The 122,438-nt window shown below is 47.1% G+C and overlaps 7 protein-coding genes and 1 long non-coding RNA gene across 12 annotated transcripts; 5 read left to right on the forward strand and 3 right to left on the reverse strand.

Annotated features, from left to right (window-relative positions):
• Nucleotides 1-1,167: 1,167 nt before the first annotated feature.
• On the forward strand, nt 1,168-3,079 carry LOC119816575. The gene is made up of 2 exons (XR_005285789.1): nt 1,168-2,059; nt 2,435-3,079. It is a non-coding gene; the product is annotated as an uncharacterized LOC119816575 (long non-coding RNA).
• A 16,236-nt stretch (nt 3,080-19,315) lies between these two features.
• On the reverse strand, nt 19,316-41,418 carry LOC119817533 (oogenesin-1-like). The gene is given in 5 exon segments (XM_038334843.1): nt 19,316-19,631; nt 19,634-19,714; nt 19,717-19,976; nt 20,787-20,876; nt 41,356-41,418. Coding segments are annotated over 5 exon segments (576 nt in total). The 5' UTR covers nt 41,358-41,418; the 3' UTR covers nt 19,316-19,488.
• An 11,642-nt stretch (nt 41,419-53,060) lies between these two features.
• On the forward strand, nt 53,061-70,060 carry Samd11 (sterile alpha motif domain containing 11). The gene is made up of 14 exons (XM_038335438.1): nt 53,061-53,589; nt 54,604-54,695; nt 57,810-57,991; nt 58,601-58,651; nt 62,069-62,190; nt 65,139-65,228; nt 65,375-65,509; nt 66,742-66,904; nt 67,722-67,837; nt 67,933-68,011; nt 68,089-68,594; nt 68,749-68,867; nt 69,017-69,127; nt 69,237-70,060. Exons 1-14 carry the CDS (start codon nt 53,073-53,075, stop codon nt 69,477-69,479), a joined length of 2,526 nt encoding a protein of 841 aa, XP_038191366.1. The 5' UTR covers nt 53,061-53,072; the 3' UTR covers nt 69,480-70,060.
• Noc2l (NOC2 like nucleolar associated transcriptional repressor) lies at nt 69,582-81,794 on the reverse strand. Its single transcript, XM_038335441.1, has 19 exons — nt 81,271-81,794; nt 81,002-81,160; nt 79,957-80,131; nt 79,749-79,874; nt 77,870-77,990; nt 77,692-77,782; nt 77,411-77,489; nt 77,050-77,160; nt 76,714-76,827; nt 75,847-76,035; nt 75,555-75,694; nt 74,408-74,519; nt 73,331-73,444; nt 72,819-72,920; nt 71,587-71,730; nt 71,365-71,478; nt 71,013-71,148; nt 70,247-70,336; nt 69,582-70,016 (listed from the first exon to the last, which is right to left on the reverse strand). Exons 1-19 carry the CDS (start codon nt 81,294-81,296, stop codon nt 69,916-69,918), a joined length of 2,244 nt encoding a protein of 747 aa, XP_038191369.1. The 5' UTR covers nt 81,297-81,794; the 3' UTR covers nt 69,582-69,915.
• Nucleotides 81,376-88,261, forward strand: Klhl17 (kelch like family member 17). 3 transcript variants are annotated; one of them, XM_042055365.1, is made up of 13 exons: nt 81,376-81,465; nt 83,160-83,690; nt 84,226-84,485; nt 84,574-84,695; nt 84,825-85,046; nt 85,534-85,650; nt 85,874-86,087; nt 86,328-86,472; nt 86,557-86,724; nt 87,115-87,203; nt 87,317-87,390; nt 87,608-87,789; nt 88,031-88,261. In XM_042055365.1, the coding sequence occupies exons 2-13, from the start codon at nt 83,590-83,592 to the stop codon at nt 88,257-88,259; spliced, it is 1,923 nt and encodes a 640-aa protein (XP_041911299.1). In that variant the 5' UTR covers nt 81,376-81,465; nt 83,160-83,589; the 3' UTR covers nt 88,260-88,261. The 3 variants fall into 3 exon arrangements, with proteins under 3 accessions (XP_041911299.1, XP_038191370.1, XP_038191372.1); XM_038335442.1 differs by having other exon boundaries at nt 87,608-88,225; XM_038335444.1 differs by lacking the exons at nt 81,376-81,465; nt 83,160-83,690 and adding an exon at nt 83,709-83,946 and having other exon boundaries at nt 87,608-88,225.
• Nucleotides 88,262-89,735: 1,474 nt separating this feature from the next.
• On the forward strand, nt 89,736-97,283 carry Plekhn1 (pleckstrin homology domain containing N1). 2 transcript variants are annotated; one of them, XM_038335445.1, is made up of 16 exons: nt 89,736-89,863; nt 89,956-90,055; nt 92,914-93,060; nt 93,163-93,243; nt 93,324-93,396; nt 93,518-93,645; nt 93,722-93,835; nt 93,948-94,028; nt 94,685-94,760; nt 94,900-95,048; nt 95,160-95,300; nt 95,487-95,633; nt 95,786-95,926; nt 96,076-96,306; nt 96,536-96,584; nt 96,669-97,283. In XM_038335445.1, exons 1-16 carry the CDS (start codon nt 89,781-89,783, stop codon nt 96,770-96,772), a joined length of 1,845 nt encoding a protein of 614 aa, XP_038191373.1. In that variant the 5' UTR covers nt 89,736-89,780; the 3' UTR covers nt 96,773-97,283. The 2 variants fall into 2 exon arrangements, with proteins under 2 accessions (XP_038191373.1, XP_038191374.1); XM_038335446.1 differs by having other exon boundaries at nt 96,079-96,306.
• A 9-nt stretch (nt 97,284-97,292) lies between these two features.
• On the reverse strand, nt 97,293-116,975 carry Perm1 (PPARGC1 and ESRR induced regulator, muscle 1). 2 transcript variants are annotated; one of them, XM_038335440.1, is made up of 4 exons: nt 116,396-116,975; nt 99,401-101,811; nt 98,738-98,863; nt 97,293-98,497 (listed from the first exon to the last, which is right to left on the reverse strand). In XM_038335440.1, exons 2-4 carry the CDS (start codon nt 101,526-101,528, stop codon nt 98,385-98,387), a joined length of 2,367 nt encoding a protein of 788 aa, XP_038191368.1. In that variant the 5' UTR covers nt 101,529-101,811; nt 116,396-116,975; the 3' UTR covers nt 97,293-98,384. The 2 variants fall into 2 exon arrangements, with proteins under 2 accessions (XP_038191368.1, XP_038191367.1); XM_038335439.1 differs by having other exon boundaries at nt 98,730-98,863.
• Isg15 (ISG15 ubiquitin like modifier) lies at nt 104,879-121,175 on the forward strand. The gene is made up of 3 exons (XM_038335448.1): nt 104,879-104,999; nt 119,916-120,102; nt 120,650-121,175. The coding sequence occupies exons 2-3, from the start codon at nt 120,100-120,102 to the stop codon at nt 121,124-121,126; spliced, it is 480 nt and encodes a 159-aa protein (XP_038191376.1). The 5' UTR covers nt 104,879-104,999; nt 119,916-120,099; the 3' UTR covers nt 121,127-121,175.
• Nucleotides 121,176-122,438: the final 1,263 nt, after the last annotated feature.

Below are 122,438 nucleotides of genomic sequence, written 5' to 3' on the forward strand. Positions count from 1 at the left end.
TTCTGGTCTGAAGGGAGAAACCTTGCTCCAAACACAAATCCTTTTGTTGTTATTGATAATGGATGCCTCACCATATGACTCAAACTGGTTAATTTTAGAACTCTGTGGTGCAAGGGTAATGCTGTGTAGGGCTACAGACAGGATACAAGTCCACCTCAATCAGTATAGGGGACATTGACTGTAAACTGCTTTTCTAAAAGCTAAGAAATGTAGCTGTTCTAGAATTATTATACTTTCATGGCACACAGGTTGTGACCCTATAATGGCCCCTTGAGCAGCATGTTAGAGGCCTTTGATCGGGAAGTGGGTCTTTGGCTGGTTGTGTAAATCATGGTTGTCTCTTTGTTATAGGAATGTACCTTAATAGCTGATTAATCATGGTAAGCAAACATTTGAATCTCATGATACTAATTTCTAACCAGCATGGTTTGCATACTACTTATCTTTGGGGTATCTGGGATGCGGTCCTCCCTTACTTAAATTCTACTTTGTGTGACTTAATGTCTCCTAAGAATTTTTGCTTCATCAGAGAGCTCACTTAGGAAATATTCCTAACATTTGGAGGTTCCCACAGAGCTAGAGAAGGCCCTTTCCACGTGGGAGGCCTCGTGTCGAAAGGCCCCTAGTCTACAATTTGAGCTCTCTATGCCAGGCTTAAAACCAGCTTCTGGGCTACAGTGGCAGCGTCTTGGTGATTCATTTTTCTTATCTATGCTATAGGGTATGGGGGGACCCATTCGTACTTATTTTTGTCATTTTCGGATTCCCAATTAATGAACTTCCCAACCCCTCCTGTGGAGCAACATTCTTTCCCCCCCCCCCCAATTCGGAGGTTCAAGGTCAAATTCCACCTTCCCCCTCCCCTCCTACCTCACTGCTCCACTCCTGGACCCCCTCTGTACACTTGGCTAGTCCCTCCCCTGCTCCCTTTTCTCTTCCAAATCTCTCTCAGGAAAAAAAAAGTGGCTAGCTTCCTTTTCTACTAATCATTCTGCTACCTCATCCAGTACCAGTTTATTAGAAAAGAGTTTAAAAAAAAAAGTTGAAGATGGTCCCCAAACTCCTATACGGGAATTGGTGAAAATGGCCTTTAAAGTTTTTAATGCCTGAAAAAAATCAGCTGAGTCTTCCCGACAGACAAAGCTGCAACAATATACAGGCCCAGGCCTTACCAGCTGCCCTAAGGTCACAGGAAAGTGGACAAGGGAAGTCAACCACAGGACTGTATCAAGTGTGGCCTAAATGGTCACATGGCACGATATCGCACTACACCTGCTCCGAGGTTGTGCCCTATCTGCCAGCAACCTGGACACTGGAAATCACAATGGCCCTGTGCAGGCTTGTCCTCTATGACAAGCCACGGAGGTCCGGCCTCATCACCATCGGCAAGTGAAACTGTGCCAGCCTTAAAAGATCTCAGCCTTGCAGAGGACTGACGCTGCCCATCGCCCTCTCCTAGGCTAGGGTCAGGCTACAGGGGCAGGTGAGTCCTTTACTTTCATTCTCACTCAGGCCTTAAGTTTCCCTCACCAATTTCAGCTATGGGGGTAGAAGGGACCCATTCCTCCCCACTTGAAACTATGCCACTGCCCTACCATCTTGCAGGACATTTTTCTGCCATTCTTTCTTAGTGATACCTGCTTGCCCAACACCCTTACTGGGTGGAGATATCCTTAGCGGGTTCCCCAAAGCTTTGTTCCACTTCTTGGAGCCCCTTTGAACACCACCCATCTCCAAGATTCTATTTTACAGGTTGACTCCTCCTGCCAGACGTGTGCCCAGGCCAAACGACAAGGAGCTCTCCACATACACCAGCTTCATGGACACCAACCGGGCAAAGATTGGAAGGTTAATTTCACCCATATATCTACTCATAAAAAAACTTCATTATCTCTTAACATGTGTGGACGCTTTAACAAGATGGATAGAAGCATTTCCAGTCTCCAGGGAACCAGCAGATGTGGTGGCTCAGGGTCATGGAGCTCGTGTCAGAAGCTCTCAGCATCTCCTGGACAATGGGACTCATCAAACAACTAACCAAGCTCTTCACTGAACTCAGGTTAGCTTGGCCCCCCGTCTCAGGGCCACCCCATGTTCCCCTACGGGCCTGAGACCTTTTGAGTTGCTTTAAGGCGGGCCCTTTCTCTTTAACCATCATCTCCCAGTACAAACTCCTCCACTGGCGGGGTACCTTCCCTACCTCTCCCTCTTAAGGTCCCCTCTCCATTCACACGATGACAATTGTCTCCCTGCCCCCACACCAGTGGACCCTAATGCCCCTAAGCCTACCCCGCTTTCCCCAGGGGACAGAGTACTCCTTAAACAGTTAACTCCTGGGTCTCTAGAGCCTAGAGACAGGACCTCACACGGTAATCCTCACCACCCCCTTGGCTGCCAAGGTCTTGGGACACCCATGCTGGTACCATCTCTCCAGGCTCAAGCAGGCACCTACTCAAGACACTTGGTCTGTCCAGCAGACAGGACCTTCCACCCTCTGGTTTTCCAGGATGCCGCAATGAAGGGCCTACATCCTCCTCATCCTGGCACACTCATCTTTATCGATAACTTTTTTCCCCTGGACACCTGCCTTCTCATCTCCACAAGGAACAGAAGCCTGCATTCTCTGGGATGACAGTTCATTGGATGCCTTTCCAGCCACACCTCTCACTAAACATACACACCTGGCTCTCCCCTTCCCCATGCTGCCCCATGCCCGCAGGAAGTAGCAGGATTTGAGTCTACGCCCTTTGTTCCCAATGAGAGCCTAAGTGTTTGTCATAATTACCATTCCAATTTTCTGTCACCCCTATAGTGAAAGAGTCTGGAATGTTAGGTTGGGAGCATAGGTCACAGTCCCTCGCATCTATCCCAGCCCCCAGGCCTGGTCTGGACTTCAAATCCCAGCAGGCCAGGTCCTGACCCCAGGACCACTCCCCGGGGTATTTAAATGATCCCCCCAAAAGAAAAACGTGTGGTATCTCTTTCTCCCTCCAGGGGGTATCATTTCCACGGCATCCCTGTTTACCCCTCGGGGCCACGCGAGAGCACAGTTCTCCCATTAAACATTGATATTTCTTAATTTGGCTTGTTTTGATTTGGCTTGATTGGGAATTTTTGCATCTCCAGAGAGCTCGCTTAGGAAATATTCCTAACAATTTTACCATTAATTCCATTATCAATTCTACTCTTCTACATCACAGTTTAGCAGCAGAGTGCTACTCTACACAGGAGAAACCTTTTACAAGCCCCACAAAATAAACTACAGACAGATCCTAAACCTAAATGTTAAAAGTGCAGACCTTCTGAAGATACTGTAGAGACCAATAGTCTCCGAGTTTGGAATATTTGGTGATCTCTCTCCACATGCGACAATATAAGCACTACAGGAACCAACATTTGCAGCTCCCAAAGCTTTGCTCTGTGCAGACACAGCCCAGGCCTTGAAGTTATTCAGAGGCTGCCAGCAGGGATCACTTAGAACTAATTAGGATGAGGCAGGAAGGGGCAGGAACACAATAAATTCTGTGTCTGTCCACTGGCTCCCACCCAGGCAGGAGAGGACCCACCACACCAGCCGCGAGCCTCAGCAGGTCAATCCATCTATTTTCGGGACAGGGAACTCTTTCCCGCCAATCCCAGCCACTCCTCTGCACGTGAGGACAGCAACGCCACCCCCACCCCCACCCCCGCATACCAAGGCCGGCCACTAGTCCCCTCCTGGAGATAATGGTCCCTTACTCACCTTGGACCACCATTCCTCCTGTCTGTGGAGAGCAATCCCACACTCACCATGGTGAAGCTGCTGAGCTGATATACTCTCTCCAGACAAGGGGAGACCAAGGCGCAGTGCAGAAGCGAAACTATTATTTCTTCCGGAAGCGCTAAACCGGAAGCATGGCTGCCAGAAAAACCCTCCCATTTGACTGGTGGGTCAGCTGGAGGTTCTGATTGGATAGTGAAGTCTGAATGACAGAACCAGGTGAAAAGAAGGGACATGGCTGCCTGGCCAATCACCGTTTATTTAAAACATGATTGATAGAATACAGACAATTCTCCCACACCACCCCACTATGACTCAAACTGGTAATTTTAGAACTCTGTGGTGCAGTAAAGGTAATGCCCTGTGGGGCTACAGACAGGATACAAGTCCACCTCAATCAGTTTAGGAGACATTGACTCTAAATTGCTTTTCTCAAAGCAGAAAAATGAAGCTGTTCTAGGATTATTATACTTTCATGGCACAGAGATTATGGCCCTGTAATGGCTCCTTGAGCAACATGTTAGAAGTCTTTGATGGAGAAGTGGGTCTTTTGGCTGCTTGTAAATCATGGTTGTCTCTTTGTTAATGGAAGGGGACCTTAATGGCTGCTTAATCCTGGTGAACAAACATTTGAATCTCATGATACAAATCTCTAACCAGCATATAACAGATGGATGGTAAACCTAAATGTTAAAAATGCAGAACTTCTGAAGATACTGGAGAGACCAGTAGTCTCCGAGTTTTGAAAATTTGGTGATATCTCTCCACATACGACAACATAAGCTCTACAGGCACCACCATTTGTGGCTCCCAATGCGCTGCCCTGTGCAGACACAGCACAAGCAGTGAAGTAATTCACAGACTGCCAGTAAGCAGTTCCAAGGATCACATAGGACTACTTAGGACAAGGCAGGAAGACACTAAACTCTGTCCACTGCCTCCCACACAGCCAGGGGAGGACGCACCACACCAGCGGCAAGCCTCAGCAGGACACTCCACTTAGTTTGAGGACAGCTGCCCCTCACTTGCCAAGCGGGCCCTCACTCGCCAAGGCCAGCCACTCCTCCACACGTGGTGACAGCAGCTTCTTACACACCTTGGCCCACCACACCTCCCGTGGAGAGCAACCCCACACTCACCATGCTACAGCTCTGAGCTGACACGCTATCTCCCCACATGGAAGCCAAAGGCGCATGCATGAGAATGCGATTACTTCAGGAAGAGCTAAACCGGAAGCCTGGCTCCCGGGAGAACCCTCCCATTTGACTGGTGGGTCGGCAGGAAGCTCTGATTGGTTAGTGAGGTCTGAGTGATAGGACCAGGGAAGCAGAAGGGACACAGCGCAGCATTCCCAGCACTGGCAACTAACATAAAGAGAGACCTATCCCAGATTGGCTGGAGATTTATGCCCAATTCAACAGCAAGTCTCTTGCTAATGTAAATCAGTGGGTTCGGTTTTCAAAGGAAGTATACAAAACAAAATTCAAAAATAGGGTAATCAGACAACGTCGCCAGAGAAGAATATTGGGTAACTCAAGAACATCATAAACAAAGTCCACAGTGGAGTTGGAACTGATAATCAGTTTCCACCCTTCTGTGAAAAGTCTTGGGTTCTAAGGATCAGAAACAACCCTTTTGCAAAGGCCCTGTCTCCACATCTTTACCAGCTCTCCCAAGCATATGCCCAAGATTAGAGACAGAACTCTGTTGATGCTCTATACATCAGGACCTTAGAGAAACCTCCCAAAGTCAGAGAGGCCTAATTTCAAGTATTTTCTAGAAGTTCTGCACTTCCTCAAAATATTAGAGAATTGGTAAATCCTTGTACCATTAATTCTATTATCAATCATGCTATCCTACATTACAATATAGCACTGGAGTAGTACTCTATACAGGAGAAACCATTTACAAGCTCCACAAAATTAACTACAGACAATCCAAAACCTAAATATTAAAACTGCAGAACTTCTGAAGATACTGGAGAGACCAGTAGTCTCCGAGTTTGGAAAATTGGTGATATCTCTCCAATGCGACAACATAAGCACTACCACCATTTGCAGTTCCCAATGCTCTGCTCTGTGCACTCAGCCCAGGAAGTGAATTTATTCAGAGACTGCCAGCAGGGTGTTGCAAGGATGACTTAGGACTACTTAGGACAGGACAGGAACACACTAAACTCTGTGTTTGTCCACTGGCTCCCACCCAGCCAGGGGAAGATGCACAACACCAGCCACGAGCCTCAGCAGGCCGCGCTCCACCTAGTTTGGGGACAGCGGCACCTCACGCGCCAAGCCCAGTCACTCCACTGCTTGTGGGGGAGAGCAGCCACGTGCACCAAGGCCGGTCACTCCTCCCCACCTAGGGACATTGGCCCCTTACTCACCTTGGCACACCGACCCTCCCATCTGTGGAGAGCAACCACTCAACATGGTGCTGCTGCTGAGCTGACAAACTCTCTCCACACAAGGGAGCCCAAGGCACAGTGCATGCGAGAGAATGTGATTTCTTCAGGCAGCACTAAACCGGAAGCCTGGCTCCCGGAAGAACCCTCCCATTTGACTGGTAGGTCTTCTGGAAGCTCTGATTGGTTAGTGAGGTCTGAGTGACAGAACCAGGTGAGCAGAAGGGACACAGCACAGCATTCCCAGCACTGGCTGCTAATCTACAGAAAGACATGTCCCAGATTGACTGGAGATTTATGTCAAATTCAACAGCAAGTCTCTTGCTAATGTAAATCAATGAGTTTGGTTTTAAAAGAAAGTATACAAATTCAGAAAGAGGCTAATCAGACAATGTTGCACAAGAGGAACATTGGGTAAATCAAGAACATTATAATCATAGTCCACAGTGGTGTTGGAACTGATAACCACAGTTTCTACCCTTCAGGATAGCAAAGCAGGCCTAAGAATTTCAAGCCCTTTGCAGTAAGAAAACTACATTTGAGGTACCATTTTTTGTTCCAACTTTCTTCTCTGTTGCTGTGGTTAAATTCTCTATCAAAAAGCAACTCAGGTAATGAGGTTTATCTGGTTGATATTCCTAGATCACAGTCCATCCTTGTGGGAGCTCAGGATAGAAACTCAAGCTAATAAATGAAGGCAAAACATAGGGAAACGTTGCTTCCTAGCTTTCTCTCTTGTTTTGTCATGGTCTCATGATCTCATCTGCAGGTCCACTCACTTAGAGATATTGTCAACTCAGTGGAAGAGCCTTCCCACATCAATTGAAACCAATACAATCTCTCTCAGATGCAGCAATTAGATGTTCTCATCTAAGCACACCCTCAACTGATGCTCCTTCAGACAACCCTAGGCAATGTCATGTTGACAGCTGAGGCTAATTAGGAAAAAAAGAGACTAATACACAAGAAGGTTTTAAAGATACAAAGTCAAAGTATTAATACATCCAATCACTTAAACAGCAAAAACCAAAACATGAAGATGGCAGCAACTGGAAAACACAGATATGCCAGGGAATGGAAACAGGCAAGCCTCTAAGAACAATAAATAAATAAAAACTAAAACAGACTCTAAACAGAAACTTTTCAAGCAAAAACACAAGGAACTTTAAACAAGAAATTTTCTGGATAGAAACTGTTGAAGGCTGATTATTTTCCAGAGGAACAATATAATCAGATGCTAATAAAACTAACAATATAGATTGCACCACTCAAAAAAATGAGACCTGAAGACATAGCTACCAATATTGATCATAATCTCTTAAACAAAAATGCCAAGATTTTAATCAAAATCAACTACAAGAAATCACTGACCATAACTCATCCAGTACACCCCATTCTTTGGAGAGATTCACTTGAAGCCTTCTGAGGTTTTAACTTAGTAGAAAATATTGTGACTACTAAAAGGATATAATTCTATTATGATAAAGAATAGGATGTCTGTTAGGGTCACTTAGACAACATTTTGCTTACTATTGTTGGGTCCAGGTGTCGGGCACTTATTGAGGAGGGGGCAGACCACTAAAATCTATTAAACCAGAAGCAAACTTTATTCCAGAAAAAGGAAGGAAAAAAATCTCCACGGGGCACACAAAGCTTATCAGTTATATTTGACCACAGCCAGAGATTGGATTTTTCTATCAGTAGCAATGGGAGGTTTCCAAACTACCCTTTTTACAGCAAGAAGCACTATGCATGAACAAAAGAATTTTTATAATCTTGAGGTAAAGCTCAAGTACTAATTGCTTTGTTTCTTGTTACAATTTCCATTAACAGGGTTTTTCAGTTAAACTAGGGTTTGCATTTAGCCTATTGTTTCTCTGCGACTTTCCTATGGTCTTTATTGAAGTTCTGCAATCCCATGATACTGCCAGTTTGACCTATCAGGAAAGGGAATGGGACAATGCACAACAAAAAAGTCACATATATCCCATCATTTAAAAGTTAACTCAGCTCATGACAGTTGTTGGTCATGAGTGGTCAGGGGGGTTATCTAAAAGCTGACCCTCAGTTTGAAAAGGGACCCTCAGTTTGCAGAGGGATGTTTCAGGCTTTCAGGCAGAGCTATCAGTTGCAAAGCAAAATAATCCACTGTTAATAGTTAATGCTTAATGTTGAAGAAGGCCACTTGTTGGTTCCCAACTGCTCAGCACCTGAAATAATCACACAGAAACTATATTATTTAAATCACCACTCGGCCCATTAGCTCTAGCCTATTATTGGCTAACTCTTGCATCTTAATTTAGCCACATTCATTAATCTGTACATTGCCATGAGGTCCTGGACTACCAGCAAAGTTTCAGCATGTCTATCTCCAACAGAGGCTCTATGGCTTTTCATGATTCTGCCTTTCTTTTGCCCAGCATTTAGTTTAATTTTCCATGCCTACTTAAGTTCTGCCCTATCAACAGGTGAAGGCAGTTTCTTTATTCACCAATGTTATTCACAGCATACAGAGGGAAATCCCACATCACTTTAAGCTCCTGAGAAAGCTGCTGACAGTCTGAGCTCATTCTCCTAGGCTTACAACTTTATATTTCGTTATTTCCACATTTCTATTTCTGGAACCTATATTCTTATATTCTTATTCTCGGACTCTTCACTTTGATTTATGATTGTCAAAAAGACTGCCTCAAAGTGAGAAAATTAAAACATAATACAAGGTAACAGAATTGTAAAGAATCGGTATATACCTAAATAAACTGTTTATAATTTTTATAAGTCACAGTACTGTTTTGGGTTTTTTTTTTGAGACAGGGTTTCTCTGTAGCTTTGGAGCCTATCCTGGAACTAGCTCTTGTAGACCAGGCTGGCCTCGAACTCAAAGAGATCTGCCTGCCTCTGCTTCTTGAGTGCTAGGATTAAAGTACTGTTTCACCAACACCTGGCCACAAGCACTTTTGAAATCAAGTTTATTGCTATTTTTTGTAAATGTTTGCACATGAGAATGAATGTTCTATATATGTATGCAGGATCTGGAATAGTACATATTTATGAGTCTCTCAACTTGAGTGTTGGGATCTGAAATTAGAATATATGAGGAACCACCTGCAAAGACATTGTATCCAAAAGTAAACCAAAAGTCTTTCACAGATTAACAGCAACAAGAAAAATAAAACCTAAGTAAATAAAGAAGCAAATAATTCTTGGGAACATGATGCCTCAAAACTACGATGCTGTGTATAGTAAATTTGCAGTATAAAATGAATACAATTCAATGACAATGTCAAACAATTTCTGACACAAAAAGAACTACTCACATCATTTCTCTCAGTGTATACATCTTAAACCTGGAAAATAAATCATGGTAGGCAGGGCCACACCATTTTATTCAGCTCTTCTATTTTACTTGAACTACTGCAACTACAGTATTTGGTTTAATGATAAGTTAAGTTCTTTATATGAATATATATATATATATATTATGTATACAATATTCTATCTGTGTGTATGCCTGCAGGCCAGAAGAAGGAGGGCACTAGATCTCATTACAGATGGTTGTGAGCCACCATGTGGTTGCTGGGAATTGAACTCAGGACCTTTGGAAGAACAATCAGTGCTCTTAACCTCTGAGCCATCTCTCCAGACCCCTTTATATATTATTCTTGTATGCATGGTCTGTGGACCCACAAAATGACCAGTCAGCACATTTATGGAACATCTAAAATTGATTACCTCAATGCTCACTGCTAATGTCAACTACTGTCATAACAGAAAAGCTTTTACCCTCCTTCTTGCCCATTTTTGTCTGTTGTGACTACCCAATTCTTACACAGGTCCCACTTTACTTGAAAAATCACAATAAAATCTAGAGAAGTTGGAGGATACTCATTCACTGATCTATTTCTCCTTCAAACAGTCTAGTAAAGGTCCAGCCTAGTAGGAGTTGCAGGACTGTCTTGGCAGCACTAGGTAGCAGAGGCAGGATTAGGAATTCATAGCAATTCTCAGTTACATAGTATGAGGCAAGTCTGAGCTACAGGAGACATTAACCTAAACCAGTTCTCAATCTTCCTAGTGCTATGACCCTTTAATACAGTTCCTCCTGATGTAGTGATCTCCCCACCGATAATAATATGTTCACTGCTACTTCATAACTATATTTTGTTGGTTATTAATTATAATACAAATATTTGTACTTTCTGATGGTCTTAGGCCAGTCCTGTGATAGGTTCATTTGATCACCAAAAATGAGTCATGACTCACCAGGTTGACCGTCACTGCTTAAACTGATATAAATAAAAAGATGAATAAATAAACAGCACTTAAAATGGAATGAAATTCAAAACCTGGGAAACATTGGAAAATAGAAGCAAAAAGATTATAGCAGTAATGCCTTTGAAGAAAATAAAATCTAAAATATGATAACCAATAATTGACTTCTTAAAATGATAAAAATGATTGAGCCGGGGGTGGTGGTGCACGCCTTTAATCCCAGCACTCTGGAGGCAGATGCAGGCGGATCTCTGAGTTCGAGGCCAGCCTGGTCTACAAGAGCTAGTTCCAGGACAGGCTCTAGAAACTAGGGGGAAACCCTGTCTCGAAAAACCAAAAAAAAAAAAAAAATGATTGAACACTTAGTTATACTGACTTTGAAACAGAATACGCACTTCCCTGGTAGGGAGAATGCCATTAATAAGAGAACATATGACTTTAATCCCATGTAAAAAGTTAGCTGCTGAGTGCTATAAGCTGACACATGGATTTAGAGTCAATGGCCTGTGTAGCAAACATCTGAGGTGACTTAACTGTGTCAACCAGGATTGAACATAACTGCATGGGGGAGTTCACTAATTGTAAACTAAATATGTAGTGGTTCAAGCTCTCCTTCCTAAACTGTACACCCATCAGTGTCTGTCTTCATGCACATGCAAGGAATTAATGCATGATGGGAAATCACACACCAAGTCACACACTGTGCCCCATCAGGTCCTTCTTTGTAATGGATACCTCTGAAGCTCACTCCCTTAAACTTCATTCTGTGATCTAGTTATTGCCCAGTTTTTTCCCCCTTCCGGTGTACACAGTACACGGTTCCTACTCTTCTGGTCTGAAGGGAGAAGCCATGCTCCATGCAAAAATCCTTTTATTGTTATTGCAATGGATGCCCCAAGATATTACCCAAAATGGTAATTTTAGAAATCTCTGGTGCAGCATACTTGTAATTCAAAAATTTATGGCAGTTAGCAAGGTTAGCAAGGGTAGCAAGGGTAATGAAATGTGGGGCTACAGACAGGATTCAAGTCCACCTCATCAGTATAGGGGACATTGACTGTAAACTGTTTTTCTAAAAACTGAAAAATGCAGCTGTTCTAGAATTATTATACTTTCATGGCACACAGGTTGTGACCCTGTAATGGCCCCTTGAGCAGCATGTTAGAGGTCTTTGATCGGGAAATGGGTCTTTTGGCTGGTTGTAAATCATGGTTGTCTCATTTGTTATAGGAATGTACCTTAATGGCTTATTAATCCTGGTGAATAAACATTTCCATCTCATCATACTAATCTTTAACAGGCATGGTTACCATACTACTTATCTTTGGGGAATTTGGGATGCAATCCTCCATTACTTAAATTCTACTTTGTGTGACATAATGTCGCCTAAGAATTGGTAAATTCTTATACCATTAATTCTATCATCAATTACGCTCTCCTACTTCACAGTTTAGCAGTGGAGTGCTACTTTACACAGGAGAAACTGTTTATGAGCTCCCCGAAATTAACTAAAGATGGATCCTAAACCTAAATGCTAAAAGTGCAGAACTTCTGAAGATACTGGAGAGACCAGTAGTTTCCGAGTTTGGAAAATTTGGCGATATCTCTCCACATGCAACAACATAAGCACTAAAGGCACCACCATTTGCGGCTCCCAACTCTGCTCTGTGAAGACACAGCCCAGGCAGTGAAGTTATTCAGAGGCTGCCAGCAGGGTATTGCAAGTACTACTTAGGATACGGCAGGAACAAACTAAACTCTGTGTTTGTCCACTGGCTCCCACCCAGCCAGAGAAGGACGCACCACACCAGATGTGTTCCTCAGCAGGCCGCTCCACCTAGTTTGGTGACAGCGACCCCTCACTCGCGAAGCCCAGCAACTCCTCCTCACCTGGGGAGAGCAGCCCCACGCACCAAGGGCGGCCACTCCTCCCCACCTAGGGACATTGGCCCCTTACTCACCTTGGCACACCGCTCCTCCCATCTGTGAAGAGCAACCACTCAACATGGTGCAGCTGCTGAGCTGACAAATTCTCTCCCAAGAAGGGAGCCCAAGGCGCAGGGCATAAGAGAGAATGTGATTTCTTCAGGCAGCACTAAACCGGAAGCCTGGCTCCCGGAAGAACCCTCCCATTTGACTGGTGGGTGTTCTGGAAGCTCTGATTGGTTAGTGAGGTCTGAGTGACAGAACCAGGTGAGCAGAAGGGACACAGCACAGCATTCCCAGCACTGGCTGCTAATCTAAAGATAGACATATCGCAGATTGGCTGGAGATTTACATTAAATTCAACAGCAAGTGTCTTGCTAATGTAAATCAATGGGTTCTGTTTTAAAAGAAAGTATACAAATTCAGAAAGAGGCTAATCAGACAATGTTGCACAAGAGGAACATTGGGTAAAACAAGAACATTATAAGCAAAGTCCACAGTGGTGTTGGAACTGATAACCAGTTTTCACCCTTCTGTGAAAAGTCTTGGGTTCTGAGGATCTGAAACAACCCTTTTCCAACAGCCCTGGCCCCACATCTTTACCAGCTCTCCCAAGTGTATTCCCAAGATTAGACACAGAGCTCTGTTATTGCTCTATACATCAGAGCCTTAGAGAAACCTCCCAAAGCCTAGGCAGATTAACAAAGTCAGAGAGGCCTAGTTTCAAGTATTTTTTAGAAGTTCTGCACTTAGCATTTGACATTTAAGTGTAAGGTCCATTTGGAGTTAATTTGTGAAAGTTGCAAATGGCATCTCATGTACTGTGCAGTACTCCAGTACTCAGTCACAATGTAGAAGAGTAGATTTGGTGACATAAAGGACTGACCAATGCTTAGGAGATAGTGAGTCACACAGAGTAGAATTGAGCTGAGGGAGGGCTGCCTCTGAAATACCCCAAAGACAAGTAGTATGTTAATCAGGACTATTAGGGATTTGGATGCTAAGATGTAAATTGTATGAATAATTAATTCCTAACTAAAAAAAAAGAAAAATAAGATGAAAAAGCTGGATGCATTGAATCATGTCTCTAATCCTTGCACTCAGAAGGCAGAGGCATGTATATCTATCTGCTTCTGAGTTGAATACCAGCCGAGTCCATGCAATCACTTCTAGGGCAGCAAGAAATACATGTTAAATACCTGTTTCACATGATAAAAATCAATCAAACATAAGAGTTAGAAATAACTCATAGGCTTTTGCTGAAGTTTCTACAAAAAGTTATGCATTCACTTCAACTCTTTATTCATCTACCAGAAACCTAAAGTGCCCAAATTTAAAGTGCAACATAAATAAGATTTTACTAAAAGGCACTGTGTTTAAAAAATTACAAATGGACAAACAAAAACAAGAGCAATTGATATACTAATTATAAATAACCAACACAGAGCAGGAAAGATGGTTCAATAGTAAATAGTCTTCCTAGTCTTGCATAGAGGTGGCCTCAAGGACTTACACGGGGGATCTTAACTATCCATTATTCCAAGTTCAAGGTATACAAGTTCCTAGTACCACCTTTTGATCAATATAAGAACCAGGTACTCACGTGGTAAATATCCATGCATACAGGTATGATACTCTTTTTAAAATAAAAATTCGAGGGCTGGAGAGATGGCTCAGAAGATAAGAGCACTGGCTGCTCTTCCAGAGGTCCTGAGTTCAATTCCCAGCAATCATGGTGGCTCACAACCATCTGTAATGAGACCTGGTGCCTTTTGTGCCAGTAGTACATTGTATGCTTAGTAAATAATGTTTTTTAAAAATTAAAAAAATAAAAATTCAAAACAAAACAGGAAGAAAGAAGGTTATGCACCTGCAATTCAATGGCTCAGAAGACACAGGCAGTATTAACGTCATGAATATATGCCATCCTGGGAAACATAATGATACCCTCTGTCAAATTTTAAAATTCAAGATATGGGTGAAGCTCAGTACAATAGCATATGATTGATAAAAAACAAAATCCTTAATACAGCAATATAAAAATAAAAAAGGCAGGAATGCTGGACACCTTTAATCCCAGCACTTGGGAGTCAGAGTCACAGGTTCTCTGAGTTTGAAGCCAGCCTGGTATATAGAGCTACTTTGAGGATAGCTAGGGCTACACAGACAAACCTTGTCCTCAAAAATAAACAAACAAAAATATAAACAGTAGGCTACCAAACTACCATAGCACCAAATAGCAGTTAATTCTACTGAATCTTATGTGATTTAGTAATAGAGTTTATGATGGTGGGGAAGGTATGACAGCAAAAGAAGAAAGCTGACTGATTAGTTTCAACCACAACACAGTAGGCGGAAAAAACAGGAAATGGGTTAAGGCTATTCTCATATTGTGAGATTCCCTTCTGTATGCTGTGATTATAATTGATTAATAAGGAAACTTCTTTGGACCTATAATAGAGTCATAGGCCAGAACTTAGGTAGGTGGGGAAAACTAAACTGAATGCTGGGAAGAAGGTGGATTCAGAGAAGTTATGTAGTCCTGCTAGAGACAGACACTGAGAACTTTACCTGGTAATACACAGATTTACAACTTTACATGGCAACACACAGATTAATAAAAATTGGTTAAATTAATATGTAAGAGTTAGCCAATAAGAAGCCAAAACTAATGGGCCAAGCAGTGATTAAATGAATACAGTTTTTATGTGATTATTTTGGGGCTGAGCAGTTGGGAACAAACAAGCATCCCTCCTTATTAAATCATATCACATCCCCTATGAGAAATTTCATCCAGAAAGGCTCCTCCCACTAATAGTTCACAAGCAATCAAATGAAAGTTACCAAGAAGAAGCACATGTTAAAATACATCTTCATATCTGGGAGGTTTTTCATTCAATCAATTACATTCTGACCTGGGTCACTACTATAGGCTCATGGTCATCCATGAAGAAAATTAACTTAGTCACTTCAGTGATACTCATAGCTGCCCCTACACTGTTGAAATGTTCAAAGTCTCTTCTGATGCTCAAGACAATCACTTGATAGTGATTTGTTGGCAGAGGTTTCTGTCCCGCCCAGTCCCACAGTCATTCAGTCCTAAAAAAACACACAGAGGTCTACATTATTTATAAACTGGTTGGCCTATTAGCTCAGGCTTCTTATTAACTAATTCTTACATCTTACTTAGTACATAATTCTTGTCTGTGTTAGCCAAATGGCTTGGTAACTTTTATCACTGAGGCACTCTCATCTTTTTTACTCTGGGTCTGGGTGACAACTGCAGACTGAGGCCTTTCTCTTCCCAGAATTAACCTGTTATGGTCACCCCACCTATCCTTCCTGCCTGGTTACTGGTCAATCAGCATTTTATTAAACCAATACAAGTGACAAATCTTTTTTTATATATTTATTTATTACGTATACAATGTTCTGTCTACATGTATGCCTGCAGGCCAGAAGAGGGCACCAGACCTCATTACAGATGGTTGTGAGCCACCATGTGGTTGCTGGGAATTGAACTCAGGACCTTTGGAAGAGCAGGCAATGCTCTTAACCGCTGAGCCATCTCTCCAGCCCCAATGACAAATCTTTACAAAGTACAAGACCATTGTCCCACAGCAAGTAACATCTTGTAAAAAATCAGAAAACGAGTTACATCTTTTCAACATACAATGGTACAGACTACCATTCAAACTCCAAAATAGAGAAATGGAGACATAGTGAGGGAAGACTGAACCAACGCAAGACTGAAGCATAGCAGGACAAACATCAGTTCCTGTAGCTCTGTCTCAGATGCACAGTGCTTCAATTTCAAAGTGCTTAGATGGCCCTATCCCTGCATCTTCTCATACATCTCTTTGGTTACTTCCATTCCCTATATTCAGTTAGTTCTCCATAGAAGATGCCTTATAGTTTAAGGATCTCAATATCTTGTGGTATCAAAATGCAACCTAGGCTGTATCAAAATACAACCCTGGCTGTTGGGGAATATTATTGTAAGATGTGTTATATTTATTTATGTTGTGAAACAACTATTTCAATGATGCAAATCTGAGTTGCATTTGTTTAATCCTGTGAAGCTGTGACACTGGGCTGGTATAAAATACCTGTTTGGCCTAATGAACAGCCAATAGCTTGGTAGGAAAGAATAAGAAGGGCTGGCAGGCAGAGAGAATAAATGGGAAGAGAAATCTCAGAGGGGAAAAAAGGAAAGATGGCCAAGAAAAGGAGAGGAAATCATGGGCAAGCCACTCAGCTACACAGCAAGTCACAGAGTTAGAAGTAAAAAACTGTATACACAATAGAGAAAGATAAAAGGCCATAGGCAAAAGGTAGATGGGACAATTAGTTAAGAAAAACTGGCTAGAAACAAGACAACCTAAGACCAGGAATTTATAAGAAATAATAAGCCTCAGTGTGTGTCATTTTTTTTGAGAGCTGGGTGACAGGCCCCCAAAAGAGTAAAAACAACAACAGCAATAGGTTTCATCCTCAGAGCTTCATGAAATAAACTCTCACAATCTCTTCACTGGGTTTCTGACTCTGACAAACATGGATGTCAGTAACAATGCTGAGTTGTAACCACAAACTAAGAACCCATTAACTTAAATTTTGATTCTTTCTTGAACCCTCCTGGCCATGACTACAGTTGTACAAGGAATGTGGGCAGGTTGGGGGTAGGACATTTCCATTGCCTTCCTTTGTGGGCCTTGAGTGGTGGCTGGGACTTTTCCATGAAAAAGGCAAGCTCAGAACTCAAGTTTCTTGGTATTCCCTTCCTAGAATGGTTCTAAGAAACACTGGCTGGAGCCAGATTGTTGATGAACTTAATGTGGGTATTTCTAGGCATCTTTAACTACCGACTGTCAGAGAATTTGCAGCTGTGTGAAAGGCTGAAATGGTTAAAGTCCAATCCACTGATGGAAGCAGAATTGAAGCATCTTTATGAGTGCCTGACAACCAGTAAACCCAAGCACCTGTTTTACATTCACATCCTCATGGAGGAATTCAGTCCTGAACTTCCCAGACCTCTCCCAGATAATGTGTTGGGCAATCTACAGACCCTGGTCATAGAGTGCTGTAGCATAACTGAGTCGCAGTTCCAAGCCACTCTGCCTGCCCTGGACATCTGCTTCCAGCTTATAGCCCACAGTTATAATGGAAACTAGTTATCTGTATGTTTTATGGAGAAGCTACTGTTCCACACTGCCAGACTGAGAAAGTTCAGATAAGGATGGTACCACATGCCACAGTAGAGCCTTAGTGCTGGCTGCTGCCATTTCCTAGACCATGGGTGACTTCTCCAGGTCTGCCCTAAGTTGAGACAGGTATTGAGGGACCTAAAGCCATGAGGCCTGTTTCTCAAGCAATTTCACTGAGATTATATTCTTGGAATATTTCACTCTGGGACACAGTGGCCACTTGGCATTTGTAAAGGAGCTCTGTAGTTAATGTTGGGTGGGCATTTATATAAACATTTACAGAAATGTTGAGTAAAGAAAATGTTTTGAATTCCTTATCTTAACAAAAGTTTTAAGACATTTGATAGAGGAGTCATTTAATGTGTCTTGCAGAGTGAAAACTGGCCTTTATTATGCTCCCCTGGGCATTACGCCAACAAGATGACTTTGCCAGTAAAGCCACTTACTCTGCAGACATGGAAACCTAGTTCAACTCCCAGGAACCATGTTAAATTACAGGCTGAAAACCAACTCCACAAACTTGTGCACTGCCATGAGTGTTTACCCCCATCGCACACACTAATAAATGAAATTTAAAATAAAGAATTCCCTGAGTCATCCTGGGACTAATTTTCCTAGTCTCATCTGCTGAACAGAGTCAGATGGGACATCCTGATGGAGATGAGTGACCTACCAGATCTGGACTAGATGGAAACCTGCAACCTAGCTTCCATGAAGGACAACATCTAATCTGAGTACAGATGAGAACCGTTGGGAGCCTCTGAACTGGATTTGTAGGGAGCTCTGAGTTCAGACACTAGTCAAACCTGCTTTAAAAATCACATGTACTCAGGCTGTGGTAAATTGTCCAGTATGGTTGAAGTGTACTTTACTTAAGACAATTTTTAACTAATTTTTAGATTAGTAGTAATTTATCAGATACAAAAGAAGTCTGTTAACCTCAGAAAAAGACCAAAGTAATGATTCTTTCATGTATAACTGGTTGAATTACTGTGTATATTAGGCTTCTTTATAGACAAAGCATCATGTAGAATTCCTAATGTGACAAAGATGGTGTCCTCCATAAAGGAAATTTCCATCACCCACATTCTCTAACACTCTAACACTGACTCTCCTCAGTGAGCCAGATGCGATGAAGCTCCGGCCCACTAGAATCTTCCCGGTAAGGCACCACTTCGTGGTGCTACACAGATTATTAAATATGGGTTAGCCAAGATGTGAGTAAGAGGCTGAAACTAATGGGCCAGGCAATGTTTAAATGAATACAGTTTGTGTGTTGTTATTTCGGGGTATAAGCTAGCCATGTGGCCGAGAGCCAGGCGGGATGAAAAGCAGGCCTGCCCGCAACACCCCACTACAGAACAAAAAACAATAGAATGGGATCCCCAAGCTGTGTGATTATCCTGGACTACACTGCTTCTGGAGCTCCAGCCAACCATAGAATGATTCATTCTCCTGCACATCTTTGGTTTGAGAATTAAATACACTAAGGATAATTGAAAAGGGTGTTGGCCTATTTGAAATATAAATAGATAAACAGATTTGGAAAGCTTCCCCATGAGAAGTGGATTTAAAATTATAAGCACACTAAAAGCATGTCCTCAGTGTTGTGAGGAAAAATCACTCAAAGCTTATTTTGATCCCAGCGCTTCTGCCTCCACAGATAGCAAAAAACTCATCACCGGGTCCTAAACAAATGGGTGTTGAAATCCTGGGAACAAGTGGGCTGTGTGCTGATGGAGACACACTAGCAACCCCACAAACTCAGCACATTTATTATATGCAATCAAGGATACACACAGTGCACATACACTCCCTACACTAGGGCTTCCATTCCCAGTACCAGAAGCAACCTTATCCTACTTATGGGCAAAGGCAAAGTCTGGCATCCAGGTCATAGAGGAAGAGGGTTGAAAATAGACCCATCAGGTTCTTGTAGCAAAGGAAACTTTCTTCAGCTGTCTTTTGGCCCTGAGCGCGGGACAAAGTTGCTTGAATCTGTCTCTGAGTATTGTCATGGAGTCATAGCATTCCAGAGAGGCAGGATACATCTCCTGGGTCAGCTGCTCAGTTTGGCTGTGTGATGTAGAAGGTTCTTCGGGATAAGCAGAGAGATATCATTCTGACAGAAATTGACCTTGGTAAGCTGGGACACTGGCTCAGGGCAGGCATGATCACATTGAAATGGAAGTCCCTCATGCCACACTCCTCCAATTCCAGGGTTTGCAGGGTACTTGTGATTCTATCTAAGAGAACCCAAAGGGGCTTAGGGCATAAAGCAGATAGCACTACATTGCTCAGGTTCAGATGTCTGAGCTCACAGATGTTCAGGCTCTGGTTCAGGTAACCCAAGTCTGACTGTGAGAGCCAGCAGCAAGTGATGGACAGGGTCTCCAAGGGGGTATTCAGGTACCTAGGGAGAGATCAAGGGATTAGTTAGGCCAGATGGTATTTGTGAAGTGTGTGAAGATTTCTCATCTGCCCCACATAAGGAAAAATGGGTGACATGTGTTCAAGCCACCACTGATTTAGCTGCAGCTCCAGGATACGGTCTACATCTACAATTTTGAAGGTCTCTATGGCCGTATGGACAGACGAATCCCAAATCTTCAGCTTTTTGCAGCATAAATAAATGAAATCTTTTCACTGCTAGGCCCACTGCAACAAGAATCCGTCACATTCACTGAAAGTGGCCTTCACGATTTCAAGATCAGTTACTATCATTGGCTGCTTTTCACTCATGGGTGGTGAGCAGTCACCTCCATGGTTCCAGCCCTAAAGCTCCAGAAGTCAAAGCGTACATTCATCAAGTCAAGCACTCTGAGTTTTGACATCCTGTTTGTAAAACAGGAAGAAATCCCAGAAGATAAAACAAGATACACTGTACAGTCTACTTCTTATCCACATCTCATATCTGCTTTCCCTTCCAAGTCTTTGCTTTTTCCCTTTGCCTGGTATCAATCCCAAGGTCTCATACTCAGTGAAAATGGGTCGTTGCCATCTCTAGCCCAGTTTCATTTCCCTCCATTCCATTCCCATCAACCCCTGCCTCATTCCACCTGTGTCTGGGAGCCTGACAGGGAGAGGCCTACTCCTCAGTGGCTATGTCTACTCTTGTGTCCTCCACATTTGCCATCGTATGCCCAGAGGGAGTACTCCCTGTCCCCAGTGTTGCTTCTCTGCACGTGCAGAGCCATCCTCATCCTACCTGGGTCATGCTTACCTGGGATGAACCTTCCCTGTAATCAACTCATCTAGTCCATCAAGCAGAGCTTCCAAAGTCTCCAGGTGGGGGGGTCCTTTATCAGGGCTCCTGCAGGAAAGCATGGGAATGGCCAGGCAGGCACCATGGCCCTCAGGAAGTTTGTACGTCTATTAGTGAAGGCACCCTCAAATATTGTTGGGAACAGCGCTACAGGCGGGTCCTTCAGAGTAGAAATGAACAAGGCCTCCTCCCTCAGTGGGCCTCTATCTTGCCAGCTACATGAGTCTGGGTGGGGCCTGGTCACCCAGCCTGACTGGTTTTCAGAAATAATGATCCTGATTATTTCTGGCAGCAAAGATACCATTCACAAAACTTAGGAAGTCTTTCTTCTTCTCATGCAAGGACCTCTCTGGGCAAGATCATGCTGTGGTGATTATTGAAAACCTTCAAGGGCCTGCCTTGAAGACTTTCACTCTGGGTTCAAAAAGAGAAGCCACAATAAGCATAGAAACGAAAGTTTGATAGCTGTAGAAAAAGAATCTTCTCTCACACTGTCTTTCTATTCATGTGCTCTTTATTTTTTCCTTCCTAATAATTTATAATTTATTTGCTCTAATTCTCTGTCTCATTTCTTAGTCCAATTCTCTGTTATAATATGGTTTCAATTTATTCTTGTTCTAATTACTATACATTATTTCTTTTTATTCTTCTTCTCCATCTTATTTCTTCTCAATCTATTTATTCTGCCATTAGAAATTCCCAAGCATCATATATATCATATACTATCATACTATCATTATACACTATCAACTTGTTAGCAATAAAAAAATACTACAAGGAAAATTCTCAGGGACATAGGCATTCTTTTAAGACATGTTGCAAAACTTATCACCTACTTTGTAGCTACCCACAGCTGTAACTGTGAAGATGTCCTGGCTGTCTTTTAAAGGGAGAAAACTAAACTATTGAGAGATCTAAGGAAAAGGCAAAGGTTATGTGCATTATTTTACAATTCTTAAGTGTGAATAATAATATCTGGACATGGTTAGTCAGTTAGATGCTATTGGTCTTTTGAAAGGCTATGATAGAACAAAGACAGACATGCAATACTGCTCTAAGTCATCATAAATCCTCTGAAGGAAGCCAGGTGATGGTGGTGCCCATCTTTAATCCCTGCACTCAAGAGGCAGAGGCAGGCAGATCTCTGTGAGTTTAAGGCCAACCTGGTCTACAAGAGCTAGTTCTAGAACAGGCTCCTAAAGTCACAGAAAAACCCTGCCTTGAAAAACCATAAATAAATAAATAAATAAATAAATAAATAAATAAATAAATAAAAACAAATTCTCTGAAGAGCTTAGATCCTACAAGACACCTGCAATTTCATAAGTAAAATCTCTGAAAGTTTCATTTGTGATCTCCAGAAGATTGTGTCTCCAGAAGGACACTTGTCTGGCCAACTTGCTCTGTTAGTAAGGCTAATGATAGAGAACAGACTTTCAAGTTTTTCACCATAATGTGAAGAATATAGTAGAGAGAGAAGTCATTCTTTCAATCATCCAGAAATATGTGTGCCCATAAGCTTGAGGTATAATCATGAGATTAAATATATATATTACATGAAAATGCATGCTTATAGGGAGATATCATAGCTGTTATTACAAAGCAAATTTACAGATTAAAAACAATTTAGAGTTTTCAGAGTCAGTGGTGCTGCCAGCTTTTCCTCCGTCTGAGAGTAATTTCTCGGGTGAGTTGACATCTGAATCATCAATGGTCATAAGCTGTAACTGGGTCATGGCCACAATAGCTCATGATAAACTCTCCTGACAGGTGTTGGTGAAGGCCTCAGCTTTCACATTTTGATCACTATCTGTTGGTTTTAAAGTCATCCTTCTGTCTGGGGTGTGAAGCCTGTCAAAATCATGTTCTTTCCCAAATACCCTATGCAATTCCAAACACAGAGCAGGTGAATCCATTCCCACTGAGAAGCAGTCAACATGAAATGAAGAATGAGCCCAGGTGTTTGGTTTTCCATGACCTCAAATAAAGTAAAGGAAACTCCCAGTTTCTCAGCTTCTGAGTCTCCATTCACCTAGCTGACCCTTCCTGAAACAATTGAGAGCATCTGAGAAATGGGCATCATTAGTTATTGACTTTGAGTGTCAGTTATCACTGTACTGATGTTTCAGGAAGGAGGCAGAAGGACTGCAAGCTTGTACTCTGTGCTCCAGAGATAGACAGGGTTGGAAAGAAACAATAGAGGCAGTAAAGCTTCAGTATCATTGGTGTGGTCGGCGACTGGAAAGCATTGGGAAAGACAGGACTATGGGCTGGAGATGATAATTTACATGCTACAGTCAGGAAACTCACTACTTCAATGTGATGGTTGGTTACTTCAAGAATTCTAAAACATCCTACCTGCTGTCTCTAGAAATTAATGAAAGGCAGCTGTAGAGAGGAGTTGCGGGCAGGCCTGCTTTTCGTCCCGCCCGGCTCCCTCTTGGTTAGCTTTACCTGAAATAATTACATGGAAACTGTATTCTTTTAAATACTGCCTGGCTCATTAGTTTCAGCCTCTTACTCACATCTTGACTAACCCATATCTAATAATCTGTGTAGCACCACAAAGTGGTGCCTTACCAGGTAGATTCTAGCGTACATCCATCTTGAGCTGGAGCTTCATCGCGTCTGGCTTCTCTCTCAGGAGAGGCACGGCGGTCTGTCTAACTTAGGAGAGGTGTAGCATCTGACTGAGCCATCTACCTCACTTCCTTCTTCCTGTTCTGTCTACTCCACCCACTTAAGGGCTGGCCAAGGCAGTTTCTTTATTAAAACAGAAGACCCTCCCACAGGCAGCAACAACAAAAAGCATGAAATCTCAAATTAAGAGTAAAATGATGGTTCACAGTTTTAATTTGAACACTGAGACAAGAAAAACAGGATGCTTCCTGAAAGATTGAAGACATCCTAGTCTTCATGATGGGAACATGAATCAACCAGCAGAGAAAAAGAACTTCTTGTTATTGTTTGATTACAGGATGTCAGCCCTAATAATCCTGGAACTCACTCTGTAGACCAGACTGGCTATGAATTCAGAGAGATTGCCTCTGCCTCCCAAGTGTTAGGATTAAAGATGTACAGAACCATGTCTGGTTAAATTGACCTTAAGATTAGCACAAGCTGGGTATTGGTGGCACATGCCTGATCTGAACACTGATAACAGATCTCCAATTCCCAGCAGGGTAGACAGTGACTACAAAGAACTCCAGGATCCAAGTCTCAGGGCTTCTCTGACCCTCATACACCTTTCCACAGAACCCTCCCCTTTGTATCCACACCCTCCCAGCCAAAATCTGCAGTATGAACAATTGAGGCTCCGCCCACTTCTTTTCGGATTTAGATCGCTTCTAGGAGTACTGGATGAGATCTCCACCAATGAAAAGAACTAAGACTAGAGCCATATTTACAAGCTCATTCATTCAGTTTGGTTTTCTGTTCGTTTTGAGACAGGGCCTCACTGTGTAGCTCTGGCTGTCCTGGAGCTCACTATGTACCAGGCTGACTTGAACTATTTGAAACCCTCCAGCCTCTGGCTTTGGAGTACTATGATTAAGGGAATTTACCACCATGCCTGGGTAATGTAAGGCTTTAAAAGTATAAAAATAGCTGGACATTGGTGGCTCATGCCTTTAATCCCTGAACTCTGAGTTCAAGCCCAGCCTGGTCAACAGAATGAGTTCCAGAATGATGAGAACACAGAGAAACTGTCTCAAAAAACCAATACCTGTGTGTGTGTGTGTGTGTGTGTGTGTGTGTTGTGTATATGAAAGGGGAATCTTAAACTCATCAAAGGTATTGTGTGCAGGCAAGGAGAGGTTTGTGGTGGATGGGCAGGCAGGGAGGAGGTTGTGGGGGAGGAGCAGGCAGGGAGATGCAGTCTTGACTTCTCCATCAGTGGAAGGTGGTTCAGATGGGATCAGATCAGCACACAGCCTTGAGGATGTAAAATGGATAATGGGGCCTAGCTGTAGTAGCTCACGCCTTTAGTCCCAGTACTCCAGAGGTGAGGCAGGTGGATCTCTGTGAGTTTGAGGCCAGCCTGGTATACAAGAGCTATGGAGCATTTAAAATTGATTACCTAATTCCACATTGCTAATCTCAAATACTGTTGAAGTAGGAAAGTTCTCAACCACTGCCCTGTCTCTCCCTTTCTGCACTGTGAATCTACCAGCTTCAAGCTTGACCTATGTACTCTTGCACAGATCCCTCTTCATCTATCATCATACACTGAAAGTCAGAGAGCCTGAAGGTCACTCATTAGCTGGTTTATTTTTCCTTCTTACTGACCAGTCAAAGCCCAGTCCTGAAGGAGTTCAGGACTATCTACCCAGCACTGGGCAGCTGTGTTCAAAGCAATTCTCAATTACATAGCATGAGGCAACAATATTACAAACTCATAGTCTCACATGCCAGGATGGCAGAGCCTCCCCCTCCCCAAGTAATCTACACTCAACAAAGCTCAGAGGCCAAGGGCCACTACCCAGGTCACCACATGGACTAACAGAACCTGTCTGATTCATGGAAGACACAGCCCCTGTCTTAGGTCGTCTCCCACATGGAGCTCTTACCCATCCCTGAGTACCATGTACCTCATTTATGAAAAATCCATGACCTGCCTTAGGTTGTCCCAGCCTGTCAGAGATCACCCATCACTGGTCAAGTGGAGGGTGGATGAGGGGCATTTTTGTGAGGATTACCAGTCATACAGTCATACGAGGGGTCCAGATTCCTGAGTGGCCAGCATATAATAGTATCCCTTGGCCTGATGAAATTCAACTGCCTCCAATCTTTGGTAGATAAATTGTGTGATTTTATTGAATATACAAAGCCCAACAGCACGGAGGGCAATAAGGAAGAGCAGGGGAAGGATGTAGGCCCATATTTCTACATGGTATAGCAACCAGAATCCCAGGCCATAGTTTGCACCTTCAACACAGGAAGTAGTCAGTCACCTAGCCTGTCACCATCCCTAACAAAGGGTCAGGATGTTGTTCTGCTCCTTCTTTGTAATTTGGAGGATGTCTGAAAAGAGATGTTAATTCGGCCTATGTGACAGAGCTGGCACATAGAGCAGGAAGACATGACAGAGTAGGCATAGGTAGATGTGGATGTGACCACAACCATTCACCTGGTTACCTAGAAAACAGAATGCTAATAAATTTCCCCCTCAGTTTGTGTTTTGGTATATGAGGCTGTTTGGAGAATAAACACAGAGGAATTTTCAGGATGTGAACTCAGGATTTAATGAGGGATCACTGAAAATCTCCCTCCCAATAAAGCCATGTGAGTTGTGTCTTTAATCCCGTGCCTCCCCTCTGGTTCCAGAGAAATTATTTAGGGTCTAGGCTGGCCCTGGACCCAAACAGAAGGAAGCAGGGTAAGAATCCATGAAAGCCCATCCACAGGAGGTTGTCCTGAAGGTCTTGCCATCTCTGCTCTAGGTCTCATTAGATAGCAACAGCATCCATGTCTTCGATTGTTTCTGGGAAAGAAGCAGAAAGGCACTCCTCAGGGGTGGAACGCTCCCTGAAAACATCATTATCATTATCCCCTTGTTGGGGTAAATAGTTAAGATCTCTAGCTGGTACCCAGATGAGCCTCTTTTCATTTTGAGGGAAGACACATGCAAACCCTTTTCCTACAGTGAGGAGTTGGGTCTAGTCCTCTCCAAGACCCAGTCAAGGGGTCCCTCCATTTGACCCAAATAGAACTGTAGGTAACTAATGAAGACCAATGTTTTTGAAAAGGAGACAGATATTTATTTTCTCTAGAGAAATTTAGAATATTTAGGGTCAGTAATGCCTTTCTTATTTGATCATACAGAGGTAGGGGCTGCCCTTTTTGCTTTTGTAGTTGAGACTTAAGTGTTTGGTTGCACCTTACCACGATGGCCTGTTCGCTTGGATTATATGGAATGCCAGTGGAAAGAGAAATTTTCCAGGTTTATAGAAAGTCTCCAAAGGCCTTACCAATAAATCATGGGCCATTATGTGTTTTAATTGGATAGGTAAGTCAAGGATGTATGTATGTATGTAATGTATGGCTAATACCATGTTTGGATTTCTCTCTGCCATGTGCTGAAGCCCAACAGGCTTGGGAGAGGTATCCACTGAAAGAAAAATGTATTTAAGCTTTCCAAATGGAGAATAATGTGTAACATCAATCTGCCAGAGATGGTTGGGGTGAAGCCTTTGAGGATTGATCCCCACATTTTGGAGGAGAGGAATCTGGAGGAAAGGCTAACAGGACTTACAAGTCTGGACAACTTTTTTGAGGTCTTTAACTGGTACCTAGGTCCCCCTTTTAAAGATAATATCATCTGTCTGTATTAAAATTCCTGTAGGAGAAATTCTGGAAGGCAATATGTCTAGAATACAATTAAGATTTGGATTCACCCTATCCACATGTGCCTCCTATAATTTCTTCTCAACAATTGTCAATTCCTTTTCTGCTTCAGCTGTTAATTCTCTGGGACTAGTCTAGTCTTTATCACCATCTAAGGTTTTGTGTAAATGAATTATTAAATCAGGTATTACCCCAACAGCTGGTGGTAGACTGGAAATGTCTCCTAACAATCTTCGAAAATTATTAAGAGTCTGCAACTTGTCTCTCTTAATTTGTGCCTTTTGTGTATTAATTTTCTGTAAACATGTTTTATAACCTAGGTAACTGACAGAATCTCCTCCTCTCTGTATTTTGGGAGCAATTTGTAATCCCCATTTTGGCAAACTTTCTTTACTTCTTCAAACTTTCTTTCTAAAGTATCTATGTTTGAATCAGATAGCAAAATGTCATCCATTTAATGGTAAATTATAGATTTAGGAATTTTTTTATGTATTATTTCCAATGGCTGACTTACAAAGTATTGGCATAGGGTGGGACTATTAACTGAGTCCAGTCTTGTGGCATTGCTTTGTTACTGGAAGCCCATGTTTTGACCATTTCTCTAACAAAGGACGAATGTATTACATAAGATATAATTGCTTTTTTAATATCCTTTAGATCAGTCATACGTATGGACTCCCATGTATATTCTTTGACTACCTTAGGGTATTTGGTGCCAGATGTTCTTTCTGATGATATCACCAGAAAGGCAGGTAGAACTCTGGGTAAGCTATCCTGGAGTTTGGCAGGTACTGATGAGGCAAATTTTGTCTTTGTACATTTTGTCTCTGGTCATCAAATTCGATAAATTCCTCAATTTTTTTCAAATCTATTTACCACTGCCTTTTGTAAAGTCTGGATCTCCAGTCCAGTGTTCTGGTCTAATGCCCTCATTGAGGATTCCAAGGTGTAAAGTCTGTCTAGTAGCGATAATGTCTCATCCTTGGACATAATTTTATAGCATGCACAGTATCTTCCTGGAGAGACATTCTATCAGTCAGTCTATCATAACCCTTCGACAGAGTCCAATTAATACATTCAACAGTACAGATTCTGTCAGACAATGTCTCGGTACCCTCTGTCATTGACTGGGTTTTGTTTGTCAAATAGGCTGTGTACTTCTCCAGAATGTTGAATTTTCCTTTCAGTAGATTACTATCAGTCCATAAAGACTGTACCATTTCCAAAAGTACACCATTTGACTGGGCTTTTTAGTCAAATTGTTCATATCCTTCTCCAGAGTTTCGAATTTTCCTTTTAACTGATCAGTGTCAGTATGTAAAGGCTGTATTATTTCTTGGTCCTATTATCAAACCATGTTTTTAAATATGGAGACCAAAACTAATCCCCAGAATCAAATATAATGATGTAGGAGGGAAATTGTATAAGTCTTGTATGACTTCATACATAGTATAAATAAAACAGCTATTGAAACACTAAATGGTTAAGTTGTCTGTAATCTTGTACTTTTAAATTATAAATTTATGGGCTGGAGAGATGGCTTAGTGGTTAAGGGCATTGCCTGCTCTTCCAAAGGTCCTGAGTTCAATTCCCAGCAACCACATGGTGGCTCACAACCATCTGTTATGAGGTCTTGTCAGAAAGAATATTGTATACATAATAAATAAATAAATATTAAAAAAAATTATAAATTTATAATTCATATTTTAAATTATGAATCTTACTTGTGGTTGATTTTTGAGCTAGAGTAGATGCAATAACCGTTACCTGCCAGTAGATGTCATAGCACACTTGGAGCCACATGGCCAGTCTGAATCTGATTTTAGAGTTAAATGCCAAAAGATATGCTCAGATTAAAAATAGTTATTTAGTGTAAATCACAGACTGTGTGCTCTGCAGATATCCCTGACTGGTCAGCGGCCACACGAGCACTAAAATAGCAAATGCAGACAAATTGTTAGAAGCAGCGGAACAGCTGTCTCAGACCAGAGAAGCCCGCGTGTCGCCTGAACCATGGAAAAACTGGACCCAGAGCAGCTCCAAGTCCTCGGGCACCTTGGCCCTCTGCGACTGTGTGGCTCTGAGGCGTTTAATGAGGAAATATGAAGGACCTCAGCTAGCGGCTACTCAGGGCCTCTGGAGGAGCAGCCAGTACTCTTAACTTCTGAGCTTCTATGCCCAAAATGAATGGCACGGAGTCTGTCCGTGACGGGTCAGAGCTCCTGGAGACTCACGGTCCCGGTTGGGCCCAGCTATAGAGGGCGCATTGCCACTGGCCGTGGACCCAGAAGTGAGACAGTAGCAGCTAATCAGGGCCAGGAATTCTATACCCAAACGATGGGAGCCAACTGTTGAATTTAGCTCAATTCAGGAAATAACCAGGCTAACTAAAGTGTAAAACAATTATATTTTCATTTATTATAAGGGGAAAACTCATGAAACAGAAATGGGAAGTCCAAGTTCTGCTGTGTCCCGTGAGAATCACCCAGAGAGAGACTGCATCTAGTCCATGGATCAGTTTTCTCCCAGGCTCCAGGAAGCCACATCTTAACTAGGTCCACCTCGTAAAGACAATTGGCTAACAAGTCTTTCTCCATCACATAATAATGGCAAATAATTCTTTAAACTGTGCAGATCCCTCCACCTCATGTGAAATTGATTTTTATAGGCATTGGCTCCTCTCCCCATAGGAGAGGTATGAATACAGCAAGGGAGGCCTCCAAGATCCCTCTGTCAGTAAACACTGTAAAAAATGGGGTTAGGTTGAGACAGAGAAAGCTTAAGGGGCCTCCACTCCAGTCGAGAAAAGGAGCTCATCCATTGTGAGGGCCATAATGGCAATCAATTTTTCCTGAGAATCCATCAAGGGCTATGGCAATTCTACTATTATTTCTCTGAAGCAGGTGAAATCAGTGACTTTAAATGAAACAATAAGGGAATGAGGTTCTGTGCCAAATGTCTTGACCAAAATATCCCTGCCTTTAATGATTTGCAATCTGCTATCTGATTGGTCATGGAATAGACCCTGGGAACTCCGCCCATTGAGAGGTAAACCCAATGAATTGGATCCCCCTCCTGTGTTAATAAAATGGGGCACAAGGTTTCCCCAGGAAAGATATATAGGAAGACAGGTGGGTTAGGATCAAAGCTCCTCAGAGCCACCATGTCAATGGGCTGTTGGACCTGATGTAAGATCTGTCGATGGTGAGAGGATAAAGTAACTTGGGATGAGAGGTCAAAGCCCTTTAGGAGCTCAAACAACGGAGCCAACTATTACATGGAAACACATCCACAGCCTCACCCAATTTATCTCTCCTAGTAACTTTTGGAGCTGAGGTAAGGTGTAGAAATCCTGAATGTCTAATTTGGGTTTGGTTGGAGAAACTGAATCAAAGGATAAGATGGAACCTAAAATTTTAAAGGGAGGAATAGACTGAACTTTATCTGGAGCCACCTTGAAGTTTTTACCCTTTAGAATAGTACGGCAATTAGCTGTGAGATCACAAAGGCTTGATGAAGTGGGGCTTCCCGAAATAATATCCATATAAATATAGAATAAAATATTGGGATGTTCCATCAAGGAGGAAAAGACATGTAACATATAATACTGACACACGGGGGTAGGCTGTTAGCCATCCCCTGGGGTAACATACTCCATTTGAACCTCCGATCTGGGCCCTGGAAGTTGAGGGCAGTGAGAATGCAAACTTCTCCATGTCATCTGGATGTAATGTGATGGAGAAGAAGCAATCTTTAATATCAACAATTGTTAGGTAATAAGTATTAGGAATGGCAGGTATCCAGGGGAGTCCCCTCTGAGGGGTCCCAAACAGTATCATCCTCTCATTAATTTTTCTTAGGTCATGTAAAAGTCTCCAGGAGCCATTAGCCTTTCTTTGTGGATTGGATGCTTAAAAGAAATCCCACACTAGCTCAGAATTGAGAAATATATGGTTATTTATTTAGGGGTAAACTCATAAATCAGAATTCTCTGCTTGAACAGAGATCAAATCCAGCAATCCAAAAGAGCAGCCGGGGAAGAAGAAGGGGAACACAGGCTCTGCACCAGCATATATACTCTAAGAGGCCACGCCCCCATAGGAGGGTAACCACAAGCTGTAAGGCTCCTACAGCTTGTGGATGGCTGGACATGCCCCAATAACAGTTGCTGTTTAACCGGGGTATCAGGTTGTTGTAACTTAAAAGAAGGTAGAGGCCACGGCTCAACCCACAAGGGGTCACCAGGTGCCCATTGGATTTCTGGCACTAGGGAGTGAGCAGTGGCCCTTAGTATGGAGGTGAACCTGAGGATTAGGGCGGGCAGCTGGTCCCTGTTTAAATTGTAACTCATATTCTTTAGTGTAAAAGGCCTTATGGTCAGTGGTAATACACGCCTCAGCCTCCCCGAGGATATCTTGCCCAAGGAGGTTGGCAGTTAGGTCAGAGACCACGAGGGGGCGCACCTCTCACAATTACGACTGGAATCATCCAGGGTAGCCAGTTCATCGTCTCACAGATGTAGATTGCCCGCCCACACCAAGTAAAGGTGGCCCCGGGACCAGCTGTCAAGGGGGGGAGGGGTCTCCTCTTTTCTGATGACCGTGTGATCAGCCCCAGTGTCTATAAGAAACCTAAAGGTTCTATCTCCAATTGTTAGGGCCATCTGTGGTCTTAGTCCAAGTATCAAAGGTACTGTCCAGTGTGCTTTGACTGCCCTTTTCCTCTTATTTAACGGGGCTATGCTATGGATGGCCCCCGGGGGAGTTTAAAGGCTTCCCCTGGAGACTGAACTTGGACCTGCAATCCCTGGCCCAATGGAATCCCTTTCTGAACCGGCAGCATGGGGTGTGTGGCACACCAGACTTGGTGGGAGCTGGCAGACTGACTCTAGCCTTATTAGGACATTCTCTTTTGAAATGGCCTCCCCTTCTACATGCAAAACAAGTCTGCTTTTCCCCTATAGTTACTTGCTATATTAATCAAAGTTGCCATCTCTTCCTTATGTATGACCTGCATGGCAGCGGCCATAGTCCTTGTTTGGTTAGATATTAAGCCCAAGTCCCAGGAAGCAATGACCTACTTCCCCAAGCTGTGATCCCTAAGTCCCGCACATGCTAGTTTATGGTCGGCATTCATTCTGTCCCACACCAGCATTTGAACAAACTGGTCCCTAAGTTCCCCAGGGGGATATTTTCTCTGAAGGCTTTTGTTAACCCTTTCTATAAAGGATGTGAGGTCCGTGTCCAGCTTCTGGGCAGTTAGGCTTAGGAAGTTATACTGGACCTCATGCCTGGGCCTCATGAGGCCCAATACTCCCAGAACACTTCCTGTTCCTCTTCCAAGACACAGGGTCCTATGTGTACACATTCTATTGGCCCAGTGTAGCCAACCCTTTACTTCATAGCTAGGAGGTCCTACAATCAAACACAGGTCACATTCAAATAGTAATTGTTGTTAAACAAAAAGAGGCCATGGGCTAGAACACAATGAAGGGTCCATAGGAGGGCTTAGAGGCAGGAAAGAGATAGGGGAAATAATGTAAGCATAGTCCAAAAAATTTTCTGTTAAAAAATTTAAACAGGCTTTATGGCCAGGTGCTCCAGAAACTAGAAATTTGTATTACAGCACACAAATACTACTGACATTTCTCTCGGGATATACATCTTAAAACTGGAAAATACAGTCATGTTAGGCAGGGCCACATGTATCCAGTTCTTCTGTTTTGCTTGAACTAGAGATCAGAGGGCAGAGATATTCACTAGTTAACCATAGAAGCCAGGCAGTGGTGGCACACACCTTCAATCCTAGTACTTGGGAGTTCAAGGCCACCCTGGGATACACAAGATTGAATTAATCTAAAAAGATAAACAGCCAGGTAGTGGTGGCTCAAGCTTTTTAACCCCAGCACTAGGAAGGTGGAGACAGGAATATAAGGCAGGTAGAGACAAAATCTCAGCTGCTCATTCAGTCTCATGATTCAGAAAGACAGGATCTCCCCATTCAGTCTGATGTTTCAGCGAGACAGGGTCTCCTTATTCAGTCTGATGATTTGTAGAGACAGGATCTCCCCATTCAGTCTGATGATTTGTAGAGACGGGATCTCCCCATTCAGTCTGATGATTTGTAGAGACGGGATCTCCCCATTCAGTCTGATGATTTGTAGAGACGGGATCTCCCCATTCAGTCTGATGATTTGTAGAGACGGGATCTCCCCATTCAGTCTGATGATTTGTAGAGATGGGATCTCCCCATTCAGTCTGATGATTTGTAGAGACGGGATCTCCCCATTCAGTCTGAGATTTCACAGAGGTAAGAAGTCTCTGGTAGCTGGCTGCTCTGCTTCTCTGATCTTCCATTTTTCACCCTGGATATATGACTCTAGGTTTCTATTGATTAAAACTAATAAGGATTCATGCTTCATACTCGTGAAGGGAAATCTTCACAGTGGGCAGAAATTTGGACAGTACATATGGTCATACAGTTTGTTTGGAAGGAGAAATGGCCAAATGTGCAATTACCTACTGAATAATGAGCTGTAGCCAATAGTTAGAAACTTGGAAAGGTCATGATTGGAAAATTGGTGAGACAGATATCTGGTAAATAAGTATATGAATAGATCTCTCCAAATGGGCAAAACGTATGAAGATACTTATATCCCGTGTAAATGTACACCAAAACGTTACTTCAGCTGAGGAGCTCAATTATCAAATAGATAGGAGGACTCTGTGACTGCTAGCCTCTTTTCCCAGTCATTCATGTCATTGCCCAGTGGGCCCATCAACAAAGTGGCCGTGGTGGCAGAGATGGTGTCTATGCATAGGCTCAACAACGTGGACTTCTGCTCACCACAGCTGAGCTGGATACTGCTGCTGCTGAGTGCCAAACCGGCCAACAACATGGAGCCAAATACATGGCACCGTTCCCTGGGGTGACCAGACAGCAAACTAGTGGCAGGTTGACTACACTGGACCAGTTCCTCTAAGGAAAGGATATAAAATAGGTCAACCAAAAATTAGACCCCAAAAGGTGCAAATTAGAATAGACTGATTGCTGACTCTTAATGACTTTCAAAGACTTCTAGGAGACATTTCCTATCTAAGGCCCACTATTGAAATTGAAAAAAATGAACGGGATCATTTGGTCAAAACCTTAGATGGTGACAAGGACTTATATAGTCTAAGAGAATTATCAGCTGAAACTGAAAGAGAATAAGCTTTGGTGGAAAAGAAATTAGAGAATTCACATGTGGATTGTGTGAATCTGAAGTTTAACTGCCTTCTAGTAATATTACCCCCTAAGCATTCCCCTACAGGAATTTTAATGCAGAGCGAGGATAGGATCTGAGAATGGATGTTTTTAACACATAAACAGAGCAGAAAATTAAAAATTATGTGGAAATTGTCTCTGAGTTAATTCTAAAAGAAAAATTGAGACTTCATCAATTAGCAGAAATAGACAAAGCAAAAATTATAGTATTTATAATAATAATAAAATTTACAAATTATGGGCAGAAAGTGAACCCTGGAAAAGAGCTTGTAGCAACTTTTTGAGAAAGATTAACAACAAATATCCCAAAAATAAGAGAATTCAACTTACAAAGAGAATTAACTGCATCCTTCCTCACATTGTAAGGGACACACCACCTACAGTCTATACTGATGCAAATAAATCAAGAAAGGCAGGTTACAAATCAGAAAATTTAAGTAGGTGTATCAAAGCCCTTATGATTTTGTCCAAAAGTCAGAATATATGCTATTCCCATGGTATTAATGGAATTTACAGAACTTCTCAACAAAGTAACTAATTTACAGTATGCAGGAGTTGTTTTGCATATTGAAACTGCTGATATGTATACCATATGATTCAGAATTGACTTAATCATTTATTCATTTACAAGAAATAATCAGGAATAGGAATCTTTCCATACACACGGCACACATCTAATCCATCTAATGTCTGTCAGGTGTTCAAGCACAAGGTAATATAGAAATCGACCAATTATTGATTGGAAATGTGTTAATCTGCTGGAAGCCTCAGAATTTTGTAAAAAAAAAAAAACCCATCACATCAATAGCAACAGTTTAAAAAAAAAACTTTTCCATCATGTGGCAATAAGCCAAGGAAATTATAAGGCAATGCCCTACTTGTTCTTTACACAACAAACACCACTACCTGCAGGAAGTAACTCAAAGGATATTCAAAGGAATGAAATCTGGCAGATGGGTGTGTTCCATTCTGCAGCATTTGGAAAACTGAAATATGTACATCATACCACTGATACCTATTCAGGTTTTCAATGGTCAGCTGCTTTGAGTTTGGAAAAGGCTGATTTGGCAATCACACATTTGCTAGAAGTTATGGCCACCGTGGATATACCTATACAAATAAAGGCAGACAATGCTCCAGCATATGTATCTAAGAAAATAAGAGGTTTTTTTGCTTTTTTTATTATATAAAGCATATTACAGGTATACCACACAATTCTAAAGGGCAGGTAGTTATAGAAGGATCAAATTGAACTCTAAAGTTTATGCTAAATAAACAGAAACGGGGGCTGGAGAGATGGCTCAGAGGTTAAGAGCATTGCCTGCTCTTCCAAAGGTCCTGAGTTCAATTCCCGGCAACCACATAGTAGCTCACAACCATCTGTAATGAGGTCTGGTGCCCTCTTCTGACCTGCAGACATACACACAGACAGAATATTATGTACATAATAAATAAATAAATAAATATTTAAAGAATTAAACAGAAAGGGGTAATAAGGACTCCCAGAAATAGATTGCATAGTGCTTTATTAACTTTGAATTTTCTAAGTGCTAATGAGGAAGGGACGACAACCGCAGAGAGACATTGGGTAAAAACTACAGAATTAAGTCAGCCGGAATGCTTTAAAGATGTGTTGAACACAGAATAAAAACCAGGATATGTATTAAGTTGAGGAAGGGCTTTTGCTTTTGTTTCCACAGAAGAAGAAAAACTGTGGCTACCATCAAAGTTGATAAAGATTCGATTTGAACAAGAGACAGCACGTAGGAGGAAGAGGTGATAGTTGATCAAACAGCATGGCCATTCAATGTAAACTGAAAATGCTTTTCATTTGATCAAATAGAAATTGCCCAAATTAGGCCCAAAATTAGGGCTGGGGAAGGGTATTTTGGTTTTTTGTTTTGTTTTGTTTATTGGTTGTATTTTTTTTTGTCTTACCGAAGAATAAGAGCTTAAACATAAAAAAAAAAAACCATAACCTGTAATCTCTACCACATCCCTAAACTTAGCAACTAACTCTAACACCTGAACTTAAAACCCTAACCCTAACACAGCAACAAAACCCCTTTAGCCCTGATCCTCTAAAGCTACCACTAAACCTAACCCTATAACATTAAACCCTCCATCACCGAACCTTCTATTCCTATTCTGGACCCCAAAACCCTAACACTTACCCCTAAACACTAGCCCAAAACTCCTTAATCCAAATGCTATCCCTAGACCATAACCCTAAATCCTAACCTGAGTACCCTAAACATAAGTATCCTAACCCATAACCTGAGAACCCTAATACTAAGCACAAGAACCCTAACCCTAACTCAAACCATGAGTACCCTAACATTAAATGAGATTATGTTGCTCTAACCCTGAGTACTCTACCCTATTACTCTTACCCAGTAACCTTGTAATCTTTATCCTAACTCTCTAACCCTAACCCCAAAACCATAAAACAACAAAACCCACTAATCCTAACCCCTCACACTCTAACTCTCTAATCCTCTAATCCTCTAACAATCTAAACTTCTAACAATCTCACCCTCTAACCCTTATACCTAACCCCTAAACACAAACCTAACCCCCTAAAACTAACTTTAACCATAGCCCTAATGCCAGCATAACCATAACCCTTATTAACCCTAACCCATCTGTTGCCCTGCCTATTTCCCAAAATTTAGTTAAGCTTAGGACAGCAGTATTGAAGAAAGTTGAACATTTGGTATCAGTCACTTCTCTTCCTTGCTTGTTCAAAGTCAAAAAGCATAGACCTGGCCTTTTTAGGCTACTTTGTAACACTCTGTACTGCTTCGGTATCAGTCACTTCTCTTCTTTTGCTGTTCAATGGAACAAACCATAGACCCAGCCTTTCCAGGCTACTTTGTAATACTCAGCACTGGTGGGATGCTTGTTCCAGCCCCATCTCACCAGTAAATAGCACTTTTAGAAGACTACAAATGATGGAGAGAAAGACATAAAAACAGTTCAGGTACTTTAGCACACCAATTAAAATTAAAATCAGTCTTGGGCTAGAGAGATGGCTCAGTGGTTAAGAGCACTGACTGTTCTTCCAGAGGTCCTGAGTTCAAGTCCCACCAACTATAACCACATGGTGACTCACACCCACCTGTAATGAATCTGGTGCCCTCTGCTGGTCTGCAAGGACACATGCAGGTAGAACGCTGTATACTTTAAAATAAATAAATCTTAAAAACCACAGTCTTAGGTCAGAGGCACAATTCCAGAGCTTCTAACAGTTCTTGTCAGAACTAGCCACTCACCAATAAAATAAGAATAATATTGAAAACTTGGGAAAAGATTTTAATCAACATAGCAATGTTGAAAGGTGTCTTAGTGCCGGGCGGTGGTGGCGCACGCCTTTAATCCCAGCACTCGGGAGGCAGAGGCAGGCGGATCTCTGTGAGTTCGAGACCAGCCTGGTCTACAAGAGCTAGTTCCAGGACAGGCTCCAAAGCTACAGAGAAACCCTGTCTCGAAAAAACCAAAAAAAAAAAAAAAAAAAAAAAGGTGTCTTAGTGTTTCTATTGCTGTAAAGAGATGCTATGACCATGGCAACTCTTACAGAATTGGGGTGGCTTACAGTTTCAGAGGATTAGTCAGTTATCATCATGGTGTATCATGGTGGCATGCTGGCAAGCTGGCAAATATGGTGCTGGAGAAGTAGCAGAGTCTTACATCTTGACTTGCAGGAAACAGGATGTACTTTGACTCACTGGGCATGGCTTGAGCATATATGAGACTTCAAAACCCACCTCCACAGTGACACACTTCTTCCAACAAGACCATACCTATTCCAGCTGAAGGTCATTTACTTTCAAATCTCCATAAAAAGATAAACATTTTAGCACATCTTCAAGATAGAAGAAAAATGGGACAGGGGACAAAGGATATGCATAATTAAGCAATCTTTATTCATATATGATCTGGTTGGTCATTATGTCAGTTCTGCTTTTCTGCTTTTGTAGAAGTCTAGAAGTCCTTGTTTCATCGAGTGGTGGTGGCGCACGTCTTTAATCCCAGCACTCGGGAGGCAGAGGCAGGTGGATCTCTGTGAGTTTGAAGCCAGCCTGGTCTACAAGAGTTAGTTCCAGGACAGGCTCCAAACCTACAGAGAAACCCTGTCTTGAAAAACAAAACAAAACAAAACAAACAAACAACAAAAAATGGTCCTTATTTCTTTTACTTTCTTTTTTTTTCTTCTTTTTTGTTTTGCTTTGCTTTTAGGGTGTTGTGTGTGTGTGTGTGGTGTGTGTGTGTGTGGTGTGTGTGTGTGTGTGTGGTGTGTGTGGGTGTGTGTGTGGTGTGTGTGTGTGGTGTGTGTGTGTGTGTGTGTGGTGTGTGTGGTATGTGTGTGTGTGGTGTGTGTGTGGTGTGTGTGTGTGTGTGGTGTGTGTGTGTGTGTGTGTGTGTGTGTGGTGTGTGTGGGTGTGTGTGTGGGTGTGTGTGTGTGTGGCTGATGATGTTTTTGTTTTTTTGTTTTGTTTTGCTTGGCTTGGCTTTGCTTTTTCAGACAGGGTTTCTCTGTGTAGCCTGGGCTTTCCTGGAACTCATTCTGTAGACCATGATAACCTCAACCTCAGAGACCCACCTGCCCCTGCCTCCTGAGTACTGGAACTAAAGGTGTACCCTCACCCAGGTAGAAGTCTTTTGTTTCTTAAAAGAACAATAATGTGAGAGGTGATTGTTCTTGTTGGGTAGTGTTCTTATCATGGGGTGATCTGTGAGGCTATGTTATTTCTGTAAGTGAAGGTGACTCCACATTTGAGACACGATTAAAACACTTTTCAGGTGCCTCTTAGGAGACATTGTAAAGGAGTATATTGTGAAACCTGACAGGAAGATGTCTCAGTCTTATGTCTACAGCCTTGAAAGGGAATGAGATTGATTAGGTTTTTATATAGACACTCCTAGAATGATTAACACGCCTCTGTACAGTTACATGGAAGTGAAACATGAAAGGAGACAGTCGAAGGCAAAGATGTTGGGTTTTTACCTTGTTCCCATTCACCTTATGGCCCCACGAAGGAGTCGTGCTTTTCTGCAAAAGCAATGGCTTTTTTGTAGGTATAGCTAGGGTGATTTAGAATCTCATGTACTACAGACTAGCCTCAAATCAAATCAAAGATGGCCTCAATCTTCTTATCTTCCTACTTCTACCTCTGGACTTCTAGGATTACAAGCAAGCACCATGCCTGATTTTTATGCCATATTGGTGTTCAAACCCAGGACTTAGTTCATGTTAGGCAAACTTTCTACTAATACGAATGGGTATAATTAAAAAGGAAATTTTATTATGTTGATGAGAGTGTGGTGAAGTTGGAGCCTCATACCGGCACAAATGTAAAAATATTAAACACAGAATAATCGCCCAGCCCAAAAATATATACTGCGTCTTTGGTTACTTTGCATCACTATGAACCATTAATAGGAAACCTCAGACAATCCAGTCACTAAGGCTGTTTAGGGGAACCTTTAAGGATCTTCATTCCCTACATCTAAAGCAAACGCTCAGCCCTAGAACCCACTGTTTCTACACGGTGAGGCTAGGGATCAACTTTCCCAAACCCAGACTCTTTCTCTACTTTGGCTCCCTCACTTCTTAGTCAGGCATCCAGGGCAGCAGCTGTTAAGTGTGTGAATCCTATATCTTCTCTAGGAGTATATTCCATGAAACCTTCTGCTTCAGTAGACCCCTCCTGAACAAAACACTCTTACTAGTTCTAGGAACGACCTTCAGCAGTATAGCCTGTCCCCAGTAATCTGACCTTCTTGCATGCTTGATATAAAGGCTGGATAATGACAACAGTTGTTCTGCACAGTCTATCCAGACTGAGTGCCAGTGAAGGTGTCAATCCCAAGGTTCAGAAGTTCTGGCAAAGACTTCAGGTACCGGCCTAGCTGTCCCTATTAATATATCAGAGTATTGAGTTGAGTGCTCACCTTCAGTTCCTGGCCTCAGAGCAAGTGCCTGGCCTTGGCTAAGGGTTTGGCCTGATTTGGATTTAGGGCTATCTGCTCTACTTTTCAGTTTGTGCTGTCTCCTGTGGCAGAAGGTGGTTGTATTCAGCACAAATGTTTACTGCATTCAAAAGCCTATTTATCATCCTGTTCTTTTAGCTAAGAAAAACAGGGGTCTTAGGTAACCAGATTCCTGCCCTTCAACTGAGATGGCCTCTGGATTAGAGACAGTTGGGAACACATTGGAAACATAGCTAGCGCTCTCCTTCATACCCCAACTGTCACCTAACTGCAATGCATGGAAGTGTGGAATGGTGTGAGGTTGTCTTACAGAGAGCAATAGTAAGACCACAAGAATCTCTGCCCCAGTCTGCAGAAAATACCAGTGCCAAAATCTCTCACCAGTGTCAGACTAAAAACCATAGTCTGTCACACATGCTTCAGTCCCTGACACCTCGCCCCAAATCTTGGAGAACCCTCACTGACACATCTTGTTTTCTCTATCCCTGGTGAAATCTACAACTTCAAAACAGTATAATCATTTTGTTTGTTTGTCTGTTTGAGACAAGGTTTCTCCGTGTAGCCCTGGCTGTCGGAATACACTCTGTAAATCAGACTAGCCTCAAACTCAGAAATCTATTTGCCTGTCTCTGCCTCAGGAGTGCTGGGATTAAAGATGCGTGCCACCACTGCCCAATTCATTGTAATTGGTTTTTTTTTTTTTTTTTTGAGCTGTGTTTGGTGGTACATGACTTTAATCCCAGCACTTGAGAAAAAGAGATTAGCAAATCTCTATACATTCAAAGCCGGCCTGGTCCACACAGAAGTTTCAAAACAAGCAAGAAATAATTTTAAGATGCAATTTAGGACTGGAAAGATAGTTCAGTGGGTAGGGGCGCTTGTCACCAAGACTGTATACCTGAGTTTGATCTCTGAGACTCACATGATGGAAGGAGAGATAAGACTCCAAAAATTGTCCTCTGGCTTCTGTACTTATGCACACCCACCACACTCCCCTGAAACACACATAAATAAATAGTATTTAGAATAACTTTTAAAAGTCTATAATTAGAATTCTGGTCCTGTTCTGGTGTGTTGGCACACGCCTTTGATCCCAATACTCAGGAGGCAGAGGCAGGTGTATCTCTGTGTGTTTGAGGCCAGCCTGGTCTGCATAGGGAGTGCCAGGACAGTCAGGACTACATAGGGGGACCCTATCTCAAAAAATATTTAAAAAGTAGGGGTTGCTGGGCCTGTGTAATAGTTGAGTCTGGCTCTGTAGTAGACAAGAGAAGTATAGCTTACTATGAGTCTCTCAAAGGTTAAGGAGAGGTAAGGGCTTTAGGACATTTCTCTGGAGTTTGTGTTTGGACTTGATTCTTCACCCATGGAACCCATCATTACATGCCCTCTTTTAGACCCCGGAAACTCTGAGGCCAAGATCCCCATAGACCGGACATTTGGGGAAGGGGCATCAAACCTGTAGCAGGAGGCAAAATGTAACTAGTCTCTCTGCAAAAGCTATACCCAAGTCATGACCTCTGAAGTCTCAGTATCCTGAGAGGGCAGTGGGCATTGGCTTCAGTATTTATGTGAGGACATCAGTGGAATGTGCAGCTCATTAATAATTCAAGTGGAAACCGGGAGTTACCAGTTAATCATTGAATCCTTCTGTCACAGTAAGAAAGGGGAAGGCCTGGTTATAGGGGAGGAGTAGCAGTGTCCTCAGTAAACCCACAGCTTCTTCAGGGGTCTCTGTCTGCAACTGTACATAGGGTATCTGTCTGATACCCACTCAAACGACCTCCCTGCAACCAGAGGTGAAGGGGTTAATCAGCTGTGGCAATGAGGGAGCCTTGGAGAGTAACCCACTGAGGCAGGCAAAGGGCAGCTGTGGGCAGGCAGTGGCCCAGACTTCCCAGATGCACATGGCACCTCAGCTGAACCAGCAGCAGCCTCAGGGAAAGCTGCCCAGATGCCTAGGAACAGCTCTGCTCCTGCAACAGCATCCCCTACACCACTCCCAGCCTTCTTTCTGAGGGTCATCAGCCAAGATGACAGCACTGTTGGCTATCGGCTCCACCGGGCACTCACCAGACACATAAGACGCAGCAGAACTGCTCTTGCAGGACTGAATCTGTCTGACCCTGTGACTAGCCAAAGGATCAACTTCCCGGCTGCATGGAACTGGCCTTAAGAAGCTTTACTTTGGTAGAAATGGGACTAGGACTGGCGAACCACACCTGAGAAACTTTGCTATGGGTAGACAAGCTCGACTTAATCATCCAGATGCCAGGAAACTCACAGGCCAGAAACAGATTAGAAGATTGCTCCTTTGTTGTTATGTGACCTTGAGCCTGCTGAGTCCCTTGCTGTTCATTGTTGTTTAGGTCTTAGGGGAAGATGGATAAGCTAGCCCCCATGGCCATTGTCCATAGGCTGGTTCCCTAATTGGATAAATGGAAGAGGCTCCAGGAACCACACATATGCACATCCAAAGGTTAAGAATATATGACTTTGGCTAGTATTGGTGAGTTAGTGAAACAGACATTATCACACCAACTTGTGAAGAAGCTAAAGTAAAAGAGACACACGTGAAAACATACTCATGTTTTTTTTCTATCTGAGCATAAAAGACACACCTGTCTGTCCCTCATCTTCTGCTTCTGGACCTTGGCCCTGGGCATATTTTTGAGATAGCCATGTCTGCTACCTAGTCAGAACCCTGACTCATGACATACTCCTCTGGGATCCTATCAGGAAGGCTAGGTCTATGTCTTCTCTCTCCCCCACTTCCAAAGCCTTGCCAACCACCATATTGAAACTCTTTCTCTTCATCCTCCCTCTCTTGTTTCATTGTCTTCCCTCTGTACAAGTCAGGAGGCCCCCTCTGAGCATCCCTCTTAAAGAGAGAGGTAGCCAGGCAATCATCTGCCCTGGCTCCCTCATCTATCACCCTGAAGTGTGTTTCATGATAAAATTACTCATACTCAGTCAGTGATAAATGAAATCAGTCTCAAGGCTACCACACAGAGTGTGAGTGGGAACTCCCCAATCAGGATCTCCAAGATAAGAGAGGGAAATCCAGGTGAATTGTTTTTGTGTTACTGCAGAGTCAGGGTCATATTAACAGATATGTAAATATGTTTCCTTTATGTTCTGCTGGGATGTGTGTATGTTTGTGAGGGCTGGGGGTTCAGCCCTGGAAGAAAATCCATATAAGATACATGGGTATGGGGGCTGGAGATATGGCTCAGCAGTTAAGAGCACTGACTGCTCTTCCAGAGGACACAGGTTCAATTCCCAGCACCCACATGGCAGTTCCAAAGTGTCTACAAATCCAGTTCCTGGGCAACCTGACACCTTCACAACACTGTACATAAAATAAGATTGAATAAGTCATAAATAAGGCTTTTTAAATTTTTTTAAATTAAAAAAAGACATATGGTATGGTAGTCATGGAAGGGCTAGACAGGGTGAAAAATGAAAAGGTTGAATATACAGAGAGGAGGCTGAATCATCCAGAGAAGAGGGTCAAGCCACAAAGCAAGACTAGCCCTCTAAAAGCCCCAGCAGGTATCCAGAGAGAAAAGAAGGCAACTCTCAGGCACCTAGATGGGTAGCAAAGACCCTTGTCTTTGGGTAAACAAGCAGACAGAGGAATCCTTAAAAGTTAACAGGGCCCTTGCGTTCCATTTGGAGCCTGTGGACCTAAGAGTTCTAAGATCAGGAACACTTGGTGCCCAATAGAACTTGTGGGTCACAGATCCCCTACTTCTGCTTTCAGTAAAGGGATCAGACGAAGTCCATTGGAGTGCCAACAAGCCTAGAACAAAACTGAGACTGTATTAGGCTAGTGAGAAACAGCAGGGCCTGAGAAGGGCTGATCAATCACTAAGTAGGGGAGATGGAACAGGAACTTTCTTTGATAAGCAGTGACATCTCAAAGGTGACTTCTGTATGCAGCACACTTCGAAGGCAATGACTGGAAGGCAAGAAACCCAAGGAGCCAACAAGGACTCCTGGTTACATTGGAGGTGGCTAGAGGCAGCATGCCCCACAGAGGCCTTCAACAAGGACTCCTGGTTACATTTAAGGATAGGACCCTGGTCCAGGGCCAACAGGAGTCTGCTGCTTTCATTATGAAGCAGTCTCAACCCCAATCACGGTTAGTATGCTTCAGCAAACATGCTCCTTCTGGTTGGGCAATAAACCCAAACCCTCATCAGGTCAGCCTGAACGTGCCAAGATGAGGCACCACAGGCGCTATCGCTGACAGTGGAGTCCGTCTGACCCACTCCTTGGGTGAGACTTGGGTAAGATTTACCTAACCAGGAGACAACTAGACAGCTGATGAGCCAGCGATCTGCTGCACCACACATTCCAGGAAGCATAGGAACTACCCACGTAGTATAAGCAGGCACATTCAGAAAAGACTTCCGAGAAGCTCCTTTGTGTCGGGTTGTACTCTTGGTGTACAATGGCATTAGAAATACCAGTCAGGAAGAACAAGGAGCCCAAGGAGGAATACAAATGTTAAGCCCTGACTCAAAAGTCTCTGGGTTATAATACCAAAAGAAAGACCCAGAATAGTTTAGAAGGTCTCTCAAGGGGCAAGACACAGAATTGGGAGCCCCACTACCATCAACAAGTCAAGATCAGAGATGGCAACACTAAAAGGCCCAGAGACAATCACACCTAAGGATAAAAAAGAGTCCTGTCAGGAACTACGCAGCTTCCACAGACAAATTGTAGAACTTTATCCCACAAAAAGGACAAAGCAGGCCCTTAACACAGTGATGTGGGAGTATCACTGTGAACTAGAGTTCATTCTAGATGAAATGCCCTTCTGATCTCCCAGCAAGACTTTAAAAGCAAAATACAACAGGATCAAATGGTTTACAAGTAACTTCTTAATCTCCAGAGCAAAGTGAAAATTTATTTTAAAAAAAATAGTACACACTAAACAAAATCCACAGTTCCTATTTCCCAATCAAAACTCAACAGGCAGATGAGGCAACAGGCAAACAAATCAAAAGGAGAAGGAAAATCAGTCAATTGGAGATGAACCAGAAACAATAAAAATGGTAAGATTGTAGACACACAAGTTACAGGAGTCATTGGCACTGTATTCAAACAGCTAGGTTCTTGGTGAGGGTTTGATGGAATGTGACAGGTAGGAACATTCTGAAGCTGAGCTGTGAGAAATGAGTAATCATGTGTGTGCTGAGCTGTCTACACACCCTGGCATATCTGAGACCTGTATACCTCACCAAACACCAGTTTTGCCTCCTTTAATAGTCAGTCCCATTTTACAGATAGAACTCAGGGTTAGGCTTGAATGTCTTTCCAAAGCCACACAACCAGAAAGTGGAAGACAAACAGCCCTGGGCATGTTAACTCCAGGCCTCTGTGCAACACTGGCCGCCAGATATCACCATTCTTACAAATGCAAGGCAGTGCTTGGGTGACTCGCAGCACCGGTAATAAAAGGTTGAGACAGAGAGGGGTTTAGGTCTAACAACATTCCCAGTAGGAAGTTGAGGTTATCACCATCCTTCCTTCCTCCATAGCCACTTCTGGCTTTTCAACCTTGTTTGAGCCCCTCCTTCCATAGTTTGAAGGTGGAAACAAAGATTAACCCCAGGCAAGCTGGGATGCTGCCCTGCCACACTTTTGTCAGGTCCTGAGGCTAGAGCTCTCTGGTCTGTAACATTTGAGTTCAACCTCACCCATCTCAGCCCCTGCAACTCAGAACGCAAACAAAAAGCCTAGGAATAGAACTCTTGAAAGGTACCAGAACCACCTGGGTTTGGGGTTTTACAAATGAAGGTTTGTTTTCACTTAGCAAGGGTTGGAGGCTTAGGGAACAAGCCCCACCCCATAGTAGCCACAGCCTGGGGTGGGGCACAGTCTGGGGCACTAAGGTGTTAGCTGAAAGGACAAAGGACACTGTCCTGAGACTCCAGTACTAGCAGTTGCTCAGAGCAGATTCTGAGTAGGACCTCTCCCAACCCCCATCAGACCATGGCAGCATGAGCTATGGCAGCCCAAGCGATAAGAAACTAATAATTTATGTTTCCAGCTCCCACTGCTGGCGCCAAGGGACGGCTGAGCCACAGCCTCCCCCTCTCTGGAACAGCCTCAATCCTTTATTGCACAAATTATTAACGACCAGAAAATGAATGACTGTAATCAGATCAGGGCTGCCAGCACTCTTTATTTCATTTATTTGTATAAATCCTGCAGTCAGGGTCTGCCAAAAGCTCAAAGCCCCAGCCTCCTAATGGCTAGGCACCCATGACAGGGCCATCTCTCTACAACCCTCACCTAGTGGCAGAGGGCATAAAAAGTCAAGGGAGCTAACCTGAGCCCAGAGCAATCTCATTTGAAAATGAATGCTGAGAATCTGAAGGATATTAAAGCCTGATCTCTAAGCTAGAGCTACCTGTAGGAGGGAGATATGAGCCCGAAAGGATGGGCTTCCCAGCCCAGAGTGACAGACAGACCACCTCAGCCCCATTGTCATCCTCATCTTTAACATGAATGGTTATCATTCTAAACAGGAGCGGTCTAGGTCAGCTCTCTTCCTTTTCAATCTTTTCTGTACATACCTCTCCAACAGAACCTCACCTGTCCTTCCCAGTGTCTTTAGCTGGGCCATCACTCCCTTTGAGCAGGAGTCAGGATCTGAAGATTTCTGTGCAGTATTACAGAGGAAGCCTTCAATGGTCTACTTTCAATCTCATTGACCTCTTGTTATACTATGGTGTGTAAATTTAGATTTGGAGATCTTATGTTCCATCATAAATTGGGCTGGCAGACTTCCGATCGACAAGATAAAGCTGTCTCCTTTGAGGTGAGTGTTTTATTAGTCTTAAACTCAGTGCTGCAGCAGGGGCTTAGGTGGGGAGTGGAATCTCTGCTCTGGAGTTCTCCTGCATTGTTAAGAGGCTAAATGGTGCTCAGAATAAAATGGGCATAGGTTGCTCCAGACTGGGCTACTGTATTCAAGGTTAGGGTTACCCAAAAACATCACCTCAGCATCAGAGAAACTTTACTCCCAAAGAAAGTAGCCATGCCAGGCCTCAGGATGAGAACCCAAGGGAGCCCCATGAGAAATAGTCTTAATTTAAAACCCATGTACATATAGACATCTGAGCATGTGCTATGAACATGTATGCCTTTCAGCCCATAGTAAACTGGTGGAAACCAGACCACAGGCTTCTGTGTACGTTTTGTGCAGGGCATTCACTCACTCATTTCTGGGGCTACTAACGAAAGGTGCGGTGCATGACTCTAGAGTTACGCAGCACAGACTTTCTTTCCATTCTCATCCAACAGTATCAAGGCATTGCCTATTGTGACACCTGGCACAACTCAGGAAAGGAGATGAACCCTAGTGACTTGGTTCTGACACCCACATATCCCTCACAGAACACCAAAACATCAGTGCACTCCAAAAGCACCCACTAGGGATTGGTGCCCATTGTCAGTGGGAGCCCACCAGTATCCCTAGATGCTCCCACCATCATTCCAGGTACTATATGTAAGGTAGTATGTTCTATGTCATGCCATGTCACATGTCCTGACTCCATTACTGTTCTGCAATACGTTTTTTCCACACACTGCTGATCTATATCATATGACTAAATCTTGTCCTATGACATATGTCCTATGACACTGAGGCAAGGGCATGTGACACACAGGGTGAATTTGGTTGTTCTGGAATCTGCCCCTGGGATATTGCACATTGATCATTATATCAGGCTCTCTGAGCTGGTATTGCCTTCCTGCAGGTAGCTATTAGTTTCTTCCTGCTCAGTGGACATTACTCAGCCAGTGTTGTTACCAGGCAACTCTAGCTGGTTTTATGTCTTGAGGTTCTATTGCTTTCCCTTGTACCAAGTTCTGTTTTCTAGAGACCCAGAAAACAAAACTGCCACACAAACTTATGGCACACAGGAAGCCTGAATAGATGAAACTTTGTCAGCATCAAGAGACTTCAGTCAAGCACCTAGAACTTGAGATGCAGAATCTTAGGCCAACCCGATTTGCCCCAGCCACATTCTTGCATGCCTATGTACCACCTTGTCAAGGCCCTCCGATAAGAGTACCACACACCCCCAGACTACCAATCTAGGTAGTCTCTGATAATGGCAATAATGTCAACCCTGACTATGCTAGAATTTTCTCCCAGGTATGTCTTTTTGATGAAAAGGGTACCTATAACCAAACTCCAATAATATTTTGGAGATAAGAAGATACCTAAAATTGCACCAGCACAAGTGGCAGAAGACGGGAACAGGTAAGCAATGGAGCTACCACAACCATGGGAAAGCTGCCAAAAGGCAGGGACCAACCCATCCCTGTTATGGCCAACTATCTCTGTGCTGCTCAAGGGCTGAGCATGAAGGCCAAATGGTAACAGAAAATCCCTGCCAATGATACCAGACCAGAATCTAGAAGTTGTGTTGGGGTCACTGCATGACAGTTTGAGACCTGCTAGAGTGCATCTAGTAAGAAGGCAGTGCAGGCCACACATCATAGGAATGGTACCAGTCTGAACTCAGGCTCATATCCATTTCTTTAGTGAAAAGGGTTAGGGTCAGTAGACAGCCCAGCCTCAGAAATGGCTTCTTTTCTCCTGAGAGACATAACATGGCCTATAGCCAGCTCATAGCAAGCCCCAAGCCAGGCATGTCCCAGCAGGGCAGCTCCTCTGTATCTGACCAGGACCAGAAACAGATACATTTCTGGAGGGTCTGACCCTTTGCAAAACTCTCTAGATAATTTACCACTAACATCTGACCTTGAAAGTTAACTCTACCTAGGAAGTCCAACAACATTACCAACTAGACACTTGGACCAACTATGCCATCCTAGCAGAAGAACATGTGGCACAGAGTCTGTCTGGTACTAGTGACTACAGGTCCAGTATTTTGTGTACAGGTTTTGGTATATCTATGGTTTGTCTGCACTGTTTGTGGTGAAAGTGCCTGCTTTGTGAGGATACTTGAGGGCATGCCTATACATTGTGCACCATCCTGCATATTCAAGTTCAGGAACTTTAGAGTCGGTAATATAGATGCAGATTGCAATCCACCTATGTTTACTTTGTGCTTCGAGCATGCATACATTTGCTGGTGGTAAAGGAGTGTTTCCTCACAGCTTTGTGTCCACTGAGGATTGAGGCTACAACTGTAAACCTATAGCTCTGTACTCTGAGAGGGAAGAGGACTGCATGGCATGCAGCCCATTACCATAAGCAGACAGACAGCCTAAGGGATGGACTAAGACTTTGTTCAAAATACCTCCTTTAATCACATCTGTGGTCTCACACATTTCTCTTCCAAGAGATTCTACCACATCTGGGCTTAGTAAACAGATTATTAATGGAGAAATGAATAAAGGGACTCTAAGAGGAGGCAATCTAAATTGACAGGCAAGCCTTCACGGGACAGAGGGGTCTGCGACCAGACCAAGCCCCTCCTATGTATCTCAGGTCAAAACCACTAGAGTTATTTATGACTCTCCTCCCCCTCCTGCAGTGGCACTCTAGTCTCAGCCTGAAGCAGAGGGCCCCCAAACAGGGGGCCCAGGAGCAGCGACCAGGCCATGCCAAAGCCAGAGGGTGGAGTCTCCTGGGTGGAGGAGGGGCTGAAGTATAGGTGTAGGCAGCCTGGATGATTCTAGTGCAAAAAAGATTTCCCTCTAGCCTCTGCTCCAGTCTAAGAAGTACAGAGAACGGTGTGGCCAAGAAGTTTCAGCTTAGGATATAGGTATAGCAAGTATAATGTCCCCAAAGAGGAAGCCTGGTCTCTGGACAGTGATCTTCATCTCAGGAAAAGGAATAATTGTAATGAGACTTCCTTGCCAAGCCCTGGAATGGCACAATGGACAAAGGGAAGGGTCTTCCAGCCTTGAACCTAAACCAGGGTCTTTTTTTTTCAGGAAGAGATCCTAGTACTTCAGGTGTGACAAAACTGGCATGAAGTTAGGTTGGGTATTTTGAGCATCCCTCTGCTCTTCCTGATCTGAGGCCCTCGACTTCTTCTGAATGGTTTCTATGCATAAGTATGATAAGAGATGGTAAGCAGGGCTAGAAGCGATGCACGGCAAACACACACACACACACACACACACGCACACACACATACAGTAGTGGGCTTCTCAGATACAAGCCCGTGCTTCCCAATTCCACAGAAGGTCTCGAAGCCAAAAGCTCTGCACACAGATGTAGATTAACATAAGAAACCCTAGGTTAAGGGAACATCTTTGGAAGCAAGATTGGGGCTATGCTCAGGCAGTGAACACATGAGGTCCAACCCTTGACCTTAATCAGAAGCCCCAATGTTCTCTCCATGTGTGCCACAACTACTCACCAACATGATGGCCTCTTCAAGGCAAAGAATTACAGGCAGCACCTATATGCATTAGACATGGAGGCATCATACCTTAGACAAGACAGAGGCTATAGAGAGAGAGAAGAAGGACTATTGTCTGTCAGGGACATACTAGTGTCCAGGATCTGGGCAAGGTAATGGAGCCAATGTTGGTGAAAAAAGAAGTGGTCACCCACTTCCATCTATCTCCTTAGGCACAAACAGACCATTGTATGAAGAATAGTATTATTAAAAAGAGTGCAAAGGCTGGGTGGTGGTGATGGTGCACGCCTTTAATCACAGACCTCAGGAGGCAGAGGCAGGCAGATCTCTGTGAGTTTGAGGCCAGCCTTGTCTACAGAGCGAGTTCTAGGACATCCAGTGTTACACACAGAGAAACCCTGTCTTGAAAAAACTAAAGAGTGCAAGGGCTGTCCAGACATGTGCAGAGCTCACTCTCCAAGTCAGCCTGGGAAGCGGGCCCACAGTTGGTGGGGAAAGAAAGAATTCATACCGAGTGCTGGGTCACTAGGGGAGGTGGCAAGAGACAGTTTCCTCACTCCTAGGCCCTACCTTAAAGAAGGAAGGTTATTTGTACAGAAAAACTTGTGACTCAGCTCAGCCCCCCAGGGCAAAGTCAGGTGCATTTCAGAAGACTGGGGGGCCAGGCATGGGCCACTTTCTAGTGTACCCAACACATCACACCAACAGATACGCCCCTCTCACAAGCTAATACCAAAGTCACAAGATATCTCAGTTTCTCTTCACTCTGATCTTGATTCCATATAAACATGAAGGAGGGGGTCGGAAACCAGACACGAAACTAATCTGCTCCCTCCAAGGTGTCAAGGTGAACAGAGATGTGACAGGTCCCTCTCTCCCAGACTTGCAGCTCTTGGGGATAGAAATGTGTTGGTGTGCACATTTGTTAAGCCAACTGTCGGGCTGGAGAGATGGCTCAGTGGTTAAGAGCACTGACTGCTCTTCCCGAGGACCCAGGTTCAATTCCCAGCACCCACATGGCAGCTCACAACTGTCTGAAAATCCAGTTCTAGGGGATCTGACACCTTCACACCAATGCACATAAAATAAAGTTAAATAACCCATAAAAATTAAAAAAAAAAAAAAAGCCAACTGTCACCATCCCCTACTCCCACCCTGATTCTATGAATGCCTCCTTGTTCCATTCTGTGGCTCTGACTCTGCTTTCCCTGGGAGTAGGCATCATAGTAAAAACAGCTGTGTGTCATTCAAAAAATGCTTAACCTGTCTCAGGTTCTCATCTACAAAATGAGAATATGCAATAAGTGATCCAATGTACCAACTCGGTGAGAAATGGGTAGTGAGAGAAAACTGACACCGAACTGCTATTCTTACTTATGAACAGAACTCAAACTCCACAATCCACAACCCAGTCCCTGCAGATACATAGAGGCCATCTGAGGGGAAGGAGCAGGCTCACACTCAAGGGGAAATGAGACCATACCAGCTCCATTTCGGCAGAAACCCACTCACCTGTCCGGCAGATTACCCTACATTCCTTTAGACCACAGTTGGGGTCTTGCACTCAGCACTCACACCCCAGGGTCTCCTTTCATTTTCCCCACTGTGAAGAAGCCAGGGACTGTAGCCCTGTCCCGCGACCTCCGTGTCATCGGAGTCCAGTCGGCCTTCACGCAACCCCCGCCGGAGCCCGCGCCCGCCCGCCGCGCCAGGGCGGTTTAAATGGGCCAAGTTGTGGCGGCGGCTGCGGCGACGGCGGCGGCGGCGGAGGCGGCCGTGGCGGCGGCGGCGGCGGGTCTTCCAAGTCCTCCAGCGAACGCAGTGTGCAGCGGGGCAGCTGGGGGGCGGGGAAAGGCGGGGCTGAGGCTAAGAATCCCAGGCTGGACTGCGAACAGGACAGGCGACTCCGCAACTTCTCACTACCGGGATCAGTCCAGCTCTGATTAGTATTGAGGAAAGGACTGGCCCTGGACGCGAATGCAGTTAGACTTCTGCCGCTCTGCAGAGACCTAGGACCCAGGAGCTGCAGCCCAAGATCTTAGGCAGTTCCAGGAGCACCATGCCTCAGGCGATCGAGGCCCAGCTGACCATCCAGACAACTGTCCAGGGAGGCCCGGCGGTCAGCAAGAGGGCTGCATCAGCTGCGAACACTGAGGCACAGTAGCCCGCCGAGTGAGTGCGTAGTCAGGCTCTATCCAGGACTTCCCGGCCCAAGACCCAACTCCAACCAAAATAAACCGCGCAGGCAACAAAAAGCCTCCATCTGAGTGCCATGCCAGCAGTGAAAAAGGAGCTCCCGGGCCGCGAGGACCTGGCCCTGGCCCTGGCCACCTTCCACCCGACCCTGGCCACACTGCCGCTGCCACCACTGCCCGCCTACTTGGCGCCTCTGCCCGCTGCAGCAGCCCTGCCCCCGGCCGCCTCTCTGCCCGCCTCAGCTTCGGGCTACGAGGCGCTGCTGGCTCCTTCACTCCGCCCCCCGCGCGCTTACCTTAACCTGCACGAGGCCGCGCCTCATCTCTACTTGCCCCGAGACCCGCTGGCCTTCGAGCGCTTCTCAGCTACTGCTGCCGCGGCACCGGATTTCCAGCCGCTGCTAGACAACGGCGAGCCGTGTATCGAGGTGGAGTGCGGCGCCAACCGCGCTCTGCTCTACGTACGCAAACTCTGCCAGGGCAGCAAGGGCCCGTCCATCCGACACCGGGGCGAGTGGCTCACACCCAACGAGTTCCAGTTCGTCAGCGGCCGCGAGACCGCCAAGGACTGGAAGCGCAGCATCCGCCACAAAGGTGCGGTCACGGTGGGGGCTAGAGCCCCCGCTTGTCCCTCCTCTTCTGTGCCCCCAGGTTCCTCATTCTGCCACCTGGGACACCTAGCATTAGCCCAGAGGGGGCGCTGTGTCTCCAGGGCTAGTGCTGGGGATACCCTTCTCTTTCCACCCCCACCCCTCGCCAGCCCCTCCGGTCCACCCGCCCAGGCACGAGCGACTTAGTGGACACAGCCAAGGTTTCTCAGCCTCCTTGATCTCTTCAGCCCAGGTCAAAGGGTTCTGGGTCTGCGAGCCGTGAAGGCAGGGGAAGTTTACGGGAACTCGGGAGAGGCCAGTGGGAGGGGCGCCTCTTCCCCACAGGCGCCCAGCCAGCGGTTCTTGACAGGCGTGGTGGGGTGCACTTGCGGCAAGGGTGGGAGTGCACGCTTAGTGGAGGCTGTGTCAGCAGGTGGGGGCAGCGGAACCTAACAACGTCGACGATACTGCCAGCCAAAGCCTGTTTGGATACGATATGGAGGCTCCTGAGCCGGATTCAATAAGCGTTAGCGCTGCGCTGAGAGTTAAAAAGTTAGAGACGTGAATGTGTTCGGTTTAGGGGGTCACGCCTCCCATTAGGCCTGTCTCTTCCTGCGAGGAAGAGAGTGCAGAAGCAAGCCAGATCCCCTTCTCACCTGTCACCTCATCAGGGTCTCAAGCTACCTAGCCTCTGTCATGAGTTCCCATGGGACCGGTTTGGAGAGGGTGGAGCTCTAGAGAAGGGGGGGGGGGGGAGTAATCCCTTGGTCAGGCGAGGGCACTTGCTCGGAATTGAGTTTTAGAGACCCCGCATTTCCCAACCAGCTGCCACAAAGGTGAGAGAGAATTTCAGATGAGAAGTTGGGCACGGTGGGTTTAAAAGATCATTGTGAATTTCGTGCACAATTTCATGAATTTTTGCGTGGAAGAGGGAAATCTGGCCTTGCAGCTATGCCCCTGAAAAGCATGCTAATGCACCTGGCCTCTCCCTCACGTGTTCTGCTTGGTCTCCTGGCAGGGAAAAGCCTGAAGACGCTTATGTCCAAGGGGATCCTGCAAGTGCACCCCCCGATCTGCGATTGTCCAGGCTGTAGAATATCCTCGCCCGTGGTGAGATATGAGATAAGCTGGAGCTTGTTGGGCAGAAGGGCTGGGTTTCTGCTTCAGAAGTGGTGGCTATGGTGTCTGGGAATGAATATCCTAACCTCAACCCTGTTGATGTGCTAGAGGAACCTGAGAAAAGTAAATATGTCAGTAGGTTTCTTGACACTCTCCCAGACTGTACCTGGGAAAGAGAAGGAATCCCGGGTGCAAATTTCCAGGTTGGATACAGGGTGAGCTGTTGTTTAAGATTATTTTTGTTTTATGTGTGTGTCTGTTTCATGCATGCCTGGTGCCTATGAAGCCAGAGAGGCCCTGGAACTAGAATTGAATATGGTATTAAGCTGCCATGTGAATACTTAGAACAAAACCCAGGTCCTTTGCAAGAGCAGCAAGTGTTGTTGTGGTTGTGGTTGTGGTTTTGGTTCTGGCTTTGGTTTTTTTGAGACAGGCTTTCTCTGTGTAAAACCACCTTGACTGTCCTGGAACTCACTCTGTAGACCAGGCTGACGTCAAACTCACAGCAAGTATTCTTTTTTTTTTTGGGGGGGGGGGGGGGTTTTTTTTTGGTTTTTTGAGACAGAGTTTCTCTGTGGCTTTTTGGAGCTGGTCCTGGAACTAGCTCTTGTAGACCAGGTAGACCAGGCTGGCCTCGAACTCACAGAGATCCGTCTGCCTCTGCCTCCCAAGTGCTGGGATTAAAGGCGTGCGCCACCACCGTCCGGCTACAGCAAGCGTTCTTAAACACTGAGTTACCTCTTTCCACTTCTTCCATCATTGGAACTGTTGCTATTCAAATCATGGAAATGATGCATAGCCTTATTCCTGGATCATGTCATTCTTCTTGGCCTAGATCTGGAGGTCACCAAATCATCTGGCACACCTGGGAGTGATGCTGATTCTGGGGTTGGGCTCATACTGAGGCATGACAGTACTGACTTGCTTTGACTGTGATCTGGGATAGTCCCAGGCTTGAGTGTGAGCAACCTGTGTCTCTGGGGTGCTGAGTTGGAATCCTGCACAGTATATGCCTAAATGTCTGAGTGTCCTGATGGAATAGCCTGGTCAAAGCAGGCTGTATAAGTATCTAGTGAACTAAAGTTGGGAACTGGTTACAGAATCCCACCAAAGGTAGACAATGTATTGAGTACTTGAAGAACAAGAGAGATTAGGGATCAAGCATGCATGCCCTTATGCAAGAATGGTTTGACGGATTCATTTGAAAAAAGAGATTACCTCAGGAGAGGGAATAAGAGCACTTGGGGGAAGTGCAATAAGGGTCTTGATGTTGAACTAGAGCTGTACCTGGCTTCACCCAGCATACTGTCTGCTGGGGCAGAGTGAGGCAAAGAGATGCCACGATAGGACCCAATTGTCCACTTTAAGTTTGTTTCATTTGGGTTAGTGGTGGAGCATCCTTATTGGTTCCTTATGGGCCCTGAAGGGCATGCTGGGAAACCACAAACTCATGCATTTGGGGCAGATGAATGGAACCACATGCATAGCCTGCCAGATCTAATGCAGGCCAACATACTAGGTTCACAAAACATGTAGGTGAATACAGGCATCATTCCACCAACTGCTGGAACCAGAGGTCAAAATCTCTCTACTGTTGCACCCTGCAGGTAGCTAGTCGGGGAGGGGTCCTCATTAGGTTTATAGAGTTCTGTTTTCTGTTTGGATGGGAGGAATCATGCTGCTTACAAACCAATTCACGTTTAGCACCCCACAAGCCTGGGGGACAAGTAGCCCCGTGCCTCCCTCACTTCAAGTGGAAAACCTGCAGCTCAGAAAGGAATGGGCCTGCTGTTTATCTAGGCCTCCCAATCCCTACCATGGGTGGGAGACAACTCAGAGCTGAGGCCAACTTTCCTACTCCTGGTTCCTTCTTAGAAAGACTTCCCCCCTTTCCCACCGTACCCAACAATCAGGACCACAAGTATGTATCAGTATCACAAATATTCCAGTACTTGAATACAGTGTGCACATAAATCAGAAGCCCTGAACGATAGCACCCCTCCCACTGTTTGAGCAGGCTAGCTCTTGGTTAGGTTTTCAGATGTTTTTAAATATGTTAAGCTACAGGGCTGGCTGACATTTTCAGTACACAAAGAAAGCTATATTCTCAGTATTATCGGGACAGCCATCTAGGTTCTTTGTACCATTTCTCATGGGTCATCCCCCAGGTACCACCCAAGACCCAACTCCTGGTACTCTTAGGGTGTGGAAGGTGCAAGTGTCGTGGGGTTGAAGCTGCAATAGCCAACTGGTTCTGGCTCCTTTCCAAGTGACAATCTCATGGCCCTTGTGTCCCATTGTATGTAAGAAAGAAAAAAACTTGTTTCTGTTATCGAGAGACAAGCAAGCACTCATAGAAATGACTCCCCAAGCCTGTGGGATTACAGAGGCCTGGGACACAAGCCCTGTAGGTATAACGTCTGTAGAATAAATCCCAAGTGTAAGAAAGGGCTTTACCCCTGCAGCCTAACCTTCGCTCTCCTGTCCCTAGAACCGCGAAGGACAAAAGTCAAATAGATCTTAAAGGGGGTCATAGAAGTAACCCTCTTGTCCTGGGGCCAGTCCTCAGACTGTAGTGACTCACAACACTGACTTGGTACTACAGAGTCCTTATCACCTACTCTGAAAAGTAACCAAATGCAGGCCCCAAAAGACTCCTGATGGCAAATGCAGCAGAGACTATGGCTCCCAGAGCCCAGAGTGGGACACTGTTCAGACTGCAGAGCACTTGCCTAGCATGCCCAGTATCTCAGAAATCAGGGCTGGGGGTGGAGAGAAAGAAATTGAAAAAAAAAAAAGATTGTTCATTGATGTTTCTGTTTGACAATGGATAGCGAGAATGGGGCTAGAACTCTGCCCCCTTCCAGTCCCATGAAATGAACTGGGGTTGAGAGGCATTCTCTAGGATGTGGAAGGTGGGACTTATCATGTAAGATGAGCCATCCCTGAGGCTGGGCCTACAGAGAAGAACTGGACTGGAGCCTGTGGGTCCCACACTATCATCCTTGTGTGCTGGTCTATAGCAATGAGGCTTCTGCACCTTGGTCCAGACTCTGGAGGCTGAAGGCCTGACCTAACCTAACCCTCCTCTTCCCACCTTCTCAGAACCGGGGACGTTTGGCCGATAAGAGAACAGTCACTTTGCCCCCTACACATGCCCTAAAGAAAGAAAGAACCCCCAGTTTCTCAGCCAGTGACGGTGACAGTGATGGAAGTGGCCCAGCTTGTAGGCAGCAGCCAGGCCTGAAGCAGGAGGATGATCCACATGTCCATATCATGAAGAGAAGGTACTGATTCCACACCAGGCTAGGAGGCTACTGTGGGGTGGGGGTGGGACAGCACAGTCAAGGGTCTACACACACTGTGAGTATCAGGCACAGGCAGGAACCTTTCTTGACAGCTCATCCAGGCACTTTGTTTCTCTGCAGGGGTCACTTTTAGAAAATGGGTTGGTAGCAGTGAGACCCAGAAGCCTGTACCAACCTGGGCTCATGATCCAAGTCTCCTTCAAGTGGCTGCTGTGAGGTTCTTCTTGGTGTGATCTCACACTGGCTGAAACAGCCCTGGCAACTAGAAATTTGATTTTAGTAGAATAAGTACCATGTATAGGAAGCCTCAGGACACGATATTCCCTCACCAACTATGCAGCCATGCTACTTTAGGTGCCCAAAGTGAAGTGAGTCAGGACTGTTGTCCTCATTCATTTCTGGTAAATCCAGAAGCTGACTCTGACCTGGCAAATGGGAACTGAAGCACATTTAACTTGGCATGGGGCATTGCCTCTTAGCCACTGCCCTAACTACTGGTACAACAAGATGCCAGAATCAGATTCATGTATATCCTTCTGCCCAGGTATATTCCGGAGCCACGCTGATTCTCTGTTTTTCCCTTTTCAGAGTCCACACCCACTGGGATGTGAATATCTCCTTCAGAGAAACATCCTGCAGGTAGGAGTCCAAGTTTGTGAGGCTCTACACACACATCACAGGCAGCAGGGAGTTTTATTGCTGTGCTTCCCCTTGGGCCCTGCTTATGCTAGGCTGCCTGCCTCTTCTCCCTCTTCTGCCGATGGACCCGTCTTATTCATTATTTTGACCAATATAAACCAATGTGAGCTGAGTATCCACCAGGTTTTCTATGTCTTTTTGCACAGCCCAGGTTGTGGCAAACTGGGTGGCAGGATCCCACCTTAACCAAGCACATCTCACATGCCAAGTAGCACAGGCAGAGGTTCTTAGAAGAGAGGTTCTAGAGTCTGCGTATATGCTGTCCCTGATGGACTGTCCATTTGTATCCATCTACTCAGAGATGAGGCTGTAATATTCTCTGCTTAACCTCCCAGAAATGGACCAGGAGATGAGAATGGTTATATATGAGTGACGTTTTGAAGGATAGGGGCAAAGGGATTCTGCAAAGTTGTGTTAGAATGAGATACGAGAGGCCAGTTTGGCCAGGTGGAGGCTAAAGATCTGGGCCTTGAATGCTGGACCTATTGGGTTTTATCTTCAAGAAAGAAGGCACAGAAAGCTTTTCAGCAAGTAAGCATGTTTTGAAAGGATGCTTCTGGGAAAACCCTCGCCTATCAGGTCAGGGGTTTTCTTAGGAACACATAGATTCATAATATGGAAGCACGGTGGGGGCTGCAAATACAGGATGTCGCAAGGAGATGAAAATGAAGTCACCATATAAGGAAGCTGGAGTGTTGGGAAGATCCAGTCTCCCAGTTTCTGAGGAGCAGGGAATAGGTCTGTAAGCATGCCCCGCTGTAGCTTCTGGCTAGTGGGCTCCAGTCTTACCCCTGGACCTACAGGGCATACATCAGGAAAAGTCGAACAGTGGAATGTGGCCTTCGGTGGCCAGGCTCCAGGCCAGTCACATTTGAATCTCTGTCCTGGCTTCTTTCAGATGTGTTATTATTTGTGTGATTGGCAAAGCCTGCATCCTGGGGTTGCATTGCAATAAAAAAAAATCTTTAAACTTATTTCTACCTAATTTTGAAGTTTCCAGCTCAACTGATCGTTTGTATGAACCATCATGAACACTGATGACATTTCATGAGCTTTTTACTATACATGCTGCAGGATAGATTTATCAGCAAGACCAGTAGGGAGGCTGGTGCCTATGCCTCTCCTCCAGGAGCAATTCTTACCTCCTGTGACCTCCTCACATTCACAAGGCTTTAGTGAGGATGTGCCCATACAAGTTTGTCACAGTGTCAACAACTGCAGCCTGGTGCCCCTCAAGAAGTCCCTTAGTTCCAATAGTCAGGGGGAAGAAGGCCAGGAGTACTGACAGCCTTCAACTTACCTACTGGTGGATCCAGTGTCTAGAAAGGAAGGGCCACAGGTGGCCAAGACCAGCTGCCTTGTGCTACCCCCACCTGGCCCTTTGTTTTGCCTGGTTGGCTTGCCTACTCGTTCTTCTGTCTCTAGTTTCCGTCTATGAATCCATCTCTGTTGTCAGTCTCCACTTGTCTATTCACTTGTTTGCACTAATCCATCATCCATCTGTCTTTGGTCCTCTGACAAACCATGTAGGGAACCACCTGTCTGCTTGGATCAAGCAAGAATCATAACTCACCCATATGCCTGTGAAGCCTTGAGCAGCATAGCCTCTGGACCCTGAGGGTCCCTACACTGACAGGGAGGGGAACAAGTCTGGATTTCATGATAAGACCAAAGGAACAGGATGGAGACCCCAAGAAGGTGTGCTAGGCCAATCTTTTTGTCTTTCTGGCCTCCTCATGATCCTCCCCCTGCAGCATTCTGGCTCTACCACGACCATACATCTCTTCGTCCATGCCTCAACCTCCTGAGATACTCCAGGGCTTGGTCCATAACATGTAGTAGAATGCAGTGGGAAGCAGAGGTTGAGTTGTGGCTTCAAGAACCCCATACCATGACGCTAAGAGCATAATTAATACGTTTTGGCCATGGATGCATGGAATTTTTTCAGATCTGTATAAAATCAGCATAATTTGTTCAGTGAATGACCAAGCTATAGGAACAGGTTTTCAGAACTGCATCATCTTTGAGAACACAGAACAAACTACCAAGGCAGAATGGGAGGTGGATGCTAAATTCAAGTCCTGTTCTTACCAGCTATCAATCCATAGAATCATGCTATCCAGTACCTAGTGACTCTGATCTTGTCACCAGACTTTTCCAGATACAGGTCCAAGCAGGAGATTTCACTTTCCTTCTGTGGGTCAGGCTGTGTTCACAAACAACAGACTTTCTGCCCACTCCCTGGAGCCCCTAGAAACTGATTTACCTCCTAACTAGAAGGAAATCCCCATGGGGACCAGTCTGTAGCTGTTCCAGCCTGTGACTAGTCAGCCCACAACACCCACCTCATGCTGAGATAGCAATTCTCTCTGACACCCCCACACTGATGAGGATGCAGGGGATGAGCCTCATGCCAATTAATCCTATAACGTACTTACACCCCCACCTGCCCTCTGGGTCTGTAGTGCTGAGATGGGAAGAACACATCTGGGCCTCTAGGCCGGGGGCCCTCTTGGGTGTCTGCTGATGAAACTGATCTGCTTAGGTGCCAGCCCCGGATTAGCCCAGCTACAGTCACCATGGTCAGGGGCTGGGAGCTATTTAATGAGGTTCAGAGTTGATCCCTAGGTCACTTTGTGGAGGCACTGCCAGAATCTGAGGCTGCTCTGTCACAGGTGAGCCATGGAGGGCTGAGCACTAGGTACCACTGCTCCTGCTCTGACTTTGGCTTCCTGTGTCTTCCTTCTCTACTGATGCTTACAGAACTCCAGGGTAAGGAATTCCTACTTATATATCCTCTCCTCTATGGGGCTCTGTGGATGAGGACTCAGATGACTCAGCAGGAAGGACAAACACAGTTAAATGCTGTTATACCGAGTCAAAAGGTCCTGAGTAGACCTGCCCACGCCTGGTGGTGGCACTCTGCTAATGAGCGTGAGTCTTGTCAGCTATAGAGCTCGGGTCAGAACTTCAGTTTCCTTATGTAAAAGAACTAGGAACTAGGGAGTATGTGCCATGTTCTTGCTGCCAGAGCTGGCGGTATATATGGCAGCTTACTCTCTCTTCAGGCTGCCCTCCAGGGCAAATCAGGACACACTTTCTTTTCTCTGCAAGAAGGATAGCTGAAAGGGTTGTCTTGGAACTGCAATTAGGTCTAAGTACCAGGTCCTGACTTCCCTTTGGTCTGCTTAGAGGGCATACACATGTGTGCTGTCAGTGGTCTCACACAGAGGTGTGCAGCTGGCTTTGCATACTTAGTGCATACTGTCCACAAGTCATGTACCCTCATACCGACAATGTGCCAGATTTCCAACTCATGAAGCAGCTCATAGCTTGGTCTGTCTTGCTCTTCTGCAGCCAGGACGATCTCCCCACCCTTATATCCAGCGTACATCAAAGCCACCACCTTGTTATGCCTGAGCATCCAAGCCACTGTGACTTCCAGAGAGGCAACGTGGAGATTGGCCTTGGACCTGCAGGTGAGGAACCCAAGAGATCCCAAAGGTAGAGTGGGGCTCTGAGGCCACAGCTATCCTGACTAGAGACTGTCCTCCCCAAGTCTCTAATCAGCAGCTTTAGGCCATGAGCACTTTGGCTGGCAGCCAGAGGCCAGCAAGGGGGGTGGGTTGTGAGGCTGGCTTTCCCCTGGGGCTACATGTGATGGTAATTGTGTTAATCCCAGACAGCCAGGCAGACATGGCTACAGCAGAGACTGCTCCATTATTGCTTTTGGTGGAGTGGGTTTCGAGTGGCCAAGACCCACCGACCCTTCCTCAAAGGGGCAGATACCATGTAAGCCTCTCCTAAGCTCAGAACTGCTGCTATAGAATGACTCGTGTCAGAAGAATGCTCACTTCTCCTACCCACAGAACATGTACAACCCGAATTCTGCCTTCCAGGGGTGCCGAACCTGAGCAAGGTGAGCAAAGAATGCTAGGGTTCCCAGAACCACCAAGGAATCTGACTACTGGAAGCCACAGGAGTTCAGAGAGGCAACTGGCAAAGATCATGACACTCCTCAGAAAAGCAGGCCATAAGGCTGTAGTGAGGGCACGCCTGAGATTCAGGGGCTTTGAGGGACCTTTCTCTCCTGGGCTCCTAGGAAAGTGTCTGGTGTGGCTGCGGTGCTTGGAAAGACTGGGTGGGTGGGTGTGGTCCACCACAGTGGACATCTTTATCAAAGCCCCATGTGCTTGAATGGCTTTGAGGGCTGGTAGGGGGCTGCTTCTGGAACAGCTGGGGACCTGATGGAGGCCCTGCCTGGTGGAAACAGCTGAGCAAGCGCCTTATAAAATCTAATTGTCCCATTGATTGGGTAAAGTCAAAGAAGTCTATAATGATTGTGATGTTCTGAGCTCACAGGTCCTCCCCTGTTCCTGCACATGGAGAGAGACCTCCTTGGGTATGTGTGTGTGTGTGTGTGTGTGTGTGTGTGTGTGTGTGTGTGCACGCACACACTTCCTCCCAGCCAGGGCCATCATAATACTTGTTGTGGTGTCTGTGTACTACATATATACATCTCTCTGTGATATTTATTCATCTGTCTGGCCACTCTTCCTTTTGCTCTGCATGCAGGGGTTCATAGTGGCACTACTATGTGTGTATTGCTTCACTTAGGTATTCTCTTAGGGTTTTGTCCCTAGTTCCTAGGGGCTTTCTTTCAGTCTATGTAGGGGTTCACTCTTCCACTGCCTCCTGGACAAGAGAGGACTATAGGGCTTGCAGGAAGTTATATGGCTTTGTGCATCTTCCCATAGTTATACTGCCTGTGTTAGCAGCACCCTGGTGTGCTGGGAGTGAATGTGACTTCATTAAGTCTGCCACAGAACTGGGTCTTATTTGAGGTGCCTTTACTCCATGATCATCTCCACCAGGTTATTATCCAAACTTCAGGAATAGAAAGACCACACACACACACACTTCTCTCTCTCTGGGCTTCGCAGGTAACCATTGTTAAAGTAGGGACAGACTGCTGTGAAAAGAGCCCTTGCCTGACCCTTAAGGGGATGTGTGGGTTGGGATAAGAACAACATGTACAGAGTGAGTGAGACTAGGCCACACAGACCTAAGTGACCCTCCTCCCTGCCTAGATCAGCTGCTGCCCCTCCTGCCCACTAGTCTTTGATACACTATTGGTGGTCCCAAGTGCAGCAGATACCCTTCATCTGCCTGCTGGATCCATCTGTCTTGAGAGATTATGGATGGAACTCTTGTCCAAACAATGGGTGCTGTACCTCTCTTTGAGGAAGAGCCTGAGATGGCCAGCTAGACCAGTGGCAGTGAGGTAGCTGAGATCAATAAGTTATTAGCACCATGCTGTCAGCCATAATGTAATGATTGATTGGCATTTTTTGCTGCCACACTTCCCCAGTTTGATAAAAATGGCAGATTTAGGAAATTTTTAAAAGTGGAACTCGGCTCTGGTGCTAATGGTAGAGCTTTGGGGAAGGGTGGGCACATGTGGAAACAGCACTTGCTGGGCATCATGGAGATTTTTGGATCACCCAAGGAATTGTTCCTCCACACTCCTCTAGCTGGTGAGGATAAGGAGGGCAAAGACAGCAACATTTAACCTGGAATCAAGATGGCTTGGGCTGCTCAGCAAATACCCTAGCCTTAGGGCAGGAGCTCAGGAGGAACCTGGGCAGTAGTGTTTAGAATGGTCTGGAATTGGGTCAACTAATGCCTGAGGTTTGGCAAGTTGGGTATGATCTCTGGATCCTACAGGGGATACTGGAAGCAGTATGCAGTATGCAGACATAGCGCATATAGGCTATGCACTATGGGGTGAGTTGTTCAGGAGTCCCCTCAAGAGCCTGGAGCCTGGATGGGTAGATGGGCACATCTGCCAAGGACAGACAATGGCTTCCTCAGGAGTCCCCTCAAGAGCCTGGAGCCTGGATGAGTAGGTGGGCACATACTGCCAAGGAGAGACAATGGCTTCCTTTCTGTGTCATAAGTGTAGCAGAGAGGTTACTAGAGAAAGAAATGGAGTTTCTGGTGGCAGGGCTGGGAAGACCCAGCATAAAGTAGGCTGAGATTTGAAGCATGACTTCTGTACTTGCCTCCCCCACACCTGCACAGTATCCAACCCTATCCAAGGTGGCAAAGGCAAGCCACTCAGTTCCCCCAAGGTGGGGCTGAGAAAGAACATGAACTTACAGGAGACTGCCTGGTGAAATATTGGTGTGAACTTCTCATTACTTCTATCTACATGCCCAGGGCAAGCATCAGGACTGCTTTGTGTCTTTGCTATGCTCCACATCCACCTGTCATGGTGTCCTGTGGTCTGGGATACCAGGTTGGGCAAGGTCTTAACTGCCAGGGAGAATGTGGTAGTGGTTGGGGTTCCAAGCTGAGCTACGGTACAGGTGGCTTTCCCTCCAAGTCATGAGGCACTGGGTGGGGCTCACTCCATCCTCTACAGGTGAACTGTTGGGCAAGAGACTGGGCTGCTCCTCCTACATTACTAGTGACTGTTCTTCAGAGAAGAAGGTGCGGAGCAAGTCCCCACAAGGTGAGAATCTAACTCCGGAAAAGGAGGCAGGTCATAGAAAGGGGAGGGAGCAATGAGTTCCTGCGTCCTGAAGGGTTTGCCAGACCTTGGGTAGAAACCCAGAGAGGAGGCCTTGACTTGCACTCGCCATGTGCTCCTTCCAATAGAGACTCTGCTGCTTCCAGAGCTGGAGTCTACCATGGCCCCTGAGGACCACTATCATCGGCTCATGTCAGCCCTGAGTGAGGCTGGCCCTTTTGAGGAAACTCAACGTCTCTACCACCTGGGTATCCCCAGCCATGGTATGTGACACCACCACCCTCAGCATTCCCATCCCTAAGTGGGAGAGGAAGGCACAGGTGGGGGGGGACATAGGAGAGATATGGGTTCTGTGGCATATGCTAGGTTCTCCTCCACTCCGAGTAGTCAGTGCAATACCATGAATCTGTGGTCAAACTGTCACAAGGTTGTTGTTGTGGGGTAGGCATGGCAGGAAGGAGGGAGGTGTGTCACAGGGGGGATATGGCCACTAGTGCTCATGTTGCTTGAAAGAAGCCAAGCCTGAGGCACTACTCCTGCTGCCTAGGAATAGTAAGACACCCTATTCAGCTGCAACACTGGAGAATCTTTTCTGGCAGAAGTGGCTGGGGGCTCAGGGAAGGGAGCAGAATTTCAGATTCTTACAGAAGGTACTGTCCCCCAGGGCAACTCAGGCACCAAGAACCTGAATAATTCACTAAATGTTAATAATTTAAAAATCCTTCTTTTTAATTGCTTTCCTTGCTCTGCTGCTGGCCTGTGCAGGAGAGGGTGTACAGGCAAGCTGGTTGTCAATCACCACTGTACAGAGGATGGCTGGGGCGTGGATGGGGGGGGGCTTATTGGGCTCTGGAGCTGGCTTCAGGCCCTGGCTAGACGAACCTCCCCTTCTTAGGTAATTTATAAATAGGTAGCAGGGGAGCAGCTGAGAAGAAGAGCTCGAACTAGGTGGACTAAATGGGCTAGGAGTGCCCCCACATTTAATAGTGGTCCACTATCATGGCCATGTGTACTATGTATTGCTTAATGGGAGTGACAAGTTCTTCCTATCTATTCTTGCCTCCTGTCTATAAAGGAGTCACCTAGGCAGCCTTCTGTTTGAGGTCCCCTCCCAACTTTTGCCCCAATGACCTGGAACAGCCTTGTGTCCTTAAACTCTGACCTTTGCACAGCCCATCTTTGTGATAGAGGTTAGAGCAAATACTCAAAACACCAAGCTATCTAGCTTGGAGCTCTTCTCCCCCAGCCTATTTTGATTACTGACCAATCAGACCCCTTTCCAAGTTCACTGCCCAGCTGCACCATATAGGTCCTGGAGCAAACTGTCTCCCTGCTGATCCTCCTCCAGCCCCAGGGACACAAAACAGAGCTCAGGACATGTGGGAGTCTCCTCCTCCCGCTCTGTTCTTGGCTTCACTGGGTCAATGCCCCATAACCAAGGGGAAATCCCAGGGGAGCTTAGCATCTGAGTTACTCCTGTTGCCTCCCTTCCCAGATCTGCTAAGGGTTCGGCAAGAAGTGGCAGCTGCAACTTTGAGGAGTCCTAGCAGCTTGGAAGTACACCTGCCCTCATCTGCAACAGGTCATTGTCGGAAGCAAGGCCTATTTCAGCACCGGGAAGGAACAGTTCCAGCTACTGCCCCATCCTTCTCTGAAAGGTACTAAGGTGGTGTTTCAGCAAGGCCCCATAGTCTCTAGGCTTGTTACTTGAGAAGGCCAAGGCCACATTCTGGACCTTATCACATATGTGTGGGTACCGCAAGCACCGTGCTCAAGGTCCAGTGCAGGAGACTCCTAACACCAGCTGTTGTGAGCAAGAAAATATTTCTGGGAAAGAATATACAGAAAGGACCAATTTCCTTGTTGAGCAATTGGGGACCAGCCTAGTAAAGGTGCCCTAAATACTGGTGGCGTGTTGAGAAAGGCAGAGTAAGCCATTTACTATCTGGAATTTGAAGAGCTGAGTGCAGAGGGGGCTGGGGTTACAACTCTAGAGACATCAGAGCTGTTCAAAGTACATACTGCCTCCACAGCGGACTAGTGGAACCATGGAGAGCTCTGGGAAAGAGCCCCAAGTTTCCTAAACACTCCCCATTCCACCCCACTGGCCACAGACCGCAGCATCTGCAGCTGCCTTCTGTCTCAGGACTGTGGCTAATTACCCCATCGTGTGCCCCTCCCCGCCTGCGCAGGACGGCTCAGGATGAGAGGTGCTCCCCCACCCAGTAATTACCGCTGCAGCCGCCTCCGCCCACAGGGTCAGCGCCTCTGCGCCGCCGGGGAGATTAATTGGCGCCGCCAGCTTGGACGGGGGGCAGAGCACGACCCGAAGCCAAAACCAGGGACTCAACGACCGCCCGTGGGGTCGGCAATTAGAGGCGGCGGCAGGGGGTGCACCCGGAGGCGGTTACAGGAAAGGGGGGGAGGGGTGTACAGTCGGAACTGGGCATGTGTTCACTATTCTGCTGTCCACAGGGAGCTGCCACAGCCACCCCCTTTGCTGTCACCCCAGAATGCCTCCCACATCGCCCTGGGCTCCCATCTCCGACCACCATTTTTTGGGGTGCCCACAGCTCTGTGTCAGACACCAGGTGAGAAACAGGCAGATATTAAGCCCTTTGTGTCATTGTAGGGCCCTCTTTAGGTGCAGAGGGTCGGGCAAGAATGGCCTGTTCTTTTCTCCCAGGTTACAGCTTCCTGCCCTCTGCCCAGACTGAGATTTTAGCTCGGCAGCAGGAGCTTCTACGGAAACAGAGCTTAGCTCGGTAAGAACCTTGAAGACCAGTGAGAGTCATTTTAAGCATGCCCATGCTGACTCCTGCTGTCTGCCCTTTTGGTCCAGGCTGGAGATGTCGGAGTTGCTTAGGCAGAAAGAACTGGGCAGCACTCACCGCCCACAACTGCTGGCGCCAGAGGTGGCCTTGCATATCCCTGAGGGTCCAGATGAGCTTCAGCGACGTGGCTCCATGCTGGTTTTGAAACACAGCTCAGCACCACTACTGGCTCTGCCACCCCAGGGACCCCCGGGCCCAGGCCCCCCTACCCCACCCAAGGACTCTGCCCAAAACCAGCCTCAAAAGGGGAGTGTTGGTGCTGCGGCAGCCCAGCCCAGTGAACCTAAGGAAAGGACAGGGGCTGGCCTCTGGGCTCAAGATGTCTCCGAGGAGCCATCCAATGATTCAGATGGAGAGGACCTTGAGACAGCAGCTGCCAAGGCCTCTACTCCCAGACAAGCCCCAGCAGGAGGGACCAGAGCAGAAGCAAAGAGGCCTCTCTCAGGGTCAACAATGCCCCCTCCACTGCCCCTGGGATTCCCCTGTGGGGCAGTCAGCCCCTTCTTCCACACAGGTGGGCAACCCTAGCCACCCACTAATAGGGGGTGCCATGGGGAGAAAATCCTTTGTCACTGAACCAAGAGCTTTAAAAAATTACGAGAACGGTCAGCCCATGGGGGGATGCAAGGGAAAAGCCCAGGCCCTAGTAACATCCTTTTCCTCTCCAGGCACCATGGGGGGACTCTTCAATGATGAAACCACAGCCCCTGAGGATGTCAACAAATGGACTGTAGACGACGTCTGCAACTTCGTTGGGGGCCTGTCTGGCTGTGGCGAGTATGCCAGGGTGAGGGGAGCAGCAGGTCCCTGGAACCAGGCCAGGAGGCCCTGTCCCGAGCAATGTCCCATAACCAACGTGAAAGAACCAATTCTTTTGCTGAGTCATTTTTCATGCAAGACATATAACTCTATTCTGTGGGCTTATCTTGTCCCCAGGTATTCAGAGAACAAGGAATTGATGGAGAGACTTTGCCTCTACTGACTGAAGAACACCTTCTGAACACTATGGGACTGAAGCTAGGGCCTGCCCTCAAGATCAGAGCACAAGTAAGTGTTCTCATCAATCTAGAGAGGGCGTAAGGGTTCTTTGTGACTGGAGATAGTCTCCCAGACCCCTTTATCTGGCAGGTATTGACCCAGCTTCATCTCTTTGTAGGTAGCCAAGCGCCTGGGCCGTGTCTTCTACATGGCCAGTTTCCCTGTGGCCCTTCCGTTGCAGTCAACAAGCCTGCAAGCCCCTGAGCTCAGCCCAGGACAGCAACTCCTGTCCCCAGCAACCACCACATCTCCATATGAGGGGGCCCACCTGCCCACAGGCCGAGCCTCACCCAAGCAGGAGAACGGGTCAGGGACCATAGCTCTGCTCCCAGGGGCCCCAGATCCTTCTCAGCTTCTCTAATGATCTAGCAGGCAACCATTATACACTCCCTGATACCCATCAAATGGCCCATCCTCCAGGGTACTTTTCCTTTTGGTTTTAGATGCAAAAACACACCAAGAGTATTTTAAAAGGAAAACATGTGGATTAAGAAGAAAGTAATGAATTTACAAAGACCTTCTAGGAGTAACTGTAGAGGTCTGCAGACAAACCAAAGACAGATAAAGTGGAGAGGCCATGGAGCCTCTCCCCTCAACCCCGTCTGAACTGGGACTACTCTGCAGGTCAGGGTCAGCCTCCTGCTGGGACAACAGAAGGTTATGCAGAACCAGTTCCCTTTCAGGGTCTAAATGGCTTTAGTACACTTGTTCTGTTATGCTGTAACAGTAAAGCCCTGTCTACTGCCCTCTTGCTGCACAATTGTTGGCCTCAAGCCTCCAAGACTTGTCGGAGGCCCTCAGTCCTCTTCCGAGAGCTGAAGATCCTCCAGCTCATCCTGTGGTCCCTGAGCCAGCTGCCACAGTTCACTTGGGTCCACCCCTGTGTCCGGGTCTCCATCTACAGAGAAAGAAGAAAGTATGTACATTCTGCTATATCATGAAGAAGCCAGCCTTAGTGATTACTTATTCATTACTAATTAAATTAATTAACTAAATTTATCAGTGTGCTATAGCTTGCTGTCAGAGTCTTTTGAGTATAGAATAATTAGTACCCCAGGGATGGGCACAGACCTGGCTTAGAGTGGTCTTACTTCAAGGCCAGTCTATTTCACAACAGAAACAACTTACCCTCTGAGTTGCTGGCACCCAATTCTTCATCATCTTCCTCCTGGTCTTCCTCTTCCACTCCTTGGTGGGCTCCCAGGAGCCCGGGTATTCCTGTAGATAAAGAACCATGTGCACACACACAACAGACACCCACTAGGGCCACAGGTCTCAGTAGCAGCAAGAGGACCACTAGCCCTTTCTGTCACCCATATGGAGGCCCCAGCATGGTAGCAATTACCAATAATGAATCCCCAGCTCAAACAGAAGGAAGGCACCAAGGAGTGGTATAAGAAACAGGGGCAGATAGGACAGTGGTGGTGCACGCCTTGAATCCCAGCACTTGGGAGGCAGAGACAGGCAGATCTCTGTGAGTTCAATGCCAGTCTGGTCTACAGCGTGAGTTCCAGGATAGCCAAGACTACACAGAGAAACCCTGACTCAAATTATATATAAAGAAGAGAGAGAGAGAAAAAAAAGAAACAGGTATGAAGGCTAGAGAGACAGCTCATTGGTTTAAAGACCTGGGTTTGACTCCCAGCACCCACATGGTGGCTCACAACTGTCTATAACTCCAGTCCCAGAGGATGTAACACTCTCTTCTGACCTCCGTGGGCACCAGGCACACATGTTATATACAGACATACATGTAAGCAAAACACACAGACATAAAAATTTAAAACAAAACAAATAAAAAAACAAAACAAAAAAACCAAAGTGTACCCGCCAGCCAGCCATGAAATACCTCCGCTGACACACAGCTCTTAAGGACTCCCACCTCAGGCCTTACCTCTCTGAGAGAAGTCTGTGCTGTCCTCTCCCTCAGAACTGTCCAAGTCAAACAGGTCTTTTAATTCCTTCCTGTCTTCATCCTTCCTGTCTTCCACTTTCCGCCTCTTGATCTCTGGGAAGTTCAGGTCTTCTAGCTTCAAGGGCCGGAAACAGAAAAACAAATTGTGGTAGGGAGAAGCCCAGAGATTGGAGCAGAGCTTAACTCACATCAGCCCCACTTCGGGTGCCACCCACAGCCAGGCTGCACTCAAACTCCCTGTCCCAAACTTCACTCCTTCAGCCCAGATCCCTTTACAAGTAACCTGCTCGGCCACTTTCTACTAGGCCACCTTCCCAGATCCCAGCCATACCCGTTCTTTGCCACTGATCTCCAACTGGATCTCACGGTCCCTCAGCTTCCTCCAGTGGCTGTAGTACCTGGTGAGAGGGGTCCCCTCTTCACGGGCCTGCTTCTCCCAAGCATCCTAAGGATTGGGTAAATTCAAGGCCATGCTCGTCCTGGAAAATCCTCAAACATCTACCACACTCTAACTGGTGACCTCAGGCAGTCCAGATGCCAAGTCCCAACCCACCACTGCCAGCTGGTCAGAAACACTGAAGGTCACTCTCTGGCGAAGGCTTCGGATATGTTCTGCGTTCTCTTGCACCTTCTCCAGCAGCTGGCGCACCTGCCGGCAGTAGTTAGCTACTTTGCACTCCCGGAGAAAAGATTTCAGCTGCAGAAAGGAAGGGTGAAGTAGAGCTCCAGGGACAGAATACTCCCCACCCCACGGGGGTGCAGATAGTGAAAACCCAGGTGGCAATCACAAGGAGACTTGAGGGCCTGCTATCAATCTTCCAACCAGGTCTCACAGGCATAAGGCCTTGCTCCTTCACTCATGTGCTCTTACAGCAGCCTGAGAGGTTAGCAGCTGAGGAGCTGTGAGAAGACACAAAACCATAAACTGTTTTGCTATTTGGATTTTAACTGAAAAACATCTGCTGAGCCTGACCATATACCTACGACCTTTAGCACAAAAGTAAAGGTATCCTGACTATCTGACATCACCAGCCAAGACGACATGGGGGAGGCCACTGTCACATTATACAACCAACAGTAACCAAGCACATGTATGTAGTTATACATGTAACTTCTGCCTTCACACATATACCCGTGTCTATATGAGCCTGAGCCAGGTATAGCTCAGTATGAGCAGCACACCCACCCCAACAAGCCCATGAGTAATAGAGCTAATCCCCTGCCAGTAACAGCTCCCTCCTATAGAAATGTCTAAGATGGGAAATAGCTGAGCAGAGAGCAAACAAGACTCTCATGAGGGGCACAGAAAGAGCTGAAAAGAGGGAGAACTACATTTTACCTCCAGACTACCTAGGAAAGAGAATGGGCACCAGACCAACCCAGGCTTTAGACTTCCACAGGTAGCCCTGGACCACAACAGGCTCCGGGCAGTCTGGGGGAGGGCCTATAAATTCTTGAGATCCTGGTTAAGTTACCCAGGTCTGGCCCAACTTTGTCAGTGGCTGATAATCCTTTACAAACAAGTTAACTCCACAGTCCCCAGAGAGAACCTCTTCAAACTACCAAGTCAAATGACCATTTTCCCCCTGTAATGACCCCGATGGATCTGACTACCAGGCAGCTGGATAAGCATGATTTTGTTTCTGGTCTTTTGGAACTAGAACAATGAAGCATTCCCTTTGTTCTTCTATACAAGGGAAGATAAAGCTACTAAGAGACTGTCCAATTTAGCCACAAAGAGGATGCCAAGGCCAGGGAAGGGGGAGTCAGGTGTTGAGTACATACCTGTAGGACAGTGGGCAGCACCAACTCTGGGAAGGCAATGCAATGGGCCTGGCTGTGCAGATATTCCAGGATAAGGTCATATAGCTGCTCCAGAAGGCCATCCTGAGGGGGTAGGCCCAATCTCATCAGATGGTGAAACCCAGAAGTTCATGATCTTATATTTCACCCTGCTCAATCTCTAAGATGGGGGCTATAAAACGGTACTCAGAGCCTTCCCAAGACACACTGAGATTCACAGGGCCTAGGATTACAGAACCACTGATCTATGACTACAGAAACCGTTCAATCCCCATTCTTGAGAGGTGGATCTCTCTGAGTCCAAGGATAGCCTAATCTATATAGTAAGTTCCAGGAAGACCAGGAGTACATAATAGAGAGATCCAGTCTCAAAAGAAACCACAAATGCTGCACAATAGTAACCCCTTCCTTGTACTTCAGTAGCTTCTAAGTCCTTGTGAGCCAACTAAAAGAAAGCCTCAGGCCTTTCCCAGAAGTCCTTCAGCCAGCCTCACCCGGTATGCCTTCTCCTGCAGGTTGGTATTGGACAATTTCAAGATCACAGAGAAGTTGATGGGCTTGGAGCTCATGCGGCCTGGACGCCTATTGAAGTCCACCTGCTGGAAAATCTACCCACAGGGTTTCAGTTCAACACAATGAAATCCCTCATTTAGGCTGTATACCTAAAGACATCCTCAAAGCCCACAGATGCCTCCAGACCCTGTCCACTTTCCAGAGCCCTGAGCCTCTTGACAGGCAACCATAGGACTCCTATGTACACTGAACCACCTTTGGAGATAGTGAGTATACAGGCCTGGGCCTGAAATAGCTGCATGCCAGGCACCATGGGCACAACTAGCAACAAAGAGATACAGAGAGAGAGAGACAGGTCTCAGGGGAGGGACGGCGTATCCCATACCTCACTAGTCTTTGTAGGCTACGGACTTTGACCTTCTCAAGAAAAGAGGGTAGTGGGAACCTAGCATGGCCTCTTGAGCCAAAGATACCTCCCCAGTTACTAGGAGAACCTGCACGCAGAGCAGGTAAATGAAGAAGGCACAAGGTACATGAAAAAGCATCCAGAGGGAAAGTTCTAAAGCCCCTGACAAGAGAACTCGTACAGCAGAATGCTGCTGGCAGCTGAATCAGCTACACATAATGACAACTGGGGGTGGGGAATGCTGGTTCTCTAATCTGAGCAAAAGGTGCTGACTAATATATAGGGCTGGTCTTGATACCCCCTTTTATCCTACCCATAAGCTAAAGAATGATACCCTGAGGGCAGAGAGCTTGATTTCAACCTTTGTGGTTCACTTTCTCAGGAAACCTGCATCTAGTGTGAAGAGCCCAAAACCAGGTACAGTGAACCAAAGCAGAAGTCAGAATGAGGGCTATCCAGGAAAACAAGGAAGGCCTCATGTAAGTCTGAGACTCTGATAGACTAAATGCAGGAGATCTGCAATGACTGCCAAGGCAAAGGGGCCACAGGGTTACAGTCAAAATCTGTACTGGCACAACTGGCAGATACAGAGGAGAAATGGTTTCCAAGAAACATTTGTGAATCCAACCCAAGTTGTGCCTAGCACAGTCACCTCGAGAATGAAGGGCAGAACAGGGATAAAGGTGCCGATGGTCTGGGACAGCAGCGTCAGGGCACGCACACAATGCATACGCAATGGATAAAAACGGGCAGTGGGCAACAACCTGAAACAACAAAGAGCAGGATCCTAGTCAGGTAGCCAGCCCCAAACACCAGCATCAGCTGCCCACTGCTTCTGATCGCTCCTATTCACAAGCTCCAAATACAGGAGAGTCAGTCACCCCTCCAGGGTGTACTCAGGGTAGTATCCATGAGGAATAGTAATTTAATAGTCACCAAACACAACAAAATGCTTGGACTTGGGTACTGCCCCACTGCTCAGTTAAGGGACTGAGAGACACCATCCAGCTTTAACTTAGTTTCATTCACTCCTGCCTCCGTTTCTTCTCCACCCTCTGCTTGAGTTTCTTCTCTTGTACCACCTTCCCCTTTTCCTTCCTAGCCTAGTCTCCAGTGTCAGAAGAAAGCTCAAGAGGACAAAGAGGCCCCCTCCTAGCCAGAGTGGTATACAGCATATTCACAGCATACCAAAAGTTCTAAGAAATAGATCTGAATGCACAGGAGCCCAAGCAGGCCTGGGAATACATGGGTGTTGCATTGTGGGCAGCTAACCTACTTACCTAAGTGGAGGCTGATTGCAAAGTCTATCTGCCTAAAATCTACAACCAGTTCATCTTCTCAGACCCTTCCACAGAAATCACCAAAACCCGCCGGTGGTGGTGGCAAACGCCTTTAATCCCAGTACCCGGGAGGCAGAGGCAAGTGGATCTCTGTGAGTTTGTGGCCAGCCTAGTCTACAAGAGCTAGTTCCAGGACAGGCTCCAAAGCTACAGAGAAACCCTGTCTCGAAAAACAAAAAAAAAACAAAAAAAAAAAAAAAAAAAAAAAAAGGAGGAGAAGAAGAAACCACCAAAACCCAGACACAAAGGCTCTAATATTTAAGGTCTGCCCCCCCCCAAAAAAACAAACAAACAACAACAACAAAAAAAAAACAAAAAACAAAACAAAAAACGTGGCCCACTGAAGATTAGAAACCATTAGAAACCTCTACCCTATACCAAGAGCACTGCCAATACCCTCGGGAACTTACTGCCCCCAACCCCCAGGACAATCTAACACAGACCTGCCCTTGAACTCACTTGATGCAGCCAATGATGATCTGTGAGAGAGGGTAGATTAGGGGCTGTAGAACCTCGCTGGAACCAAGGGTACTCAGGACTCGGCACCATAAGTAGAGGCAGTGCACATATTGCCAGTTGTATACAGACTGGTATGTCTCCTGGTGAAAATGGAGTTCAACTTTAACGCCCATTCTTCCCTGCCAGATTCACCCAAAGCATCTCCCCAAATGAGATGTGCTATTTACCCCATAGAAGGTAGCATCCAGCATACCCCAGGGGGCTCCTAGTTTGGAAGGGCCTGACTATGTACCTTCTTGCCTGTGGTCATGGCATTACGCAAGTGGACTGCAAGCTGACGAATGTAAAGAAAGGCGTGTTGATAGGAGACGCTGGGGTCCAAGGCAAGCAGTTCGGTCAGTGTCCGCTGCATGAAGCTTATGAGGGGCAGGGTACTGGGAGAGGTAAACTTGCAGTTTCTCACATACATGATGTACATTTGCTGACAGACAAACCAAAGACAAGACACACCTGAGCAACCAGTGCTCTGCTCCAAGCCACCTGCCAACACCTAGGACTTTCCACCAGAACTGCTATCCCAAACAGCCTGACCACTTAGCTGCAGACTCCTTTCCTGTATGGGTCCCAGCACTCCCAGACTCTGATGTTTCTCAGCCTACACACTTGCACCCACCAGCCTCAGGCATATAAACTAAGATATTCGGAAGAGAGTAAGGTGTGTAAGAGAGAAGCTGAGGAATAAGCAAGGACAGGACTAAAGACCTAGGAAATAGAGGATATGTTCTGCTTCATGCTAAGTCTGTACACTAGGGACTCCAGGGGATCTCCATGTGCAGGAGGACCACCCTGGTCTTTGAGCTGGACAGCAGGGTCTGATTCTGGTCAGATCTAATCCTATTTTCTAGCTACAACTATCTAATCTCTGGGGGGAAAAAAGTCCTCCTGCCTCTCCCAATGCTCCCAGTTAGTGTATCAGAGTCCAGGCGGAACCCGAAAGACCTTCAATTCCTGTTCCCATCACCACTCTATTTTCTTGGTAGGAAAGCTGTGATCTATGGCTTTCAGCGCAACGTTTGGTGTCAGGTTTAAGACTGTCTGCTATGCACTCAGGCTTATTCCCAACACAGACCTTAATGAGCAGACAGAAGACCCACACTACCTTCAGGATGGGACCAAGGAAGGATTCCTTCTTGTGCCGGCAAACTCTAATGAGCACCAGGAAGGCCAGGACCCGCAGAGATTCTTCACCCGTGCTCCACAGAACCACCATCCTCTGAAAAAAAGATGCACCATTGCCTTTCCTGGCCTAGGACCCTCCATGGCTACCTGCCATGCCTCAGTGCAGCCCAGTCTCACATTACTAAGGTATGCTGCCTTGACCCTTGTTGGGGTATAGAGAAAAGAGCAGGAACAAGTATAGGCATAAATGCTATCTCTCCTCTAGCCAAAGTAGAACCCCCTAGCTACAACAACATAGCAGGATGGGCTAACACACCTTGAGTAACATTCGGCACTGCTTAGGGAAAGTCAGGTAGTAAGGAACCAAGCTGCTGACATGCTGCAGGACAGCTGCAGACACCGTGGCTTCAGTCAAACAGGCTACCAGCTGAAAAAGCAGAAGAAAACGGTGAGGCCCAAACTCCTTGGAATTACCAGGCATGACCAAGCCTTGGAGGATTCTGTTCTTTTTCCCCTCGGTTTTTTGAGACAGAGTTTCTCTGTAGCAATGCTCTGTGACCAGGCTGGCCTCAAACTCACAAAGCTCCACCTGTCTCTGCCTCCCAAGTGCTGGGATTAAAAACATGCATCACCACCACCCAGCTCCTCCTAGGATTCTTTACCCACCAAAAAAGTACCTGTACAACTGCACTCAGGTATGTTTTGACATCCACACGGAGCTTCCCCCAGAGTGGGCTACTAGATGGCAGCGGCATCCTGCAGGGACCACACCCACCCCATTCCTGCAATTAGACACAAGTCTGCCCAGGTACAAGGGCATATAACCTGGTCCCATACACAAAAGCTGAGATGCTCCTTAGAGCTGGTAGATGCAGGGGCTTACCAGGACCTTAGACACCTGCAAGCAACACCCGCCCCTTGAAAAGGCCGCCAGCTTGGCCAGAGTTCACCCCCTCACCTGCTGCTATCCTTTGGTGCCTTTCCAAACAGCAGCTTCTGAAGGCAACCAAAGAGGTCTCTAATGCAGAAAGTAACCAGAGCGTTGAACACTGAAAGGAACGAAAATGTCAATTCACCCATCTAACGAACAAAGGTGTCACAATAGAGCCCAAGACAGTGCCCTGGCCCCAGCTCACCAGCACTATCTGTGACCTGGAACCTGCAAATCTCAGTAGCTTCCTGCTCTCCTTGGGTGGTGGCTACAGCTGCTCGGAATGCCTGCACAACTTCATGGAACAGCTTGGGAGTAAGGTGGTGCTGAAGGGGCAAGAGATGGAGATCACTAGGAGAGCAGTACACAGTACCTGGCTCCAGAAACCTGTTCCAAGTTGAAAAGGTGTTTCTAACCGACAATCTCAGGCCAAGGGCAATAGTAGGGCTAAGACCACTGAACCACGAGCCAATGACAAAAAGGAATTAAAATATAACCTCCTTGAATAGGCAGTCTGTTTCCTGTACTACAGATCTGCTCAAGAAAGTATATGGGAATTCTCCGTTTTCACTCCCGTCCCTAGAGAAACCAACGGGAGAGCAAGCATGATAGCCATATATATACCAGCACTGGAAAAGCAAAGGCATGAAGATTACTGCAAGTGTAAGGCCAAACTGCTCTACACAGAGTTCAAAGTCAGCCACCAGGGTTAATAAGAGGTATACCAGGTGGTGGTGGCACAGGCCTTTAATCCCAGCACTAGGGAGGCAAAGGCAGGAGGATCTCTGTGAGTTCAAGGCCAGCCTTGTCTACAAGAGCTAGTTCCAGTCAGGCTCTAGAACTACAGGGAAACCCTGTCTTGGAAAAAAAGAGGGGGGGGGGAGAGAGAGAGAGATCGAGATCTTGTTGAAAAAAAAACCCCAAAAGCTCTAAATTAAATGTGAAATAATTGCAAGAACACTGACTTCATTTTCTATTTCCCAGTGAACGAATAATGCTAGAAGTCCAACCATGTCCCTAAAAGCTCATGTAGTAGAAATTTAATATCCAAATTTATATGGTGGTATTTGGAAGTACAATCTTTGGAAAGCAACCAAGATTACATGAAATGATGAGCTTCAGGACTCTACAATGGCATTAGTAAGCTTTTAAGACAAACATAGGAGACAAGAGTGGTGGTGTACACCTTTAATCCATATACTCAGGAGACAGAGACAGATCCACATAGCTCCAGGTCAGCCAGAACTCCATAATGAGACCCTGTCTCAAAAACCAAAAACAAAACAACAACAAAAAAGACAGAAGCTGGGAGTGGTGGTGCACGTCTTTAATCCCAGTACTTGAGAGGCAAAGTCGGCTGAGTTCGAACTCTGTGAGTTTGAGGCCAGCTTGGTCTACAAAGTGAGTTCCAGGACAGTCAGGGCTGTTATAGAGAAACCCTGTCTCTAAAAATAAAAAATAAAAAAGGCACAGGTCTCATGACAGCGCACCTGCCTAGAATATACAAGTTCCTAAGCTTGATATCTAACAACCCAAAACACAGAGATCTGAATAAGTATCACAACACGAGGCCTTTACCAAAGACCATTACCATACTCAGACCTGTAAACCTCCAGCAATGTGAGCCATTACCCAGTCTGGGGCTGGAGAGATGGTTTGGCAGTTAAGAGTACCAACTGTTCTTTCAGATGACCGAGGTTCAATTTCCAGCACCCACATGGTGTAGTTCACAACCATGTGTTATCTATGCATGTGGTACACCAACATATATGCAGGTGAAATTACAACAACAAAAATTGCCCAGTATGTGGTATCCCCTTACAACAACAGAAAATGAAAGGAAACAAACTCTGCCCACCCCACGATGGCCAGGATCCTAATAGAGAGATTAAAAAGAAGAAAGTGGGCAGGACTATGCACTGTAATTAAGGAGATGCAGCTGGAAGACCCTGGCACTCAGAAAGACCTTTACTGTATAGTTCCCAGAAACACACTCTTCACCTACACAATGATACCTCAAACGAGGCAAGGACAGAGACTCCTGCCTGTGGAAATCCAGCCACCCAGCTTATATTGCCTCTCACCATGGCCCCTTGCTTCCATCTCTCCACCATTGCAAGGGTCACAGGTATAGGCTCATTCTTCTTCCTTTGCAGTTCTCTGGGGGCTGTGGCACCGTCCTCTTCATCCTCCTCAGTCTCACTTGCTTCCTGTACCAGATACAAGAAGACAGATTTGGAGCAGGGTATAGAAGTCACAGGTGCCCCACCGCCCAGGACTGCCAGGTTTCACCTCCAGCATGTCTGGCAGGGAATGGAATTGCTCTTCCTCCTCCTCAGAACTGTCTGAATCATTGAAATCCAGTAGACTCCGGTCATTCTCCTGCAGGAACTTGTAGAACTCAGGGTCTCTGTCCTTCAGTCGAGAGAGCTGATCTTTGTGTTCAGAAGCACACCCCTTATGTGGGCTAAGAAAGTGGGTGTCAGTAAGGCCCGTGAAAAACCAAAAGGGAAGGAGTGTTTTGTCCCTCCACATAGCCAGCTTGCTTGCTGCCTCAATGAGACCATATTAGTAAGTTCCCTTCACAGTAGATACCAATGACCAAGCAGAATTTTCCAAAGATAAATCATCAGGTTCATCTGTCTTCCATACTAACACACACAGCACCTCTGACAGTGTTTCGACACAATCATTTCAAATTCAGCATAGAATCAGGGCTCTCCCCGACTAGCCGTGCACCCACCAGGCTCACCCCATTGTTGTAAACTGTCATTAGCACTCCTACAGTAACACCTCCAAACCATGTGTGCACTTCCGGGCAACCCACAACAACCCGAAATCCCCTTTTGTACTGTGACGAATTTCATTTCACTGCTCAACCCTGAGACTGCTTCCTATTTTAACCAAGAGATCTTACAGAATCAGGTCCCCTCGCTGTCACTCTGAGCTCATCGCTGGCTACTTTCCTGAGTCTGTTGTTCTGACACAGCCACGCTCTAATTCCTCAAAGGCTGTCCATTTTAAGTCCTTCGCAGTTATCGCTTAAGTTGTCATCATTTAATATCAAGTTCCGTCCCCAACTCTGCATCCCACCCAGAGGCGTTATCTACTCCTGCAAACACGTCCTCCTACATCCGGTTTTCCCTTCCACCCACAGCCCGTTCTCTCCAACACATGATAACCTCTGGTTTATCCAGTACCAAGTGTTTTTCTTGGTTTAAAGAAAGAAAGAAAGAAAGAAAGAAAGCCTTCAACACTGTCGGTCAACGCGGTAGAGACGGCTGACCCTCGGAACCAAAGATCGCCGTGGCGAGGCCGGGGTGGGCCAGGTTCTCACCTGGATGGGGTGCGCGTGTCCTGCTGCTCCCGGGTAGGGAGGACTCCTCGCCTTTTCGTCTCCCGCGCCGCAACTTCCCTGACGTCCTCCGCCTCCGACTCGGACTCGGACTCAAAGCCAGAGGCCAAGAACTCGTCTACCGTCAGCTCCGCAAGTCGCCTGAGGGTTACATCAGGTCACCACCTCTGCCAGCCCTCCAGCCTCACTTAGAAACAGAACCGTAGGAGCGAGCGCCTGCCGGGGTCCGGCAGCCCAGTTACCCAACTCACCTCTTGGGAGCGCGCGACGTAGCCATGTTGGTCAAAGCAGCGTGCGTCTCACTTCCGGGCCCAGAATGCCGCGCGCCGCCACACTTCCTCTCGCGAGCCCCGCCCGTCTCACCATGCTGGTGGCTTTAGGGTTCTCGTGCGGTGCTGCTGGCATCTCCAGGCGGGAGGCTGCCTATCGTCCTCTCGGCGCAGCAGGTGTGCTCAACTTCTGCACAAATCCACGGAGTGCAGGCTGACCGGCACTCACAGCTCAATTCCTTCCATAAAACGCAGTAACATTGGTTCCCACTCGGGAAACATAAAGCTGGAAATTCGGACAGCCTTGTCTTCAGCTCGTCTGTACTGTGTGTGTGCAGTGCCTCTGACAGCGGGGCTTACAAACAGTACTTAGAAATCAGTAACAAAAGAAACAGCTCACCCGAGCTATTGGGAGCTCACTGACTCCGGACCAACAGCTGGAGAACCTGCTGAGAACTGAAAATGTGGACGACAGTCCTGCGCCTTGGACAGTTTGTGGGGCCACTGGCAGTGGGGACCAATATTTATCCCTAGTGCATGAACTGACTTTTTGGAGCCCGTTTCCTATGGAGGGATACTTTGCTCAGCCTAGACACAGGAAGGAGGGCCTTGGTCCTGCCTCGATGAAATGTGACAGACTTTGTTGACTGCTCATGGGAGGCCTCACCCTCTCTGAAGAGTGGATGGGGGTGGGGGAAGCAGGAGGAGGGGAGAGAGGAGGAAATGGGATTATTATGTAAAAATTTTAAAAAGTTATTTTTAAAAAAGAAGTGGCTCTCGTGAGATTAAAAACAAAGGCGGGCATAAAAGGCAACACAGACACAGTCAGTTCATCAGAAATCAGAAGAGGGGCTGGAGAGATGGCTCAGCAATTAAGAGCCATGGCTACTTTTGCAGAGGACCCAAGTTCAATTTCCAGCACCCACGTGGTGGCTCACAACTACCTACAATTCCAGTTTAAAGAAACCTGATGATGCCCTTCCTCTTCTGGCCCCCATGAATACTGTATAAGAATGATGCACTTAAAATCACAGTTTCCCTCCTACCCTGTCACACACACACACACACACACACACACACACACACACACACGAATAAATATTTGTTTTTTCTTTTTCTTTTTTCTTTTTGGTTTTTCGAGACAGGGTTTCTCTGCAGCTTTAGAGCCTGTCCTGGAACTAGCTCTTGTAGACCAGGCTGGTCTCGAACTCACAGAGATCCGCCTGCCTCTGCCTCCCAAGTGCTGGGATTAAAGGCGTGTGCCACCACCGCCCGGCAATATTTGTTTTTTCTAGACAGGGTTTCTCTGTGTGGTCCAGCCCCCGCTTCCAATTTTTTTTTTTTTTTTAATTTTAATCCAGGGGATGGCTGGGCAGTGGTGGCCTTTAATCTCAGTGCTCAGGAGGCAAAGGCAGACCAATCTCTGAATTCGAGGCCAGCCTGTTCTACAGAGCGAGTTCTAGGACAGCCAGAGCTATACAAAGAGACTGTCTCGAATAAATAAACAAACAAATGAGGGGCTGGAGAGATGGCTCAGACTTAAGAGCACTAGACTGCTCTTTCAGAGGACCCAGGTTCAATTCCCAGCATCCACTGGGTGGTTCACAACTATCTGTGACTGAGTACAAGATCTGGTGCTCTCTTCTGGTCTCCATAGACATTGCATGCACATAGTTTATATAATATACAAACAAGCAAAACACCCATACACATAAAATAAACTATTATTTTTTTAAGTCAGAGGACACCTAATTCTTGGCGAGCCTGAGTGTGACAAGGAAAAATGCTGTATCCATCTCAATGGATATAACACAACACCTAGCAGACCCTGGAAGTCCCCGTTCATCTAACGCTCAAACATTTATGTGTAGGAACGCTGAACCATGAGAGAAGTTACCTTTCCGCAAGCTTGTGAAAGGGAGGCCTGAGCTTAAGACTCGAGGGCTTGAATCCAGCGCGACCCCAGTGCGATGGAACTTTGTCAGTCACAGCAAAATCGCGCAAGTGAGTGCTGGAATACCGGAACTTGAAGCTAACCCAGGCGCCAGACGCCGGTTGGGAGCTCCTTAGAGTGGGTCTCCCTAGTGGAGGGAGGTTGGATGCGCAACGCTGACATCTACAGGGGGGTTGTGGGGGGGCAGGTCCTGCAACCTTGCTTGAAGCAGGGCGGGCGGCGCCGAGAAACAGGGGCTGCGGAGCCGAGCGGGAGCCAGAGTGGACGCTGCGGCCGAGCAGTCTTCCTGCGGTCCGAATCAGTCACACTGCGTTCAGTAGTCCGCCGCGGGTTTGGCTGCTGAAGTTATGCAGCCCCGTGGGGAGCGGCCTGCTGGCAGGACGCAGAGCCCAGAGCACAGCAGCCCGGGGCCCGGGCCTGAGGCGCCCCCGCCGCCCCAGCCGCCGGCGTGAGTGGGGTGGAGGGATGGAGGGAGGGATGGCGACCGGCAAGCAGATCTGCAGAATGGGGCAGAAGGGGCTGCTCCCAGGGCCGGGTGAGGTCAACCTGGTGAGTGGGATCCGGGGATTCACTTCAGAGGGACAGCGTTGGCCAACTACTCTTCCAGCGCCTACTGCGCTCACCATTGAGTGCTGAGGACACGCTCCCTGGGAAATGCCTGCTTCTCTTGGGAACGAGAAGAGGAGCATGGAGCCCTAGGAGAGGTATTGAGCAGAGGAAGAGGGGCAAGCGCCAGTTGGGAGCAGGCTTATGTTTAGAAAAGTATCTGTTCTGGCTCTAGGGAGGTTCCTTGACAGGAGAGAGAACTTGAGCCCTGAAGGTGTCAGTGAGTGTGACAGGATGGTCCTTGATGGACTGCTGGTCCCTGGTGACTGGACTGCTTGGGATAGACTGCAGCTACCTTGGCTGTGCCCCAAGTTCTCAAGGGTGGGTGAGTGGCTCCTCACAGTGTTTAAACACTGACCTAGCCCTGCGGCCTGCAGCCCTGAGGCAGAACGAGCTCGGCCCAGGCAGGCCCGGCCTGCAGCCCCCATGGAAGGTGCGATGCAGCTCCTGAGCCGAGAGGGTCACAGTGTGGCACACAACTCGAAGCGGCACTACCATGATGCTTTTGTGGCTATGAGCCGCATGCGGCAGCGTGGCCTCTTGTGTGACATCGTCCTGCATGTGGCAGCCAAGGAGATCCGTGCTCATAAGGTGGTGTTGGCCTCCTGCAGCCCCTACTTCCACGCTATGTTCACAAGCAAGTACCACATACCTCAGTCTGGGCAGCCTTAGGGGGCTCTCTGCACATCTCCCAGGGCAGGCTGCCTGACCCACTGTCCTCACAGATGAAATGAGTGAGAGCCGCCAGACACACGTGACGCTGCATGACATTGACCCGCAGGCCTTAGACCAACTGGTGCAGTTTGCATACACAGCTGAGATCGTGGTGGGCGAGGGGAATGTACAGGTGAGGCATGCCATTCCCACTCCCATACACTTCTGGGGTTTCCAGCCCTAGATCTGTGTAGCCTGGCCTCCCCATGCCTCTCCTCAATCTCCTCTGGCCCCTCCTGTCTGACACATCTTCGTGCCCCAGACTCTACTCCCAGCTGCCAGCCTTCTACAGTTGAATGGTGTTCGAGATGCCTGCTGCAAGTTCCTCCTGAGCCAGCTTGACCCCTCCAACTGCTTGGGCATCCGAGGATTTGCAGACACGCATTCATGCAGTGACCTGCTCAAGGCAGCGCACAGGTACGTGCTGCAGCACTTCGTGGATGTGGCCAAGACTGAGGAGTTCATGCTGTTGCCACTGAAACAGGTAACCACTGACGCAGGTAACACGCCAGTTTGGGCCCAGCCCATACCCTACATTGCCCCAGCCCAGACCCTAGCAGCCAGTGTTCTGCAAGCCTCATTCTCAAGTTTCTGGTGGAAGTTTCACCCTATGATCCATTCCCTGCCCATCTCCCCACAACCCTCTCACCATCTTCTGACTCCACCCAATTATTTGCCTTGGATTCCTGTTTTTACCACACTCCAGGACCATGATTCCCCAGTCTCTGATTCTATGTACCTAAGTCTACTCAGGGCCTAGGACACCCCTCACCCCTCTACCCATCACCACCACTACTGGAACCAAAAATCTGCGAATCTTGATTCTGCTTGGTCCTCTGCTCTAAGAACATTAAGTGTGTGTGTTGTGCACGCACATGCACATGCCCTATGTCTGATACTCTCGGACACCTTCATGGTTTTCTGGGCCCTCCCCTACCCAGATGTCAGGTCTGAGGACCTTTCACCCCTAGGTCCTGGAATTGGTCTCTAGTGATAGCCTGAACGTGCCCTCAGAGGAAGATGTCTATCGTGCAGTCCTGAGCTGGGTCAAACATGATGTAGACACTCGGAGGCAGCATGTACCAAGGGTGAGGCCAGGTCCTGAAGCTCCCATGGTGTCTAGGAGGGAATGCAGGTGGCTAAGGTGTAATCATATTTCCTTAGCATCTTCCATTCAGGGACTCCTTTGGGGTGATAATAGGCGCCTGTCTCCAGAACTAATCATACAAGTGCTATAGGCACCTGAGTGGGTCTTAGCCCTGGGACAAGTATTCCCTAGGGTCTTGCCTTACCTGGCACCTCCTGCCCTAGCTGATGAAGTGTGTACGGCTGCCTCTGCTGAGCCGAGACTTCCTATTGGGCCACGTCGATGCTGAAAGCCTTGTGAGGCATCATCCTGACTGCAAGGATCTGCTCATTGAGGCTCTTAAGTTCCACCTGCTGCCTGAGCAGAGGGGTATTCTGGGTACTAGCCGCACAAGACCCCGTCGCTGTGAGGGTGCTGGTCCTGTGCTCTTTGCCGTTGGTATGCTGAACCCCTTCTCCTTCCCATTCTTGCCCTAGGTCATCTACCCCAACTCTGAACAAATAAAATCCTTATGACCTGTGTGTGTCAAAGACCCTATCGTATGGGGTGCACCAGTGTGACCCAGTCCCCCTCTCTTCCCACCCCCTGGAGCCTTCATGGCTTTGCACTTGGGTTGCACCAGAGCCCCCTGCCCTGCCTTTCTGAGCCCTTCTATTTACTCTGCCACCCACCTTCCAGGTGGTGGGAGCCTGTTTGCCATCCATGGAGACTGCGAAGCATATGACACTCGAACTGACCGCTGGCACGTGGTGGCCTCCATGTCCACACGGCGGGCCCGTGTAGGAGTCGCCGCCATTGGGAACCGACTGTATGCTGTGGGCGGGTAAGCATAGAGGCTGGACATGGGTCAAGGGTTTGTCACATGCCTGCCAGGCCATCCTTGATCAGTAGTGGGTTCTTCTCCTAGATATGATGGAACCTCAGACCTGGCGACAGTGGAGTCCTATGACCCTGTGACAAACACATGGCAGCCCGAAGTGTCCATGGGCACAAGGCGAAGCTGCCTGGGTGTAGCTGCCCTGCATGGGCTTCTGTATGCAGCCGGCGGCTATGATGGGGCTTCCTGCCTCAACAGGTAGTAGTTTGGGTTAGGGCCCCAGTGGCCTTGAAGGGTTGGCTCAGCAGCAGCAGATGAGGCTGACTTCACTGAAGTCACATCTGACCAAGAGAATGAGGTCCTGCCTAATCTAGGCTACCTGGTCCCCAAGGCCTCTTCACCCCAGACCACAGCATCAGTAGGGCCTTGGTACCATTCTGCTCCTTTGACTGTCTGTGTCCGTCCCTTCAAGTCCAAGCAGCCAGTAGCCTGTGCCCACCCAGTACACCTTGCTATCCGTTCATAGTCTGTGATGCCCAGCACAGGATTTCAACCACAGCCTGGGGGGAGGGGGGATGGCAGGGGGACAGGTCCTGGGAAAGGGTCACTTTGCTGTAGTTGAACATAGCATCATTCTGGTGCCCACAGTGCTGAACGGTATGACCCACTGACAGGAACATGGACATCCATTGCTGCCATGAGCACCCGGAGACGATATGTGCGTGTGGCCACACTTGGTGGGTGACAGGACCTGCTTTCTGTGGTTCCCACTTTCCTGCCTACCCCTTCCCACTCACCCCCAAAGCTCCTACACCTGCAGGAGCTCCGTGGGTCTATTGCCTTCCCACAGATGGGAACCTGTACGCCGTGGGTGGTTATGACAGCTCATCACACCTGGCCACCGTGGAGAAGTACGAGCCCCAGGTGCATAACGCACCCCTATCACAGTTTCCTCCTCTCAAATGCTGGGTGGCAAGGGGCATAATCCCATCTTCTGGTCACCTGTGCCATCCAAGGGTTCTACTTTCTATACCCTCCCTACCCCTGACCCTCAGATACCCAGCCAAGGGTAGAATCCATGTTGTGGCAGGGGTGGGTGCTTTGTTGGGTCTGCCTCCAGCCTGTCCCTTTGTCTCTACAGGTGAATTCATGGACACCTGTGGCCTCCATGCTGAGTCGGCGCAGCTCTGCAGGAGTAGCAGTGCTGGAAGGTGCCCTATATGTGGCAGGGGGCAACGATGGCACAAGCTGCCTCAACTCAGTGGAGAGATACAGCACCAAGGCTGGTGCCTGGGAGAGTGTGGCACCCATGAATATCCGCAGGTGTATAAGGCCAGGGGTGGGTGGTGAGTGGTTCTGCCACTACGTCTGGTTTACTCCTGGAGCCTTGCTCCAGGAGTGGTATACACAGCACCTCAGCAGTGCAGCAGGTCCATGGGTTCCTCCTGGGCACCTGGGGCTCCTTTCATCGCCCTGTCCCTATGGTTCCTTCATTTGCACCCCACTCATTTGGCTTGTCTCTCGACCTGCCCCTTGGGCTTACTCTTGCCTACCCAACCCCCAGGAGCACACACGACCTGGTGGCCATGGACGGATGGCTCTACGCTGTAGGGGGCAATGATGGCAGCTCCAGCCTCAACTCCATAGAGAAGTACAACCCAAGGACCAACAAGTGGGTGGCGGCATCCTGCATGTTCACAAGACGCAGCAGTGTGGGTGTGGCAGTGCTAGAGCTGCTCAACTTCCCACCGCCATCCTCACCCACGCTGTCTGTGTCCTCCACCAGCCTCTGACACACGTCAGACTGCGCAGAGGTCCTGCAGCCTCCCACATGCCTTAAACCCTATGGGGTGGCCCTTCCACCTCTGTCTCCTCCACCAAGTGTTAGGGCAGATCACATACACCACCAGGGATTTCCTGTTTCTCCTGTCTTGATTTCTGTACTCACTCGTCATTGTTCATTTATTTGTGTGTGCTGTTTGTTTACTCACTAATTTATTGATTCACTATTTATTGATGGATAAGAAGTGCAGTTCACACATTTACTCTCAAGTGTCAGCTCTCCTGCATGTGGGGGACCAAGAAGCCCTTTGGAGCATCCTCTTTCCTGGCTCCCTTCGTGGAGCAGCAGGGAACGCTGGGGGAGGATGAACAGCACAGCTGGGCTTGACAAACAGTAGGGGACAGAGCAGCTGTCCCAACAGAAGAGGCCAGGGCTTTCTAAGAAGATGCAGCCCCAAGCTTTGCACATAGCACTTATCTGTCTCTACCAGGCACTGTTCCTGAAGGGCACAAAGCAGACATCTTTCCCATGTCTTGTGTATACAGTGTGATGTCTTTTCTGGATCTTCTGTGGAACTGGGCACACAACATGCACTTAGATCCCACACAGCAATATGAGCCAACTTGAACAATAAACATGTTTTTTTGGGCTCCATGGGCCTGAGACTGAATGTCCATCTCTGGCCCCTTTTGTATCCTCTGCTTGTGGGCCTGCAACACACCTTTGGCTTTTGTCTGGACAGCAAGGCAAAGGTCTATAGGCAAGTGTGCGGCCAGACTCAGAAGTTACATTAATGTCTGGGGCTGCACAAAGGCACTTTTTCATCCAAATGGAGCAGAGACGGGTGTCTCTGTTGACAAACAGAGACAGTCTGTTTACCCTAGTTCTGAGGCTCCTATGCTCTTGAGCTATGGGGTGCATGAGAAAGATGGGCCCCTTACTTTATCATACCTGTCTTGAGAACCTGGGAGGCATGTGGCCTCTTCCCTGCTTTTGGTTAAGCTTTAGGAACCCTGACTTGGGTCTGGGTAGGGGTTGGCCCAGGCAGGAGAGAAGCTGGGGGATGGTTCTGGCCTCCCTTTATATGGAGTAGCTGAAAGTGAGCACACTCCCACTACAGTCACCAGTGACTCAGACCAGCTGGGATTCATGTGGAAACAGGATGTATATGCCCTGGCAGGGGCGGGGCAACTGGGAGGAAGGATCCATCACCCAGGCACTTACAGTCTGAACACAGGTAGACAGCGTGTATATAAACCAGGCCCTCCTAGCCAGACCTACACCGACTACTGAGGTTAGGGTCCTAGTCCAGTCAGGACCAATCTGCCTACCTAGGGCCTAGAAAACCTGGGCCCTCACTGGAAGGTTTCCTTCAGAAAGGGTCCAACCGGAGCCCAGAGAGAAGACTCCTCCTGCCCCAGGGTAGGAGCAAGACGTCTTATGGTCACGCCCACTGGCGGGAGGTGTTAGCAGACGGGACCAAGGACTCAGACCTGTCGACCTGCGCAGCCCAAGCTAGCAGCTGCCATCCATGGGGAACAGCCACTGCGTCCCTCAGACTCCCAGGAGGCTACGAGCCTCATTTTCCAGAAAGCCCTCACTCAAAGGAAACAGGTGAGAGGTGTGGCCTGGCCTCAAGGGAACAGGGTCTCCTTGGACCTGCTACCTGCACCAAGCCTTGAGCCTCCGGTTTCCCTTGTTCCCAGAGATGACAGCTCCAGGAAGCTGGCCGGCCTGTTTGGCACCGAGGCTAGGCCTGATGGGGACACCGCGGCTAACAAGATCTTCCACTACATCCCCGGGACGGTGAGTGGAGGGGCGTGTCTGGCAGGAGTGGTATGGCACTGGGCCTGAAGTCTGAGTACAATTTTGTGCTTCTCCTGTATGATTGTGTGTGCCACAGTATGAGTGATAATGTGGGAATCGCATCTTCCAGCAACTCGGGGTCCTCTCTGGCCAGTTTGAAGGGATTCAGATACAAAACAAGATGAGGAAGTTGACACTGCCCCTCCCTGGGAAGCTCACTCAAAAGTCTAGGCTGAGTGAAACCAAGACCGGCACTGAGTCAGTGGTGAGCAGGCAGAGCCTGCCGGGTCTGTTGTACATCCAGGGGTACAGTGGCCACCCTCAGCCTTCACTATCCCAACCTGGGTCTGGTGGGCCCAACAATTGTGCAGGGGCTCCTGGTAAATACCATACTTCAGGCCTCAGTTCCCGAGTGTTACCCACCCCTAGCTGTTTCTAGTTATCTGCAGCCTACAGCTACCACGTTGCCATATAGGCAGGCGCCCATCCCCATGCAGTGGTGAACCAGCTACCGATAGACCTCTCTTCATGAGACATCAGAGGGCTAGCCATTCTGTGGGTCTACTTAGAAAAGATACCTTTCCCCTCCCCTTTTCCCAACTCTCTGGCAATACTTGGGAGGAGCCTGGGCTGCAGGTCTGACAGGAACACCTCCTACTATGCTGGTCTTGGAGAACCACACCCACCCCAGTGAGCCAGGCTCTATGTGCAGTCTCTACCAGGGCTAGGGCAAGTCTCCCATCCTGTATTCTCGGGTGCTGCAACTGATGTAAACTCCCAAAGCATACCTTTCTCACGGGCTCCCAGGAAGCCAGAAAAATTGTATCACAGCCCCTCATGCTCCCTGAGTTCCCAGAGCTCTCTGCAAGCAGGAGTCACCTTTAGAAACCTTGCTGCCTCAAAGAGGTAGAGAGGAAGATGGAGCCTGAAGTGACCAAGGGTGGCATCCCTCCCTCTGGCCACATTGAAGACCCTGACTCCCTCTAGTCAGACCCTCTTGGACAGAATTATGGGTAGTTGACCCTAGCCAGGACACAATAGCTTGAAAGGAGGTGGTAGAAGGGGAAGAGGTCCTGGCCAGGCATGGAACTACTCCTTTTGTACACTGTACCTATGCTGTGGACTCTAGGTAGATTCTGCATCTAAGTTAGAGCTGGCCCTGTCACAGCGCCAAGCTAAGCCCTCCTGGGGGCAGAGTTCCAAGGCACCAGGGCCAGCTTCATAGCCCTTCCTATTCATGGCCTATTTCTCAGTGGTTTCCACAGTGGGTGTAGGTGCAGGAGGCCCCACCCAGAGTCAGTGAGGATGGAAGCTGTTTGTGTCTGTTCACATTCCTAGGCCGGCACTGAAGGTAGTTCAGCTTGGCCAGTGTGAAGTAGCCCGTGCAGGTGATCCTGGGCAGCTCCCAAAGGCAACATAAGCCCTCTCCTAAACCTCTCTCCTGCCTCCCAGCACATCCCAGGTCATCTCCTAGGCTTTGTGGAATTAGCAGTAAACAAAATACAACGCTACTCCTGTCCTCACCTTTTTTTTTCTTTTTTCTTTTTTTGGCTTTTCAAGACAGGGTTTCTCTGCAGCTTTTTTAGAGCCTGTCCTGGAACTAGCTCTTGTAGACCAGGCTGGCCTCGAACTCACAGAGATCCGCCTGCCTCTGCCTCCCGAGTGCTGGGATTAAAGGCGTGTGCCACCACCGCCCGGCTGTACTCACCTTTTTCCATTCCTATGTCAAAGTCAAGCAAGAGAAGATACAGTAAGCCAGACTAAGTCGGGCAGAAGTGGCACATGCTTTTAATCCAGCACTTGGGAGGCAGAGGCAGGCGGATCTCTGTGAGTTCGAGGCCAGCCTGATCTACAGAGTTCCAGGACAGGATCCAAAGCTACGCAGAGAAACCCTGTCTCGAAAAACAAACCGAGAGAGAGAGAGAGAGAGAGAGAGAGAGAGAGAGAGAGAGAGAGAGAGAGAGAGAGAGGGAGGGAGAGAAAGGAAAAACAGTAAGCCAGACTAAATCAGTACTAAATGAAAAATCCAAGGCTGAAATTTTAGGGCATCGAGAAAGAAGGTAAAACCTAAGCAAAGCCCTGCTAAAGAGGGTGGAATGAGGATTTAAGGATGAGTAGTCACAGCAGAGAATTACACATGCAAAGGTGAGACACACATGTGCCTTGTGTAATGGAAAAATAAAGGAAAGGACTGGTCCCCAAATTCAGTCCCCAAACTATTGTTAATGATTTGCCCTCTACTGTGAGATAGGTACTGTGTACACAGTAAGCTGGGGCATCAGCAAAGACTCACAAAAGCTGACTAGTATCTCTTTCCAGTTCCAAGTTTACAGACATCATGTTGACAACTCAGTTTGGGCAGTATTGGGAATATTTACAGTAAAGAAATTAGCAAATATTACAAGCTAGAACTCTTGTTTGTTTTCATAGAACCAGGTAAAATAAAACATTGGCAGTTGTCATTGGACATCTGAGAAGGCTTTAAACATTATCTCATTCTCATAATATACCTCAAACTCTTTGACAAATCTGGGGGTGTTGAACGACCAAAGTCAAGTTGCATAGCATAGGATGTAATAAAGATAAGGATTGAACCCACTATGTACCAACCTCAGCCTGTACCACAGAGCAGATAGCTCTGACTGTGGGGAGTCATATGTTTACATATGGTGTGTACATATTCCACTTTTCATGTGAAGAGGCTTAGGTGTGTATGGGGTATGCATGTATGTGAATGTTCTTGATGAATATATTCTGTGACCATGCATGGACAGATCGGAACTGTATGCAGCAGCCGTGTGTATATTGCCTGGGGATCTGGCCCCATCTGGTCCCTCTCCTAAGCCCTGCTCCTCTAGGACATCCCGGGCCTGGAAAATCAGCCAGAAAATCTGGAACAGCCATTCCTGAGTGTTTTCAAAAAGGGGTGGCGGAGGACACCCGTGAGAAACCTAGGCAAAGTTGTGCACTATTCCAAGGTTCAGCTGCGGTTCCAGCACAGCCAGGTAGGAGCCACAGCAGGTTGGGGAATACTTGGGGAGCAACTTCCATACTAACCCAGGGCTATCCCCCCACCCTCTGGGACTAGTGGCCCTGCTCTCCCCTAGGACATCAGCGACTGCTATCTAGAGCTGTTCCCCTCCCACCTGTACTTTCAAGCTCATGGTTCTGAAGGACTTACATTCCAGGTGAGTGGTATAGACAGAGGGAGGGGCTGGCTCTGTTCCTTAGGAGTCCCTGCAGTCCCTTCTATACTGTCCTCTGGCAGGGGCTGCTTCCACTGACAGAACTGAGCGTCTGCAGGATTGATGGGTCCAGAGAGCATGCCTTCCAGATTACAGGTGTGTGGAGAGAGCTGGCCTGGCTACCACTGGACCAGGAACCCTTGGAGAGGAAACTTTCCTGGGAGCTTCTGGGAGCTCTAAACTTTGACCCTAGCCCACTTGACCCTTCTCCCCCCAGGCCCACTGCCTGCCCCACTCCTTGTCCTCTGCCATAGTGAAGCTGAGCTCAGCCACTGGCTTTACCATCTGGAGAAGCAAATGGCTCTCTTGGGGGGTCTGAAACGCTGCCACTCAAGCCCCCCACAGGTCAGTAGCAGGAAACTGTAATCCCTTCCCCATTTCAGACCCTCTGGCCTGTGACTTACTCCTTCCTCCTCCCCAGAGCTCCCTAGGGGATGAACTCCCCTGCACACGGCTATGGAAAGTATCTGGGTGTGAATCCATGGGCAGCGCGATCTGTGCCTCAAGGGTCAAGCTGCAGCATCTACCCTCTCAGGTGGGTGGGAAAAGGCATGAGGTGCAATGAGGTGCAATGAGGGAAAGATACAGGAGCAGAGAAGGCTGGACTCTAGGTGCCCAACCCCACTCTATCCTTTGACCCTTTACAGGAGCAATGGGATCGGATTCTGGTACTATACCCAGCATCCCTGGCCATCTTCTCTGAGGACCCAGATGGACTTACCTTTAAGGTTGGCCCTCTCCATACACATATACCTGTCCCGAAAGGTGCCCTTTGTGGGGTGGGAGTGAAGACTCAGAAACCTGTATTTCAGGGCTTGTTGGGACAGAGCACAGTGCTCCACCCATCTGGCCCTACTGCCCTGGTCAATCTGGTCTCTACTCTGGCACAGAAGAGGAGTCTCCACCCTCTACAACCCTTCTCATCCTGGAGGGACATCACTAACCCTGGAGTGGGTGGAATGGAATATGCTACTTCTTGGAATCCCTGGTGCATGCTTCACCTTGTCTCTGAGCACCTTCCGTGCATCGTGGTGTGTGTGTGTGTGTGTGTGTGTGTGTGTGTGTGTGTGCGCGCGCGCATGCGTGCGTGCATGCGGGGGGGGGGGTGACCAAATCATGACTGGTGTGTATTCACAGTCACTAAAAAACACACCAAGGGGACTTCCCTGACAGGGACTCACAGCTGACACAGGCTGGTAAAGAACCAACAAGAAGTAAAGTGGAGATGTCCCAGAACAAACAAAGCTGCCTAGCCTTTCTCAGAGTGGCATCCTCAGTGTTAGGTGGCCTGAGTTTCCAGCCCAGCTCTGGAGGGCAGGATGGAAGGATAGGGCCAGGAAGAGGCTGAGATAACACAGATAAATACCTAGTCCTCATGCTACAGGGGGAGCTTCCGCTAAGTGCCATCCACATCAACTTAGAAGAGAAGGAAAAGGAGATCCGCTCCTTTCTCATCGAAGGTAGGGTCCTACCCAGAATCTTACCGACTGCCCGACTGGGCTTCTAGTAGGGCTGAGTATGGTAGATGCCTCAACTCTTTGCTGGCGTCTCTGTGGGGTAAGGTCCTGCCAGACCTTAGCTCACATGTCTGTGTGCTAGGCCGCCTCATCAACACCATCCGTGTGGTATGTGCCAGTTACGAGGATTACAGTCAGTGGCTGCTGTGCCTCCGGACTGTCTCGCACAGGGATGGGGCCCACCTGCTGCCTGGCCCAGAGAATTTCCCAGGACTACATGGACCCACAAAGGTGAGGGGTCAGTGAGGTCCCTATAACTCAGGTGGTACAAACTAGGGAGCAGAAGGGTAGGTTCAAGATAAGGAGACAGATCCAGCCACTCATCTTACCTCTGCTGCTTAGGCTGTGAGTAGGGGACGAGGTTCACTCTCTTCCAATGGACGAACCAGCTGGAAATTAGAGTGTCCAGTGCTCCCCACCAGCCAATCCCTCCCTGAATCCTCAGTGCCAACCACTATAGGCTTCCCTGCCCAGCCTATACCTGTAAGTACCTAAAGGAATGACATGGGATGGGGATAAGAAAACACAGGCCACACTGTCCCTCAGTGACCCTGGACCATAGTTCGGCAGAGAGGGCACTTGAACTGTAGGGACCTTCATACAGCTCATAGAAGAGTGTGTGGGAAAGAAGCCCTGGAGATCTTTCTGGATGGTTCTTGGTATCCACAGAACCAGACCAACTCTAACTGTGTCAGCACTGGGCGAAAGAAGACAGAGCTGAGGCACAGTGGCAGTAGCCAATCTCCCAGGGGCAAAGTTCGAAGGGAAGTATCTGGCTCAGCTGTCCCACTGCCCCTGCACCTGGACCTAACCAAGGTGAGCCCACCACGTACCCTGAACCCAGACCACCATCCCTTCTGCTTCTACTTCCTTGCTTGTCTAGATGGAACACACAGAGACCTCGTGTCCTGAAGACAGAGGTTATTGCTGCGTCTAACTGAGGGAACCCATGTATCTCCTTCTTGTAGGTGGGTGTGCTGGACTTAGACAGCAGCTCAGAGGCTCAGGACCACTCTTCAGATATTCCACACTCCCCGCTCTATGCTGATCCCTACACACCACCAGCTACATCTCACCGCAAGATTACGGACCTCCAAGGCCTAGATGAGGTTAGTGTCTTACTAGGTGGATATGCTACAGTGAGATCAGGAGATGTCAGAAGCCTGAAGACTATGAAGGGGGAGTGTTTCTGGGCAAGGGATCCCTAGGCTTCACAGTGGTCCCAGACCAGGGCTTCAGGAAACCCACATTTTCCCAGCAGTTCTTCTGTGCGATGCAGACATCACCTGGACCTGAGCTATCAAGCCCGTTCCCCCCAGTCTCCGTGTCTGTGCCTGTCTCTGACTCCAGCTCTGGAATCTCCAGCTCTCCTAGGCCTCTGGGCTCCCATTTGCTCTCCAAGAAAGGTGCCCTGCAATCCAGAGCTTCCCAGAAACACCGGGGTTCCATCAAGAACAGAGGGCCACGGCCTTCAGACCTCCCTCAGCTTGTAAGTCACATCCTCCACTCTGGTGTGGAGGCCTCAGCATCGGGGATGTTGGATAGAGGGTTCTAGGACTCCAAGGAGAAAAGCAAAATATGGGACAGGGAGAAACCAGGGCCAGAGATGGTATGGTAGGACAGGAAGCTAGAAAGTAAGAGAAGAAAGTGGCAAGAGTCTGGCCGATCAAAGAGGATGGTCTGTGCTGGCTTTAAGACTTGTGTTTTGGGGCTCCCAGGTCACCCCTGCCAGAGAAAGTACACCCAGTTCCCTGCCACCTCCCCCAGGTGAGTGAGGGTCTTCTCTCCTTCAGGGAAGGGGTGCTACTTCCTAAAGGCGGATCCCTGACTTGTCTCTGACATCCCTACTAGATGAAGAGGCTCCCATCTGGAACAAGACTTCCTCTCCCTCCCCGCAGAAGTGGCCACAACTCAGGAAGACTCCAGTGGAGATGGGACTCATCCAGTGGATCTAATGAGCCCCAGGTGGGCTGCTTATCGGAAACATAACCAGCCAACACCAACCTGGACAAGGATATGCAGCCATACCAGTCCTGTGACCTACATTAGATCCACCAGGGCCTCACCCCAGCCGGTTAAGAGAGTCTCTGGAACGCTGAGGATAGAAGCACCTCTCACTAGGCTCTAACTCATCAGCTTTAGCAGCTAGAGCAACTAAGAGAACAAACCAGTGAGGGACATCAGTGAGATCCTGGATATCCCCAGGGCTTATTTCTTTCGGGAAGAAAGAATGAAAGTACTGGAACAGGTCTTAGAACTGGGGAACTGCTTGAGTGTGAAACACAGAGCACTAGAAAAGTCAGGTTGTCAAACTCAGCATGTGACATCAGAGGACACGAGGGTCAGAGGTCAGGAGGGTGAGAGCCATCACAAGCAGCAGAGGAGTATCAGAAGACCTAGTACTGCTGGGTGTGTAGGGTAAGGCTGGTCAGAAAGATGAACACCATAAACAAGAAAAAGACTTTATTGGTTCTGTGTCCCTGCGTTTCCCTCCGAGCAGCCAGAGTACCCCACCATCATAAAGACCTTCGTGTGCTGTCTTCACTGTGCCACCTCAGTTCCTTCACCTACATCCCCACTCTACAACTTCTCTCAGCCTTAGCGTCATTCAAGCTCCCTGTAGTATCAGAAGACAGTCCTTCCATAGGATACTATCAGATTCTGTGTATATCCTATCCAGGGCTCTTGGAGAAGATCCAGCCCTGCCCCACAGATCCCATATTGCAAGGGTCTCAGAAACCATCCCCGGAGGTATCCCCTAGAACAGTGGTTCTCCATCTGTGGGTTGCAACCCCCTTAGAAACTCTCTAGCTCCAAAAATATTTACATTACAATTCATAACAGTAACAAAATTACAGGTATGAAGTCACAACAAAAATAATTTTATGATTGGGGGTCACCACAGCATGAGGAGCTATATCAAAGGGTCACAGCATTAGGAAGGTTAAGAACCTATTCATTGACTCAGGCCAGGCCTAGGAAAGCTGTGGCTGCGGTGCCTCAGGGATCAGGGCCTTGGAGGACCTTGCCAGTCAAGCCTGCCTTTCAGTAGGGCAGAGTTCTTGGACTGCTTCCCTCTAGCTTTGAAAGCACTTAGCCTCTTGGACCAGACCCAGAGGGGCCTTTCTGATTTTACACTTATTGTAGAGTCCCCTTCTGCTGCCCATCCCTTATTTATGGCTAGACAAAAGATAGGGTGCCCAATTAAGTTGGGTTTCAGATAACAACAAATAATTTCTTCATACAAGTACATCTCAAGAACTTCATGTAAATTCAAATATATCTATGTGCCCTGTGGTTTTTACTTGCAAATCTGGTGCCCTATTACCCAGATCCCGGCTTAGCCCACAATTCTGAACCTCTACCCTCTCAGGTTTGGAAAATGGCCTTGGCCTTAGCCACTGGCTCGACCCTCAGGTTGAGTCCAAGTCAGTCAGCACCAAGGACACTGGCTCCTTCCTAGATGCCAGAGAAGACAGTGATCAAAGGTGGGGAGAAGAGCAACATCTTGTCCTTGTCACCTGGGTTCATCCCAGTGCCGCACACCTCACCAGGCCAGCCTGGCTCCTAGCAGCTTGGGCTTGAGTTGGAACTGGGTCTTGGTCTGCCATTACGCCCTCTCCCAACCTGGCGGCGGAAGTAGCGGATAGCAGAGATGGTGCCAATGTTGGCCAGCAAGACTGTAAGAGAGACACAAGATATCCTGAGTGCCAGCTCTGGCTTCTCACTACCTTCTGCCTACATAACCTAGCCTTCAAAGGACAGTATGTTGGAAGTAGGTTAGCAATGACAAAAGCAAGGTCAAAGAGAGCCTGAACCTCCCAAGTACCCTTATCCCTGCTGGCCCAGCAGATGTGGTAAACAACTATAGCCCCTAGGTCTTCTAGACATCATACCCCCTGCCCCGACAACCTCCAAACCTGTTTTCCAAGCATCTGGAGCGTGTAGATCAGAGGTTCTCACAGCCCAAGTGGCAAAGGCAACAAACACTAGGCACATGTCATTCTGGCTGAATGTAAAGGAAGTAAGGGGATTCCGTAGCTCCCCTAGGAGAGAAAAGGACATTAGATGCTCCTCTCTGAGATATGTGTGACATAAAACACCATCTGTCCTAGAGAAATGCATTGAGTCAGATCTTCCACATGACTTCTCTTCTTTAAGGCAGTGGATACTATGTATCATAATTGAGTCAGAACAATTTGGGTGCTTTGCCTTTAGGGTCTTCTGCTTTCTGGTTTGTGAAATAGTTTCCAGAGGGGAGAGGAGATATCTTTCCACAGTGCCTCACTCAGTACAGCCTGGCCTGAGTGGGGATGCGCCCCTATTACCTGCGCCCATAGGAGCTGGAGGAAGGTTCCTGATGGCACCTAGGACGGTGTCAAAGCCAAGCTGTCCCATCTGGGACTGTGTCCTGGAGTAGCTTAGGAACTTAACCTTCCTCATGCAGATCCCAGAGCATGCAAGAACATACATACAAACACATCCACACAGACAGGTGATCAGGACCGTTCCTGCTTCTCTCCCATAGCCTCTTGTCCTAATACCCTGGACAGTATGTTTCCAGGACCTGGATCAACACCTACCTGCCTCTGTGATTTCCAAGCTAAGGTGTTCTTCTGTAGCTGGGACAGGCATGGAATACGCCTCAGGCCCTACTTCCCTGAAGAGCTCTGAGGTCTGCACTTGCAAACGGGTGGCCGGTGGCTGACTGTTCCCAAATCCTTCCTCTGTAAAGAAGTGTTCATAGACCTCAGGGATGGAGATAGGCACTAAATCTCCAGGGGGAGCAGGTGCCACAGCCTCTGCCCTTGGGGATGGGACTGGGGAGCGTCCCCTCTGACAACTTGACCTTTGGGTTCTGCTGTCCTGAAAAAAGAACTCGCATGAGTCGGGCCACTGGACGTCACCCAGGGCTTGGCTGGCTGCTGCCTCATCCTCTACATCTTCATCTTCCTCTTCAATGGTATCACAGAAGAAGAACTCATAGGCCTCAGGGAGAGTCACTGCATAGCAGCTTCCAGGCTCAGGTTCTGCTGAGACAGAGGATGGAGGAGGAGGCAGGTGCTTGAGGATCCGAGGTTGGGGGAGTCGGGGCCCAACAGCCACAGCATCCCAGGCTGCAGACCCCCCACGGCTCCCTGCTGCTGTCCTAGGAGCTGAGGGCCAGTCTGGGGTTAAGAAGGGTGGGCCTGTAGGCTCGACTGATCCTGATTCTTCGTGGGTAGGTACAGCCATTGAGAATCGTACTTTCTTCTTTTTGGGGGCTTGGACAGGACCTAGACAAGGCTCCCCTGAGGAATATTCTGAGGACCCTGCTGAGAGCTGCCCTACTGGCTTCTCAAAGTATCCTTCAGGAGGCACAGTCACATCTGTATCCACCATGGCAGCTTCAGCCTGGGAAATAGAGGATAAAGAAGGCATAGCAGGTATAGACACACTCTCTTCAGACTCAGTCTTTGAAACAGAATGAGGCAGATCTGTACAGACCACTGGGGCAGGCACAGAGGGATAAACTTCTGTCTTGATCTCTGAGCCTTCTGTGGATAGGTCCTCACGCAGTCCAGGTATACAAGCAGGGGCAGACTCAGCTTTGTCTGGTTGAAAGATGGAGGCAGGGGTACACAAAGCCATGTCAGGGGCAGGGGCAGGTGTAGACTGTTTTGTATTGGGTTGACATTTGGAGGCAAGTGTGGACAAAACCATGTCAGATGTGGAGACAGGTGTAGACAAAACCATGTCAGATTGAAGCTTGGAGGCAGGTTTTGACAAAGCCGTGCAGGGTTGAGGCTTGCAGGCATGTGTAGAGAGAGACACATTTGGCATGGCGATGGAGACATCTGCCTGAGGTTTGGTTGTCATGTGTAGCTCAGCACTGGGTGTCTTTCTGGTCTGGTCTGTATCTTGTTCAGTTATTAGAACAGGTGTAGATGGATCTAAGCCTGATTCTTGTCTGGCCATCTGTTCAGGGATGCTAGAGCCAAGTTCAGAAGCACCTGTGGGGTCTGACTGTGGCTTTTCCTGCTGGTCTTTTGCCATTAACGTCCCAGACACAAAAACCTCCTTGGGCCTGGTCTCCGTAAGTTGTGGGGAGCTCATCTGAGCAGCAGGAGAGCCCAGAGATCCAGAGCACTTGACCCCCTTGGCACCCACAGCACGCCTCTTCTTACGACCAGGGTTCCGCAATGGAGCTTCAAGGTTGTCGGTGGGACTCTGGGGGATGGCACTGTGGCCAGGGGACTCAGGACTGTGAGAGGGCTCACCAGGAGATCTGGGAGCAGGGCCCTGCAAAAGCCTCTGCATCTTGTCCCTGGAAATTGTTGACCCAGGGAAGGACGAGGCCTGGCCAGGACAGACGCTGTCTGAGCTGAGGAACAGTAGAGCTTCTGACTGTGTGGACGTGCTGGCTACCTGATGACTGGCTTCTAGAGCCAGGACAGGCTCACACTGAGACCTGCTGACCAGCTGCTGAGTAGCCACGTCCTCCAGGTCGCAGCCCTGCTGTCCCCTCCCCTGGGAAGCCAGCTGCCCAGTGAAGAGGGGTGGGGGCCCAGGGGGGCTGCTTCCGCTGCTGTCCCCTTGGTCAATGTCACTGGACAAGAGCTCGTCCCCAGAGGCCAGGCCAGCCTGCAAGAGGCCACACTCATCAGCAGTGGCAGAAAACTCAGCCCACTCTCGATCACTGAGCTGAACACTATACTGGAAGTTGTCCATTGCACATCAGCAGAGGTGCTGGAGTGACAGCAAGACTTTGGGCCAGGCAGGGTCTTCACAAATCCAGGCTCCATGCACTAAATAGTACACACTGCTACCACCTTGCCTGACCTCGTAGTACCTGCCCCCGCCCTGGTAGTCCATTTCCGTCTGGAGGAACCACAAGATAGACTCTGCTTCTTCCAGATTCTTCTAATTCATTCTTCAAGTTAGAAATCTACTTCAGTTTCCCCTATTTTCAATTCAACTCCAAATAACTTTATCATGACACATTGTTACAGTCCTAAAATGAAATATTATTTTATTATATATTATTATGTTTAATATGTATTAATGAAATAAACTAAAGACCAGTGTTAGTCGTGTTTGAATAGTGTTCCCCCACATCTCTGAGATCTTTCAATGGGATTGATTTCCCTTCTCAACTTCTGTCACAGTGGTCTGCATCAAAGACCATCCATCAGAGATCAGTTCCCTCTGAGGGTCTTTTCTAGCCTCCCCAGCCACCACTATTGGCAGCTAACCATGGAAGAGGATCTATAGTATCTGTAAGTGACTAGTCTTCTGGATGATGACCTTCCACCAGCCTTGGCTGGAACAGGTTTTCTGAGTCTACCAAGGTCATGTTGGTACTGGTTAGAACCTGCTCAAAAGTTTGTAAGAGGAGCCTAAGCCAAAGGTCACACAATTTATGTGAGTCCCCTGAGCCCCAGAAATCTGCTCTGGCAGTCCTCAGGGTCTGTACTCCCATCTAGTCCTGCCTGACTATCCAAAGCCCCATTTTGCCATATCTCAGTGAACCAAGATAACCAGAGCCTCCAGCCTCTGTCCCCTAAAGGGGCTAGTCTTGGGGCCTTGGTCAGCAATTTCTAGAATGAGGAGAGTAGGAGGTCACTATGACTGGAACAATCCTATGTGAGAAAAAAACACTGGGGACTTCCTAACTACCAGCCCTTCTCCCCTCTTGAGTCCCTGGAGAGGCCATGGCAAAGCTTTCCTGCCACTAGGACCCCTAGACAGAACCAAAGCACTAAGTGTATCCTACCTGATTCTCGGCAGCCAGCTGGGGCAGTGGAAGTATGCATCTAGAGGTCTGTCCCCAGGCAGCATGGTGCTAGGCTTCTTAATGCAAGCTCCGCCCCTTCTGCTAAAAATATCCTGTCCCTGGGATCACTTATGACTCGTGCCAGTCTCAGAGCCAAGCCACAAATAGATGGCATTTGAGGGGCCTCCAGCAATATGAAGGACATTTTCCTGGTGTAGGGCCTGCACTGGGGGCTGGCATCAGCTAAGATCACATCAGATTCCAACTAGAGATGACTGCCTTATGATCAGCACAGCACAGGTCTCCCTTCTCAAGAAGATCTGTGCCCCCAGCTCATTGTGAAACTCCTTTCCACCCCACCTACAACCCAATGTCTCTAACACAACCTTGCAGACAATATTGCCAACCTAAAGCTGACATCCAAGGCTCCTAAGCACTGCTGAACCTGCCAGTGAAACTAGAGGAAAATGGTGCATTCATTGCTCTTGTGAAGGGTTCCCCAGATTGGCATGGCTCCTTGGCCTCAAAAGAAGATTGATCAGGGTCAAGGGAACTAAGTTTAGTCAGTGGAAAGAAAAAAGGATATTTGGCAAGACGGTGGTGGCGCACACCTTTAATCCCAGAGGCAGGCGGATATCTGTGAGTTCGAGGCCAGCCTGGTCTACAAGAGCTAGTTCAGGACAGGCTCCAAAAGCTACAGAGAAACCCTGTCTCAAAAAAAAAAAAAAAAAAAAAAAAAAAAAAAAAAAAAGAGCCGGGCGGTGGTGGCGCACGCCTTTAATCCCAGCACTCGGGAGGCAGAGGCAGGCGGATCTCTGTGAGTTCGAGACCATCCTGGTCTACAAGAGCTAGTTCCAGGACAGGCTCTAAAGCCACAGAGAAACTCTGTCTCGAAAAAAAAAAAAAAAAAAAGAGAGAGAGAGAGAGAAAGAGAAAAAGAAAAAAGAAAAAGAAAAAGAAAAAGAAAGAAAGAAAGAAAGAAAGAAAGAAAGAAAGAGAAAAAAGAAAGAAAGAAAAGGATATTTGGTGGGTAGTGCTAAGACAGTGTGGCCATTCTATCTCAATAAGATATGGGCAAGCCAGGCAGTGGTGGCACATGCCTTTAATCACAGCATTTGGGTGGCAGAGGCAGGTGGATCTTTGTGAGAGTTCAAGGCCAGCCTGGTCTACAAAGCGAGTTCCAGGACAGCCCAAGATACACAGAAAAACCCTGTCTCATAAAAAAAAAAAAAAGAACAGGTGGAGCAACCAGCCTCTTCTTGCTAGGTCCCTGATCACCTTCTGTAAGCCTGTCCATCCCAAAACAGGCACTAGAAGACCCTTCTTTCTGAAGGGCATGAGACACAGAGAGGGTAACTTCTACAAAGCTAACACATAACAGCAAAGCCAGGATTAAATTTGCAATTTGTTTTTTGAGACAGGGTTTCTTTGTATAGCCTTGGCTGTCCTACAGCTAGCTCTGTAGACCAGGCTGGCCTCAAACTCACAGAGATTTGTCTGCCTCTGCCTTCTGAGTGCTTGGATTAAAGGCTTAAATTTGCAATTCTTTTATGTCAGCTTCCAAATCTCTAGGGTTACAAGCATGTGCTACTATTCATGGATACCTCCTATCCTCTTTAAAAAAATATTGTTTGGGGGCTGGAGAGATGGCTCAGCAGTTAAGAGCACTGCCTGGTCTTCCAGAAGTCATGAGTTCAACTCCCAGCAACCACATAGTAGTTCGCAACCATCTGTAATGAGGTCTGGTGTCCTCTTCTCGCCTACAAGCATACATAAGACAGAACACTGTATATATAATAAACAAATCTAAAAAAATTATTGTTCTAAACTGGGCATGGTGACGCACACCTTTAATTCCAGCACTCCGGAGGCAGAAGCAGGCAGATCTCTGTGAGTTCAAGCTAGCATGATCTACAAAGTAAGATCCAGGTCAGCCAGGGCTGTTACACAAAGAAACTCTGTCTTGAAAATAAAATAATAATAATTATTATTATTAAAATAAAATATTGCCCTAGACGAGGTTGTGCATACCAGCAATCCCACTAGGAAGATAGAAACAGAAAGATCAGGAGTTCGAGGGCATCCTCAATTATGTACCAACTTCTAGGTCAATTTGGGCTACATAAGATCCTGTCTACAAAAAAAAGGGAAGGACTTCTTTGCCTGCTTCAAAACTCATGAAAATATGTTTGCCTTGCTTTCTTTCCCCAGACACTTGGTATTGGCGGGCCACAGTGCACTGTTTTGTTCCCACCTGGGACTAGGACACCCAGCATCGTACCCTGCAAAGATAGCAGTGTTACCTCATAGTAGTTTGGGAGATGCACAAATCTGGGTCTGAGCCCAGAGAAATGGCAATCAAGCATTACATGGATTACATGGACTTCATGAGATAAGACAACTCTGGAGTACAGGATCACTAAAAGGTAAGTGTGCATAATAGGACTAGGATAGAAAAGGGTCTTAGTGTGGGGCCAAGAAAACAGGCTTTGAGTAACAAGCTTCACTTGACTTGGCTCAGCCTTCAGAAAAAGCCCATTCCCAACCTGGCCTACAAGAGCTAGTTCCAGGACAGGCTCCAAAGGTACAGCAAAACCCTGTCTCAGAAGAAAAAAAAAAAAAGGAAGGAAGGAAGGAAGGAAGGAAGGAAGGAAGGAAGGAAGGAAAAAGCCCATTCTTCTACTCACACCTAACTGCAAACCTTCTTGGTGAGAGGGTGGGAACAGATATTTGTCGAAGGGAAAGGATCTGTAACTCATCTCATGCTAGGCAGGAAGATAACATGTTCACTACATAGCTATCTTGTAGAGGCTGCAGTTTTATATAGTGACAGAAGCCCACTCAGTAGGCACAAGAGGTTAGTTGGCAAAAGGAAGGAGGGCCTTCAGGGTCTTTGTCCAGGAAAAAAAAAAAGCTTCCTGCAGAAGACCAAACAGAAAAGGACAGAGCTTTGCCTGAAATGCCCCTGTGGGCCACAAGAGGGCACCAAAATTCTACTCTAAACCAGACAGAAGGTTTCAACTGGACTCATAGTCTGGGGGTCCCTAGTATGTTTCCCACTCTTCCGAGACAGACTAGAGTAGGATAGGGGTTTCTCAGGAGTTTTCTAAAAGGCTTTTTATGAAGCTATGCAGCGTCTTTCAAGACACTGACTAGAAGACAGGTCTCAAAAGTAAGGGCTGGAACAGCAAGATGGCTCAAGAGGTGTTCGTTGCCAAGTTTTACAACCTGAGTTTGATTCCTGGGACACACGTGCACAAAAGAAAAAAATCAGCTCCTTCCTGCAAGTTGTTGTCTTCTTGCCTACACACACACACACACACACACACACACTCAAACACACACACATGTGCGTGCACAAATAAAGAGATAAGCAAATAAATGATTTTTTTTTTTAAGATTTATTTTTATGTGCATGTTCCCACAGAGGCCAGAAGAGGTCACTGGCTCCTTAGAGCTGGAGTCACGGGCCTGCCCACATGGGTTCTGCTCAGGTCCTCTGGAAAACCACTGAGTCATTTCTCCAGTCTCTGCTTTTGTTGTTTTGGTTTCTCTTGATTTTTTTGTTTTGTTTGTTCGTTCGCTTTCAGACAGGGTCTCTCTATGCAATCCAACCTGTCCTTGCCGTTTAGACCAGGTTGGCCTTGAAACCAGAGATCCGCTCGTGTCTGCCCACAGAGTTTTAAGACTAAAAGTACCAGACTGACTTCAAGACCCTGTATAGGCAAGGGCATCTGCCTTTCTTTTTAAAATAGGTTTATGTGAATGTGTTTAATCCCAGCACTCAGGAGTCAGAGACAGGTGGATCGCTATGATTTTACATAGTTTGGTCTACATAGCCAGTTTCAGGACAGCCAAGGCTATACATAATGAGATCCTGTATCAAAAAAAATTCAAATTAAGTTTTTTAAAATTACATTACATAATAAATTAAATAAAATAGTCTTACTAAGCTTAACACAGGATAAACTGCAAATGTTTAAATTATACGCTACTAGATTTTTACACAGGTATTCAGCTAAGATGTCAATCTCCAAGATAGTCAATAGCCTGTCACCCAGAGCTTATTTCTGCCCTAGTGATTCTTCCCTCCCCTTCCCTCCCCTCAAGGCACCATTGCCAATTTTCTGTCACTATGAAGTGGTCACCTTGTCCAGAATTCTATGTAAATGGAATCATATGTTGAGGTCATCTTTCTGGAATAAGCACTCTGTCCAATCAATGAAACTAGAAGAGAGATGTATCCACCAGTAGACTGAAGCCATGCTAGCTCCTGGAAAGTCTCATATAAGTTTGCATTCACTCTTATTTTATAGTCTAAACCTACAGCACAGGGCAAACAAGTAGGCAAAATTTCATTTTGTTTCATTTTTCGTTTGTTGGTTGTTGTTGTTTTGAGACAGGATTATGTGGCTTTGGAGCCTGTCCTAGAACTTCCTCTGTAAACCAGGCTGGCCTCAATCTCACAGAGATCCACCTGCCTCTGCCTCCCAAGTACTGGAATTAAAGGCGTGTGCCACCAATTGCCTGGCCAGCCACAAGCGAGATTTTACAGAAGCGTACTGACGGCAGGTTGTTAAAGGCACAACAATCTATTGCTTCAGATATTTCTTCAAGTCATTCTGTTCCAAATGTCAAGTGAAGTCATTCTTGGCAAATAAGCAGTACAAGCAGTGCTTTAAGTAAATCACTAGATAAATCAGTAAGCTGGTAAGGAATAACAGGTCTTTTATACCTTATTTTACTTCATATACAGTGTGTATGTGTTTGTACTGTGTGAAAGAGTAGGTTTTGTTTGTTTTTAGGTTCATCCACACTATTGCATTTATCAGAGTTTTTTTGAGACAGGGTCTCACATTGTGGGCAACAATAACCTCAAATTCAAGGGAATCTTGCTACCTCAGACTCTTGAGTTCTGAGATCACAAATGTGAATCCTATAGTTGGTTCATATTTATCATGCTTAAAAATTGGGGGCCTGGTATAATGGCCCAGCACTCAGAAGGCAGAGACATGTAGTGATGAGCTGTGGGCTGCATTCCCGCCGCCCTGCTTTCGGCCTCCTGACTAGCTTATGCCCCGAAATAGCATCACACAAATTGTATTCTTTTAAAACACTGCCTGGCCCATTATTTTCTGCCTCTTACTCACATCTTGACTAACCCATATCTAATAATCTGTGCAGCACCACAAAGTGGTGCCTTACCAGGTAGATTCTAGCGTACGTCCATCTTGGGCTGGAGCTTCATTGCATCTGGCATCTCTCTGAGGAGAGGCACGGTGGTCTGCCTAACTTAAGAGAGGCGTGGCATCTGACTGATCCTTCTACCTCACTTCCTCTTCCTGTTCTGTCTACTCCACCCACCTAAGGGGCGGTCTATCAAGTGGGCCAGGCAGTTTCTTTATTAGCCAATGAAATCAACTCAAACAGAAGACTCTCCCACATCAGAGACAGGAAGATCTCTGTGTTTTTTGAGGTCTGACTTGATCTACCTAACAAGTTCCAGGCCAGTCAGGACTATACAATGTCCCATGTCTTTTAAAAAAAGTAAATAAAATTCTATAGTTCCTTTTATTATTATTATTTTATGCTCATTGGTGTTTTGCCTGCATTTGTGTCTGTGTGAGAGTGTTAGAAGCCTTAGAACTGGAGTTACAGACTGATGTGAGCTGCCATGTGGGTACTGAACCTAGATTCTCTGGAAGAGCAGCAGAGCTCTTAACCACTGAGCCATCTCTCTAGCCCCAAATTCTATAGTTTCTAAAGAGAGGGTCTCAAACTGGTGAATTCACAGAGACCTGCCTGCCTCTGCCTTCTAAATGCTGAGATTAAAGGTTTGTGCTGCCATTATTCTGGCGGGTCTTGTGTCAGCTTGGCACACAAACTAGAGTTGTCTAAAAGGATGGAAAGCTGATTGAGAAAATGCCTTCGTAAGATGCAACTGTAAGGCGTTTCCTAATTAGCTACTGAGAAGGGAGGGCCCAGCCCGTATGGGTGGCTCCATCCTTGGCTGGTAGTCCTGGGTTCTATAGGAAAGAAGGTTGTGCACTTTCTCTGGTAGCACATATGCCAAAAAAAGAAAAAGAAAAAGAAAAAAAAAGAAGAAAGGAAGGAAGGAAGGAAAAGGAAAAGAAAGAAAAAAGAAAGCAGGTTGAGCAAGCCAGCAAGCAGCTTGAGTAAACAGTGAGAGGCGCACCCCTGGCCTCTGCATCAGCTCCTGCCTCCAGGATCCTGCTCTATTTGAGTTCGTGCCCTGGCTTCCTTCAATGATGACATGCTGTGGAAGTGTAAGCTGAATAAACCCTTTCCCCACAGCTTGCGTTTGGTCATCGTGTTTTGTCACAGCAATGAAACCCTAACGAAGACAACCATACCCACAGTTTTTATGCTTATTTATTTTGTATGTATGTGTGGGCATGTACATGCCAGTGCATGCATGTGAATGGAGGTCAGAGGGCAACTCATGGGAATTGGTTCCCTCCAGCCATTTGGATGCCAGGGATGAAACTCAGGTCATCAGGCTTGGGGGCAATCATCCTTACCCACTGAGCTAACAAACTGGCTGCTGTGTGACAGAACTTTTCCTGGGGAGACACGATACACTTCTGCTCACCCCAGATACTCACCCACGACAGACCAAAGTACAGATACCACCAAAGTCCACCTTGGTGAATCAATGAGTTTTATTGGGATCACTTACAGGAATATGGGTGAGGGGTTACTTTCAGAAGCAGAAATGACTCAAAGACAGTTAGATGCATCAGCAAAGCCCACCCCCAGCATAAATGACAGCTCGCAAAGCTAAGCACCTGGAGTATACTGCACACCCAGCAGACAGCTCAACAATTTGGAGAGTGTCCTTTCCAGGTGCCTCAGATGACCTAAACCTCTTCCAAACAGCTTGGCTGACTTCTGCTTCTTCTCAGAGTCATTGCAGCTTGGCTCATCTGGTTCTTCTCAGCAACTGGTTTAGTCTGAGAGACTTCTTTTGCATCTTGGCTCTGTTACCTCTGAGGGGGACTCAACTTTGATTGCTTACTCTGGCCTAGTAAATCTGGTCAGTTTCAGAGACTTCCTAAAGTTATTTTGTGTAGACTGAGACTATGCTTTTGTCTCCTGGCCACCCAGACCCGAATAATCTCACAGAAACTATATTAATTGAAATATTATTTGGCCAATGGCTCAGGCATATTCTTGGCTAGCTCTTACATCTTAAATTAAATTAACACATTTCTATTAATCTATATATCGCCTTGAGGCTGTGGCTTACATAGAATTCTGGACAAGGTGACCACTTCATAGTGACAGAAAATTGGCAATGGTGCCTTGAGGGGAGGGAAGAGGAGGGAAGAATCACTAGGGCAGAAATTAGCTCTGGGTGACAGGCTATTGACTGTTTGGGAGATTGACATCTTAGCTGAATACCTGTGTAAAAATCTAGTAGCGTATAATTTAAGCATTTGCAGTTTATCCTGTGTTCTGGCACCTTTCTCCTTCAGCAGCTACATGGCATCTTTTTGACTCCACCTGTTCTCCCTATATATCTCTTTTTGGATTTTCTGACTGATTTTACTCTGCTAAGCCATTGGCCAAACAGCTTTATTCATCAACCAATAAAAGAAACACAGATACAGGACATCCCACATCAATTTTGAGTTGTTTGCCTTCCTGTTTAAAAAGCTTTCCTGAACAACCAGAAATGTTTCAATCTAGAAGGAAACATTACACAATAGTGGCCCACTCTTAAATGTTTCACTACCTTTCAGTAATGTCATAGTCAGAGGGATAAAGCCAACACAGGTAAAAGAGACTACAGAACCCGTTTCATACCTAAACTATAGCATTATATGTGTTTTGCAATTTTTTCCTAGTCTGTAGTTTATCTTTTCATTGTTTAAAATATCTTTTGGAAAGCAGCTTTATTTATTTATTTATTTATTTATTTATTTATTTATTTATTTGAGTCAAGATCCTCAATGTAGTCAAAGCCTCAGAACTGAGTGCCTCCTGCATCGGCCTCCTAAGAACTAGGATTACACATGTGTGCCATGAAATACAAGTGTTGTGGTGCACACCTCTCTTAGAGCTTGGGAGGTAGAGGCAGGAAGTGAAGGGGACTTCTACACAGCAGGGACTCCCTTCCAGACCCCAGATAAGGCACAATTCACACCAAAACACCTGTTTTCACAGAGAGATCCTTTATTTCTTTTTTCTTTTTTTTTGGTTTTTCGAGACAGGGTTTCTCTGCAGCTTTTTTAGAGCCTGTCCTGGAACTAGCTCTTGTAGACCAGGCTGGCCTCGAACTCACAGAGATCCGCCTGCCTCTGCCTCCCGAGTGCTGGGATTAAAGGCGTGCGCCACCACCGCCCGGCTCGAGAGATCCTTTATTAAGCAGGAAAGAAAAGTTAAAGTGCCTGCTTTCTGACTCAGGCAGAAAATCAGCAGCAAATGACCTTGCAGGTAGGATTTTTAAGAGAAGAAGGGGAGATCTGTGTGAGAATGGGCTAGGGTGTGGTGGTAAAGGAGACAGGGGACAAGGGAGAAGGAGAAAGGGGTAAGGGGAAGGGGAAAAGGGTATTTGTTGGCTAGCCTTAGGGATACTAATCTAACAGTTTTTAAGAGGGAATGGAGGAGAAGGATATAGCCTGCCCAAGTCACATGCTCTAGTAGGCTAGTGTCCAGAAAAGCCAGAGCTACATAGTGAGACTCTGTCTCAAAAAGAAGGGCAACATAAACAAAAAATATGTGCCCCACCCATAGCTGTAGCTCTTACTTCTTTCTTTGTTTTGTTTTGTTTGGTTTTGGTTTTGGTTTTGGTTTGGAGATACAGTTTCACTATATAGCTCAGGCTAGCCTGGAACTCAATAAGTAGACTGGGTTTACAGAGATCCACCTGCCTTCACCTACCAAGTGCTAGAATTAAAGGCATGTCCCAACACACCCAGCTAAAATTCCTTCTGGGGGGGGGTGGACAGGGTTTCTCTACGTAGTCCTGGCTGTCCTGAAGCTCACTATGTAGACCAGGCTGGCCTCAAACCCACAGATATCTTCCTGCCTCTGCCCCCCTCCACCCCACCCCACCCCCCGCCAACTGCTGGAATCAAAGGAGTACACCACCATACCTGGTTAAAACTTCTTTTTTGTTTGTTTGTTTTGGTATAGTTTTTTGTTTGGAGGGGATTTTTTGTTTGGTTGGTTGTTGTATTTTGTTTTTTTGAGTCATAGCTGCCCTGGACCTCCCTTTGTAGACTAGACCAGGCTGGCCTTAAACTCTCAGAGATCCACCTGCCTCTGCCTCGTGAGTGCTGGGATTAAAGGGTAAAGGAGTGTACCACAACTGCCCAGCCTGAAACTCCTTCTTCTTCTTCTTCTTCTTCTTCTTCTCCTTCTCCTTCTCCTTCTTCTTCTTCCTCTTCTTCTTCCTCCTCCACCTCCTCCTCCTCCTCCTTCTTTTCTTTTTTGTTTGTTTATTTGTTCAGTTGGTTGATTTTTGTTTGTTTGTTTGTTTTGTTTTTGTTTTTCAAGACAGGGTTTCTCTGTAGCTTTGAAGCCTGTCCTGGAACTAGCTCTTGTAGACCAGGCTGGTCTCGAACTCACAAAGATTCGCCTGCCTCTGCCTCCCGAGTGCTGGGATTAAAGGTGTGTGCCACCTGAAACTCCTTCTTTTAATGAAACCAGTACATCCACTCTCCTATTCCACAAGTAGTGGATGGTAAGCTTCCTGTTGACTCAGTTGTGTACTTGATCTTGTGAGTGCTTAGCAAGACGTGATGAGGAGGAAGCATAGGACTTCAAGCTGTCACCCTCTCACCTGATGCCCAAACATCAGGCCCTCTGCTAATAGCACCCCAGAAACTGCATCTGAACCTCCAGCTGGGTGTTAAAGTCAGTCTGGATGCCACAGACATCTCTGTGGTAACTGTAGATGCAGAAAGTGTTCACCCTCCCATCACTAGTGGTCCCTTCATCTGTATTCTCTAATTATCCCAGATCCAGCCACTCTGACTTCTCCCACTACCTCTGGGTGATCCAGCCTCAAGGACTACATTGGTGTTTACAACTTCTGCTCTTTACTTTTTCTGAATGAATTATATTGAAATTATTTTCATTGCTACATAACAAAAACTAAGCCACTAAAAATGGAAAACATGTAGGAAATCACAGTTCCTGACTGGACCTCTCAAGGAGTGCCTCAGCTGGCAGTTTTGTTGCTGGTTTTGTTGTTTGTTTGTTTTTGGACAGTTTCTCTTTAACTGCCCTGGCTGTCCTGGAACTCACTTTGTAGACCAGGCTGGCCTGGAACTCACAGAGATCCACCTGCCTCCAGAGCACTGGGATTAAAGGCCCAGCCTGGCTCAGTTCTTACTCAGAGTCTTTCAGGACAGGAAGACTTGGGATGGCTTCAACTTATATTCATTGTCATTGATATTTATAGGAGGCCTCTAGCCTGTTATGCTTTCTGTAAGAAGATTCTGGAATCAAAGGAGTAGGTCACCCCTTTGTTGCTGTGAGGTGTCTACCAGAGAGAACTACTAAAACACATGTTCAAGGCAATAGAAAGTCTTTATTAGCTGGCCAGCAACTGCACTGGGTATTCAGGACCCCAGTCCACACCCAACTTCCTTTCTTTCTTCTTTCCTTCCTTTCTTCTCTCTCTCTCTGTGTCTCTCTCTCTGTCTCTCTCTGTCTCTGTCTCTCTGTCTCTCTCTCGTCTCTGTGTGTGTGTGTGTGTCTGTCTGTCTGTCTGTCTCTGTCTCTGTCTCTGTCTCTCTCTTTCTTTTTGGACCTCACTCTGTAGACCAGGCTGACCTTGAACTCACAAAGATTTGTCTGCTTCTGCCTTCTGAGTGCTGGGACTGAAAACACACCTGGCCCCAAATCTTTCTCAGATTGAGCTTTTAAGCACAAAAACCACATCCTGGGTTAACATACCTCAGTTAATCAGAAGCCAAACTAGGGAAGCCAAAAGCCAAATTTAGTAGATCTAGGGACTTCAGCAGTTTCCCAGGTCTTTGTTTTTGTTTGTGACAGGTAGTAATGCCTACATGCTGGGTTTCATGGCCTAAATGGTCCTTTCATCATAGCATCAGTTGTGCTAAGATCTGGAGACCTATTACTACCATGCCCGGCATCAGCTGATCCCTCTGGTAAGGGTATCCCGAACAAACTACAGAGGACAAGAAGTAGGGCAGGAAGGCCAGGGTCTGGTTAGAATTACCGCTCTTTCCAGAATTCTCTTCTTCTGGAAGGGGGCTAATAAGACCAATATGACCTCCTAGGGCCCTCTCAGGTGATACTTTTCCCTCTAACCACACAGAAAGGACTCCCCCACAAGGACTGATCTTAGCAGGCCCTCACTCCCCTCCCCTGTATACTTTTCCAAACTGAGCCGTTCCCTACCTCTCACACAGACCTTTGTTTTCTCCCATTACAGGGTTTCCTTTTTTTTTTTGGTTTTTTCGAGACAGGGTTTAAGGGTTTCTCTGTGTAGCCCTGGCTGCCCTGGAACTCGCTCTATCGACCAGGCTGGTCTCGAATCAGAGATCTGTCTACTCCTACCTCCCGAGTGCTGGGGTTAAAGACATGCGCCACTATTGCCCGACTTGCACAAACTTTTCTGCCAAGAATATCTTCCATTTAGTTCCTTAGTACCATTGTCCCCTTCGCTCAAGTCTAAAGGGTACAGCACCTGTTCTAATGGTACCTGCTGTTCAGGACAAAGACTTACAGATTTCTCCCAGGTGTACAGTTCAGCAGCACAAGAAGATCCAGAGACAGCCTCCTGGAGGAGCTGACAGATCGACCTGTTGTAGAGTTCCTTGCCTTACTTCATGGTAGCCTAGATGCAGCTTTCATATGGCTCACAAGATACTCTGCAGGCTGAATTTGTGATGGGGCCTTCCCCTTACACAAGGAAGTCACAGCACTCAGCAGCAACTCTGAAGGTGGAAGAGACACAGGCAGTAGAATGCTGAATTTGCAGAGTGAGGAGAGTTTCCAGTGAACTCTCTAGACTCAGTGCCTGGTCTCAGCAGCATCCAGAAGCCAGTGATCGAGATAATGCTCAGAGGAACCCAATCCTCTTCCACTGAGTGTGCAGTACGTTCTCAACACCTGAGTCTAGGAATGAGGCGACCTTAACAGCGTGTCAAGCCGGGGATCCCTACCTGTGTTGCAGGAAGGGGAACTTAAGCTGGGAGAGGGGAAGCTCAACCTGGCTAGAAGCTGGTATCTTTGTGCTTAACCATGAGAATTAAACGGAATCCAAATGGCCAAAATTGTGGTTTCAAGGCAGACGAGGTCAGCCCTCTCCCAAGGGCAGCACAACTTAACACAGATCACCTTCCAGGGTCTAGAAGAAGAGTGAGAAAATTCTACTTCTTCTTCTTCTCCTTCTCCTTCTCCTTCTTCTTCTTCTTTTAAAGACAGGTCTCACTGTGTATCCCTGGCTGGCCTGGAACTCACTGACCTGAAACTCACTATGTAGACCAGGCTAACCTCAAAATTACAGTGATCCACCTGCCTCTGCCTCCCAAGTGTGGATCAAAGGCTTGTGCCACCATGTCCAGCAGCACCAGGACGAAGGAGATGGTCCAGTGAGTAACAGTACTTGTTCTATGAGCAAGGAAAACTGAGTTCAAACCCCTAACACCCATATCAAAAGCCATACACTACTGCACTGCCTAGAACCCTGGCCTAGGGATGGAGGACAGAGATTAACATTCTGAGAGTTTGCAGGCCAGCCAGCCTAGCAAAGATGACTATCTTTCAGTTCAATAAGAGATCCTGACTTAAGGCAATAATCTAGAGAACCATAGAAGACATCCAATGTCATTCTCTGTCTTCTGCATGTGTATCCATGGATACATACTAGCATACTCACATGCGTAACACACGCACACTTTTTTTGTTTGTTTTTTTTCCTTCGAGACAGGGTTTCTCTGTGTATCTTTGACTGTCCTGGAACTCATTCTGTAGCCCAGGCTGGCCTTGAACTCATAGAGATCCACCTGACTCTGCCTCTTGAGTGCTAGGAATAAAGGCGTGTGTCACCACGACTGGCTCACACACTTTTCTTTAATTAGAAAAAAATCCTCTCCCCCAGCCACCTTCCCTCACTGAGACACATTCTGAAAAGCTTGGTGACTGTCATCTTCCTGGTTGCCCCTCTCGAGGCACCTGTTATAGCTGAGGGGGGTTGCACACTCTACCATCAAATAAGGCAAAGCCAACCCTGGAGTACCCGGGTACATCCATATATGCCCAAACTGGATGAAGGAGAGTCTTGCAGTTAGTGGGGCTTGAGAAACAAACTGGGTCAGGGCTTCTGGAGCTAGGAAGTGGTACAACTGAACCACACCGTTCACAAAATGAAACAAAACAAAACCACAACATGACTCTGTAAATATTTTTTGGTACAGTGTAAGCATCAAGCCTGCAGCCCTAGGACAGGCCACACTTCGTCCCTGTCACTCCATGATCAATCCTGGCCCAAGGATCTGTTCTGAGAGGTTACTGGAGTCAGCTCTAGTCAAAGTTTCCACAAGTACATCAAAGAAAGCAACACCTTGAGGGCCCACCGAGTGACAGGAGCAGTGGTGCCTGCAGGCCACCAGGTGGCCAAGAAGGAAGGGGGGCACACGCCAGCTGGGACACCCTCACAGCCAGCCGTTGACAAAACAATTCATCTTGGAGAGGCACTCTTTGAAAACAGCCCAGTACTTGCCCAGGATCTCAGGGTGGGCGGAGCGCCGCTGCTACAGGGTCTAAAGCAGGAATTGGTTCCTGCAGTGGCAATCCTACACACCCCTCATTTACATACCTCCCACCTGTCACTGGGCCATGTAGGTTCTGCAGACGTCTCTGTTAGCCGTCTCTAGTTTTGTGTGCTGGGAGCTCTGGAGGCAGGAACTCAGGATGGGTGGCAAGCCAGAGGTATCCTATACTCTGGATCTTAGGATCTGAGGGCCACAATAAGCCTAGAGAACTGGAGACCCTTCCAGTGCTTCATCCCAGCCCGGCTCACGTCTTTCCCATGCACGTTCAGGATGATGGTCTGGAGCAGAACCAGGCTCGCGTTGATGCGCGCTAGTCGCCACTTCTCCATAACCAGCTTGGAGGACAATTAGGTGGAGCAGCGGCTAAGTCCGGTGTTTAGTTGTCCCTCGCTCAACCTTGGGGTTTCAGGACGCGCTGTCTTGGATCCAGCTAGGACTCGTCTTGGATCCAGCTAGGGCTGGTCAGAGCTCCAGCGAGGGGTGAAGCAAGCGTTCCGCTTCCCTGGCATGTCCACCAGGATAATGCACCAGGCGGCCTAGTGAGCTCAGAGCTGGTGCACTCCTATAAACTTGAACCTGGAGCTTGTGCATTGAGGGCTTTAAAAAGGCATTGGAGCGGCGGGGCCTGTGAATTCTACTTGGTTTCAGTTCCCACACTCCTCTCAGCCAATAGGAGGGCCAGTCTCTGGCCCGGCCTGTGGCCCGGCCTCTCTGGCTGTTTCGTGCAGCCAGCCCCTCAACCACCTCCCCACCTCTCTCCCCCTCCCCCGCCTGACCAGTGACAAAGGTGAACCGGACGTCAAAGTCCACTACTGCAAGGGAAGAGCACCAAAAGGGCCTTCTGGTTAGAGGGCGCAGTAAGTGTGAGCGGGGTGGAGGCTCCTGATTTACTTCCCTTGAGAGAGGAAGCACCTGGTGGATAAGGGATGCAGTTCATGATCGCCTCATAGGAAATCTAGAAGGAAATCTCTCCAAAGGCTAGAAGACAAATTCTCAGGATTGTGTAGCCTGAACCCACTGAATCTCCTCGCGGTCCCACCCAAGGCTCCAGCAGTTTCAAGCAGGCCCCTTGTCTGCTCAGCTGCAATGCTCATGTGCAAAGCAGTTTCCAACAAGGATTCTGAAACGCAGACACTTAGGAACAAACTTGGGTAGATGAGCCAACACCAGCCACTGAGACCAGAGGGAGGTCAGCTGGTCCCTGTCAACTACCTGATAGGTGACATCAGTTTATATGGCAGGGCAAGGGGAAGGACAACTTCATGTAACGTAAAGATAAAGATATCAGTGGTGACACAGACCAGGATTATGTCATGGAGCTAATGATATATTCTAGACTAGCCCACTGCTAACAAAAAAAAGGGGGGGGGGCAAGCTGGGCATAGTTGCTCACGCCTTTAATCCCAGCCACTCAGGAGAAGAAGCAAGCAGATCTCTGTAAGTCCGTCCGAGACCAGCCTGGCCTATAGAGGGAGTTCTGGGACAGCCAGAGCTACATTGTGAGACCCTGTCTCAAAAGACCCGCCTGAAAAAAAATTACAGCAAATTTAAAATCTTTCTGTTTTTTATTTCCCAAAGGAGAATGAGAAAAACAGGGCCATTATTATCTTCATGGTTGCTATTATTTTCATTCTGAATTACAGTGCAGAACATACAGACATCAAACACCTCAGGTTCCCAATCACAGCACAGCCTGGCAGCTGCCTTCGTGTATTCATTCAATGGCGGTGGCCTGAGACCACAATGGACGCCAGTCACCCTACTTCTATTTCAAATCTGTCTTAGTAAATTAGAGAAAATAAGCGACTGGTTTGTTGGGTTAGAGAAAACGCCCTCTATTGGGTGGTTCCAAAGCCTTCACAATTGGTTCTTCAGAGGGAAGGAAGTTTTCAAGAGGCCAGGAAGAGGGAATGGCACTCCCAGAGCATTCTAGAAAGGGAACACAGTGAAGAAGGGAAGGGGTATTCTAGGGATTGCAGGACAGGGGCTTCTGGGCCCAGGATGGGGAACCTTGAGGAGCTTTTCTGGATAATAGAGTAAGCCAGCAGTGCTGAAAAAGTATTCATTCACCTAGTGTGTGGGGTTGATGGCTGGTAGGTGGCCTCTAACCAATGACTGTTTCAGAATCCCTGAAAAGGACCATACTAGGTACCTTTCCAGAAGCTACCTTTTTCTCTGAGGCCAATCTTAGTCTGGTCAATTCTGCTTCTCAGTACGGAAGACCTTATATGACCCCAGTGCTGAACTATACCTCGAAAGCCACTCCTTCCATGACTGGAGATGAATGGAGAACAGATGTCCAACACGCCACACACACACACACACACCCCACACACACCCATGCCTTGGGGTTGACAGCAAGGCTGGGCTGTCACATTCTCAGCTGTGGGTTTATGCTGAGCCTTAGGAAGGGGTCTATGTGGAATCCCCCGACCTCTGCTTCGCAGAGACTAGACAAGCAGGGAACAAAGAGGGAAACCCATCCTCTCTCTGGTTGCCATACTGATGGTTAAATTTAGCTTGTGAAATGAGTTGTCTCTGTTCATATAGTCACTGGAAAGAAAAATAAGATCCTACTCCTTTAAAAATGTTTGATATTGGGCTGGGGAGATGGTTATGTGAAAGTGACTGAAGAAGACACAACATTAATCTCTGATCTCCATGTGTACAAGCACATATATTCATACATACATGTAAAATAAATACATAAACAAAATTTATATATCCGATTCTTTCTTCTAGACTCTAAGGGCACCTGCACGCACATATACACATACACATATAAACCCCCATCCCATAGCCACATAGTTAAAAATAAACCTTAAAAAATAATCTGAGGACTAAATATTAACTCAGTTGTTAGAGTACTTACTTAGCACACATGAAGCTTTGGGTTCCATCCCCAAAAACTGGCACAGAAAATGCACAACTGTAATCTCAGAATTTGGGCAGGAAAGACAGGAGGATTAGTTTAAGGCCAGTTTCATAGTATCAATGCCTCTTTATGTACATAATAAGGCCTTAATAAACTCATCTAGGATAGAAATGTTTCGTACTAGCTGGATGGTGGTGGCTGTGGCGCACACTTTTAATCCCAGCACTCAGGAGGCAGATCTCTGTGAGTTCGAGACCAGCCTGGTCTACAGAGCGAGTTCCAGGATAGCCAGGGCAACACAAAGAAACCCTGTCCTGAAAATAACAACAGCAAGAACAACAAAATGCTTCCTATAAACAACCCCTGCCCCCGCCTGACACACTCTGATAAATATTGTCCTAAGCTAATAACCAATAGTTATTGTCTTTGGGTAGTTCTGATTGCCACTACTTTGTGCAGTTTCTGGATTAATTATCGTGACATTTTCCAAGATGCTGATAAATGAAAAGTAAGTTTTTTCTCATTAGTTCCTGTCACAGCTTCTACATGCCTTGTAAAGGTCCTAAAATGCTGGATATTTAGGGAGTTTCAAAATGCACAGGCTTCCTATGGCCTTGACCCTTGAGAGCCAGTCCCTTTCATTCCCAGATAGAGTGTTCATTCAGTTTTGTTTTTTCCACTCATTTAAGGTATGCTTTGAGAAACGGAAACCGAAACAGAAAGCCTCTCTGACTTCTGGAGACTCCGCCTCCTGACGCTCACAGCTCACACACTTAAAAGAGCTGACCCAGCCTCTGGCTGTGCCAGGGAGCAGCCAGAAGCTGTGACAAGCATCAGTTCCTGCAAGGGATCCTAGTGATAAAGCCTACAGCCATGGTGAGTCTGATTTGGGACAGAGGCAGGTGGGCTCAATTTTTGTTGACTTTCCTCCATTCCTTGATAGGATCTTCCAGAGGCAAAATAGTCACAATTTGAGCCATAGTTGCTCAAAGATCACTGCTTGGGAGGGACTAGATCCCTTAGGGCTCGACCCTGAAGGATATCTTGGTAGGTGAACCGAAATGTGACGGCTGTGGGAGGCTGGCCCTTTAGATGGGAGTGGGCTATGGGAATTGGTCCTGTGACCAGTGCTTTGAATGTAGTAACTCCCGGTACTGGTGCCAGATGAGACTCCAAACCAGTGGTTCTTAGCCTGTGGGTTGAGACCCCATTGGGGTCAAATGACCTTTCAGAGAAGTTGCATATAAGATATCCTGCATATCAGATATTTACATTATGATTCCTAACAGTAGCAAAATTAGTTATGAAGTAGCAATGAAAATAATTTTATGGTTGGGGATTACCACAACATGACGAACTATATTAAAGGGTAGCAGCATCAGGAAGGTTGAGAACTACTGCTAAACCCGTGTGATTCCTGCAGACCTGGAACCTGAAGGTGAAGATGCTGAGTGATGAGTTCCTGGTGTCCCTGACTATGTCCACGACAGTGTTGGAACTGAAGAGGCAGATTGCCCAGAAGACTGGCGTGCCAGCTTTCCAGCAGCGCCTGGCCAACCAAAGTGGCGCTGTGCTACAAGACAGTGGTACTGTCATCAGCCAGGGCCTGGTCCCTGGCGGCACAGTCATGCTGATTGTACAGAATTGCAACAACCCTCTGAGCATCCTGGTGAAGAATGACAGGGGCCGCAGCACCATTTATGAGGTCTGGCTGACACAGACAGTAGCAGAGCTTATGAGGCAGGTGTCCCAGAAGGAGCAAGTACAGGAAGACCAATTCTGGCTGAGCTTTGAGGGAAGACCCATGGAGGACAAAGAGCCACTGGGGGAGTATGGCCTAAAGCCACAGTGCACAGTGCTCATGAATTTGCGCCTGCGGGGAGGGGTATGCTATGCCTAAGGCCTCTATCCAGAGCCAATGTTGGCAATAAAAAGTGATCCAGTGTAAAGTTCTGTCTCCTGTTTTCTTGTCCTCCTTCAGAAATGCCCATCTGTTGCCTTCTACAACCCTGCTGAGGCCAAGTAAAAAAACCCAGGTCCATCCATTGTGACAAGGCTTTGGGTTGCCAAGTTAAGGGGCAAGGATTTTACAGTTAAAGCCTCCTGAGAGAATTCCCCTTCCAAACCCTTTGGGTAAATTCACTTCTAGAGAATGACACTTTTTCTGGGGCCCAGTTCTGAGGCTTAGCGGCTCAACAACTGGTCCCCATCTCTGTATGTGGCCCAGGGACAGGTCCGGGTAGGTTCTACCAGAAACCTAATGGGACTAGTTGCTCCCCAGATACTTTGGAAATAGTGAGGGAATATTCTTGGACCTGCCTGGGTGGGCTGCAAAGGAGGAGGGGCTCCTAGTCCCCCCTGCACTATTCCACAGAAGGGCAGGACAGGGCTTCACTCTCACTTGGTCACTTGCTGTTTAGGGCAGCAGCTGCTGGTTAGTAAATACTCCTCTTCTGGGCTACAAAGAGGCCATTACTGGGAGGTACCTGGAACTGAGGGTTCACATGCCCACAAAGGAAATCATATCTCAGATAGGAGGCACACAATATGGAAACGTTTCATCCCTTTCCTGCCTGATATTTCTCTCTTGTCTTTTCCTACTCTATCTACTTACTCAGGCTTTGAGGCGGCGGGGGCCTAACACTTCGAACCTTCAGACCTTTACAGAGAATTTAAGTGGAGACTCAGAAGCCCCCACTTCTGGTTGGAGTGTTTGTGCATATCTGGGTCAGGTGACCCCAGATCTAGCAATGCTGTTGTCCACTGTGTAGACGTGACCTCAAATAAGACTGCCAGGGTCCTGGTGGCAGAGTCTTCTCAGAAGGAAGAGCTTCTGTCACCCACACCTCACTCTGGCTTCTGCTTCAAAGGCCTGTGGCCCAGGCACAGTAATCCCAGTCTTGTGAAGACAAAGCAGTCTTTTTTCCTTCAACCTTCTATAGATCCGGAGCTAGCTTGGCTCCTCTGGGCCTCAGTTTATACGGTGTACCTACCTAGCCAGGCCAAGTTGGAGAAGCGCTGGTACCCAGGGGTGGGTGGGGGGGCGTGGTGGTGAGGGAGGCGGGGCCGTGGTAGGCTCCGCAGCAAGACCAGAGAAGGTAGCCACTGGTCGACAAGGGGCCACTGCCCTACCCAGCCAAGGCTGGTAGGCGGGTCTGAGCGCAATTCAGACCAGTCACCGCGATTCAGATCAGGACCGGCCACCGGCAGGG

The sequence above is a fragment of the Arvicola amphibius genome, chromosome 6 (genome assembly GCF_903992535.2).
Source record: "Arvicola amphibius chromosome 6, mArvAmp1.2, whole genome shotgun sequence".
Taxonomy (NCBI): domain Eukaryota; kingdom Metazoa; phylum Chordata; class Mammalia; order Rodentia; family Cricetidae; genus Arvicola; species Arvicola amphibius.

What these genes read in the sequence shown, in the direction of transcription:
- Samd11 (XM_038335438.1), top strand. Translation starts at nt 53,073, where the DNA reads ATGCCAGCAGTGAAAAAGGAGCTCCCGGGCCGCGAGGACCTGGCCCTG. An exon ending in GTCCATATCATGAAGAGAAG is followed by an intron (nt 57,992 to 58,600) that starts GTACTGATTCCA and finishes TTCCCTTTTCAG; the next exon opens with AGTCCACACCCACTGGGATG. An exon ending in AGCTCTGTGTCAGACACCAG is followed by an intron (nt 67,838 to 67,932) that starts GTGAGAAACAGG and finishes CTTTTCTCCCAG; the next exon opens with GTTACAGCTTCCTGCCCTCT.
- Noc2l (XM_038335441.1), bottom strand. Translation starts at nt 81,296, where the DNA reads ATGGCTACGTCGCGCGCTCCCAAGAG. An exon ending in TCCTTGGTCCCATCCTGAAG is followed by an intron (nt 76,036 to 76,713) that starts GTAGTGTGGGTC and finishes TTTGTCTGTCAG; the next exon opens with CAAATGTACATCATGTATGT. An exon ending in TTTCTGACCAGCTGGCAGTG is followed by an intron (nt 71,479 to 71,586) that starts GTGGGTTGGGAC and finishes CCCAATCCTTAG; the next exon opens with GATGCTTGGGAGAAGCAGGC.
- Klhl17 (XM_038335442.1), top strand. Translation starts at nt 83,590, where the DNA reads ATGCAGCCCCGTGGGGAGCGGCCTGCTGGCAGGACGCAGAGCCCAGAG. An exon ending in GGAGGCAGCATGTACCAAGG is followed by an intron (nt 85,651 to 85,873) that starts GTGAGGCCAGGT and finishes CTCCTGCCCTAG; the next exon opens with CTGATGAAGTGTGTACGGCT. An exon ending in TCCTGTGCTCTTTGCCGTTG is followed by an intron (nt 86,088 to 86,327) that starts GTATGCTGAACC and finishes CCCACCTTCCAG; the next exon opens with GTGGTGGGAGCCTGTTTGCC.
- Plekhn1 (XM_038335445.1), top strand. Translation starts at nt 89,781, where the DNA reads ATGGGGAACAGCCACTGCGTCCCTCAGACTCCCAGGAGGCTACGAGCC. An exon ending in TCCACTACATCCCCGGGACG is followed by an intron (nt 90,056 to 92,913) that starts GTGAGTGGAGGG and finishes CTGCTCCTCTAG; the next exon opens with GACATCCCGGGCCTGGAAAA. An exon ending in CTGAAGGACTTACATTCCAG is followed by an intron (nt 93,244 to 93,323) that starts GTGAGTGGTATA and finishes GTCCTCTGGCAG; the next exon opens with GGGCTGCTTCCACTGACAGA.
- Perm1 (XM_038335439.1), bottom strand. Translation starts at nt 101,528, where the DNA reads ATGGACAACTTCCAGTATAGTGTTCAGCTCAGTGATCGAGAGTGGGCT. An exon ending in CTTGGAAATCACAGAGGCAG is followed by an intron (nt 98,864 to 99,400) that starts GTAGGTGTTGAT and finishes TTTCTCTCCTAG; the next exon opens with GGGAGCTACGGAATCCCCTT. An exon ending in CTTGGAAAACAGGTTTGGAG is followed by an intron (nt 98,498 to 98,729) that starts GTTGTCGGGGCA and finishes TCTCTCTTACAG; the next exon opens with TCTTGCTGGCCAACATTGGC.